This window comes from Anomaloglossus baeobatrachus, chromosome 4 (assembly GCF_048569485.1).
Source record: "Anomaloglossus baeobatrachus isolate aAnoBae1 chromosome 4, aAnoBae1.hap1, whole genome shotgun sequence".
In the NCBI taxonomy this organism is placed as follows: domain Eukaryota; kingdom Metazoa; phylum Chordata; class Amphibia; order Anura; family Aromobatidae; genus Anomaloglossus; species Anomaloglossus baeobatrachus.
The window spans coordinates 65,682,540-65,826,718 of record NC_134356.1 but is presented as its reverse complement, the minus strand read 5'-3'; positions in this window follow the sequence as shown (position 1 = coordinate 65,826,718).

The following is a 144,179-nucleotide window of genomic DNA, read 5'->3' as shown; positions in this document are numbered from 1 at the left end:
CCTGACAGGTTCCTTTTAAGTTTACTTCGAAACGCATTGAATAAACCACCTTTTGTTTTCAACTCTGCTTTTACATTAGACTTCTTCACCGACTGCAGTGCAGGATTAGCCACGTTTTTATTCCTGTCTTCCTTTGACTTTATACCAAAGTCCTTGTGTCCTGTGTTCCATACAGCAGCTGTACATGCGATTTACACAGGTTGTGGATTAAACAACCTGACCAGGTGATCAGTTTTGCTTTTTTAAGCCTTCTGGTAAGCTTGGATTTTGGATTTGGATTGCTCTTTTTATCCAGTTTTCCCCTCTCTATATTAACAGAGTTGTGCAGCTCCTCAACTGCACCCTACTGATGATCACCAACAGCAGGATTAGTTTGTTGATGGGGGTACAAGGTGTCGCAACCCCACCAATCAGACATTGATGACCTATCCTATGAATGTTCCTGAGATGACCTTCAATCTTCCATCTTTCTTCAGTGGACCTAGGAGCCTTATATAACCTCATTACAATCTGTCTCATGACTCCATCGAAGATCAGATCCTATATTTGATCTCAACACTCAACACTTAACGCATTGGTTGAATCACCAACCCAGACTGTGCAAAACCTATTCCACATTCATGAAAATACCTATCAACGTTATTACTTGAGATCTTCAAACTTCAATTCTGGAACAGTTTATGGGACAACCACTAAGCAATTTACTATGGATAAAACATTGTTATCCTGAGCTGTCCAAATCAATATAAAAACGTATTGTTTTCACGCGATTTTACTCACTTTTTTTTTTGCCTGGAAAACAACTGTATAGATTTATCCATTAAAAGACAATCTCATTGTCAAGAAACGTTAACGTTTTGCATATTTTCTATTATTACAGCCTGTCGTGCATTGTGGGTATCTGGGAGAAACAAGCTAAATAGCCAATAAAACATGATGCCTATATTGCGATTACTGCATTATTTATAAAATACACCATAAGTAAAAAAAAAGTTTAGGATATTAATCCAGAAACTCATTTTCCCATCTTTCGTGCAATTCTCACTTTCACTTCACTACTGCCTAGTCCAACAATATGCGGAATACATAGTCATTGTTAGAAGAAAGGTGTGTGACCACCGGCATAATTAGGGACCTGTTCACCTTAAATTCTAACATTGATCCCTATAGGTTTAAAATGTTCAGATACAGAAAAATGATGCAGATAACAGGTGCTGTTTCTTGCCTTTAGTGGGATTTAACATGTGGTGGCAGGTAGGCGTGTTATACCTCGCTCTCATCGGTGCTCCCGTTACATGATTGCACGGTGCCATCATAACAGCCAGGGGTCCGCGTGGATGGCGGTCATAGGAGAAGGAGATCATGATTTCTGCTGTACAGGGCAGTTTAGATGTAATTGACTGGTATGTAAGTATTGGGGATTACCACGCTGGCCCAAGCAAAGTAGGGGCCAGTGAATAGACTAACCAGGATGCGGCTATGTTATTACAGTAACCTCCTGAAGGCTCTTTTACATTGACTACTTTATTATCCAACCTCTCTCTTTCCTGTTTTGCAGGAAAAATATTTTGGCAAAAATAGCGCAAATAGGGTCTTATCTGGTGATATACAGTAGATAGGTGCAATTGAATACACTCACCTGGCAGGGTTGTGAGCGTCACAATACCTGTATCAGCATGGGAGAGGTGATAGCAAGAGCCCCGGAATATTCAAATTGAAGAATCAGGTTTTTTGCCACGCTAACACCAAAAAGCGATGTTGATTAATTATTCTCTTTATTCATGTTTTGTCTGAATTCCTCGATTTTGATCCAATTTTGCTAGACCTATATTTTTGCTCCAATTTTGTCACTGTTCCTGTTTCTCTGGTTTTGGCCCAGCACATTTATCATCTATTTGCTTCACCGAACTCAACTGATTGACCTCTGCAGCGTGGAACGGATCTATGTGTGGAGGGGCCATGTTGAAAACAGTGTGCTCCTTGATTGGATCGCATAAAGTCTGTCCATTGAAACCCTTGTTTGAGGGGATGGATTCTTGGCCATCCAATATTGTATGGGTCGAAAGTATGAAGAATTTCTATGAAGAAGCTTGAAGATAATCTGTCACCAGATTTTTACCTTAAGAGCTCCGACCACCACCATTGAGCTCTTATATACAGCATTCTAGAATATTGTATATAAGAGCCCAGGCCGCTCTGTAGAACATAAAAAAAATCGTTATTATAATCAACTAGGGGGTGTCTGGTCTAATGGGTGTCTCTGCTTTTTGTCCGGTGCCTCCTCCATCTTGTGCAGTTGATGACTCCTCCATCTTGTGCAGTCGATGTCTCCTCCATCTTGTGCAGTCGACGTCTCCTCCATCTTGAGCAGTTGACGTCCTCCTTCAGAGCCCGATGTGGATGACGCATCCTGCATCAACCACACAGAGGCCGCCATCGCGCTCCTGTGCATGCACACTTTGATCCGCCCTGTTGAGTGCAGAGCAAAGTACTGTAATGCGCAGGCGTGAGGAAAAATCAAAGAATGGCAGCATAGCCGCACTACAGAACTTTGATCTGCTCTCAGCCAGGCAGATCAAAGTGCGCATGCGCAGAACGCAATGGAGGCCTCTGTGTGAATGACGCAGGAAGTGTCATGCACACGGGGCTGGGAAGAAGGACGGCGACCTCACAAGTTATAGAAGTGGCTGGACTGAGACCAGTATAATAAAGGTGGAATTCTGTATATAAGGGCTCACTGGTGGTGGGCACAGCTCATACGGGAACAAACTGGTAATAGGTTCCCTTTAAATAGTAACGATTGAAAAGTGGTTCCTAATATAAAGGAATAATGACTAGAAAATATTACCATGTGTGGTCTGCATTGAGCTCTGGCCTATTAGGACACATGGGTAGAGATGAGCGGACCCGTGGAAGTTTGGGCTCCCTGGGTGCAGCGGGACTTTACATAAGGGTACTATCTCAAGAGCGTATGACTCGTGCGAGTCTCGTATAGCATCACCTGGAACGGCTGCACACTCTACTGACAGGAACAGATTGGCTGCATGTATATTCCTATGGAACTGAGACGCTCCAGTCCGGAGAGTGTGCGGCTGTGCCGGGTGATGCGATGCGAGACTCGCATGAGTCATATGCTTGTGTGAGCATACCCTTAAGTTCAGTTCAGGATCTAAACTTGAACTGAGCTTGATCCTGGACCTGAACCCCATTGGAAGTCAATAATTGGGCATTTCGGCTCTCCATCCTCATACAACCAGGGATAAACAGCGCATTTCCGAGGGAGAGAGAGCTTTTTTTTTTTCTTTAGTCACAGCATCTGAAAATGTTGCACGCAGCTTTCCCTGGGCTGAGTGAGCACTGAACATACCTGAGCACCGTGATGCTCAATCAAGTGGTTAGCAAATGAAGAGCACCCAAACTCCGAACACGGACACTGAGTTTATTTTTACGAACCCTCAACTTTACCATTTGGGTCCGCTCATCTCTACACATGGGTCTTCTAGTGATTGAACGCCTAGTAAAAATACATTTGCGCATACTGATTTCCCAGCTATCTCTAAATTTAGAGGGTTGTTCCAAATGCTATTTGTAGTTAATTTCCAGATAAATTAGCATTACTTTTAATTAGCGCTACCTGTTAACTTACCATAATAGTTCTTAATTAACATTTTTAGGCTAATAATTTCTTTTTATACCCAGGCTCACATTGGAGCAGTCAAAGCGTTAACTCATTACATTTTACGTTACGAGAGAGCGCGTTCCTTTATGTGTTACTCTCATGCCTAATGCTCCTATCCCATCCATGGATAAATATTTATGTACTGTAAATTGCATGTGCGCCACGTATAAATAGCCGGTCAAACAAAAAGCAATAAACACCCAAGTCGGAGAAGGAATGACAGCAATAAATGCTAATAGTGACGCGTATGATAATAAATCACTCATTTCTTTCACTATTGCTCCCAACAGGCGCCCTCATCTCTCACTATCTCTAATTAATGCCAGGGTGGCAAAACTGGCGCAATCTAATTGGTGTTAGAAAAGATGAATATTCAGAGCGGTTATTTTCAACATCAAATTAGTACAGGAGCAATCAGTCTTCAAAAAAATTGCTTGAGCGTCGCGTGCTTGTTGTGCTAAATTGTTTGCTGGCTGTAGCAATATTTTTTAATGGATCATCATGTTCTACAATATTGTGAATGTGCCATTCAAAACAGAAGTCCCAGGCTAATTCATTCATATCAATGTCTTATTACTTCATACTATGCCCCGTAGAAAATGGTTTCGTAATGTCAAGACATAACTTGGCTGTTTTCTTGCAGAAACAGCGCCACTCTTGTATATGAGCATACATGGTATTGCAGCTTTGAGTTGGGATTGAGCTTCAATACCAAACATAGTGAAATAAGAAACCATGTAGAATATACCTGTTGGTATAATAAGTCTTTTGGGACTGTGAGCGGCTGCAGATGTTGCACCAATGGTTTAATTATTTCCCCAAACTTTTGAATTTTTTAAATATACTGTATTTTTCGGACTATAAGGCTATGTGCCCACGGGGACAGTGTCCTGCGCTTATATCCGCAGGACATTCCGCAGGAGCTCCCAGGAAACCACACCACAACTTTTGTCTGTTTCCATGCTGCGGATATGGTGCGGGCATTCTGCATTGAGGATACAGTACCATGGCTTCGGCCCTCATCCTCAATGCAGAACAAGTGCTGCAGTGATCGGGAGTTCATACTCACCTCCATCACGCAGCACCTCGCTTTCCGGCGGCCGGGTCGCTCTGTCAGCGTCTGCAGGAGAAGGTGGGCGGGCCTGAACTAGCTCCGGCTGTCACATGACCGGAGCTCGTGCAGGCCCCGCCCACCTCTTCCTTCCTATACCTGGATCCACCGCGCTGCTGTACACCAGACGGAGAAAGTGACTCCGGTGAGGCAGGTAAGTATATGGGACCCTGCGGAGAAATCCGCAGGAATAATTGACATGCTGCTGATTTTTCCGCAGGGAAATCCGCGTTATTTCCGCTGCAGAAAAATCCACAGCGTGGGCACAGCAGTTCCCAAATGCCATAGAAATGGCTGGGGAGTAGCTATGCTGCAGATTTTTGAAAAATCCGCGGAATTTCCGCGAAAAATCCGTGGCAAATTCCGCGCATTTTCTGCAGCGTGGGCACATAGCCTGAGATGCACATTTTTCCCTCCAAATTTGGGAGGAAAGTGAGGGGGTGCGTCTTATAGTCCAGATGTACCTGGCTCGCTGTGGTTGGGGGGTGGAGCTGGGTCACAGGATGCCGAAGCAGGATTGCCACTGCCTGCAGGAAGCCGGCGGCTAGGGCAAACACTTGTGTCCGCTATTAAAGAAAACGAATACTCACTGCTCCCCACACGCATAATCTCTGCATCATCATCAGTGCTGAGAGGTGGGTGAAATTACAGGGGTGGGGAGCAGTGAATATTCATTTTGGATTAACCAGCAGATGTTGTTGGCATGTGTCTGGGGGCACATGGCAGTGATGTCATGCGCTGCCCAATAATAACACGCCAAAGGCAATTACCTGCATCAGAAGAGGACACCACGCATTGGAATAGAGAAGGGAAGTAGAATATTTTTTTTTGTGTTAAAAAAAGCCGTATAACATTAGGCATATACAGTATATCAGCATGGTGAACATACAGTGTGTCCACCCATATCCTGTCCACCGCCATTAACTTGAGAACGGCGACAGCTATAGGCATAGAAGTGGTGTCTAGGTATAGTAAAGTAGCCATGCGCTATGCAATGAAACCACCTATAGCGCCACCTGGTGGAAAACAGCGGAGTTAGCAATTTTATCTCGAAAACGGAACGAATTAGAGAAAAAAAGTGAATTAAAAAGTTGTAGGGCATCATCAATTCAATACAAATCGATACCTTGCATACAGAAATGCTATGATATGAAACCCATTACCCTCCCAAAACATTGAATGCTGGTCACGCATATGGCGCTCATTTAACTTTGATGCTCAATTCACTGATGTTGTTTTTTCATCACAGCTCCAGTTTGGGTTTTGTATGTCTATTCTCCTATACATGATCAAGCACTATTTCTTAAATTTGGCCTTATTTTTACTACTCACTATGTTTGAATGCCTGAAAGGTCTTAATATATTTCTGATTGAGTACCTATATGTACTACAGACATCTTGCATGTGTCATATTTAGTGATGGGCGAACTCCCCTGATGTTCGTGTTCGGGAGACTCACCCTGATCTTTTTGTAAAGTTCGAGTTCGGGTTCTGAGATAATGCAAACTTTCGTTCGAACACTGAACTTGGACTTTACAGTTATGGGGTGGGGCAGGGGGTCTGTAAAATAAAGAATATAGTTAATAATAAACAATGTCATTACACTTACAGGTACAGGACTCTGTCTCCTGGCCGCTTCTGATTCCGGGTCCGATCATTAACTTCTGGTGGTATTCACTGCACTGCTCATCACTCGGCAGTCTTCGGCTGTTTTCGGCTGTGTTCGCGGTGTCTTCAGTGACGTCACCGTGAATACAGCCGAAAACAGCCGAAGACTGACGAGAGACTAGCAGTGCAGTGAATATCGATTGAACTTTGACACTGTCAGTGTCAGCCTGCTTCTCGCTCTGTAGAGACTGTCTGTACAGAGCGATGAAGCAGAGCTGACATTGCAGTCCCTGTGGACTATGTCGGACAAAGGATTTTTTTTATGATAAAAATGGATGGCCATCATGAATTTCTAGTAAACAGTAAAAAGAAAAACACAACACATAGAATTTTTTTTTAATTAGAAATAGAACAAAAAAAATTTAGAGACTCCATCTTTAATATAAAAAAAAATCCTTAGCACGACGTAGTCCACAGGTAGAGCAATGTCAGCTCTACGTCGTCACTCTATACAGACAAACGTCTATACAGAGCGAGAAGCAGACTGACAGTGAGGGTATGATTCCACTAGCGTATGACTCATGCAGTCTCGCATCGGTATCACCCAGCACGGCCTGCCACTTTCCTAGCAGGAGCATCTTAGCTGCATGGAAATACATGCAGTCCACCTGCTCCTGTCGGGTGATGCGATACGAGACTAACACAGTGACAGTAAAAGTTCATTCGAGTCCATCCCAGCCATGGACTCGGGTGAACCCTGACGTCACCGTGAACATGGCCGAAAACAGCCGAAGACTGCCGAGTGACGAGCAGTGCAGTGCATATCCTAGGAAGTTAACAGGACCTTCCATGACGTCATAGCCATGTGACCAGTCTGTAAGTCAATGTCTGTACAAAATTCATACCAGACTGGTCACATGGCTATGACATCATGGAAGGTCCTGTAGTCAATGGTGGTTACCTGGGGGCACAACAATGATCGGATGCGGAAGCAGAAGCGACCGGGAGACAGAGTCTGAAGCACGCGTCGCAGGACCTGTAAGTATAATCAGAATGGTTTTTAAAAATGTGCTTTTTTTTTTTACAGCCCCTGGACCCGAACTGGACCCGAACTATAACACGAGCTTCCCATGAAAGCTCATGTTCGGGATCGTGTGTATGAACACTATGTATTCAGTATGGACCCCGAACTTTACAGTTCGGGTTCGCCCATTACTACTCAGTAGTTTCAGCTGACCCAGGAGAGGGATATTTCACTTCGTCATCTTCTCTGGTCAGTGTTGATTATTTTCAGTTGTGCCTGGGTAGGAAGGTTAGTAGGTTGTGTTGCTGCTAGTTTGCTCGGTGTTCTGTTTTTTTTGTTTTTGTTTTGTCCCTAGCCTACTCTTATAAGTGTGTACGTTTTACTACTTTCCTTGCTGGTGTTGGTGCTTTTGATCTGATTGTGGCCCAGCCACCAGCCACCCCGCTATTGTCACCTGGGAAGGGCTCTGCCAAAGTTCCCCCTTCCAGGACTGGAATGTGGGCGAAAAGTACCCCGGCCCTCAAGGGTGTACGGTAGCATGACAGCTAGCGCAAAGTGTGTCTCGCTTACTGCGTTTGCTGGCCTATAGTCTGATCATCCATCCCATCACTACCCATACATTACAGTAGGCACCACTTTACTTGGTCCTGACATTGTACGATGGTGCTTAAGCCGGCTTTACATGTTACAATTTATCGTGTGATCGCATTTGCGATCGCACACGCCCCCATCGTTTGTGCGGCACAGGCAATTTCTTGCCCGTGTCGCACAATGTTGTAACCCCCCGTCACACGTATTTACCTTCCTGTGGGCGGCAAACATCCACTTCCTGAAGGGGGAGGGACGTTCGGCATCACAGCGACATCACACAGCGGCCACCCAATAGAAGCGGAGGGGCGGAGATGAGTGGGACGTAAACATCCCGCCCACCTCCTTCCTTCAGCATTTCCGGCGGGACGCAGGTAAGCTGCAGTTCAGCGATCCCGGGGTGTCACACGGAGCGATGTGTGCTGCTTCGGGAACGATGAACAACAGGATGTGCGATTTTTAGAAAATGAGCGACATGTCAGCGATGAACGGGAAGGTGAGTATTTCTGCTCGTTCATAGCTGTCACACACTACAATATCACTAACGAGGCCGGATGTGCGTCACTTACGACGTAACCCCGCCGACATCTCGTTAGATATATTGCAGCGTGTAAAGCCCGCATTAGAGTCTATGTTAGGACTAAGTTAGACCCAAAGAGGAGCCTGAAAGTGACTTTTTATCACAATGCCAAATTCTTAAAATTATTATTTTGACACAGGGGACAATAAGAAGAAGTATTCTGAGAATATCAGAAAAGTTCCTTTGAATCCCTGAGTTGTTCTTAAATTAGAAGCATCTCAGATATGTTGATGAAGCTGTATGTAATTGGTACTTTCGGTGGTTTGGTGCTTACAAACAAGGCAAAACCTTCGGGGACCAGCAATTTTGAAGGGTTATTAACCCAATCATATTGATGTAATATATTATATATTAAACTTTTTTTTTTGTTTATCCAATATTCTAATTAACGAGTTCCCATAATTGAGCTCTGCAGTCAAGCAAAATGGTTGACAAACTAAGCCCTGCAAGCTTGAAACGGCGCACATAAAAATAATGTCAGTAGAAGGCTCAGATTTGTTTTTAAAAGTAATTAAGTCTACCCCTCTTTCATGAGCCTAGCTCCTAAAGCAGATTAGAACACAAAGAACAGTGACAGAAGACTGCACATTACTTTAAGTTAATTAATCCAAACATATTTTTTTTCCATTTAAAGATGGGAAAAGCAGAAGCTTCTGAACGTTTCAGACAGGAGATTTTCGACGTTCAAGCGCAGTAAAGTGTTAAACAGAAGGATTAAAATGCAGCGGTAATGAGCTCTATCCTTGTATGCCTGGGAAACATCCAATAATTGTATGAAACAAAAAGCAGGAGTTGTTTGATTTACTCTCTCATGGTCAGATTATTAATTAACTGAGTGGCTAAAAGGCATTCTTATAATCCAGGAGTCCTTGTCAGATGCTGCACATTTGAGCAGTCATTTGCTTGGCTTTATAAAGTAAACATGGTCATTAGAACATCTTATACTTACCATTTTCTTGGTAACAAGGTGCTTTACTCTTTCATGGTTTGCTATACTGTTTTTGCTTATTTATGTGAGATAAATTAATGCAGTATGTCTAAGGGCGGAAAAAAAGAAAGCGTGAAGTCTCTCTCTTTAGATCAGAAGTTTCTTCGTAAAGAGGTTATCTAGATTGGAATGGTTAAGAATATAATGATCTGATCAGAAGGATCCTGCCCGGACCTCCTCCTCCCTGTGAAATCTGTTAATATCATCTATTAAAATTAAGACTATTTTATTTTTTTTCCTATATGCCTAAGAACTAACAGTTGATATCTACCTGCCTGATCTGACCAGTGGAGATCTCTGCTGGGACAAAGCGGTAACAGATTGCTCCTGCCGGTGACTCTGCGGCTTCCGTTGATACCACGTCAACAGAAGAGCTCTTCCTTTTCCAGGCTGGTAAGTCGGTGGGGGCGTGACTGCCGATGTCATGCTGATTGACAACCGGCTTCCTGCTGCTTAACTGGATTGTTGCTCCTGCCAGTGACTATGGCTGCTGCTTATACCCCGTCAAGATAATAGCTCTCCCTTTTTGAGACTGCTCTGTCAGTGGGGGCATGACTGCCGATGTCATGCTGATTGACAGTAGCCTCCCTGCTGCCTAACTTGATTGTTCCTGCCAGGGACTCTGTGGCTTCCGTTGATACAATGTCAGCAGAACAGCTCTTCCTTTTCCAGGCTGCTGTGTTAGTGAGGGCATGAATGCCGATGTTATGTTGATTGACAGTCGGGTCCCTGCTGCCTAACTGAATTGCTCCTGCTGCCGACCCTGCGGCTTCCGTTGATACCAAGTCAGCAGATCAACTCTTGCTTTCCCAGGCTGCTCTGTCGTCGGGACGTGACTGCCGATGTCCTGCTGATTGATAGCTGCCTCCCTTCTGCCTAACAGGTTTGCTCCTGCCGTTGATTCTACAGCTTTTGCTGATACCACATCAACATAATAGCTTTCCTTTTTCTAGGCTGCTCTGTCAGTAGGAAGTGACTGCCAATGTCATGCTGATTGACAGTCAGCTCCCTGTTGCTTAACTGGATTGCTCCTGCCGGTACCTCTATGGCTTCTGCTGATACCACATCAACAGAACAGCTCTTCCTTTTCCAGGCTGTCCCATTGGTGGGGCATGACTGTCATTGTCAAGGTGATTGACAGCCAGTTTCCTGCTGCCTAATTTTAACTATAAAAAGTTACTTAGATTATCCAAAACAGTAAGCTATGGTGTCCAAACCTACCAATTTTAGTAGGCTGGGTGCGACTTAAGGAAGCATTCCAAATAAAAGTTTTTATCCTCTTAATATATTGCAATCATCATATTATATAGCATTATGTACTTACAATTGATTATTTTGCTTTTCTACCCAGTAAATTCTTCTCTTTTCTCTGCTCTATGTAGAAAAAGGAAATTTCTTGTTCCTGCATGAGTCATTCTCCTCTTCAACTCCGTATCCTGCTGCTTGCTCCTCCCCCTACAGGAGATGTTCCAATTATGACTCAAGCGGCGGAAAGAGACTTCCTATTTCTACAAAGAGCTTATAAGGATTCAGCTAGTCTGTTTTTATTCACAAGGAAAAACAGAAGAATTAAGTGTGTCAAAAGGCAAAATGAGCAACTGTAAGTACACACTGCTATAGAGTATGATAATTGCATTGTATTAAGAGGATAAAAGCTTTGATGGGCATGCTTCTTTAAGGAGCCACATTGGTGAATCGCAAATACATAAAATGAGTGCCAGTAGAACACCTAAAAGAAAATTGTATAAAAAAACTTATCGACTGTAATGGAATACTGCCTTTTTTAATAGTTCATACACAAATTCACTTATTATTATTAAAATGCTTGTTTACTATGTTGAAGGAAATCTATGGCACCACCCTATGCTTTTCTAAAATATTTGTATCCATTTTAATGTTGTAGATATACCCACATTTTTCATTTTGGATTCATAGATGACCACTGTCCTCTTTCTTTTGAAGATGTTTGCAATGTGATCTTAAGGCTATGTGCGCACGTTGCGTTCTATTACGCAGCGTAAATAGTCACTGCATGTGCGTCTCAGAACGCAGACGAAAAGCTGCGTTCTGAGACGCATTCCTGCAGAATTCATGCGTTCTGGATGCTTTCTCTGCCATGGGAAAAGCATCCAGTGCGGTCCCACTCGGCTCTGCTGCATCCCCATAGACTTGCAGCAGAGCCGACTGGGACCGGAATGTCAAAAAGAGCACATGGCTGGCTGCGGGAGACAGCCACGCGATCAGAATGAACTTCACCCGACTTCATTGTGATCGCGCGGCTGTCTGTGTGCCGCGGCTTGATTTGCGGTCACAGGTGAAGGACTCACCTGTGACCGCAAATCTGAGTGACTGCAGTGAGCCGCGCGATCACCAGTGCCATCACTCAGGTAACCTGAGTGAAGTCACCACACACATCCCAACATTACCGCCGACATCCCCGCACACATCCCGACATCCCCGCACACATCCCGACATTACCGCCGACATCCCCGCACACATCCAGACATTCCTGCACACATCCCGACATTCCCGCACACAACCCGACATTACCTCCGACATCCCCGCACACATCTTGACATCCCCGCACACATCTTGACATCCCTGCGCACATCTTGACATTCCCGCACACAGCCTGACATCCCCACACACATTCCGACACTACAGCCCTCATCCTCACCGCACACACACACACAGGCATTACCTCAGTGACGTCCCCGCTGCCAGTGCGACTCCCTTTAGTTGCTAAATCCTGACCTAATCACATCCTGACATTACCGCCGACATCCCCGCACACATCCTGACATCCCCGCACACATCCCGACATCCCCGCACACAGCCCGACATCCCCGCACACAGCCCGACATCCCGGCACACATCCTGACATCCCCGCACACATCCCCGCACACACCCCGACATCCCCGCACACATCCTGACATTACCGCCGACATCCCCGCACACATCTTGACATCCCCGCACACATCTTGACATCCCCGCACACATCTTGACATCCCCGCACACATCTTGACATCCCCGCACACATCTTGACATCCCCGCACACAGCCCGACATCCCCGCACACAGCCCGACATCCCCGCACACAGCCCGACATCCCCGCACACATCCTGACATCCCCGCACACATCCCCGCACACACCCCGACATCCCCGCACACATCCTGACATTACCGCCGACATCCCCGCACACATCTTGACATCCCCGCACACATCTTGACATCCCCGCACACATCCCCGCACACACCCCGACATCCCCGCACACATCCTGACATTACCGCCGACATCCCCGCACACATCTTGACATCCCCGCACACATCTTGACATCCCTGCGCACATCTTGACATTCCCGCACACAGCCTGACATCCCCACACACATTCCGACACTACAGCCCTCATCCTCACCGCACACACACACAGGCATTACCTCAGTGACGTCCCCGCTGCCAGTGCGACTCCCTTTAGTTGCTGCATGGAGCGGACAGGAGCGGCGGTGTTGTACTGCCGCTCCGGTCAGCTTCACGTAGCAGAGCTGGATGTGTCGTGGGACCTCGTGGATTACGCCGGACCTGGAGGGGTATTTGGGGATTTTAATAAAGTGGTAAAAGAGGGTGTTTTTTGTCTTTTTATTTCAAATAAAGGATTTTTCGGGTGTATGTATTTATTTACTTTCACCAGGTTAATCATTGGGGGTGTCTCATAGATGCCTGCAACGATTAACTAGGACTTAGTGGCAGCTATGGGCTGCTGCCATTAACTCCTTATTACCCAGATTGCCACCGCACCAGGGCAGTTCTAGATGAGCCGGGTACAGTCCCGGGACTGTCGCATCTAATCCATGCGGCAATTCCGGGCGGCTGCTGGCTGATATTTTTAGGCTGGGGGGCTTCCCATAATGTGGGGCTCCCCATCCTGAGAATACCAGCCTTCAGCCATGTGGCTTTACCCTGGCTGGTATCAAAATTGGGGGGGACCGCACGCCGTTTTTTTTTTAATTATTTATTTATTTATTTTACTGCACTACATAGACCCGCCCACCAGCGGCTGTGATTGGTTGCAGAGAGACAGCTGTCACTCAGCATGGGGGCGTGTCTGACTGCAACCAATCATAGGCGCCGGTGGGCGGGGAAAGCAGGGAATACGAGATTGAATAATGGGCGGGCGGCATTTTCAAAAGCAGGAGAAGCCGCCGGAGCAGTAACAGCCGTGCAGCTGATCGGTGAGTATGAGAGACGGGGGGAGAGGGATAGACCAACAGAGAGACAGAGACAGACCGACAGGGAGACACAGAGACCAACAGACAGACAGAGAGAGAGACCGACATTACAATCAATACGCACAAAAGAAGTGACATGTCACTTCTTAGAACACGCGCTTCGGGCAGCAGCCGAAGCGCTGCGCTTTAATACGTCATGTGCGCACGGCTCCTGCATAATCTTCATAGATTATGCAGGGGACGCAGGACGCATGCAGTTACGCTGCGCTACAAAGCTCAGCGTAACTGCATGTAATTACGCAACGTGCGCACATAGCCTAACTGTTCACCATGTGTGTATGTACATTCTACGGAGGTCATATTGTGTGATTGTTTCTTGAGTCAAGTGACATGAACTCCCTGATACAATTATCTAATGAAAACAGTTGCATGGGCAAGAGGTCACTGAGAATGAATCAGGGATAGGGATTCCTGTATCTGGCAGGATGCAAGTCATATTGACTTGGAAATGGGCTATTGTCTTAAGTATACACTTACGTCAGTGTGTGTGACTCAGGAGCCTACTGGGAGATCACAAAGAATTGCAGATCCTTCCTGCCAATAAAGAGTTAACTAACATTGGAAAACATCAGCAGTTAAAAAACGGATTTGGTTACCCTGAATTTAGACATCTGCTGTTCTGTAAAGTTACTTAGAAAGTCGTCAAAACTTTTCACCTTAAACTGACAAACTTCGAAAGCTATTTGTTATATACGGTACAATCATGGCTCCTGTTATTATCTTCATGATATACTTTTACATTCAATTATGCTTGCCTTTTATTTGCTTTTATACATTTAGTTTAAAACAATGAGCTTTAAAACAAAAAAATATGAAAGTACATTTTTAATGGTTTCTTTTTCTGATTCCTGTTATTATTGTCACCACACACTTTTACATTCAATTTTGTCTATTTACTTATCTGCTTTTACATTAGTTAAAATTACAAGCTTTTACTAAAATTACAGGTGTTTTATGGGTTTTTTTTTTTAGATTTGTTTTTTACACAGCATAATACATTGTTAATATCACTATGGGGGTGCATTGGTGATAGTCACTCCTGGGCTCCGGTGCTCTCGGGGCATCAGTGATTAATTTGTTTTTGTTGTGTGGATAATGTCGCTTAGACCTCAATCATTAACATTAAAACTGTTTGTGTTGCCCATGCAAGTAATCAAAGGTCATTTTTCTAGAAGGGTTGGGCAGTTCAGCTGTTTTTGATGATCTGGACCTTTTGGCTCTGCTCATCAAAGAAGTCGGCTCAAATGAATCTCTCTTAAATATGTTCTAACCCTCAGGTGAACACATATTAATGGTAAAATCACCAGACTTAGTGGTGGATTGGGATTCCAAGAACCCAAATGTCTGTATATAAACAATTGTGCTTACTACTGCTTTAATAAGTGTATGAGGGCCAATCCTGCACAGGTGCCCACCTGTTCCCCTTTGGGCCAGTCCAGTCTCCCATTGTTCAGGTTACCAATGATCCATCACTATTTACCAGAACAGTGTGAGGAATGAATGAAGCCATCTTATCCTTCCCTGCTAGTCAAGAGGAATCTCTGAAAAACGTAGTAGTTTTGATGGAGAATCCAACATGTCGAATTCAATACCACAAAGACTGTGATAGTAGAGACCTATATACACACAGGACAATTCACAGAAACATATGACTGCTCTACTGGTCAATCTCTAGACTTTCCCATTCTAGCAAAAAGCTGTATACATGGTTTGGTGAGGAAGTGGTGTAACCCAACAAAGTAGCGTAACCCAACATCTATAAAAAAAAATAGACAATCACGTTTGGTTACCTGCCACTGTTTTAGACATCCATAAGTTGAAGTTAAGCCTGAAGAAATTGGTGGCAAATCTAACTCAACAGATGGATGTCAGCAGAGCAACTGGTCAACATATACTGAAAACACTTCACCTGAAGCTGTATGGCTGCCAAGGGCAATAGTTATGGGCAAGGACTTCACTCCTTCACTCTCCCCGGCAAACTACAGGGTTATTAAAGATTAGCCCACAATGGTTAAAACTGCACATAGTTTACTGATAATAAGTTTCCAACATCACTTAACTTCTCTAGCGACAGGTTTCACAGTTGGTTTCTCATAAGGCATTAACATTCTAGTACAGACCAGGCCTTCCATTATGGCTGTGGACAAGTTAACGCAGGCTACCAAAGAGGATGGGGGCAGTTGGCAGTTTGCTGTCCATCCCCTGGGTATCTAATCACATGGGTCAATGTGTATTGCTGCGTTTAGATTATCCTGCACGGCTATGCTACATTTTGGGGATCAGTCCTCGAGTCAAGTACCCCAGTGTCAGTGACCATTAGTGTTATGATTCAGGGACCAAGGAGGATCAAAAAATGCGGAAACCCAAAAAGTAACCAGAGTGGCTGGAACCTTAACGGACTGCAGACCTAATCCTGACACACAACTAGAAGTAGCCGTGGGACGAGCCTACGATGACCTAGCCGTCTTGTCACAGCCGGAGAACTAAATAATCTTACAGATAGAAATATAAGAAAAGCTCATCTGCCTCGGAACAATCCCCAAAGATGTAGATAGCCCCCCACATGTAAAGACTACGGTGATATAGGAAAACACAATACAAAGCTAGAAAAACAGGTTCAGCAAAGGTGAGGCCCAAACTATCTTTATAGGAAAGGATAGGAAGGTGTACTGTCTGCAGCCGTAAAAACCCTAATAAATACCAGCAGGTCTGATATGGAAAAACCTCGAGACCAAATGGCTTCTCCTCCACTATATCAGAACTCTAATGTTACTGGGATCCAAAAACACTAATATAGATGAGGGACTGAATTAATATGAAGCCTGACAAAACACAATACATTGCAGAATCATGAAGCTAAGTATACAGACACTCCCAGCAGGGAATGATCCAATTCCACCAGGAACTTCACACAGGCAAAATAGGAATCAAGCATTAGTATCAAAACAGAAAAACAACAAGAAAGTGGAAACAATAAGCAGAGGTACAAGACCAACTTATCTGAGAGGAGTTCTGGTAGAGAGCAGGGCTGGTTTCAGAATGTCCTTAACACACAGGATGTCCATTGAGCACCGGCAAGTAACAGGAGAAATCTATTCAGCTATATAGCCCAATCTGAGAGACATGATTGCCAGTCTTCCACAGGTCTGTGGCTTTCATTCCAAAAATCAACTGCACCACCAGCACTGACCACAAGAGGGAGCCCCAAACTGGAAAAGGTATTCACAACACATTAGTCAACACTGACCCACCACTGTCCGCACTATTCCCACTAGCTTCTCTGATGAGGCAGGGCTCTCTAGTCCCCAAATTTCTCCAAGGAGCTAAAGCTGCAATTAGGTCCTGTTCACATTTACTTCCTCCTGCCCATTACTTCTGCCTTGGCTTTCTCTCTACACCACACTCCTGTTCTTCTCTACTCATCTCAACTCCCTAAAATCAGTAAATACCCAATATTATATCCCCTTCACATTGGGCTGGCTTCTCTAATTAACCCCCTCAGCCCTGTCACTATACCTGAGACCTAGGCTTCCCTTTCACACAAGGGACTGGTGACATCTAATGGTCGCCAGTAGTGCTGCCCCCCTAGCCACACACAAAATTAAACATCTTATTATTACTACACATATAAATACGGAGTACACATTCTTATAAAAACAATGACATCTTCAGGGGTTGTAGGTAACAGGTTACTCTCCTACAAAGCCATGTAAAGAGCCAATTGTGCAAAAATTAATGGAGGCAGATAAACAGAGGTTTGTGGGGTATTAGAATTGTCACCTGGATTTGATCGTAGACAGACACTTGGACCTGTTACAATACTTCAATTCCAATAATGAAGGAATCTATCTAATCAGGTATGGTAATCCACAGAAGAATTACATCAGATGGAAAACAGCATTATCATTAGGCAGGTTGTGAGTGAAATAATCTTTCATAAAAAATATGAGCACAACTGGAAATCCAAGAGAATCCAAAGCATTGTTACGGTAACTGATCTCAAGCAAGTATTTCTTATTTGATCCAAACATACGGTTCAGTTTTTATCCCCAATCATGTATAAATTATATTAAGCATCTTGGGAGAAACTTACCATCAGAATCTCAGAGCTTCAGGTAAAACCTCTGACTGACTTGGGGGAGCCAAAAAGGATAGCATTTATTTAATTCATTAAGATTACCCAAGAAACCCCAACATCAACAGCTTGAAAAATGTTGTGAATGTATTGAGTGTAATCTAGCGATTGTTGAGAAAGGATGGGCTTATTAGTTATGGTGAAAAGTAAATCTTGGATTTAGCTCAAGAAAGAGTAAGATAGGATTTGTTGGATTATTTTTCTCATAGGCTGAAGCATGGCTAATGGCACATCCTTTTGGAAGCGAAGGTGAACATCTTGTGTGGCTTTGTCTCTTTCTACAGATACATCTTGTATGACTTCATAAGAGTAAACTTTTAGTTACATCATCAAGGTGTCATAAGACATTAATAGCAATGTTTCAGACAGTGCTTATTTTAAAAACTAGAGGTATGGTCAAGAGATTCATAAAGAAACCCTAGTTTCTTGGACAATAAGGGCATGAATGAGAACACCCCACCAAGAATTATCCCGAGGCAAGTGCAGGCACAGATATATTTGTGTGACTCAGTTTGTGCACCGAAATGTCCATCCCTAAATTTATTCTAAGCTGTTCTCACGTAACTTCATGTAGGGCAGTGTTTCTCAGACTGCCGAGACCCAAAGCCCAAACAAATGTCCCACAAAATAACCACACGACACATAAAGTAATTTAAAACCATACCCTTACCGGAGAGGTAGGTTAACATCACACTCATTTTTTTTTTTGGATGAGGTCGGTCACGGCTCACATCAGACCACTGGCCTGATAAAAACCTCTAATGACGAAGCGGTGTGCTCCTACCGAACTCCCGTAATTAGCCTCTAAATCGCTGTGACTTGGTGAGGCACATTTAGCATTAAACAATTAAATACAGAGGGAGGGTGGGACATGAGCTCCGGGTCTCACAAGGAGGAGAGGCCGGAACCGGAAGACCAGGAGAATTTAAGGAATCTGGAGTGGGAAGGGAAAACACATCATACAGGAGAGGAAACAATAGGGTTATCATGTGTGACAAGACTAACCCCCTTGGAACACACACGGGGCTCAGAAATCAGGGGGGACGTAGGTTAGAAACCTGGAGTGCCCCACATTTCCAGTCTTAAAATCCCCCCAATAGATCATGTTTTTTCAGGAATACCCATATAGGTTGGGTGAAAAATGTACTGTATAACTCTTAGGTACCAGACAGGCTGATAGACAAAACCAAGGGTAAAGTTTATTGGGGAGGAGGTTACGTACACAGGCTGCATAGCAGCAGGGAAGGAGAGATATTGTTTAAGTGGGAAAACACAGGATTAACAATTGAACTCTCTCTCTAGTAGAGGCGCTTTCTCTGTCGCCTTAACTATCACAATACTCAAGAATTTAGAAACAAGTTAACAAATTATGGAAAGTGATTATTTCTACTTTAATCACTATCTTATCTGGTCTCCCCTAATAGGACCTCTGCCTACGGAGGCCTAAACTTCTCCCTAACTGAAACACCTGGGTGCAGACCGTCAATACTGTCTGAAAGACCGGTCCTGTGGTGGAACAATGGATATGTAGGTGTGCACTTCTCTAGAGACAGACAGAGTGGCTTTTCTTCCCTCAGATCATGGAACAGCGAGGCTCATCCAGGCGACGTCTTCTAGCAAATCAGGTACTAACTCCCTCATGCCTGTCCCTCTCTCGGCGTGCACAGAACTCTTTTTCTCCTGTCTTCCTCTGTCTTCCCACACTCTTTCTTACGCAGAACCAAACACAACCAAACAGGAGGCAGGACTCAGGCCAGTCCATTGTTCGGAGCAGGGAGCCCTCGTCCCTTAAAGTAACAGTAAAATAAATTCAGTAGTAGGGGTGATGCTTCCTATTTAAAGATGAGCAAAAAGATTTACAGTACTCTGGCTCGGCATCCAATTTGGTCTTTTTTTTAGCTGAGCAGTGTTCACTTGGTTCCAGAAATTCTCTGCATTGTCAGCGCTTTTCCCACTTACTAAGCTACCATGATGGGATGATGTCTAGCCTACCAAGTGGCAAAGGCGACCAGGGTGACAGGCAGAAAATTGCTGGTGCCAAAGTGAACACTGACCTGGTTCTGCTGTTACGCAGGATAGATCGTATCCTTTTTGCACATCTCTAGTATTATTACTGCTTGATGAAGAGATGGGAATTCTTGAGGACCAGAGCTGAAAATCGATGATGTAGATCTAGAAGACGTATAAATGATAACTGGTGTCAGGAACTAAACGTAATTATATGTGTTTCCTGTACTGAATTGTTGCTAGGACAATCCTTGCCGTCATAGGTAACATAATTTCCTGCAGAAAGAAAACATTTTGTGCTGCATTGTGGAATAAATATAGAGGTCCTGTAGCAATGACAGAAGCTTAAATGTATTATGAGATGGGTATCCTGAAGATTGCTGACACTAAAACCACTTATATTGTCTTATATCATGCCGCATGTCCCTCAATCATCATCACTACAGGAGAGGCTGGAAGAATAAACAAAACATTCTGGCCCTAAACTCATAAGAATTTACACATACATAAGATGTAGTTGTCTGGAAAATTCCTTTAAGCATATCAACATATTCAAACCCCTTTATCAATTGCAGCTTAACATCTCAAACCGTCTGAGAATACTAGATAATTGAGAGGCATAGCAGTTTAAACACATTTATTGAAGGTTACGAAACTTGCAAATGTGGCGCCCTGGCCTAGCCAGGTCGTCACAGATAACACACAAACACCCCACCCCCAGTAGATAGGGACACCAGCCAAACACAAAACCCTTGTTGCCTCCCTCCAGGGTCTGATGTCCACACCAGGTGGGGCGGAGCCAAGCGGTTGGCCCCACCCACCGAGGAGTTCACAGGCCTGGAGGCGGGAAAAGTGAGAGATAGAGTTTGGAGGTTGAAGTGAAAGGAGTGAACACTTGGGTGTCTGGGTTTGTGGCCCAGGCACTGACAGCAAGGTTGGCAGACGGTGGTGGCCGTCTGCAGGAGTGGTGAAGCAACGCGGAACCGTAGGACCGGGGTCGGGTGACGGCCCGCCGGTACCGACCGGGGAGCGAAGTGAAGCCAGCAGACACAGGCAGGGCCATCGGACCCCGACCAGGCTTGGAGCCGCCGACAATAGTCAGATCCGAATGTGACTGGAACCCCAGGGGTTTCATAACAGCAAAAGTGTATCCTGATTGAAGGCAATCGCCCACACCATGAGGGTATACAGCTACCACCAAAGGCTAGAGACCCAAGGACCAGCGCCTGCGGGCAAATGGGCTCCTCCGGTACCCATACACCAGGGAGCGGACTACTGTTGGGGATCCATAGTAGTCAAACGAGAACATCTAGGTGCAGGGAAAGACAGCCGCCATCACCTGTCCGGGGAGAGACACTGCAGCCGGCTGCAGGACCCGTCCGTCCAGCTATTTGGTTTACCGAGGACTTCGTACATTTCTTACTGAGTACACCCGTGCCATCCGGCACCGCGCCGCGTTGTCCCTGCAACCCTGCACCTCACCAACCCTGCCTCCCCGTCACATTATCGGGCCCCGGGACCACCGACCCCTACCCACGGAGGGGGAAAACAATGTCTCAGCTCCCGGGATCCCCGTCCTCAGCAGCGGTGGTGCCCATCCTCACCACGACCCGTGGTTGGCGTCACGGACTAAATCCTCCAAACCAACCACCCCTTTCACTCACGGGCGAGGAGCGCCGCTCGAGTCCCCGGATCCGGCCCACCGCTTGAGCCACCGAGCAGCAGTCGCAGCAGCGCCGGACCCGAGCGTTAGCGAGGGCGCGCCGGCGGCGTCCTCCCCGCCCACGACAACTTGGCGTCACGAACAGGATTGAACCCATCTATTTACCAGTAGAAGTGCGCCTTGTGATCTCCGCCGGCGGTGTCCGGCCGAAAATTTTGAAGCGCCGCCATCTTGGCGCGAAAATCTCCCGCTCGAGCGTCTTCTCCGAGAAGGGAAGGCGCGAAAGCGAAGCCCCGCCCCCAAAAACGGAAGTGCTGAAGAGAATCAAGGGGGGGGCAGGTGCGTGTCTGCCTAATGTAGCCGAGGCTATAAAAGCGGGGACCCCAGGACTCTGCGAACAAGTGGTTCCTGGAACACGGCCACGCATGATGTCTCGTCCATCCAGCACCGCGGAAATCCCCGAGCCTACGCCAGGAACAGCGGCATGGGTGGAAGCCCGGACCGCACAGATGTGCTGCCGCCTTCAAGCCCAGGTCCGGTTCTTGATGGAGTGCTGGGTGGCTGAGATGGAGGAAGTGGCGGTGGCCGTGCGGAGATGCGAGGTGGAGGCAGAGTTGGAGGAGCGGGTAAGCGACCCACACCCCTGTGTCCGAGAACGACCGGCCGCTGCGGCTGAGGGGCCCGGCCTGTGCCTGCTCAAACTCCTGCTTCCCCCGCCTTCCGTACCGGCTGCTGTCGCCCCTCCGCTCGGTCCGCTACCCCCAACACCGGTAGCGGAAGCCAACCCGTCCGCCCTAGAGGACCGGCCTGGGGGCGTTGTTTGGGAACGGCCTGCATCCCTCCCGCTACCGTGGAAGGCTCCGCGGGAAGTAGCCATCTGTGATGAGAAGCCGTCGGCCCCGGAAGTGGCTGCACCCAAGACCGTCCCGGCTCCGGCAGTCCGCCCAGCCATGAAAAAGCCGACCGCTGCCGGCCCGAAGGTCCAACCGGTGAGGCTATCTGACCCTGCGTTCCCCGCCTCGGCTGAGGCTGCGCTGGGCCGCCACTGCCAAGCAGCAGTACAGGCCACGACACCGCAGGACCCCCATGAAAGAGAACCGGTAGTGGCCGGCATGGGCGCGGTTCAGCGGGGACCGACCCGGGCGCAGGGGTCTGCCAACGCCCCTTATTGGGACAGGGAACTGAACCCGTTGGGCCGGGAGATTGCCGCCAGGGAGCAGCAGAGGGCCGAAGTGATGGCGAGGGTGATCAGAGAGAAGGATGCACTCCGCCATGCCACCTTTCGGGTGCGGGGCCCGGTGTACGAGGGCCAAGTCCGGCAGTTTGACCAACGGAGGGGGTTCGGCTTCATCTATGAGCCGGGCCTGGAGGCCGAAGTATTCGTGGCTCGCCGCGATGTCAATTCGCACCTCCCCACGGGCCATCCAGGTCATGATCTGTTCCCGGGCGACCTGGTGACTTACACCCGCCATTGTGGGGAGAGGTGCTGGTTCGCCCTGAACGTCAAGCAGAAGAAGAGCCGCAGTGAGCAGATGCGGCCCCATCCCCCTCCACCTCCACCAAGCCATCCGGATGTGGAGCTGGAAGAGGTCTCAGAGGAGTACGACCTCAAGTAGTGGCAGTGGTCCGCCGTTGCAAGCAGTTGTCCCTCGTTGGGACCCTCAGCAGTTTAAATGAATGACTTTAATCAACCGTGACCTTCATCTGATTGTCTACATGATTATCCCGGCCGTTGCCGGCAAGTTTTCCCCAGAGGGACTCTATGTGTTTGTACCCCCTGCATGAGAGATTACTCATGGACATGGCCGAGAACTGGCAGGGAACTCACAAACTGGTGGGCTTGTAAATAAGTTGAGGGGTGATTTTCCGTCGGAGCCGCCTCTGGAGAGGCAGATTGGAGGAAGGGTCCGCAGCAGAGCAGGCTGGGGCCCGGCCACCACCTGGACCGGTGGCCATCCTCCGGGGGTCAGGGGTCCCCCAAGGACGTGGGGTCCCCTGAAGTGACAGCCGGGTGCGAGTTACCGTACCCGTTCCCGCTCAGGGAGCCTGAACCTGGACTGGGGTCAAGGGGTGCTGCCCACTTCTTAGGGGCAGCATCAGGGCTAGGTTGCTTGGGTGGGAGAGCAGAAGACATCCGTCCGTCATTAAAAATGTTTTATATGTGCAACGTTTAAGTGTCCTCACAAAAATTGCTTATATGTCTAAAATGTTTATATGTTATTTATATTTTTACAGTTGAAAAATAAAACCGGTGATGGACGGGAAGCCCGCGGACGGTCTGCATTTCACCAAGGGGGAATGTGGCGCCCTGGCCTAGCCAGATCGTCACAGATAACACACAAACACCCCACCCCCAGTAGATAGGGACACCAGCCAAACACAAAACCCTTGTTGCCTCCCTCCAGGGTCTCATGTCCACACCAGGTGGGGCTGAGCCAAGCGGTTGTCCCCACCCACCGAGGAGTTCACAGGCCTGGAGGCGGGAAAAGTGAGAGATAGAGTTTGGAGGTTGAAGTAAGAGGAGTGAACACTTGGGTGTCTGGGTTTGTGGCCCAGGCACTGACAGCAAGGTTGGCAGACGGTGGTGGCCGTCTGCAGGAGTGGTAAAGCAGCGTGGAACCGTAGGACCGGGGTCGGGCGACGGCCCGCCGGTACCGACCGGGGAGCGAAGTGAAGCCAGCACACACAGGCAGGGTCATCGGACCCCTACCAGGCTTGGAGCTGCCGACAATAGTCAGATCCAAATGTGACCGGAACCCCAGGGGTTTCATAACAGCAAAAGTCCCGATTGAAGGCAACCACCCACACCGTGAGGGTATACAGCTACCGCCAAAGGCTAGAGACCCAAGGGCCAGCGCCTGCGGGCAAACGGGCTCCTCCGGTACCCATACACCGGGGAGCGGACTACCGTTGGGATCCATAGTAGTCAAACAAGAACATCTAGGTGCAGGGAAAGACGGCCGCCATCACCTGGCCGGGGAGAGACACTGCAGCCGGCTGCGGGACCCATCCGTCCAGCCATTTGGTTTACCGAGGACTTTGTACATTTCTTACTGAGTAAATACACCCGTGCCATCCGGCACCGCGCCGCGCTGTCCCTGCTACCCTGCACCTCACCAACCCTGCCTCCCCGTCACATTATCGGGCCCCGGGACCACCGACCCCTACCCACGGAGGGGGAAAACAACATCTCAGCTGCTCCCTACCATCGCTCCCGGGATCCCCGTCCTCAGCAGCGGTGGTGCCCATCTTCACCACGACCCGTGGGTGGCATCACGGACTAAATCCCCCAAACCAACCACCCCTTTCACTCACGGGCGAGGAGCGCCGCTCGAGTCCCCGGATCCGGCCCACCGCTCGAGCCACCGAGCAGCAGTCGCAGCAGTGCCGGACCCGAGCGTTAGCAAGCGCGCGGCGGCGGCGTCCTCCCCGTCCGCGACACAAATGTCATGGGAAGGGTCCCTTCATATCAAGCATCATGGGTTAATTTTGACCAAAATGTTGCCTTTACATTCTGGAATTAGCCTTGCTTAAAAGATTTTTTTCTGGTTTAGGAAACTCCTCGTCCACTGGTTGCAGTTTGTGTTTTAAACTATCTCCCCAGGTCCAATGCTGAGTCTCCGCCGCTGCTCTCAGAATCTGTTGCTTCTGTAGCGCTGACATCTCAGCCGATCATTGAGCTTAGAAAATTTGAGCAGCTTGTGCCGTCGACTTGAGCAGAGCCGCTTTACTCAGTTACTGGCTGCAGTGCTGTCGACATGACACCAGCACTGTATGCAATAACAGACATTTTGGGAGAAGCAGGGGAGACTTTGCGCTGGACTAAGGGACTGTGACTAACCCGCGGTTTGCTTTGTTTTCTCTAAAAAAGGGGACCCAGGAGAGAAAAACCTCTTAAGCTAATGTACGGAATACAATTTATTGTGGATGGACTGGACAAAATATCTATATATATAATTGCCTTATTCTGTCTGTCTGTCTGTCTGTCTGTCTGTCTGTCTATCTGTCTGTCTGTCATGCTCCAAAATTGTGTCCTTACGGTGACACAAAGCTGATTGGCCGCTGGGCTCGCCATGGCCCCGCCCCCCCACACGGATTGGCCGCTCGCCCAGGCTGCGCCCCCACATGGATTGGCCAGCCGCTCACCCAGGCTCCGCCCCCCCCACAGATTGGCCTCTCGCCCCGGCACCCTGCAGGCATTGGCAATTCGGCCACGCCACGCCCCGCCCCCCTCACGCAATGCACGCTAGCTCTGGCCCCGCCCCCTCCCTCCCCCCCGCGCATTCCCCGAACTGACACGGCTGTCACGGAGGTGAGTACTGTACTCACCCCCCCCCCTCCCGGCCACCGCTCGCACGGGAGTGGTGTGGATACGTTGGTAACCATGCTCGCATGGTTACAAGCGCATCAAGGTCCTGCTGCGGCGGAAGATCCACACGCACACACATAACAGCACACACACAAACATACACACACATCAGATCACACTCACTCTCACACACACCTCACACACACCTCACACACACCTCACACACACCTCACATCGCATCCACACACTCACAGCATCCGGCGATATCGCTTGCTTCTCGGCCTCGATACTGTGCTGTTGTGACCTTCCAGGACCTGACGGAGGATCACATGGCTAGAGGCATGTGGTATCTCCGGATGTTGTGAGTGTGAGCGCGTATGTGCGATATTGTCAGTGTCTGTGTGTGTGAGTGTATGCGATCGGGTGTGTGTGAGTGTATGCGATCGGGTGTGTGTGAGTGTATGCGATCGGGTGTGTGTGAGTGGATGCGATCGGGTGTGTGTGAGTGGATGCGATCGGGTGTGTGTGAGTGGATGCGATCGGGTGCGTGTGAGTGGATGCGATCGGGTGTGTGTGAGTGGATGCGATCGGGTGTGTGTGAGTGGATGCGATCGGGTGTGTGAGTGTCGGCAGAGGAGCACGGCGTGCTGGAGGAGGCTGGGAGCAGAGAGGCTGATCATGGGGAAGGCTGGGAGGGGGAAACTGATGCTGGGGGAGACTGGGAGGGGAAGGCTGATGTTGAAGGAGTCTGGGAGGGGGAGGCTGGGAGGAAGGAGGCTGGGAGGAGAGAGGCTGATCCTGGGGAAGGCTGGGAAGGGGAGGCTGATGCTGAGGGAGGCTGGAAGGAGAGAGGCTGATGCTGGGGGAGGCTGAAAGGAGAGAGGCTGAGGCTGGGAGGAGAGAGGCTGATGCTGGGGAAGGCTGATGCTGAGGGAGGCTGGGAGGGGAAAGCTGATGCTGGGGAAGGCTGGGAGGGCGGAGGCTGGGAGGAGAGAGGCTGATCCTGGGGAAGGCTGGGAGAGGGAGGCTGATGCTGGGGGAGGCTGGAAGGAGAGAGGCTGATGCTGGGGGAGGCTGGAAGAAGAGAGGCTGATGCTGGGGGAGGCTGATGCTGGGGGAGGCTGGGAGGAGAGAGGCTGATGCTGGGGAAGGCTGGGAGGAGAGAGGCTGATGCTGGGGACAGAGAGGAGAGGCTGATGCTGGGAGGAGAGAGGCTGATGCTGGGATGAGAGAGGCTGATGCTGGGAGGAGAGAGGCTGATGCTGGGGGAGGCTGGGAGGGGGAGGCTGATGCTGGCGGAGGCTGAGACGAGGGAGGCTGATGCTGGTGGAGGCTGATGCTTGGGGAGGCTGATGCTGGGGGAGGCTGGAAGGAGAGAGGCTGATGCTGGTGGAGGCTGATGCTTGGGGAGGCTGATGCTGGGGGAGACTGGGAGGGGAAGGCTGATGTTGAGGGAGGCTGGGAGGGGGAGGCTGGGAGGAAGGAGGCTGGGAGGAGAGAGGCTGATCCTGGGGAAGGCTGGGAACGGGAGGCTGATGCTGAGGGAGGCTCGAAGGAGAGAGGCTGATCTTGGGGGAGGCTGGAAGGAGAGAGGCTGATGCTGGTGGAGGCTGATGCTTGGGGAGGCTGATGCTGGGGGAGACTGGGAGCGGAAGGCTGATGCTGAGGGAGGCTGGGAGGGGGAGGCTGGGAGGAAGGAGGCTGGGAGGAGAGAGGCTGCTCCTGGGGAAGGCTGGGAAGGGGAGGCTGATGCTGAGGGAGGCTGGAAGGAGAGAGGCTGATGCTGGGGGAGGCTGAAAGGAGAGAGGCTGAGGCTGGGAGGAGAGAGGCTGATGCTGGGGAAGGCTGATGCTGAGGGAGGCTGGGAGGGGAAAGCTGATGCTGGGGAAGGCTGGGAGGACGGAGGCTGGGAGGAGAGAGGCTGATCCTGGGGAAGGCTGGGAGAGGGAGGCTGATGCTGGAGGAGGCTGGAAGGAGAGAGGCTGATGCTGGCGGAGGCTGATGCTGGGGGAGGCTGGAAGGAGAGAGGCTGATGCTGGTGGAGGCTGATGCTTGGGGAGGCTGGGAGAGGGAGGCTGATGCTGAGGGAGGCTGGGAGGAGGGAGGCTGGGAGAGGTAGGCTGAGAGAAGAGAGGCTGATGCTGGGGGAGGCTGATGCTGGGGGAGGCTGGGAGAGGGAGGCTGATGCTGGGGGAGGGTGGGAGGCTGGGAGGAGAGAGGCTGATGCTGGGGAAGGCTGGGAGGAGAGAGGCTGATGCTGGGGACAGAGAGGAGAGGCTGATGCTGGGAGGAGAGAGGCTGATGCTAGGATGAGAGAGGCTGATGCTGGGAGGAGAGAGGCTGATGCTGGGAGGAGAGAGGCTGATGCTGGGGGCAGAGAAGCTGATGCTGGGGGCAGAGAGGCTGATGCTGGTGCAGCATGGGGGATGGAGCACGATGGGGGGGTGCGCAGCATCGGGGATGGAGCATGATAGGGGGGTGCGCAGCATCGGGGATGGAGCACGATGGGGAGTGCGGAGTATGGCGGATGGAGCACGTTTGGGAGTGCGCAGCATGGCGGATGGAGCACGTTTTGGAGTGCGCAGCATGGCGGATGGAGCACGTTTGGGAGTGCGCAGCATGGGAGATGGAGCACGATGGGGGGTGTGCAGCATAGGGGATGGAGCACGATGGGGAGTGCGCTGCATGGGGGATGGAGCACGATGGGGAGTGCGCTGCATGGGGGATGGAGCACGTTTGGGAGTGCGCACCTCCCCCCAACACACACACACACACACACGCGCGCGCACTGCACAACACACCACACACCACACACACACACACTGGGAACCACAAACAACTGCCCTACACAGACACCCACACACACAGACAACGCTGCACACACACAACACCCAACACACAAACACCGCGGCACACACAAATATACGCACATACCGCACAACACACACATTGCACAAAACATACCTCCCCCCAAAACACACCACACACACACAAACCGCGCAACACACACAACGCTACAGACACACAGCGCTCCACAAACAACACAACACACGCAACACACATACAACACCGCTCTCACCCCCCGTCACACCCAGACAACACCCAGAACATGTACAGACCCTACACAAACACTTGGTAACTACACACAACAACATCTATATATATATATATATATAACAAAAATCATACATGAACTACACAATACGTAAATTCTAGAATACCCGATGCGTAGAATCGGGCCACCTTCTAGTATTGTATATATTCTCCTTGTTCTGCTGTTATGCGATGTTCAGCTCTGCACACACCTGCTATCACGACATCGTCAGACACAATTCACACCACAGAGTCTGACAAGCAACCCGAGGCTTCTGGACTCTTCAGCCAAAGCTGGGCATTGGCTGGTTCTGTTTCACTGGTCTTCAGCTATGCAGGACTTAATTCCAGCAGACTGGTGAGCTGGTCCTAAAGCTCAGATTGTTGATTGCCACATGCAGCTGTCTCCTTCCTATTTAAAGCCCAGCTTTCTTCAAGTATGCACCGATGATAGCTTCAGCATAATCTCTAGCGATCCCGGTCTTAGTAGCGATCCTGCTTATGGTGATCTGTGTTGTGCTTCTGAGTGGTGTGAGCGTTCCCTGTTACTTCCTTGCCTTTTTCGTCTTTCCCGTGTACACATATTGTCTCTCCTGTGTGTTTTGAGTGCTGTGTGTCTAGGTTTGCATTGTTATTTTATGTGGGTCTTTTCTTTGCATTTTCCAGCCTGTCCCAATGTTGTGGGAGAGGGGGAGTAAGATCAGAGCTCAGACAGGAGTTAGGGTCACTGCGGGGGCTCATACCTCACCACCATCAAGCCTACCAAGATAAAGGACAGTGTAGGGTCTCAAGTCGGAGACACAGCCTTGTCCTGTCATTGCATACCCCATGACAGCTCTGATTAATAATTTTATACTTACTTTGCTTTATATCTTGTTGGGTGCTATGGACTTTTGGACACTTTTTTTTTATCTGTGGCACTGGTTGTACATTTGTCCAGGAAAAAAAATTGTAACATGAACTAAGACTTTAATTAATTTTGGAATCAATAAGAGATGGAATTTAAAGGGAAATTGTGCTTGAACTCCTTCACAAAATCTACTATGTGAACATGTCCTAAGAAGATACTAGAATGTTATAATATATTTTTTATGAGTGATGTTGTTACAGATTTTTCTATAGGACCCAGGAAGTTCAAATTATTCTTTTGAATGTTGGAGTGTGATAGATCTCTGTTGTTTTCCCAACAGTGAGTATACATAAATGGATAGATAACGCTATACAGATAACACTGTTGTCGCGGGCGGAGGGGCCGCGCTCGCTACGCTTGAGTCCGGGGCTGCTGCTGCTCGGTGGCTCGAGCGGTGGGCCGGACCCAGGGGCTTGAGCAGCGCAACTTGCCTACGAGTGAAAAGGGGTGGTTTGTTTGAGGAGATAGTTCGTGACGCCACCCACGGGTCGTGGGGATAATGGGCACCGCCGCTGCTGGTGACGGGGATCCCGGGAGCGATGGCAGGGAGCAGCTAAGATGTTGGTTCCCCCTCCGTGGCGTTGGTGATCCCGGGGCCCGGTGGCGGTACGGGGAGGCAGGAAGGCCGGGGTGCAGGGTTGCAGGGGCAGCGCGGCGCGGTGCTGGATGGCACTGTTGTACTCACTCAGGCACAGATTCACAGAGTCTCTGGTAAACCAAACGGTTGGATGGACGGGTCCCGCAGCCGGCTGCAGTGTCTTTGCTCTCCCTGGACAGGCTGATGGTGGCTGTCTTTCCCTGCACCACTGTGTATGTATTGACTTCGATGGTTTCCCACTGGTAGTCCGCTCCCCGGCGTGTATGTACCGAAGGAGCCCGTTTTGCCCGCAGGTGCTGGCCCTTGGATCTCTATCCTATGGTGGTGGCTTTTTATCCTCACTGTGTGGACGGTTGCCTTCTGTCGGGTCTTGGGTGTGAGGGAACCCCTGAGGTCCCGGTCACTATCTGATTTGACCATTGTCGGCGGCTCCTAGCCTGGTCGGGGTCTGATGACCCTGCCTTTGTGCTTGGTTCAGATCTGCTCCCCGGCTCAGGACCGGCGCGCCCCCGCCCTTCCCCGGTCCTACGGTTCCGCTGACCTGTGCCAACTCCTGCAGACGGCCACCACCGTCTGCCGAATTTGCTGACAGTGCCTGGGCTCCGACCCAGAAACTAACAATTTCTCTCCTTCCCTACTTGAACTCCAAACTCCACTCTCTGAACTGAACTAACTGCTTTTTCCCGCCTCCAGGCCTGTGAACTCCTTGGTGGGTGGGGCCAACCGCCTGGCTCCGACCCACCTGGTGTGGACATCAGACCCTGGAGGAGGCAACAAGGATTTTGTTTGACTGTTGTTGACTATCCAGGGGAGGGGGTGTGTTGGATGTTGTGTTTGTTACTACCTGGCTAGTCCAGGGCGTCACGTTATACATACACATAGAAGATGACTTCCTGATACCAGTGTATTGATTTTCAACTTTAAGGGTAATTTTTTTCCATCTGGGATATTGATGACATATGGACATGATACAGTCATGGCCAAAAGTGTTGGCACCCTTGAAGTTGTAACAGAAAATTAAGTCTTTCTTCCAGATAATTATTGAAATTACACGTTTTGTCATACACGTTTATTTTCATTGTGTGTGTTGGAACAACACAGAAAAACAGACAAAACAAGACAAATTTGGACATATTTTCACACAAAACTACAAAAATGTGCAGAACCAAATTGTTGACATCCTCAACTTAATATTTGGTTTCACACCCTTTGGAATAAGTAATGGCAATCAATCACTGCCTACAATCATCAACAAGCTTCTTACACATCTCACCTGGAAATTTGGACTCTTCTTTTGAAAATGGTTCTAGGTCTCTCATATATGAAGGTGCCTCCTCCCAACAGCAATTTTAAGATCTCTCCACTGGCGTTCAATGGAATTAAGATCTGGACTTATTGCTGCCTCTTCAGAACTCCCCATTGTCCTGCTGGAAGACCCATGACCTAGGACGCAAATACAGTTTTCTGATACTGGGCTTTGTGAGCCAAAATCTTATGGTAATCTTCAGATTTCATGATGTTTTGCTTACAGTTAAGGCATTCAGTGCCAGAGGTAACAAAACAACCAAAAAACATTGTTTCATCTCCACCATATTTGACTGTAGGTCCTTGTTCTTTTTTTTGTAGTCTTTATTCCATTTTCAGTAAACATTAGAATGATGTGCTTTACCAAAAAGCTCTATATTGGTCTCATCTGTCCACAACACGCTTTCCCAGAAGGATTTTGGCTAAGTCATGTACATTTCGGCAAACAGCAGACTAGCTTTTTTATGTCTCTGTGTCAGTATTGTTGTCCTCCTGGATCTCCTGCCATAATGTTTTATTCCATTAAAATGTCAATGGTCGTTCGCACTGATGCACCCTGAGACTGCAGGACAGCTTGAATTTCTTTGGAAGTTGATTTGGGCTGCTTATCCACCATCCAGATTATCCAGCATTGCAAACTTTCATCTGTTTTTTTCTGCCATCCACGTCCAGGGAGATTACCTACAGTGCCATGGGTTGTAAACTTCTGATTATGTTGTGCCCCATAAAGGTGCATCAAGATTTCTGGAGATGGATTTGTAACCCTATGATTGTTGATATTTTCAAGAATTTTGGTTCTCAAATCCTCAGACATTTCTCTTCTCCTCTATGTGCTCTCCATGCTTAATGTGGCAAACTCAGTCACGCAATGCAAAGATTGAGTCAACTTCTCCCCTTTTTATCAGGTTTCAGGTGTGATTTTCATATTGCCCACACCTATTATTTGCCATAGGTGAGTTTGAACAAGCATCTCATGTTTGAAACAAATTTGTATACCTATAATTTAGGAAAAGGGGCCACAATTTTGGGGGGGTTTGAATGAAATGATATCCATCTTGCCTTTTATACTCTTCTTTTTTTATGTTTAGTCAAAACATATAAAGAAAAAAAAACATGTTTCGAACAAAACACGCATACTTGCAATAATTTTCTTGGAGAAATACTTCAATTTCTAGAAAATGTAAATGATGCCAACACTTTTGGCCATGATTATATGTCATAAATATAAGATAGATACAGGTCCCACCACTAACACCTGCCGTCATCCTTCTTTAGAATGGGGCTTTCCATTTATTTCTATAGGAGTCCTGAAAATTGCCAAACATGCATAACCTATCCATACAACATAAATACTGTAACCCTGCAATTAATATTTACTTGTAAGGGTGCATACCCACGATCAGTGTTTACAGCATTTTGGATACAGAATGCTTCAGCTGCTTCCAAAATGCTGTGATGTACAGTATAAACACAGTAGATGGGATTCCTGAAAATCCCATGCCCACTGTACGTGTGCAGCCCGTAGCAAAAAGTGACCTGCAGTGCAGCTTTGCTGAGCCGCAGCATATCAACTCTTTGCTGGGGAGTCGCAAGCGTCCTCCGTAGGGAGATCACAAGTGAGAGACCGCTGCGCCCTGAACCCTGATCGTGGGCACAGGCAGTCGAGGTCTTCTGCATTCTCCTGTGGTCAGTACCCACCGCTTCCAGATCACGTGTACATACCATAAAGCGGGCTTCACACACAGCGACATCGCTAACGAGATGTCGTTGGGGTCACGAAATTCGTGACGCACATCCGGCCTCGTTAGCGACGTCGTTGCATGTGAAATGCAGGAACGACCGTTAACGATTAAAACTACTCACCTAATCATTGATCGTTGACACGTCATTCCTTTGCCGATTATCGTTGCTGTTGCAGGAAGCAGGTTGTTCATCGTTCCTGCGGCAGCACACATCGCTATGTGTGACAATGCAGGAACGAGGAACATCACTGTACCTGCGGCCGCCCGCAATGAGGAAGGATGGAGGTGGGCGGGCTGTTCGGCCCGCTCATCTCCGCCCCTCTGCTTCTATCGGGTGGCTGCTTAGTGACGCCGAACGAACCGCCCCCTTAGAAAGGAGGCAGTTCGCCGGCCACAGCGACGTTTCTAGGCAGGTAAGTATGGGTGATGGGTGCTAGCGATGTTGTGCGCCACGGGCAGCGATTTGCCCGTGACGCACAACCGATGGGGGCGGGTGCTTTCACCAGCGACGTCGCTGCGTGTAAAGCGCCCTTAACTGTTTTATCAAGTATGCCATTTAACAGGCAATTTGAAAGCAAGGTAAAGCATATGCGTTACCCTCTCAAAATGGAAGACCCTTTGGAAAGGTAACTTTTCCATCACCCTGAGAAGTCATATATGCATCTTCTTGCTGTTTAGCTACTTTTTCAATGTCATTGCTATATAGAACGCCACGTGAGGTGGGAGACAAAATTTAGATTTGAAGTATTCCACCTTCTTATCGCTATTATGCTTCAAAACAAATGGCTAAAGTTTCTAAAATCCCATATATCTCATGAAATAATGTATGACTAAAAGTGCTGCTGTCTGGAAATTTGCAATCTCATGAATCATACAGTATGAATAAGTTCATTTGAATATAGCAGACCTGCTGCATATATCTGGACAAATAATGGAGGCTCTGGCTACAAGTGAACAGATCTTGAATCTCTGAGCTGTAAGATTTCAGCAATATATGACACACCAGTAGGAAGAAGCTGTAAATTTAATAGATGAAAATAGAATTGCAAATGTTCATTCATGTTATAACACAAATCATCTGAGTATATACACAAACCGTGCACAATAGCGGGAGAGTTTTAGGGGCACTTTGCACACTGCGACATCGCAGGTGCGATGTCGGTGGGGTCAAATTGAAAATGACGCACTTCCGGCATCGCATGCGACATCGCAGTGTGTAAAGGCTGGATGATACGATTAACGAGCGCAAAAGCGTCGTAATCGTATCATCGGTACAGCGTCGGCGTAATCCATAATTACGCTGACGTGACGGTCCGATGTTGTTCCTCGCTCCTGCGGCAGCACACATCGCTGTGTGTGAAGTCGCAGGAGCGAGGAACGTCTCCTACCGGCGTCACTGCGGCTTCCGTAGGATATGCGGAAGGAAGGAGGTGGGCAGGATGTTTACATCCTGCTCATCTCCGCCCCTCCGCTCTGATTGGCCGCCTGCCGTGTGACGTCGCAGTGACGCCGCACGACCCGCCCCCTTAACAAGGAGGCGGGTCGCCGGCCACAGGGACGTCGCACGGCAGGTGAGTGTGTGTGTGAAGCTGGCGTAGCGATAACTTTCGCTACGCCAGCTATCACCACATATCGCTGCTGCGACGGGGGCGGGCACTATCGCACTCGGCATCGCAGCATCGGGCTGCGATGTCGTAGTGTGCAAAGCCCGCCTTAGTGTTATCGGTCCATGTTCTACAAAGAGAAGAAATGAGTGTCCCTCTGCAATTAGCAAAATGTTATGTTGCCTGATTATTTGGGATGATGCAGTATGACACGGAATAGCTGTGTAAATCAGCTTCATTCTATATCATCATCTTGCTTTAACACTTTCATTTATAATGTAGCGTAAGGTGTGAGGCATGAGATATAAGAGGTTACAGATGAAATGCTTCCATTCCTATGCCTTCAACTGTCCAAAGTATTTTTAATTATTTGGCACTTCATTTCCTCAGCTCTTCTTTGTGTCAGACCTCTCTTCTTCCATGTGTCAGAGCACTCCTATTCCTTGTAGCAGATCACCGCTATTCCTTGTAGTAGATGACTTCTATTCATTGTAGCAGATCACTCATCTTTTGTGTAGCAGGTCAATCCTATTCTTTTGTAGCAGATTACTTCTATTCGTTGTAGCAGATCACTTCCTCTTTTCTGCAGCAGGTCACTCTTATTCCTTTGTAGCAGAGGACTTCTATTCCTTGTAGCAGATTACTCCTACTTCTTGTAGCATATCACGTCTATCTCATGTAACAGATCACTCCCATTGTTTGTAGCAGGTCACTCCTATTCCTTGTAGCAGATTAGATCACTCCTCTTTTGTGTAGCAGGTCATTCATATTTCTTGTAGCAGATCACTCCTACTCCTTGTAGTAAATCATTCCTATTCCTTATAGCAGATCACTCCTCTCTCATGTAACAGATCACTCCCATTGCTTGTAGCAGATGACTTCTATTCTTTGTAGCAGATCACTTCTTTTTTATGTAGCAGGTCACTCCTATTCCATGTAGTAGGTCACTCCTATTCCCTGTAGCAGATCACTCCTCTTTTGTGTAGCAGGTCATTCCTATTTCTTGTAGCAGATCACTCCTGTTCCTTGTAGCAGATAATTTCTATTCCTTGTAGCAGATCACCTCTCTTTTGTGTAGCAGGTTGCTCCTATTCCTTTGTAACAGATCACTGCTATTCCTTGTAGCAGATCACTTCCATTCGTTGTTGCAGATCACAACTATTGCTTGTAGCAGATTACTCCTATTCCTCATAGAAGGTGACTTCTATTCCTTGTAGCAGATCACTCCTCTTTCATATAGCACACCACTATTCTTCTATGTGTAAAAATCCCCTCCTCTTTCATGTGTCAAACTACCATACTCATCTTTCATGTCACAGACAACTACTTACTAGTGATGAGCAGATCCGGACTGTAAAAGTCCAGATCCGTGCGGTTTCAAAACTATCTGGGTGCCGGTCCTAGACATGGAGTTCTCAAGGAACTCCAGCTAATGATCTGGATCCAGCAACTTGGGAAATGTAAAATAATAAAGGAAATATAAAAATAAAGCACGGGTGCTATACTGACTGAGTCTCCGGCGTGACTGTAACTGCTTCCAGGCCGCCTACTCTTCTTCCGGGGCTGCTCATTAGCCTCATACACATTCACTGCTTCTCTTGCCCACCGACAGTCCTGGCATATGTGATTGATTGCAGTGAGACAGCGCCCCCCAGCCTGTGTGACAGGGTGTCGGACTGGTTGAAATCACAGAACCTGTCTGTGGGTCATGGTAGACTGAGAGTAAAATTAAATAAAGGAAAAAATTGGCATAGGGTCCTCCCGTATTATGATACCCAGCACAGATAAAGCATACGGCTACAGGCCGCAGCCCCCAGCCGTGCGCTTATCTTGGTTGTGTATTAAAATTAGAGGAACCACATGCAGCTTTTTAAAATAATTATTTAAATAAATCATTAAAAAAAACGGCATGCAATCTCCTCCAATTTTGATATCCAGCTATGATAAACCTGATAGCAGGTGGATGGTATTCTCAGGCTAGGGAGACCCATACTTATTGGGCCCCCCAGCCTAAAAATAGCAGCCTGCAGCTGCCCGGAATTGTCGCATCCATTAGACGTTCCAATCCCAACACTTTAAAGGGAACCTGTCAGCAGAAATTTCCCCTAAAACCTAACAGATTCCCCCTCTGCAGCTCCTGTGCTGCATTCTAGAAAGGTCCCTGTTAGTATTGTGGCCCCTTTCTGACCAAAAAAAAAAGTTTATAAAGAGGTACCTTTTTGACTTCGGATTCTATAAATGTGACACGGGGGCGGGCAGCCTGATGGCCGTTATTCTGCCCCCTGGTCCTGTATGCCGCCCCCATCGCTGATTTCCATACTTGTGGACGCCGCCCACTGCTCCAGCCATCCCCGCGCATGCCCAGTGCCAGTCTCACTGGACTGAGCAGTGTGACCGCTGGTGACGTGTGCGCAGACAAGTGATTATGGGCGGGACTGTGACTGTTATCAGCAAGTACCCGCCCATAATCTCGTGAGCGCGCAAACCTCACCAGCGGTCACACTGTGCTCAGTGTAGATGCTAGACTGTATGGGCTGCTTCCAGGGATGACGTCCCTTTGTCACATGATAGGGGCGTGTTCAAAATACTATCACGTGACAAAGGGACGTCATCCCTGGAAGCAGCCCATACAGTCTAGCATCTACACTGAGCACAGTGTGACCGCTGGTGAGGTTTGCGCGCTCACGAGATTATGGGCGGGTACTTGCTGATAACAGTCACAGTCCCGCCCATAATCACTTATCTGCGCACACGTCACCAGCGGTCACACTGCTCAGTCCCGTGAGACTGGCACTGGGCATGCGCGGGGATGGCTGGAGCAGTGGGTGGCGTCCAAAAGTATGGAAATCAGCGATGGGGGCGGCATACAGGACCAGGGGGCAGAATAACGGCCATCAGGCTGCCCGCCCCGTGTCACATTTATAGAATCCAAAGCCAAAAAGGTACCTCTTTATAAACTCTTTTTTTTGGTCAGAAAGGGGCCACAATACTAACAGGGACCTTTCTAGAATGCAGCCCAGGAGCTGCAGAGGGGGAATCTGTTAGGTTTTAGGGGAAATTTCTGCTGACAGGTTCCCTTTAACCAGCTCATCCCGAATGCCCTGGTGCATTGGAAATCGGGGTAATATAAGGGGTTAATGACAGCTCACAGCTGCCAATAAGCCCTAGATTAGTAATGGGAGGCATCTATGAGACCCCCCAATTACTAATACTGTAAGTGAATATAATTATAATACAAACACTAAAAAAATCCTTTATTTAAAATAAAATACAAAAAAACAACCTCTGTCTCCAATTTATTAACCCCAAAAACCCAGTTCCAATGTAATCTATATGAGGTCCCACAATTATCCCAGCTCTGCTACATGCTGAAGTCACAGTGCGCGGGCACAGGACATGACTACATGCTGTGGATTCCGGCAGAGACTGACTGAGCCGTAGCTGTGAGCGGTGATGTCACTTAGTTTATCTGCGGTCAAAGCTGGAGGTTTTCATGGTCTTCCACCTGTGACCGCAGGTAAACTGACCTAAGATGACCTCATTGAACTCAGTGGCCTCACCTCAGCTGAACTCCTTCAGTTCAATAAGTAGTAAATATGTATGAGGGTAATGAGTGGCCCCAGAAGTAGTGTTACAGCTTTGTGGAAGTCTTGAAAAGTATAACGCTCCTGCTCTCATCCCCCTAGCCCTTTCTACTACCGTACCATTTGAGTCTCCATAGACTTATATGGGGATCAATGTCCGAGCAGATGTTCAGGATTAAATCCAGTCCAGAACTGGGATTTTTTTTAAAAATCTGGGTGGACCCGCCGATCCAGAATATCTGTGGGTTTGCCGATCTAGAGCAGTGAGTGTTTTCTAAACAGTGCTCACTCAGAGCAAGCCAGTGCTGTCAATCATAAGGCCCAGTCACACACATCGACTTACCAGCGATCCCGACAATGATACAACCTGATAAGGATCGCTGGTAAGTCGCTGAGAGGTCGCTGGTGAGATGTCACACAGTTAGACCTAACCAACGACGCAGTAACGATCAGCGACCTGTATAACGATCTCGGCGGGTGTTGGGACAGTGTTAGGTCATTGGTAGGTGTCAAACACAGCAATGCATCCTGCCCAGCAGGACATTTACTTTGAAGAAATTGGTCCGGACCATTCGCCAATGACTAGCGATCTCACAGCAGGGGCCTGATCGCTGGTGTCACATAACGAGATCTCTGGAGAGATCGTTGCTACGTCACAGAAACTGTAACTCAGCAACAATCTCATTAGCGATCTTGTGTGTGACGGGGCCTATAGGAGAGGGAGGGAGCCCCATCCAAATAGCAGTGGGAAGAGCAATGCATTGAGATGCTACGCCATGCCAAGGTTGCACCATGTACCCTAATTAGCCTTTATGAACAAAGCAAATTTTCTGTATAATACAGGAGGCGATTTTAAAAGTAAAGGTCCAGTTTTTATGGAAAATATATCCTCTACACTGCGATATGTTTAGTTTAATATGTCAGTTCGGAGTCACAGAGTCTCTTTAATCTTTTCTTTAGCGCCTCTGAAATATCGGTTATATTATACTGTCTGTAAACAATTCCGTTCTTTTTTTAATCTTCGTGGAAGTGTATGAATAAAAAGACACAGAATATTCATAAGTGGAAAAATAAGGCCTAAATGTCAATTAATTTATACACATCACTTCCTAAGCTTGATGCTTTTCTGCGCATGGATTGAAAACATTCAGTGCATGCGCAGATCCAGGCAATAAAAACTCATAAATGCACCGAAGAGAATGAAATCGGGAAAGTGGCCACTTGGGTAAATCACTTGACTGTTGTCATCCTGATTGCTCCGTACGTAATGAGGCCTCTGTTCATTAATTGCATTGCTTATTCATAGACAGCACTGAAATGCAATAAAGGGGGAAGCAATGAGGGATCTTTTTATTGTTTAAGGCAGAACATAACCAACTCCTTCAATACAGGTGGAATCTGAACCCATCAGACACTTTATATTATATCATTATATTCTGTCAATATCCTGTAATGTCTTGTCGCTCATGTTTAATGGGGAAAGATTGGTTTTTGGACAAGTCACCGATTAATCTGTGTCATGATCTTTTGCCTGGTCTGGGCTTTCATGTTTGAAAGTATGCAGTACCGCTGTTTAGTATGAACGAAAACCAAACCGGACAATGAACAAATAAATCCAACATGGTAACTTAACTGATCGCTGGATTGATTCCTTCATAGTTGAAAAAATGGCAAAAATATTTTACATCAGATTTTGATGCTTCAGCTTTCCATAATTTTTACTACTAGAAAAATCATGGGGCCCCATAAACACTGTACAATACCTCCACAGTGAAAATCCTCTACATACTCAGTATGATAACCATACTGAACCCCCCTCAACTGCCCTGGCAAAATATGGTGCTCCAACAGTGACCCCCCCCCCACACACACACAACCCTACATACACTATGATGCCCCCACCCCTCTTCACACTGTATAATGCCACCCCCACAGCTTTCCTCACATTAAGATGGACCCCACACAAATGTTCACACTTTTCGAACAATTACTTGCTTACACTATAAGGACCCTCAAAGTATAAAGGCTCCCTTATAGCCCTTCAAATACTAAAGTTAACCCCATATTGCCTTCCGTTTAGTATGTTGGGCCCCCTGTAGCCCTAAAATAATGCATCCCCCATAGTCCTCCATATAGTATAATGCACACCCAATAGTTCTCCATATAGAAGTATGCACACCCACTAGTCCTCCATATAGTATAATGCACACCCAATAGTTCTCCAAATAGAATAATGCACCCCATAGTCCTCCATATAGTATAATGCACATCCCATAGTCCTCCATAAAAAATAATGCACACCCCGTAGTCTTCCTTTTAGTATAATGCTCCCCGTAGTCCTTCATGTCATATAATGCTCCCTATAGTCCTTCATAGAGAATAATGCAGCACATAGTCCTCCATAAAGTAAAATGTACAGCTCATAGTTCTCCATATAGTATAATGCACACCACATACAGTAGTCCTCCATAAAGAATATGCACATCCCATAGGCCTCTATAAAAAATAATGCACGCCATAGTCCTCGATATAGAATAATGCATATCCAAGAGTCCTCCATATGCTATAATGCACACTCCATAGTCAGCTATATAAAATAATACACCCCATAGTCCTCCATATAGAATAATGCCCCCCCATAATCCTCCATATAAAATAATGCACACCACATAGTCATCCATATAGTATAATGGCCACTAATATACTGCTCCAAAAATTCAAATGTGCTTCTTCCTAGCCCTGACGGGCACCCAAACAGTAGTTTTCCACCACATATGGGATTTCGGTGTACTCAGAAGAATTTGCACAACAAATTGTATGGTGTATTTTCTCGTGTTATTTTTGTGAAAAAGCTAAATTTGGTGCTAAAACATAATTTTTGTGGGGCAAAAATAGGATTTTTTATTTTTTCAGCATTGTTATAAAAGATTGTGAATCACCTCTGGGTTCAAGGTATTCACCACACATCTAGATAAATTCCTTAAGGAGTCTAGTTTCCAAAATGCTGTCACTTGTGGGGGATTTCTACTGTTTAGGCACTTCAGGAGCTCTCCAAATATGACATGACAAAGGTCATGACAAATGACGACATGATAAAAGTCAAATGGTGTTTCTTCCCTTCCGAGCCCTGCCGTGCACCCAAAGACTAGTTTTTTACCACATGTGGGATATCGACATACTCAGAAAAAATTGCAAAACTAATGTTATGCTGCATTTTTTCCTGTTATCCTTGTGAAAATGTTACATTTGGTGCTAAAGTAATATTTATGTTGGAAAAATACATTTTTTTTATTTTTTTTCCTTACACAATGCTTTATGTCCTGGGAAGCACTTGAAAAAGTGAATATATTTCTTGGATGTCATTTTGAGCAATTTGTGGGGTGCAGTTTATATAATGGTGTTGTGATTCGGTGTGCTGCTCTGTATGCACCAGGTGTCATTGCGACTTCGGACTCTGTTCACACTGTAGAGTCTGACACAACACCTGATGCCTCTGTGGTGCTTAGTCAGAGCCGGGCGTTGACCATTTTTGTGCTCACTGATGATCGTTCTGACAGGAGTTAATTCCTGCCAGTTGTTGCTAGGGTCACTGAAGACCTATTACAGCTGCCCTCACCCTTTAAAAGATGGTGGATCCTGCTCCTCCATGCCGAGTATAGCGAAAGCGATGCTGGTCTTGGTGCATGGGGAATAAGCTGCTGGAGTACTGTTGTATGCTATTGTGGTGTGTTTTGGAGATACCATTGTCGTTCTGTATTTCCTTGCTTTTCTTTTTTTTCCCTGTGCACATAATGTCTTTGCCTCCGTTATTAGCTGCCATGAGTGTGAGTTTTAGTTCCTTCCTGTCTATCTATTTGTGTGGGGATTTATCACTCCAGTCCCGGCCTCCTCCCGGGGTGGCGGTGAAGGGATATAATATCAGGGATTCTTACGAGTTAGGGTCACACTGGGGGTCCAGACCTCGCCACTATCAGGCGTACCTCTGGGATGAGGGACTGTTAGGGGCTCCCCTAGCCTGAAGGTCAGTTTAGGTGTCCCATTTTTCAGTCACTCCATTACTACCGTAACAGATGTCATTTTTGGGTATTTTCAAATAGACAATTCAAAGTCAATTCACATGTGATGTGGTCCCTAAAAAAATGGCTTTGTAAATTTGGTTAGATATTGCTAACAAACTTATAATCCTTCTAACAGAAAAACTGATGTTTAAAAAATTGCACTGATGTAAAGTTGACATGTGGTCAATGATATTTATTAACTATTTGGTTTGACTTAACTTTCTGGTTTAATGGCATAAAAATTAAAAGATTGAAAATTACGAAATTTTCTAAATTTTTGTCTAATTTCTGTTATTTTTCACAAACAAACATAAAAATATTGCCTTAAATTTACCACTAGCATGAAGTGCAATATGTTCCAAAAAAAAAATATCTCAGAATCACCGGGATCTATTGAGTTGTTACCACATAAAATGACACTGATCAGAATTGAAAAAAAATGGCCTGTAAAGGAAGGTGAAACAGGCTGGGTGGTGAAGTGGTTAAGAGTTAACTCCTCCACTGGAACGTATCTACTGTACACTCATGGCCAGGCAGTAGAAACCAGGCTCCATGGAAATAAACTCTACTGTACACTATAGAAGATAAAATTTTTCATTGCAGGAAAATGCCAGCAGATAGTAAACAAGTCAATTGCATACTTGCTTATTTCATGTTGTCTAACCAATTAAAGACATTTAAGAACTTAAGAACACCTATTTAAGAAGTAGTTTTCTTCACATGAAGAAAACATATGCATGAAGGATGGTAAAAACTGACAATATAACAAATTACATCCAGTTGTCATGTGGTATTATGGCGGCATCAGGCTCTGTTCACACTGCAGAGTTTGACAGCCAACCTGATGTCTCCTAGTTGCTTAGCCAGGGCTGGGTGTCATCTGTTTCATGTGCTCTGTTCCTGTTCCTCAGTCCTGCTGAAGTTAATTCTTACTGACCTGGGGAGCTCTGCTAGGAGCTCATGTTGCTAAATTACCAATCACACCTGTCTCCTGTCTATATAAGATTCTGGACCTTGCTACTCAGAGCTGATAATAGCTTCAGCGATTCCGGTCTTGGTGGTGATCCTGTTTATGGTGATCTGTAGCTGCGATTTTCAGTGGTGTGAACGTTCGTCTGTTGTGCGGTAACTTCCTTACCACGTATAGTTTCTTCTTAATCAAAATCAAAATCAAAATCAAATCTTTATTTTTATATAGCGCTAACATATTCCGCAGCGCTTTACATACATCAGGAATGCTGTCCCCATTGGGGCTCACAATCTAAAGTCCCTATCTGTATGTCTTTGGAGTGTGGGAGGAAACCGGAGCACCCGGAGGAAACCCACGCAAACACAGGGAGAACATACAAACTCCTTGCAGATGTTGTCCTTGGTGGGATTTGAACCCAGGACCCCAGCGCTGCAAGACTCCAGTGCTAACCACTGAGCCACCGTGCCGCCCGGTTAATGTTTGAGTGCAGTGTGTACGAGTTTTCATTCTCTCTTGTCCATGTCATTTCTGTGGGGTTTTGTTATTGTGTTTTCCAACGTGCCCCAAGGCTCGGACTGGAGTCAGGGTCATGCTGGGGGTTCGGACCTGGCTACCATCAAGCCTATCTCCAAGATAAGGGACAGGGCAGGGTCTCAAGTCTAGGGGCCAGCCTAGGAGCCCTGTTCTGTCATTACATACCCCGTGACACTAGCACACTAAAAAAAAATACGGATCATTTTTTGCATATGAGAAAAATAGTTGTGTGGAACTGGCCAAAATTTTACTTTTTTGGCCGTACAAATCCAAATTTCAGGTCTACGGCCATGTTATGATGGAAATATTCCTTTAGGTCAATTTCAGAATGATATGAGGCTTACCTTAGTATATGCTTTTGCAGCAATGGGAATCTGCCTTCACCACTACTCGCCTGTCTCTGGAGCATTCAGACTATGAGCTGAATACATGAATGCACAACGTGCAAGGGACAAGTTAAAAAGGATGATGCTTGGAAAAGTATTGGCAGCACAATGCAGGAAACGCTTCTTTTATTGCATATGATAGCACTAGCAATGTCGTTTACTATTTGCGGGTGGCACAGTACTATCCATCACAGCCGACAACTAATATTAATAAAACGCCTGCCAGTACATTCAGGCTCCCAAAGCCGTTGCAGTGCTGCATAATCATTACCTTATAGCAGCTGCGCCTGTTCCGTCTTACGCTTTACTCTTTGTACTCATTCAGACCCCTGAAGGTTTTTTCAATATAAAGAACAAAGATGCCAAAATCAATAGTCGGCCTATAATTCCAGCTGCGAATCCATAATGCATCGCCACCTTTTTTAAATACATAAACTGCGCTGTTCTGTTGTTTTTTCCTGTTTTTTGTAAAAAAAAAAAAAAAATTACCTTTGTGATTGTGAAGCTTCCTTGGAAATATACCGGGGCTGTCTGCATTCTCTGACATTTAAAAGCCTAATGAATTAATTCATGTTATATGGATCCTATGGGATGGGTTGAGTAAAAACATGTTATGCTATTAAACATTTATCTAATCATATCCTTGTAACTGTCTAATAACGATGAAAGGACAAAAACAATATGCGGAAATATAGATTATGTTGACAAAATAAAGCTTGTAAATAAATAAAATACCCCGAATGCTTTTTGGGAAATTAACCGTGCTTGCAGGTTGTCACATTTTATGATGAATATTATTTGGTTAGGAACAAAACAAGAAGTTAACATTGTGGGGAAAGTATAATATTCATATTTTGTAACGTTCTTCTCTCGTTGCCGAACTAGAGCCATATTTTCCATGTCGTAAGATGCCTGCAAAACCCGAAATAGCCATGTTTTATTAAACTGTTCAACATAGAATATTAGTTCAAATTATTTACCTGGATGTAGTCAGATTATGGCCATCTGAAACTAGCCTAAGGGCGGCTTTGCACGTTGCGACATCGCACGTGCGATGTCGGTGGGGTCAAATCGAAAGTGACGCACATCCGGCGTCACTTTCGACATCGTACTGTGTAAATGCTAGATGATACGATGAACGAGCGCAAAAACGTCGCTATCATATCATCGTTGCGTTTCCATAATGCCGGTGCCGCAACAGGTACAATGTTGTTCCTCGTTCCTGCGGCAGCACACATCGCTGTGTATGAAGCCGCAGGAGCGAGGAACATCTCCTTACCTGCCGCCGGCGGCTCTACGGAAGGAAGGAGGTGGGCGGGATGTTTACATCCTGCTCATCTCCGACCCTCCGCCGCTATTGGCCGCCTGCCGTGTGACGTCGCTATGACGCCGCACGACCCGCCCCCTTAGGAAGGAGGCGGGTCGCCGGCCAGAGCGACGGTCGCAGGGCAGGTGAGTGCATGTGAAGCTGGCGTAGCGATAATTATCTCTACGCCAGCTATCACACGATATCGTACCTGCGACGGGGGCGAGGACTATCGCGTGCGACATCGCAGCATCGGCTTGCGATGTCGCAACGTGCAAAGCCCACCTTAAAGCTAGCCATACACATTAGATGACTGTTGGTTGAAGGATGCTTCTGGAGCACCCTACGGGGCCTTGGGGAAATGCTCATCACCAGGCCGGTGAAGGGTCACGGGATGTCACGGGTGGCCTTGCCCAGTTCCGTGACCCTGAGGTGTCCACAGAAAGTGGATGGTTGGTGGGATGATAAGGATGGATTTTGGGAGTAGTAGTTGTCTCGTGACGCCACCTGTGGTGTGCGGCCAGGGATTAGCTGCCGCTTCGGGTACAATAATTTTAAAACATGGCGTAGGGTCGCTCCCAATTTTGTTACACAGACAAGATAAAGTGTCCAGCTGGGTGTTGGTATTCTCAGGCTGGAGAGGTCCATGAAAATTTGCACATCAATTATCATTAGTATAGCTTCTGGGGGTGGTGAGTGCCTACCCACACACAGTGGGGCTCACCTGTCTACTGAATAGGAAGATGGTGCACCAAACATCAAAGTTTTGATGTGGGAAAAGCTAAATAGTGATGTCCTGCATGTACCTCAGCCGGAAGATGTCTCCACATCAGTTTACCCAGCATTAGATGGGTATATGATGTTTATTTTAACAGTACTTATAGGTGGACTGTGGGGACATCATATTATGTGGATATCATACAATGTGTGGGGCACTATACTGTGTGGAGAGTAATGAAATGTAATCATATTGTGTGTTGTGGCTATAGGGAATTATTTTGTGTCAGTGGGCTGTAGTAGGACCATCATGCTGTGTACAGGGAGCTGTAAGAAACATGTTGTGTAGGGGGTAAATCATGTGTGGGGACATTATTGTGTGTGGAGATTATACAGTATGTGTGGGGATCACACACTATATGGGGGATCATGCTGAATGGTGAATTATGGGGTGGGGGGATCATGCTGTGTGTGGGGTAATTTGTGGTGTTCGTGTGGGCATTGATGTGTGTTGTAGGTCATACTCTGTGTGGGGAGATTATGTTGAGTGTGGTGTATCATCCTCTGTGTGGGATGTCATGCTATGTCTGGTAGATCATACTGTGTATGGGTGGCTGTGGGAATCATTTTGTGTATGGGAAATCATGGTGTGTGTAGGGGATCATGCCATGGGGTAAATCGTGATGTATATAGTGTATGGTGCTGCAAGTGGTAGATCATGGTGTTTGTAGGGGATCATGTGTTGCGGGCGGGGAGAGGACGCTGCTCGACCGCGCTTACGGCTCGGGTCCGGCTGCTGCTGCCTGCTTGGTGGCTCGAGCGGTGGGCCAGATCCGGGGACTCAAGCGGCGCTCCTCGCCCGTGAGTGAAAAGGGGAATGGTTTTGGGGATTTATTGTCCGTGACGCCACCCACGGTTGTGGTGAGGTTGTGACACCACCGCTGCTCTGGACGGGGATCCCGGGAGTTTTTCCCCTCCGTGGGTAGGGGGGTTGGTTGTCCCGGGGCCCGGTGAGGGAAGGATGGCAGGCGGGTTACGGGGCCTGGTGAGGTGCAGGGTCACGGGGGCAGCGCGGTGCCGCACGGCACAGTGGTACTCACTCAGCCAATGATGAATACAAAGTCTCCGGTAAAGCAAACGGCTGGATGGACGGGTCCCACAGATGGCTGCGGTGGTTCTTCTCCCGGTAGGTTGGCAGTGACTGCCTTTCCCTGCACCTGTGTTGTGTTCTCGGTTCTGGTGGCTTCCCACCGGTAACCCGCTCCCCAGCTTAGATGGAGGCTGAGGGAGCCCCTTTTGCCCGCAGGCTCTGGCCCTGGGAACTGTAGCCTTGGTGGTGACTGTTTTTCCCTTCACGGTTTGAGCTGTTGCCTTCAATCGGGTCTTGACTGCTGGGAAACCCCGGAGGTTCCCTTCGCTAATGGATTTGACCGGTTTTACGGCGACTCCTAGCCTGGTCGGGGTCCGTAGGCCCTTCCGAATGGTGCTGGCTTCTCTTCGCTCCCCGATCCGGTACCGGCGGGCTACTGCCCGTCCCCGGTCCTTACGGTTCACGTCAATCAGCCCCTCCTGCAGACGGTCACCACCGTCTGCCAACCTTGCTGTATGTGCCCGGGCCACGCACCCGGACACGGTCAGTCTCCTCCGCTACCACTTCACTCCTCCACTCCAAACTACTCGTCACTATCTGACCTTCTTTCCCGCCCCCAGGACTGTGAACTCCTCAGTGGGTGGGGGCCAACCGCCTGGCTCCACCCCCTGGTGTGGACATCAGCCCCTGGAGGGACGCAACAAGGATTTCTGTTTGACCTAGATGTGCCTAGCCGGGGTGTGGGGTGTGTTGTTGCAGTACCTGTGACGTCCTGGCTTGTCCAGGGCGCCACACATGCTGTATGTGGGGGATCATGTTGTTGTGGGGGATCATACAGTCTGTGGGGGATCATGGTGTGTGTGGTGGATCATACTGGTTGTGGGACATGATGCTGTATGTGGGAAATCATGGTATGTGGAGATCATGCTGTATGTAGGGTATCATGGTGTGTGGGGAGATCTTGATGTTTGTGGGGGATCATGGTGTAAATGGGAGATCATAGTGTTTGTGGGGGTTCATTGTGTGTGGGGGATCATACAGTATGTGGGGGATCATGGCGTGTGTGGTGGATCATACTGGTTGTGGGACATCATGCTGTATGTAGGGTATCATGGTGTGTGGGGAGATCTTGATGTTTGTGGGGGATCATGGTGTAAATGGGAGATCAGTGTTTGTGGGGGATCATGGTGTGTGGGGGATCATACAGTATGTGGGGAATCATGGTGTGTGTGGTGGATCATACTGGTTGTGGGACATCATGCTGTATGTGGGAAATCATGGTGTGTGGGGGGATCATGATGTTTGTGGGGGATCACGCTGTGTGTGAGATTATATTGGAGGGCTTTGAGTGCTGTGACATTGCATGAGTGGACTGTGTGTGTATATGTATTTTATTTATTTTTTTTAAATCTGGAGCACTTTTTACTTTTTTTGGAGCAACTCACACGTCTTATTACTGACTCAGGTACCATTATTATTGTATATGGTTGGGGGTAAGTAGTGGCCATTAGTCAATCTTAGGGGACATTATTATTTTACTTGAGGAGACTCAGGGCCATTGTTAAATGTTAAGTAGGCTCTTAAGAGGCTTTATTACATTATAGGGGCGCTCAGCGTATTGTTTCATCAAAGCGGCACACAGGAGGCATTATTACTTTTTAAGGTGGCTTTACACGCTACGAGATCGCTAAAGCGATCTCGTTGGGGGTCACGGAATTTGTGACGCACGTCCGGCCGCGTTATCGATGTCGTGTGTGACAGCTATGAGCGATTTTGAATCGTCACAAAAACGTTCAAAATCACTCATCGGTGACATGCCCCCTCTTCCCAATTATCGTTGCTGCTGCAGTAACGATGTTGTTCGTCGTTCCTGCGGCAGGACACATCGCTAAGTGTGACACCGCATGAACGAGGAACCTCTCCTTACCTGCGTCCCGCCAGCAATGAGGAAGGAAGAAGGTGGGTGGGATGTTCGTCCCGCTCATCTCCGCCCCTCCGCTTTGATTGGGCGGCTGCTAAGTGACGTCGCTGTGATGCCGAACGAACCGTCCCCTTAGAAAGGAGGCGTTCGCCGGTCACAGCGACGTCGCTAGGCAGGTATGTGCGTGTGACGCTGCCGTAGCGATAATGTTCGCTTCGGCAGCGATCACCACAGATCGGCCGTACGATGGGAGCGGGTGCTATCACGCGCGACATCACTAGCATCAGCTAGCAATGTTGCAGCGTGTAAAGCACCCCATAGGGTACTAACAAAAGCCATTAATATTATCTAGGGGGCAATTTTACCATCTAGAGAGCACAAAGAAGGAATTACGTGGGGCATTAAGAGGAGCACTGTTACCATGCCAAGCAGCATCTACAGTAATAGGGACAAATATGAAAGCAGCGGCTCAGCATTTGGGTATCAGTAGGATGAGACATGGGAATAAGTGGGGATGATGCTGAAAATGTGAAGTCAAATATGTCTTTGTTGTAAACTTTTCCTATCTGCAAAATGGGAAAAGTGACTGAATCCATCAGAAAATAGTCACCAGTAAGTCACTATCTATAACTGTAATCTCTTAATATATTTTGAAGGAATGGTATCTACCACTGTATAGTCTTCATACGTTAGTAATATTAGTGTGGCTTTTTTATTGTTAGAATATATTCATTGTTGTCTGTTGAGGTTCACCTTCACCCAACATGATGTTTCTGCCATTGTAGTTGTAAAGATGATAACCAACAGTGGGTTAGGGGGCCACTGAGGAATGTTTTGCCCTCACCCCCCACATGAGCTGAATTACTTGTGTGTTGTATTCATTTAGTATATAAAGCTGAGTGTATGTGTGTGTGTGTGTGTGTGTGTGTGTGTGTGTGTGTATGTCCGCTAAAGGAATTCGCACCGTCGCATTTACAATCACGAAAGTTTGCACAGCTGCCCCATTTGACTCAGGAGACATCATACACTATGTTTTGAATTTAAAATTTAACCCCACGCTTTACAGTTACTCTCCAAAAAACCTGCTTACATTAAAGTCAATGGAGCTGGGAGCTACAGGTCATTAATAGGAGCAGTGTCATGATCCAGGTCGGCTTTTTCCTGCTGTGGTTACACCCAGCTCTGGCCTGGTCATGTCAGGGGTTAACTTCCCTTGCCTCGTTCTGGATCCCAGGATGCTACATCTTGCCTCTTTACCTATGGGTCAGTGCCAGAGATATTTCTGCCTTGCAGCTTGTATACTGGTGTGGCTCCCTGGACTAGCCAGGTCGTCACAGATAACACACAAACACCCCCACCCCCATCAGACAGGGACACCAGCCAAACAAAAACCCTTGTTGCCTCCCTCCAGTGTCTGATGTCCACACCAGGTGGGGCGGAGCCAAGCGGTTGGCCCCATCCACCGAGGAGTTCACAGGCCTGGAGGCGGGAAAAGTGATAGATAGAGTTTGGAGTTTGAAGAGAGAAGAGTGAGCACTTGGGTGTCTGGGTTTGTGGCCCATGCACTGACAGCAAGGTTGGCAGACAGTGGTGGCCGTCTGCAGGAGTGGTGAAGCAACGCGGAACCGTAGGACCAGGGTCGGGCGTTGGCCCGCCGGTACCGACCGGAGAGCGAAGTGAAGCCAGCACACACAGGCAGGGCCATCGGACCTGGCTGGAGCCGCCGACAATAGTCAAATCCGAATGTGACCGGAACCCCAGGGGTTTCCTAACAACCAAAGACCCGATAGAAGGCAACCGCCCACACCGTGAGGGTATACAGCTACCGCCTAAGGCTAGAGACCCAAGGGCCAGCGCCTGTGGGCAAACGGGCTCCTCCGGCATCCATCCATCGGGGAGCAGACTACCGTTGGGGATCCATAGTAGTCAACTGAGAACATCAAGGTGCAGGGAAAGACAGCCGCCATCACCTGTCCGAGGACAGACACTGCAGCCAGCTGCGGGACCCGCCCATCCAGCCGTTTGGTTTACCAGAGACTCTGTCATTGACTGCCTGAGTGAGTACACCAGTGCCATCCGGCACCGCGCCGCGCCGCGCTGCCCCTGCAACCCTGCATCTTAGCCATCCTGCCTCCCCGTCACCTCACCGGGCCCCGGGACCACCGACCCCTACCCACGGAGGGGGAAAATAACATCCCAGCTGCTCCCTACCATCGCTCCCGGGATCCCCGTCACCAGCAGCGGTGGTGCCCATCTTCACCACAACCCGTGGGTGGCGTCACGGACTAAATCCCCCAAACCAACCACCCCTTTCACTCACGGGTGAGGAGCGCCGCTCGAGTCCCCGGATCCGGCCCACCGCTCGAGCCACCGAGCAGCCGCAGCAGCGCCGGACCCGAGCGTTAGTGAGCGACCAGCAGCGGCGGCGTCCTCCCCGCCCACGACACTGGTGAATGTTCCCGATCTGTCCTGCCTCCCTGCTACTGTGTCCTGACCTGTACCCTCCCTCGTTCATCTGCCTGTCCCAGTCCCTGACTTCCCTCTCCTGTCTCTTGTTTGTGTTTCCCTCTGCATACTTCATCTCCCGACTTCAGACTCGGTTCTGTTTTCTGACTTGATTTTGATCCTCCCTTTGCAGTGACTCGACTTTCCTGGTTAGAACCTGACTGTTTGACTACCCTATTGCCCCCTGGTGGTTTGCCTGTTAACTGCCTGCTGAAGTTACTCCGCTGTACTTCCGCTGGCTTTCTGTTACAGTGTGAATTTGTCTCTCCTTTACTACTCTGCTGCCACCTAGTGGGGAATACGCTGTACTACATCTTAGTAGCCCTTTGTATAACATGACAAGTGGTGATTGGTTGTTATAGGCAATAAAAAACATTCTTAGTATAAGAAGCTTATGTGTGAGGTAATATGATTTTGGTAGCGACAGACAAAGAGAGAGAGAAAGAGACAGACAAACACAGACAGACAGATATAGATAGAGAGACAGACAGAGAGAGAGAGACAAAGAGTGATCGAGACAGAGACAGACAAACAGAGTCATACAGAGACAGACAGAGAAAGACATAGATGGACAGAGCGACAGGGACAAACTAAGAGAGTGACAGACACAGACAGACATAGACAGACAGAGACATAGACATAGTCAGAGATAGACAGAGAGGGAAACAGATAGGGAGAGTGAGAGACTCTTAGTTACTACAGCTGGTCATATATACAAGTCAAATGTGGATGTGTAAAATTAGTCAATTCTAAACCCAATAGGCAGTTTTTTTGCAAACACGATTTTTTTATTTACTTATCATCCAGGCAGTTATGCATTTTTGTAATATATAGTGTAATACTTTATTATCTTATTTGCATCATTCACACCAAAAACGATGGTACAGTGCTGTTTGAATTGCTATGTCTTGTGCAAAATTACCATAAATAAAAAAAAAAATAAAAAAAAAAGTTAATTCTTTATGTTACAAGTCACTACTTTTCTCCTTTGGAATATATATTTTTTGTTATTAGACTTTACTGTACATTAGCAAACAATAGCAGTGTGCTTTATAGTAAATGATGCTGCCATTAATCAGACGTACTGAAAGGAGTTTATATGAAGGTAGTTTTGTTCACTAAGATCTGGAGCAATTGATCATGTTGTGTACAGAGCAGTAATGGGGAGGCCACAGAAGTGGATCAAGACTCTACCTCTGTTTGCCTTTGGAAAAAAAAATAATGGCATTCTCCATAAGAATCAATGTGGATGTAGGTATTTTGAGTACCTAAAAATATCTCCATACTTATCTTGTACTCAGGGTCAATGCATAGGACTCATTGTGTAAATGACCCTACGGGTACATCTAGAAATAATGGTGTCGATTCAGTGCCTCACTTTACAGTTGAGTATGTGTGACCTTCACCTATGCCTCCTCGTGATCATCCAGATGGTCATTGATGAACTTCAAACAGTCCTGGGCATGTGCTTGTGTGACCAGGGGAACCTTGCGTGCCCTTCAGGATTTTAATCTATGACAGCATTATATGTTGCTAATGGTAATCTTTGAGACTGTGGTCCCAGCTCTCTGCAAGTCATTGACAAGGTCCTCCTGTGTATTTCTGGACTGATTTCTGACCTTCCAAACTCCAGGAGGTGAGATCTTGCATGGAGCTCGACACACAGTAAGATTGACAGTCATATTGTGTTTCTTTAATTTTCCAATAATTGCACCAACAGTTGTTGCCTTCTCACCAAGCTGCCTGCCTATTGTCCTGTAGCTCATCACAGCCTTGGACAGATCTACAATTTTGTCCCTTGGTATCCTTAGACAGCTCTTTAGTCTTGGCCATGGTGGAGATGTTGGAGCGTGATTGATTGTGTGTACAGGTGTCTTTTATACAGGTAACGAGTAGTGATGGGCGAACCTGAGCTGTAAAGTCCTGAGTCCGTACCGAACACATAGTGTTCGTGCACATGATCCCGAACACAAGCTTTCTGAGAGCTCGTCTTACAGTTCAAGTCCAGGGGCTGTAAAAAAGTACATTATTAAAAAACATGATTATACTTACCGCTCCCGCAACGTGTCCAACATACTCTGTCTCCCGGCTGCCCATTCTCTGTACCAGGTCTGTTATTGCCTGACATCATAGTACTGTAAAAATAAATAAATCAATAAAAAAAATTACATAGCGCTCTACAGTATTTTTGACTCTCAGCACAGATAAAGCAGACAGCTACGGGTTGCCACCCCCATCTGCCTGGCTTTTCCTTGGCTGCCAATCAAAATACAGGGAAGGCCATTAACTTTATTTTTCATTATGTAATAAAAAAAAAAATAAAAAAAAAATGTGTGGGCTCCCGCCGTATTTTGATCACCAGTCAGGTAAAACCAGGCAGCTAGGGGCTGGGATTCTCCACAGTCCGCAGCTGCCCCTGGAAATGGCGCATTGTTTCTTAGCGCCATTTCCAGGTGCTTTACCTGGCTCGTCTAGTTGCCCTGATGGCAGTGGCATGCTGGGTAATAAAGGGGTTAATACCAGCTTTGTAGTCTCAGCTGGTACTAAGCCCGAAATTCATGGTGTCATGCCATATTAGACATGGCCTCCATGAATTTCTAGTAAACAGTAAAACAAACCCCACAATAAATAGAACAATTTTTTTTATTAGAAATAAAACAGAAAAATCATTTAGAGACTCCATCTTTATTATAAAAAAACTCCTTAATCCGACGTAGTCCACAGGGAGAGCAATGTCAGCTCTGCTTCATTGCTCTGTACAGACAAACGTCTATACAGATCGAGAAGCAGGCTGACACTGAGGGTATGATTCCACTTGTGTATGACTCCTGTAAGTCTCGCATCGGTATCACCCAGCACGGCGCAAACTCTCTTGACAGGAGCGCCTCAGCTGCATGGAAATATTCATTCAAATTGTTTCCATTGAAAGGACGTCATTGCTCCATAACATTGTCTAGCTGTTAACGTTGTAGTTCATGCGCAGAGTGTGACCGCCTCATATTGAGACCATCTCCTATTATGTATTGGAAAACTTACCTGTGGGGTTAGTGCTGGGAATTAGGGATGAGCAAACTCGAACTGTAAGGTTCGAGGTTCGTATCAGACACCTAGTGTCTGTTGCTTAAATCCGAACATGGACTTTTCACAGACATCCAGGTTTACTTTGGAGTTTGGATGCTGATAGGATGTTGAATAAAGTTTGTTGAAAGGCTGAAGCCTTTATAATAACTAATAATAACTCCTCTTCCCACAATCGCGTACAAGATTTCTCCCGTGCATCCCCCATACTGTGGAATGCTCTACCTCAGCACATCAGACTCTCACCTACCGTGGAAAGCTTCAAGAGGAACCTCAAGACCCACCTCTTCCACCAAGCCTACAACCTACAATAGCCCCAGTCCAGTAGACCACTGCGCAACCAGCTCTGTCCTTACCTATTGTACCACCACCCATTACCTGTAGACTGTGAGCCCTCGCGGGCAGGGTCCTCTCTCCTCCTATACCAGTCTGTTTTGTACTGTTAATGATTGTTGTACGTATACCCTCTTTCACTTGTAAAGCGCCATGGAATAAATGGTGCTATAATAATAAATAATAATAAGAAGAAGAATAATAACTCCTTCCCCCCAATGGCTTTCAGTTCTCTGATGTCATCCCCTAAACCCATCCTTTATTTTTAAATCTTCTTTACTTAAAATCCCCTGCTCTCTTGATTCAATCCTGTCATGTCAGCCTCCCTTTTAAGACTGGGAGGTCCAGTGCGACCTAAGAAAAAGCAGACTAGCTAATTGTATTCAGACATCCTGCCATTCTGGCATATGTTGTGGGAGATTTTCTCGCTCTCCCTCCTTCCTTCTCTCCTTTCCAGAAGTGAGTTTTGAGAAAAAAATATTTTTATTAATGTTATTGTTATTTAACGTCCTTTAGCTCAATCGCTAGCCTTGGATGAATGCTCTGTAGGAAGATCAATCTACTGCAAGCCTAGTTAGGTCCACCAGGGTCTTATCTGCCATTATCTTGATAGTATCAAGCCATCGGGGTGCTGGTCTTCTTCTTTGTCTTGTTCCTTCTATTATTCCGACCATGATGTATTTTTCTAGTGATTGCTGTCTTCATGTGATGGGTCCAAAATACGAAAGTCGTTGGTTGGTGATTCTTGCTTCAAGTGATATGTCTGGCTTGATTTGTTCCAAAATTGATTTGTTTCCTCTTGCTGTCCATGGTATTGATAACATCCTTCTACTGCACCACATTTCAAAGGCGTTGATTCTTCTGTCTTGTTCCTTTATCACCCAGGTTTCACATCCTTATGTTACCACTAAAAAGACCAGAATATGTTCGAGCCATGTCAGCACCAGTGAAATGTTCCTCGTTTTGAGACCTTGTCCAATGACTTCATTCTTGATTTGCCCATAGCTATGCTCTAATTGACTTCCGGTGCTATCGCTACGTCGTGAGAAGTCATCGATCCTAGTTCGTTGAAGTCCTTTACAACTTACATGCAGCTGCTCGCCCCTGTTAAAAGAGCAGCCGGTCATGCCGGCTGATGTGACTCAACCCTCACGGGGGTCAATCGCAAGTCACACGCAAGTGTGACTCTGGCCTTAGGAAGTGTGAGCTGTCATAATGTTACCCTGTTCTTCTTTCACTCATACTCTTCAGTTACTTTTGCCTTTCTTTAATGAAAACTCTATATTTGAGGACTCAATTTTAGAAAACATGCCTATTACATAGAAAAATTGAAGGAGGATAGTATTTTGCTCATTGGTAATGTTTAGTATATGTTGATAAAACAAATGTTTCAATCCACGTTCCATCTTTTATATGTTATTTCCAATAAACAGCAATGTAACTTTAATTTAGCCTGTTCTGTTACCACTGTCTCCATACCTCCTTCTCTGTCCCTAATCAAAGGCATCTTTCAAAATCATTACACAAAAGTAGCAGTGAGCGAGCTAGTACCACAGATAAGGCGAGTAATCAGCTTACAGGAGTCCTGACATCTCCCACAGCTGAAGCCCCATGCAATCAGACAGACAAAAAAGGATGAGGGAATCACAAAAATAATATCACCAAAGAGGCAAAGTTATGGAAGAAATGTACAATCTATAATTTAACAAAATGGGTCAGTTTAGAATTTCTATGATGTGCAATGTGGGAAAAAATGACTTCGGAAAATTAACCAACTTAGCACCGGCGTCTAGTATGTCATATGCAATGATTGAATGGAGGCATTATTCGGAGATAGAAAAGAATTCCTACCACATTAATATACCATTTTATGTCTTTGAAGAGCATCAAGCAGATTTGTCAGGCACTCAGAAATATTGCAATCTAGTCTTGATTTATACAGATGTTCACTTGCACAGTATAAGTTTCAATAAGTGGAACCTATAGTCCCTATCCAAAAATAGGGAGTCAGGGAGTGGAACAGGCTACCATTGGAGGTGGTGAGCTGCTCCTCAATGGAAATCTTCAACCGGAAACTGGATAAACATATAGCTGGGATGATTTAGGAAAGCCTGCACTTGCAGGGGGGGTTGGACCCGATGGCCCTTGAGGTTCCTTCCAACTCTACCATTCTATGATTCTATGAGATATATAGAAACTATGAAGCTACTGAAAACAGAACGTCAAACAGCAAGCATCCAAGATTGCTTAAAGGGATGGTACCTCCAAAATATAAACATTTAAATACGAATAAATTTAAATTGTTGACCTTTTTCATAATGCTTTATTATTAAAATGAATGCATGGCTATACACTGGAAATCAAAATGAGAGAACAATGTATGGTCACTTGCTTGTTTCCGAAATAATGTAATCTGCATTTAAAGGGTTTTTTTTGTAAGGGGTGCACCATGCCACTAGAAAAAGTGTGTTTTACAAAAGATCCAAAGTATATCACAATAAAACCTTTATTTTTCCCAAAACATGATGATCATAATTAGAGAACAACAATGACTGTAGCACAGAGAAAGATTATAACTACATTTTCTGAAGGAACAACAGTCACCAATCAGTAGGACATGTACAGGCTTTGCTTTGAATGACGTCAGCACATCTGCGGCCACAGGATATCACTAGTCTCTCACACTGCTCTGGTGTGATTCTGGTCCACTCTTCTTCCAGTCTCCTCCTCAGTTCTTTGACTGTTGTGGGTTTCTTGGCCATAACTTTGTCATCAAGGATTTTACAGAGGTTTTCTATTGGGTTTAGATCAAAACTCTGGGCAGCCATGTCATTGTTTCAATGTTTTCTGTTTCAAAGAACGGCCATACCCGTTTTGCTGTGTAATATGGGGCATTATCCTGCATGAAAATTGCAGGTTGATTGAGTGATGAGCACAAGTAAAGAACCATGTGATGTTGAAGAAGGTTCTGATCCACACTTGCATTCACTCTGCCATGTAGCTGTATGAGAGGTCCAACCCCTGCTGCAGAAAACATTCCCCAAACCATGACACTTCCTCCACCGCCTTTCACTGACTTCTTAACACACTTTGGGTTCAGTTTTTCCCCAGTTTGTCGATGAATATAATGTTTCCCATCAGACCCAAATAAATTAAACTTTTTATCACTAAAATGAACTGTGGAACACTTCTCCTCTGTCCACACAACATGCTCCTCAGCAAAGGGGAGGCTAGCCTTTTCATTCTTTCTGCTAATGAGAGGTTTGGTCACTGCAGAGTGGGCTTTCATTCCAAATGCTCTTAAATGTCGTGACACTGTATGATGATACAGATCCTTACCCTGTTCAGTGCTACTGGTGAGCAACTCCAACTGCAGTGATGAAACAATTACCCATGTAGATTCTCCGCATTATCCTTTCATCTCTTGCATTTGTCTTCTGAGTGCGACCAGCCTTCTTGGTGGTCTTGAAAGCGTTTGTAATGTTGTAAAGATGCAATATTCTCAAAATCACAAACTTGGAAGGACTAACTTCTCTTGCTATGGCTGATAGGGTCACCCCTTTGACCTTCATCTGGACAATCTGCTGTCAGATGGGTTCAGTCACTTTGAAATGGCACACCATTTTTGCAAAGTCAGTGCAAACTGGAAAGTTAGCTGCCAGTTACATAGGGTTTGTCAGATAATAAGGAAATTAGCACCAGGTACCAGATTAACACCAATAACTTGCAGGTATCTGAAAGTGTTCTCTAATTTTGATCAGTGTTCTTTAACATTTATATCATTTACATTTTTATTATGTGATTTAGAATAAATTCAATTTATGAAATAATCTTAAAATACTGCAAGTATCCTCATGCTAGGATATAATCACATAGGATGACATAATGACCGCAACATTTAGGAAATTGTGTGTTGTTCTCTAATTTTGATCTCTAGTGTAAATATATTTATGTTTTATCGTAACATCCCCAGTCTTCTGGAACTCACTGCCTCAACACGTCAGATTATCTGCTACACTTGCAAACTTCAAACGGAACCTAAAGACTCATCTGTTCAGAAATGCCTATAACCTTGAATGACCTCACTGCCCCACCACCGTGCGGAGCTGCCGCCCCACCACCGTGCGGAGCTTCCGCCCCACCACCGTGCGGAGCTGCCGCCCCACCACCGTGCGGAGCTGCCGCCCCATCTACACCCCACCTACTGTCTCCTCCCCATAATCCTATAGAATGTAAGCCTGCAAGAGCAGGGTCCTCTTCCCTCTGTACTAGTCTGTCTACTGTAACTTGTATATGTATTTTGTATGTAACCCCCTTCTCATGTACAGCACCATGGAACTAATGGTGCTCTATAAATAAATAATAATAATAATAATAATAACAATATTGCTTATAGGCTTTGTAATACTGTCTGCCTTATGACTTTTCATATGTAATTGTTACTAGGTGGCCGAGCATGCACAGTGTTTGATCAAAAGCCACAGATTGTATATACAGAACCAGAGGACCAAGAGGAAGCAATCTAATTTGAATGCTCCTCGCAGCTATTGTGACAGACTGATTGCTATTGCTCGGCCATCTGTATCTGCATGGAGCAATAAAATTAGTTTCCTCCATCTAGTCTTCATATACTACCCCTGCTTTTTCTGCGCAACAGTGATACATGATTGACTGCGCATGCTCAGCTACCTATTAACAATTAAAAATTAAAAGCCTTAGGGAAAGTAATCTTAGTATCTATAGGCAACCTTTTTATGATAAAACACTACTATATTGAATTAGATTTAATAGAAAAAGATTCAAGAAAACATAAAAAATAAAAACTTATTTAATAAATAAATATGCAAAAGTTTTATGCAGGTGTGGGGAAAAAATGCTGCAAAGTAAGAAAGCTTTCAAAAATAGAAGTGTTAAAGGGAACCTGTCACCGGATGTTTATAATACTCACCTAACGGTCAGTGCGGAGCAGACTGGTCGGATAGGCATCTCCGTTCATCCTCTTTCGGCCATCTTTGTCCTCCTTCTTCTGAAGCTAGTGTGGATAACGCGTCCTACGTCATCTACACTAGCCGATATTGAGGTCCTGCGCAGGTGCACTTTGATCTGCCCTGAGTAGAGCAGATCAAAGTATTGTAGTGTGCCTGCGCGGGATCTCAATGTCGGCTAGTGTAGATGACGTAGAACGCGTTATCCACACTAGCTTCAGAAGAAGGAGGACAAAGATGGCCGAAAGAGGATGCGCGGACCCGGAGAATGGAGACGCCTATCCGACCAGTCTGCTCATCACCGACTGTTAGGTGAGTATTATACAGGTTCCCTTTAAAAGAACCAACCACCATGTTTCTGTCCTATAAACTAGAGACAGTGCCATAATGGCGCTAGGATGCTGATTAAAATAATACATTTAGTTGAGAATTCTGTGGCTTTATTGCAAAATAATCCTTGTTCAAACCTTCAGAAAGGACGTCATTGGTGCAGTAGCTTGAGCATTACTAGCATTACTTGCGTTTTCAATAAAATGGTGCATGCATTTACTGTGATCTCCGACACCATTTTAAAATACTGTGGAGAAAAATATGAGCAGCGCACATGCGAAGATGGAATTTTTTTCATCAGTGCATGCGGCGCCATCGCTCATAGTCATCTCCACAGTGTCCTCAGCAAAATGGCATTGGAGATCGCAGCTGCCGGAGATCAAGACAGGCTGCACCACAGCATGTTATCAAAGAGACTTACAAGCAGACATGCACAGTCTTGCTAACCTCAACCCCTTCATGACAGGCCGATTTTTCGTTTTCCGTTTTTTTTTCCGCCATTCTTCTTCTAGGAGACGTAGCTTTTTTTATTTTTCAGTCAATATGGTCATGTGAGGGCTCATGTTTTGCAGAACGAGCTGTACTTTTAAATGAAATCTTAAGTTTTACCATATAATGTACTGGAAAACGGCAAAAAAATTCCAAATGCAGAAAAATTGCAAAAAAAGTATGACAGCACTATTGTTTTTGAGATATTTTATTCACTATATGGTAAAACTGATGTGTGGGTGTGATGCTTGAGGTCAGTACAAGTTCGTAGACACCAAACATCTATAAGTTTTCTTTTATATAAGGGGGTTAAAAAAAAACGGAAGTTTGTCCGAAAAAAAGTGGCGCACGTTTTACTCCATATTCTGTGACCCGTAGCGCTCTCATTTTTCGGGATCTATGGCTCAGTGATGGCTTATTTTTTGTGTCTCGAACTGACGTTTTTAACGGCATCATTTTTGTGCAGATGCTACGTTTTGATCGCCTGTTATTGCATTTTGCACAAAAGTTGTGGCGACAAAAAAACGTAATTTTGGCATTTGGAATTTTTTGCCGCTACGCTGTTTACTGAACAGATTAATTGATTTTATATTTTGATAGATCGGGCGTTTATGAACGCGGCGATACCAAATGTGTGTATATTTTTTATTTTTTAACCCTTTAATTTTCAATAGGGTGAAAGGGGGATGATTTGAACTTTTAGTTTTTTTGTTTTTTTTAATTTTTTAAAACTTTTTGTTTCACTTTTTTTTTCATTTTACTAGTCCCCCTAGGGGGTTATATGGATCAACAATCCGATCGCTCTGCCCTATCTGCTGATCACAGCTACACAGCTGTAAACAGCAGATACGCTCACTTTCTGCTTTACTCGGCTCTGGGCCGAGTGAAACTGAAAGTAATTCACGTGTGGTACAGGAGTCATCACATGACCCTGTGCTACCATGACAACCACCGGAAGTCACGTTATCATGTCACGTGACTTCCGGTATCGGATGGTAAGTAAAGGTTTACTGCCATTGCCGTTGTAAGGGCGCTGTCACATATTGACAGCGCCATTTAAGGGGTTAAACGGCTCGAGCAGATAACGATTCTGCTCGTGCCTAGCAGGCACACATCTCAGCTGTGAAAATCAGCTGAGATGTGCGCCGACCGCGGCATGCTGCCGGAGGCAGACCGCGGGCAGTAACATTATGACCGCTAGGACATAATATTACTGCCTGCGGTCGTTAAGGGGTTAAATCTGTGGGTCAATGCCCGCGCCTCCTTGCACTGGTCACAGACAGAGAAGTAGAGTGCCAGAATCTATAGTTTCCACAGATCCTGACACCACCATGACAGTTGGTGATGCCTGCAAAAATTTCCTTGTCATCGTTGGCCTGCCTTCAATATATATCAATTGCAGTGGCCTGCACTGCAATATAGTTGCTTTTCTCATAGACTATCTTTCAGCAAGAGAGTATACAATGTACATCAATCTGACAGGAGCTCTGCCCTTTCATAGTAAAAGTGACACATAGTAGAGAAGAGGGAACAAGAGCGATCAGTATAATAAAATACAGATCCTCTGGTCCCCCGGACTATGGCGCCAGCTACTTCTGGCCTTCTTTGTAATAACACTTAGTACATACTAAAATTTAAAGGGGTTGTCCACTACTAGGACAAGCCCTTCTCATTAATAAGGTTTGGCCCTATTCAAATAAAAAACTCCTGTGGTGTTGATGCTTTCATTCCTGGGGCTGACATGACGTTGTGACGTCTTGCAAACCCCACGCTAAATCACCACCGGATTGCTTCTCCTCAACTACTGTTATAGGAGTTAATCAACAGAAAGTGAGAGCTGCGACTATTGGTCACGTTCTGTTGAGTACTCAGAGAGAAGCCAACACTGATTGGGCGCGGAGCTCGCGCGATGTCACAACCTCATATGAGCCCTGGAATAGTGTGACGCCCTGGCCAGCCAGGTAGTCACAGAAAGAGTTAAACCTCCTTGGTACCACCTGATCCCACACTGGTACAGTGAGGCAGCCGCCCCCTCCCCCCAGTGCAACAAAAGGAGCACAAGGAGAGGAGTTGAGTCAGTCAGTGGAAGGAGAAGGAGAGGAGAGCAGTCAGGGGTTGTGGCTCCTAGGCTGCTGGGGAAGTGGAGCAAGGAGAATGCCGAGTCATGAAGCTGAAGTGGAGAGTAGGCTCAGGGGCACCTGTAGTGGACCGGGGCAGGGTAGTGGCCCGCTGGTAGTGGGCATGGGACCCCGGATTTGTGCAAAAAGAGGACTTCCCCCGTCCAAAAACAGAGAAGGTGACTCTTAGCTGGAGTGCAGAGGAGAGAGGGCCCTGCTTCTTGTACCGGGTGTGGGATCCGAACACCCCCGTACCAAAGGCCTACGAACACAGGCAATTTCTGGTTAAGTACTGGACTCTGTGCTTCCTGACCCTACACATGAAAGCAGCCTCATCCAACACCAGGACAACTGATCTGTGAGTTTCCTGCTCCCTGCAATCCCTGCCACCACCACAACTCCCACTGGGCCCTGGGACTACAACTCCCCTATCCGTGGAGGGGATCCCAACTTGCTGCCCCACACCATCAGTCCCGGGCACAGACCCCAGAGGCAGCGGCGGTGCCACCATCTCATCACCGCAACCCACGGGTGGCGTCACAGACAATTTCCCCTGTACATATTCCCCTTTTTCTTTGCTGTGGAGTCTGGGATCACAGACTGGGTCACGCCACCGTGATACCACTAGAAGCTACCCCATTGGCCCGGGCTGAGTACCCCCTATCCCTGGGAGACACAATAGAGAGTGCCGATATAGCTGGAACCGCGTCAGCACGAGAGGTGAGTATAAGCTTTTTTATTTTAATAAGACCAAACACATGAGAAATGAGAAAAGAGTTGCCAATAGTGGACAACCCCTTTACAGCATCTGTAGCCTGAAGGAGGCCTTCACTCCTTACATTCATACTAGTCATAGTCATGTGGCATATCCTATCAATATTCCATAAGATTAATTAGATTGAAATATCCCTTAAGAATATAGAGAATAAATGTTCTAGAAGTTTGACAATCCTATTACTTTTACGCTGTAGAAAAAAAGTCAGACCCTGAATACAAATCCCAGAAAACACAGCACGGGTGCTCGACAGGACCACTACTCTCATTCTCTAGGAATATTTAGACGTGGGGCCAGGATGCAGGGTGTATATTAACCAATTTCCTGGGATCAGTGGGAAATGTAATTTCAGTTTTATTTTGTAAAGAAAGGTTAATGTAAGTAATAAGACATGATGGGCCATTTCATCAAGGCATTTAAACACTTCAGGCTCCGCGTTAAATGGTTAGAGGGCACAGTTACACAATTTATCAAGGAGACTCTATTAAAACCATGCAGTGTGTGTGATTTACAACGGCATACTTTTCTTTTCATTGGAACCATCATCAGAAATACGATGATTTCTTGACATCCCGTAACACATAGTCGTTTGTAACCATGGTAACGTATCACTGTAGCAGAGGCTGTTAACATTCCATTACATAAATCTAGGCTGGATTATTTGTGAACAAGGCCCCAAATACATACTCCATGACAAGACTGCCTGAAATGTGTATATACAATGAGAATGATGTATGGTTTTATCTTCCATGTCTTATATTTAAAGATGTTTTCCACAACTATTACATTGATGGCCTATCCTTAGGATAATCAATGTCTGATTGGCCAGAATCTGACACCCGGCACCCCCTCTGATCAGCTGTTGTCGGTGCCGGCGGTAGCAGCAGATGTTCTGATTGACAAGGGTGCCAGGTGTTGCACTCCGTTCAAACAGACATTGATGACCTATCCATTTTTGTGTGCTAGGTATCTCAATTTTTACTTGTTTTCCATAGCAGTATTGTCTGTCTACATTCCTATATTACACATACAACTGTCTCCTTTTTGTTACTATGGTTCATGCTCAGTATAGTAGGCCCCATAGCATTACTGTCGTGCATATTCATGAATGCATGACACAGCCGACCCAGAAGCAGCTGCTGCGGGGGTCAGCGCCGGCCGAATGCTGCACAGCGGGAGCGTTCAGCACCATGGAGAGCGGGAGCGGGCACACTTGAGTTGATCTCTATGTGCAATCATAGACCACGGAGAACGGAGCCCGGATTGCACATAGACAACCCACGTGTGCCGTGAATCATGGAACATGGAGGAACATGTGCGTGTTTTACACGTCAGTGAAGAACGTCTGTGTTTTTCACAGTAAAAACGGGCCATAGGCCCGTTTCACACGTCAGTGATTCTGGTACGTTTGTGCTTTTTTTTTTTAAAACATACCAGGATCACTGACATACGCAGACCCATTATAATCAATGGGTCAGCTCACACATCAGTGAGTTTTCACTGAACGTGTCTCCGTGCAGCGTACACACGTGTCCGTGATTCTGCACTTAGACATGTCAGTTTTTTTCTGGCATCACTGATGACCCACAGACCACACTATGGTGTGATCCATGTGTGATGGGTGAAACACGTACCAGAAAATCACGGACATATTAAATATTTTCAACTTACCTTGCCTGCGATTTGCTCTGCAGCCTCCGCTCTCAGCAGTTTCTGCCTGGCTCATGAATATTCATGAGAGCAGATATAGTCGACCAGGAAGTAGGTGCTGAGAGTGGTGGGTGGACGCTGCAGACCCGAGGACTTCAGCACCATGGACAGCAGTAGTGAAGGCAGGTGAGTAATGTCCATATGCAATCACGGATCACGGATCACAAATTTCACATGGACAACCCACGTGTGCCGTGAATCACGGAACACGGAGGGACATCTGCGTGTTTTACACGTCAGTGAAGAACGTCTGTGTTTTTCACTGCCATGTGAAACAGGCCTAAAGGAGACATTTTTGCTCATTCTTCTTTGCAAAATAGTTCTAGCTCAGAGAGATTAATTGGAGAGCATCTGTGAATAGCAATTTTGACTGAACCATTCACACACATGAATATGCTTTGATGTAAACTATCCATTGTAGCTCTGGCAGTATGTTTAGGGTCGTTGTCCTGCTGGAAGGTGGACCTACACCCCAGTCTCGAGTTTTTTCAGCCTCTTGACAGGTTTTTCTCCAGAATCTGAAGCATCTTTCAATCCAGCTCTATTCCCCTCCTGCTGGGGCTGGAGTGGGACCAAAAATTCAGCCCTAGCTTTTGAGAGCACATACTCCTGTAATGATACTTTTATAGATAGTGAAACTACAGGTCAACAGCTCAGTTAAAATTTGGTAAACAGCTATTAAATTGTGGCCCATTAAAACAACCAATAATTTTATAAGTGTATTTTTGAGGGGCATTGTTTCACATAGCATTCAATTTGTCCCCAAAAAAATCATTTGGTAAGTCTCTTTTCACATTGCTGAGTTTAATTCAGTTGTTTTGGATCTCATGCATGTCAGAGACCAGTGGCACCATTGGACCCCATAGACTACGATGGAGCCAGTTGGGTTTCCATCATGAGGACAATTCAAATTGTCTCTCCAGGATAAGAGACAGACTCTAGTGCAGCGCCACCTATTGGAAGTAGCGATCCTAAAAGTCAAATGTGGATTTTTAACAATCCTTTGCATATGACCTAGGATATATAAGCCAGACCAGAATCCCAATTTGCAGACACGGTGTTTCGGGTGTTTCATGAGGACAGGCATTTTACAGAACAAGACAATGTAGCATGGTGTGCTATTCTAATCAGCATTTTTATCCAGCTCAGTCACAGAGCATGAGTTTGATTTTGTCACCATATCTCGTCCTGTAAGTAATGACTAAATACATTAAAGGGGGTTGTCCAGGCTGAGGCGGAAAGTCTGCGCTCCCCCTAGGTGCCTGCAGATTGCCAAATTGTGACAGTGTGTGCTGTAAAGACGATTCCCATACAGTCCCTGTGCGGTTGACGGTCATGTGACTGCATGTATGTGATTTCAGAAAAGCTACAAAACCATGTGACCAGAAGTTTGCAAATCACATACAACCACATACCCACACAAGAAATAGCGTCATGATGTGCATTGCCCTCTACAGTGAAAATGGGTTTCACCCATCAAGAGAACACCTCTGCAACGGGCCAGACACCCTCGAGTGTGAGGATTTGCCCCCTCAAGTAGGTTGTGATGACAAACTGGTGGAGCCCTTGATGAGGATGACGAGCAGCAGATGAGCTTCCCTGAGACGGTATTCAAAATTAGCTGTTACACTCAAGTAAAGGGAAGGAGAAAAAACAAGAATGTAGATGGTGAATATTGGAATGTAAATACGCATTATTACTGCCAAGAAAACATGACATTTTTATTTTTTTGTTTAAAATATGAGTTACTTAGAAACTAAAGGTTCTATTCTAGCCCATATAATGGTTCAGTTTGGACAAGAGAGGCATAGCAAATAGAGTAGGACCCAGATGAGAGTTAAGGTCCAGTCACACTAAACAACTTACCAGCGATCCCAACAACGATATTGATCGCTGGTAAGTTGCTAGGAGGTTGCTGGTGAGATGTCACACTGCGATGCTCCAGCGATCCCACCAGCAACCTGACCTGGCAGGGATCGCTGGAGCGTCGCTACACGAGTTGCTGGTGAGCTCACCAGCAATCAGTGACCAGCCCCCAGCGCCATGTGGAAGATGCTGTGCTTGGTAACTAAGGTAAATATCGGGTAACCAACCCGATATTTACCTTGATTACCAGCGCACGCAGCTACACGTGCAGAGAGCAGGGAGCAGCGCACACTGAGCGCTGGCTCCCTGCTCTCCTAGTTACAGCACACATCGGGTTAATTACCCGATGTGTGTTGCAGCTAAATGTGCACAGAGCAGGGAGCAGCGCACACCGCTTAGCGCTGGCTCCCTGCTCTCCTAGTTACAGCACACATCGGGTTAATTACCCGATGTGTACTGCAGCTAAATGTGCACAGAGCAGGGAGCAGCGCACAATGCTTAGCGCTGGCTCCCTGCTCTTCTAGCTACAGCACACATCGGGTTAATTAACCCGATGTGTCCTGCAGCTACATGTGCACAGAGCAGGAGCCGGCACTGACAGTGAGAGCGGCGGAGGCTGGTAACAAAGGTAAATATCGGGTAACCAAGGACAGGGCTTCTTGGTTACCCGATGTTTACTGTGGATACCAGCCTCCGCAGAAGCCGGCTCCTGCTCCCTGCACATTCAGTTGTTGCTCTGTCGCTGTCACACACAGCAATGTGTGCTTCACAGCGGGACAGCAACAACTAAAAAATGGCCCAGGACATTCAGCAACAACCAACGACCTCACAGCAGGAGCCAGGTTGTTGCTGGATGTCACACACAGCGACATCACTAGCAACATCGCTGCTACGTCACAAAAGTTGTTCGTTAGCAGCGATGTTGCTAGCGATGTTGCTTAGTGTGACGGGGCCTTTAGATGACGTTGGTATCTGGGCCCAAGTAACTTTGGCCACCTTTATTTGCTAAGTAACTTATATTTTTCAATAAACATTTTTCATGTTTTCTTAACAGTAATGCGTATTTACATTCCAATATTCACCATCCACATTCTTGGTTTTCTCCTTCCCTTTAATTGAGTGCAATTGGTATTTTTGAATATTGTATGTCAAGTTCAGAAGAAATCCAGAAATAGTCCAGCAAAAGATCCAATAATTAAAATGGAGAAACCTTTATTCGAAATGGTTAAAAAAGTCCATCATGATAAAGATAAAAATCTTAGAAGGTACGCATTTCGAACATTTCTGTTTTTACTTTTTCCTTCATGTATGTCATGTTCAGTATGCACCAGTTCAAACTGTGAGTTCCCTGAGATAGTGTCTCACAATTTGTGGTGAAATTCTTTGGTTCTGCACCGATTGTTGTAGCTGCTGTCCGGGTGGTCGGTCTCAGATGACTTGGAGATGCAGATGCTGGATATGGAGGTCCTGTGCTGGTGTGGTTACACGTGGTTTGCAGTTGTGAGGCCGGTTGGATGTGCTGTCGCATTTCCTGAAACTCCTTTGGAGATAGCTTATGATAGAGACATGAACATTCAATTTACGGCAACAGCTCTGGAGGACATTCCTGCAGTCAGCCTGCCAATTGCACGCTCCTTCAAAACTTGCGGCATCTGTGGGATTGTGCTGTTCGATAAACCTGCACATTTTACAGTGGCCTTTTATTGTGGAGCATGATCCAAAGCACAGCATATCCTTTGTAACACATGATGTGCATGCAGGGCGTCCAATGGCCCTGGGTCACTCATGGTTATTGATGAGATGATGGGACTGAGGACAGAAGCAGCTGGATAAATTGTGAAGTGGGCAGGGCGAGACTTTCTGCTCAGATTCAACCAAATGCAGAAAGATTGATTTTACGGCACTTTACATTACAGATGGACAATGAACCAAGACATTCTACGAAAGCAACACAGGAGAAGGCAAAGAAGTGGAATATTATGCAATGGCTGAGTCATTAGCAGATCTCAGCCCCGTCAAGCTGTATTTCACATGACAAAACTAAGGCCGAAGTACCCACAAACAAGCAACAACTGAAGTCACCGCAGTAAAAGGCGGAAAAACCTCACACAGGAGGAAACCAACGATGGTGACGTCCATGGCTTCCAGACTTCAGGCAGACATGGTCTACAAAATGATTCTCTACAAAGTATTAAAAATTAACATTTTATTCATGTGCAAGTTACTTTTCCAATTACTTTTGAGCCCCTGAAATGAGGAGGCTTTGTATAAAAATGTTTGTAATTCCTAAACATTTCACAGGATATTTTCATTTAACCCCTTTAATTAAACCTGAAAGTCTCCACTTTAATTGCATCTCAGCTGTTTCATGTTAAAAAAAATTGTGTCCTGTAGAGCCCAACGATGCAGTCAAAGATTATTTTAAGCCAGAAAATGGAGCAAATTTCGGTGCTGATAGTATACAGACTTTGATACCGTCCAAAATGTCGAAATGCACAAATTTTATTAAGAGCTAGTAAACACCTTATCATCAGAAAATGATCTATTGATTAAATCAAATTATTGTGTATTAGATGTATTTAAAAAAAATATTGACAATTTTTTTTCATATCATTATGAAAAATATCAAAATTTCGAATCTTGCAATTTTCATATTGTCTATTCAAGAAGAGTTTACATCAACACTCCATATTACCAGGGGGAGGTTTACAATGACATGTAACACCTCTACAGCTGATAACACAGGATACATCAATTACAAGAGATGTCACAGCTCACTGTCTCCCCGTCACTTCGCAAATGACCTTTGCACATGCATCGATAAAAAAAAATAGGGTTGGGTATTGACCATTGAAGCTATGTACATGTGTTGTTTCCTAAAACAACAGGACAATAGAGTCTACAAAACCCCCAGTGACCAGTTGCACACAGGGCTGTGAAGTCGGAGTCGTGGAGTCGGTGTTCATTTTGGTGGAGTCTGAGTCGGAGTCAGAGTCGGTATTTAATGGACCGACTCCGACTCCTAAAATATATAATAAATTGGGTACAGTAGTTCAATGCAGAATGTGCCGAATATTTTTTCATATGAATTTGGGAAAGTTATGAAATGTCCTATAAATGACTGTTCTATTCCTGATCTAAGGCTACATTTACAAACAGCGTTTTTGCTGCATTTTTTGAGGATACCTTTTTCAGCTGCGAAAACAGATCAGCTTTTTAAAAACCGCAATACCTGAAAGGTTTTTGAGTTCATAGATAATGTTTTCCATAGCAAAAGCAGATTATAAAAACGCCACACAAACTGACATGCTCATTCTTTGTGAGGATCTGTTTTTGAGGCCTCCAGTTTCTCCAGTGGAAAACGTGCGAACTCAAAAAAGAACAGATTCTTGCTATTGTAATGGACAATGCTTCAAACATAAGTACAATAAAACTGATGAATGAGAGTAATGAACAACAGCTAGAAGAAAATGTAGGATTCAGTATGTTAGAGATGGAAGGCCACAGTGCTGTTCATGTAACTGAGGAACAAACAGATATTACAACAGAAGTACAGCAAAATGATACTTTAGAATTAGATGATCTCATTGAAGCTGCTTCAAAACACTTTCATATTCATCACATGCGCTGTGTTGTGCACACGCTGTAGCTGGTAATAAGAGATAATCTGCAAAAGGGACATGCTGGAAATTTGATTGGAAAAGTGAGGAAATTGGTTATTGCCGCCAGAACCCCTAAAATTGATTCCATCTTGAAGAAAAGTGTGGGAAAGGGGCAATTGTCGATCAAGCCACTCGATGGGGCAGCACTTATTTAATGATTGAGCGATTGCTTGAACTAAAACCATTTCTTATAAATATGGCGAACCCTCAGGTAACCCTAATTGAAGGTCAATGGACACAGGTGGCTGAATTGAATTAATTGCTTAATCACCCATTTACCGTGACTAAAAGATTAGAAGCTGAGGATTTAACTCCTGGCATATTCATAAGGGAGTTGAAGAACTTGCTATTTTGCCTGTCCCAAAGAGAAGGTTTAATAGCAGATGGCATTTCTGCGTCAATGAAACAGAGAGAGACACAGCTATTGGAAAATAAAATTCTTCTGGCAGCTGTTTATGTGGACCCAAGTCATTGTATACTGCTTGATGATCAACAGCTTACTAAAGGAAAAGAAGCTCTGACTGAGGTAGCAGTTAGGATGAGTGGCCTACAGGACTGCCAGGCGCAAGAGGACTTGGGTTCTAAAGTTGTATTCCAATAAATATATCTAAATATCTTGATTATTGTATCATAAAAATAATTAAATGTCTGATGTTCACATTGTACTACAATAATTTTTCACTTAAATATAAGCAATATATGTGGAAATCGGAGTCGTGGAGTCGGAGTCGAAGTCGGTGCAAGGGAAATTGAGGAGTCGGAGTCTCAGGTTTGGCTTAGGCTAAGTTCACACTTCCGTTGTTTTGCATCAGTCACATGTGTTGCTTGACGCATGTGACTGATGCGTTGTACAACGGATGACAACGGCGACAAAGAAAATAATTTCTTTGTCGGACTCTGTTGTGTGCGGGAGGCGGAGTTCGGGGGGTGGAGTTCGGGGGGCGGAGTTCGGGGGGCGGAGCTGGGGACGTCAGTGCCGCGATCTGCATGGCTGGGGACAGGTGAGTAATTGAGTGTGTGTGTGTGTGTGTGTGTCTACATGCGTGTGTACATGCAGAGTGTGGGAGGGGGGCGGAGCGCAAGGGGCTGGAGCTGAATGGGGCCGTGGAGCTGAGGACGTCAGTGCCGCGGGGACTGCAGGGCTGGGGACAAGTGAGTGAGTGTGTGTGTGAGTGTGTGTGAGTGTGAGTGTGTGTGTGAGTGTATGTGTACACATGCGGAGTGCGAGAGGGGGCGGAGCCGAATGGTGAAGTGTCGGCCTCCTTGCACACTGTATCCAGGGTAAATATCGGGTAACTAAAAGCAAAGCACTCTTTGCTTGGTTACCCGATATTTATCTTGGTTACCAGCATACACCGCTTAGCGCGGGCTCCCTGCATCCGTAACCACTGTAAATATCGGGTAACTAACCAAAGCGCATTGCTTGGTTACCCGATGTTTATCCTGGTTACGGGGGCGGGGAGCCAGAGAGAGCATGCACAGCAAAATCCTACGGATCGAGCTGCTCAAAAAACGTTACAGGCTGCGTTGCTCCCGCCCGGCGGTCAGTTAAAAAACGACTGACCGCGACGCAGCGGATGCAACACAGCATCATCAGTCACAATCGGTCACTAATAGAAGCCCATGGGGAAAAACAGGATTCCTGCAAAATATTTTGCAGGATACCGTAATTCCTCAAGGCTACGGATTGTGACTGATGCAAAACAACGGGAGTGTGAACTTAGCCTTACCGACTCAACAGCCCCACAATATTTTTATTCTTAATACAAATTGTAATATGTAAATAAAAACACTGACAATAAAAATAAAACCATTTTCAATGATAGCTCGTCTCAAATCGGCACAATTTACTACAACAATCTTTTTTATAGGCTCTTAATAAATCTGTGGCTGTATCACCGGTACGTGCATTGTTGGGCTAACACTCCTACATTCCATTATTTCCATCACAAAGAAAAGATCCCAATTCTTTTCCTGACAACTGATGATTTAATATTGAGTATAAGTACAAAAAGACATTCGAAGATCTAAGCATTTGTTTTTATATTTCAAACGCTAAAGATTTTATTTCAAGCATCTAAACATGACTCCTTTGTAGGAAAATAGAATATTGATTGAACTAAGGAATAAGGATTGCCCGGGGTATAGCGATCCACTTCAGCTCATTGTTAGGTAATTATGATGTCATAATTAGTTGTGATAACAACATTCTTCGTCTATATTAAGCTTGATGATAAAATAAGAACACTTTTAATTTTCCTAAAAAATAGGAGTAATTAATTGATTGTTGAATCACCTTACAAAACCCTGTTTAATCTATACTGATGCCAAGAGGCAGTTATCAAACATATTCATGTGACTTAACAGGTCTAACTATGGCATGATATATTTTTCACATTGCTATGCATACATTGCAGAAGTTTGTAAATACCACTTATTATTGCATTTTTGTCTTTTTTTTCTATTTTGTTTAGTGTTTTTAGTCCATTTTACATAGGCACCTAATTCTTCTATTAAATTGTGCCTTTTTAAAAGTGTATTTTATATTTTTTCACCTGTTTTTTTAATGTTTGACATGTTGTGGCCAGAGTTACCAGACGTTTTTGCTTGATTCGTCATTTGTCCCATGGAGTCATTTTATGCACATCAGAAAATCGCTCTTGATTAAAGTTCCTTTGAGGGAGGCGGTAGAATTTGTGGGTGATGTTGCTGACAGTCACCCTGCTTCTACCACCGCTCCCTTATGGAGTCTGATTTCCGAGAAAGCAGCGTTGGAGATAGAAGCGGGGAGTATACCAGCAGCCATTGAAGTTGCGGGTGGTGGGGACAGAAAAGTGTTTCCAGTAGCCAGTGAAAAGGGGAGTGCTGGACACAGATGAAGTGTTGGCAGCAGCCATTGAAGATGCGGCCAGCAGGCAAATATGAAGTGTGGTGGCAACTAGTGAAGATGCGGGCGGCTGGCACAGATGAAGCATGGCGGCAGCCAGTGAAGATGCAGCCAGTGGGCACAAAGAAAGTATGGATTAGCCAGTGAAGATGTAGGCGGCAGGCACAGATGAAGTGTGGCGGCAGCCAGGGAAGATGAGGGCGGCTGGGACAGAAAAGTGTTTGCTGCAGCCAGTGAACATGTGGGTGGTGGGCACAGATTAAGTGTGACAGCAGCCAGTAAAGTTGCGGGTGGCGGGCACTGATGAAGTGTGGCGGCTGTCGATGAAGATGCGGGCAGTGGGCACAGATGAAGTGTGGCGGCAGCCAGTGACTATGTGTGGCACCTCTGAGGGTCTAGTCGCCACAGAGGTACTGCACCTCAGCCAGTGGTGTGGTATCCATTCCCAGGTAAGGAGAAGGCCACAAGCTGTGTATACACAGACACACACCTAGCTACACTCCATTAGGCCATGGTTAGGAGGAGATTGCTCCTTAGGTAGAGCACAGTCCAGGAACCAGTCTGGAGTTGGTTATTTGGTGGACACTTAGAACAGTCTGGAAAAGGAAAGTGAAATTAAGCAGATAAAGTAAGACAGACAGACAGTAGAGAGGAGAGTAAAGGAGAAGTGTAGGTCTTGAGGACTGGAGCTGGAGGAGCTTGTCCCAGCACAAGGAGGAAGCAAGGAAGGAAGAAGGGGTTCCAGAGCCATGGGAAGTGAGAGACCCACTTGTGGGTTTACATCCACATCAGGCACCGATATGGAGGGACTAGGCCACAGAGGGGACCGGCCCCTAGACTAGTGGAGAAGTACAAGGCTCAGCTAGCAAAACTGGAGACTGAGGCTACTTCAAGTACCGAAGCCACCACGGCACATAACCTGCTGAAAAGGTGACCACATATGTCCAAGGGACGAGGCAGGATAGCCACCCATAAAGAGGATCCGCGGACACTGGCTCAGGGCACTGTGTGTGAGACACAGGGCAGGTGGGAGAGGCCAGTGCAGGAAGATGGCCAGGGAAGGAACATAGAAGGGTGTACCGGATTGTGCCTCCAAACTATCCGGTAATTGGCTGGGGCCCATCACAGCAGGACCTAGCACTCCAAGGGCAGCATTTGACTAATCGTGATAATCTGGAACTGACAAACTGTGAGTAAACAACTTGTGACTGCATACCTGTGTTGCTCAGTGATTGCTTGCGCCTCCGGCTCTGCACCTCGCCATTACATCTCAACTCCATTGACAGCCCTGGGGCCCAGCTCTACCCGTGCAGAGCTATACCAACTCAGCTGCATCACCACCGACCCCAAAGGAACTGAATAGCAGTGGTGGCACTATATCTTGCCGCATACCATGGATGGTGTCAAAAATAATCATCATCCAATTGTAAATAACTCCGCTAGGGTCACGGCGTCGGGCCCTGCCGCCGTGACATCCATTCCAACAAAAGCGGCCCAGGTTCCAAGTAGCCCCATGGCCCTGGTGGGCGTGTCACTGATGAGGGGCAATATCCCAAAACAGCTGTCTGTGGATGGGTACTTGGCCTTGGTATTTCCCTTATCATATCTTTAAACTTGTCAAAGAGTTGGATATTAACTAAAAGGGCCACTTAATATGGTGGTTACGGTGGTTTCCTAAAAAGAGCCACTCCTTGGCTAGGTCCTTCCCAGAGGGATAGGCTAGTTTCTGTGTCGAGACTCCTAACAGAGGCTCCATGGACTTTTTTGATTTGCATACCATGGATGGTGTCACAAATAATCATCATCCCCTTGTAAATAACTCCGCCAGGGTCACGGAGTCGGGCCCTGCTGCCGTGACATCCATTCCAACAGAACCGGCCCGGGTTCCGAGTAGCCCCATGGCCCTGGTGGGCGTGTCAGATGCAGGTGGCAGGCACAGATAAAGCGTGGTGACAGCCAGTGAAGATATGGGCGGCAGGCACAGATGAAGTGTGGTGGCAGCCAGTAAAGATGTGGGCAGCTGGGAGAGAAAAGTGTTTGCTGCTGCCAGTGAAGATTGGGGTGCTGAACACAAATGAAGTGTGGGCGGCAGCCAGTGAAGTTGTGAGTGGCGGGTACAGATGAAGTGTGGCAGCAGCTAGTGAAGATGTGGGCTGCGGGCACAGATGAAATATGGAGGCACCTGACCCGATCAGGTTAACCATTGACTTTCCATAATGCTTGTTACTCACGTCAAGCTCGTCACTGACCAGATCGAATCGAGTAGAGCGCATTGGAGCATTTTAGTTCGCGCCAATCACTATTTGCTAAGGCTTCATGGTTACATCTAACTGAGCGGGGGTAACAATAGCGCCGTCTTTAGGGAATAAGTAATTGACAGTGGCAAACTTTTTCCTTTCTAAATAGGCATTATTACGTAAAAAATAAATAAACAATTAATAAAGCTGCTGTCGCAATGCTTTGATCCACAGCCCCCGGGTATAATGTGCCGCTGATTGTATATTAACCTTTCTCCTTCGGCTGTATTTAAGGTTGTGTTTTTGATTTCAGCTTGTTTCTCACATTTCTTTTATACTGTGGTTCATAATGCACATTTAATAAGCGTAAATCAGGGGGAATGTTAATGTGAGCAGTTGCCAGCAGTACGTCCCCTTATAATGCTAAATAATGATTTCCGCGCATATTGACAATGGCTGGGAACACCAGAATGCTTTCCACTTAGCCGTTCACTTCCATTTTTTTTTTCAAAACTATAAATGTTTTCATTTCACTTAAAAATGTAATACTCTAAAAGCTGTTTTCTAATGGATTAAGCGTGAATGAGATGCATTTCATTGCTATCAGCCTCTTGCTGCTATAAAACAAATCCAACATGTTCCAATTGCTATTAATGGGTTAATACCGATCTCAGTCTGCTGATGATTTTGGACTGGAGGGAAAATGAGTTTATAGTCCTCTGTGGTGGCCAGAATGACCGGGAAACCTGCTGCTGTGCTCACTCAGGGCATGGGGAAATTGGAATTGACTAAAAGATCTAAGCAATTGGAAAACATCTGGTGCCTTCGAGTTAATCCAGCCTTGGATTTGAATGCGGTGTATTGAGGCTATTTTCCTGATTGACAATATTCCATTTTATTGGGATAATATTCAAAAATTTTATATTTGCCTCTATAAATCTACCAAAATTACCTAGATACAATATTATATAGACTAGAGCAAGAACACATGTGTACACTGGATGGTGTTGAGTGTCCAAATAACCAGACATTACAATCCGGTATGGTGCTGTAATACGTGGGGTGGCCATGGTCAAGGGTCACATCATTGCTCTGCCACGCTACAGACACAAGGGGGTCAAGGCTGGGTGTGCATTCTACTTTTACCTTAGTGATACGTCACTGCAGACTGCTTGGTGCTGCTTAACATGAGAGGCCAGGACCCAACAAGGTAGAGATGACTGATGGAGAGCACAGTCCGAAAACATATTTTTCATAACTGAATAAACTGATGATAGGTATACACTAGAGATGAGTGAGCATGTTTACCCCTGCTTAATACTTGATAACGGATTGGGGCGCCCAAGAACACTCGTCACTTTTTCGAGCATCGGGGTGTCCGGTACGCTCGTTACTCAATCAAGTATAGTGGGTGCTCAGGCGCCATACTCAAGTCCCCACCCTGCAAGTTTCACAGCTTTTCATCTGCCAATCAACAAGAGGGGATTGCCTGACATACATGATCATGCTGTAGCCAACTACTGGCATTACTGTGATTGGCCGGCCGCATCGTGTCATCATTGGGTCTTATATAAGACTTATATACCAATATAGATGACATAAAGTAGAAATTTTAGCAAAAACCAGAGTATGACTACTTTAAAATTAGAATGTTTTATTTATCAAAAATCACTTACAAACACGTATAATTAAAATGGGTGTTTTGAGAAAGGGAGGAAAAAACTTCCCTAACCTGACCCTTCCTCAATGACGGGGGTCGGCGTCCTAAAGTGAAGACGCCCCCGTTCCTCGACGGCTTAACCCTAGTTAGTCCCTCCCTCAAGGGTTAGAAGTGTCCCCTAATAGATGGAATCAACCCCAACACTGGTAACACCACAGTGAGGAAGAGGTGCTCAGTCCACAGTAGCTAATTTGTCTGTATCACTACTTGGGTGAGTGAGGGTGGGGTCTAGGGATATCGTCATATATTAGGAGTCCATGTGCTCAGTATAAAGGATAGAAATGAGAGTCACATAGATTGACAAGGGCGAAACGCGTCGGGCATTTCTTGAACTTTCATATATCCAATATGAGTCATGCCCTTATTGGGCATCCGTTGCACTAATCTGAACTGTGTCTATAATTGACAAAAGTATATTATGGTCATAATCTATGTGAGTCTCATTTCTATCCTTTATACTGAGCACATGGACTCCTAATATATGACGATATCCCTAGACCCCACCCTCACTCACCCAAGTAGTGATACAGACAAATTAGCTACTGTGGACTGAGCACCTCTTCCTCACTGTGGTGTTACCAGTGTTGGGGTTGATTCCATCTATTAGGGGACACTTCTAACCCTTGAGGGAGGGACTAACTAGGGTTAAGCCGTCGAGGAACGGGGGCGTCTTCACTTTAGGACGCCGACCCCCGTCATTGAGGAAGGGTCAGGTTAGGGAAGTTTTTTCCTCCCTTTCTCAAAACACCCATTTTAATTATACGTGTTTGTAAGTGATTTTTGATAAATAAAACATTCTAATTTTAAAGTAGTCATACTCTGGTTTTTGCTTGTCTTATATAAGACCCAGTGATTCGATACTCGGCACACTTTCCTTTGGAACCAGTTCAGGGAGAGTTGATCTAGGCGGGAGAGCTTAGATTAGAGCAGGCATATAGACAGTGTACTGTATAATTGTTAGTGCAGTAATTGTATACTGATGCTACACCATTAAAATAAAGGTCCTTTTCAGGGATATACACTAACTTATCTCTAATAAAACTGATGTTACCTGGATTCAGTGTGATAGCTGGTGGAGGAAGGATAGTAAATTATAAATAAATTTAAAAAAAATTAATTCGGGTCCCCTTGATTTTGATAGCCAGCAAAGGCAAAGCAGACAGCTACAGGCTTGTATTATCAGGCTGGGAAGGTTCATGGTTATTTGGCCCTTCCCAGCTTAAAAATACCAGCCCGGAGTTTCCCCAGAAGTGGCTCATCACATTAGATGTGCCAATTCAGGCACTTCGCCTTGACTTTTCTTGATTACCCTGGTGCAGTGGCAATCTGGATAATGTTTCTGGGGATTGATGTCAGCTATGTAGTGTCAGCTGGTATCAAGTCCTTGTGTTAATGGAGAGGCATCTATCAGACACCCCTATTACTAATTCAGTAAGTATAAAGATAATAAAATACACAAGAAAATATTTTATTTTAAAAGAAACTTTCCCCAACTCTTGCCCTGGTTCAGCAATTTATTAAATAATAAATAAATAAATAAATAAGCCATGTAATTTTGAAGTAGTCCATCAAATCCAAAGAAATCAATATAAGAGAGTTAAAGAAATGAAAAGAAAAGACTGTCACTAGTTCAGCAATTTATTAGGAAAAAAATAAACCCCTCAGCTCCAACGTAGTCCATGGTGTTCCCACAATGTCCCCCTAAACTGTGATGACCGGTGATGATGACCATAATGTTACCTTACCACTCATCACCGCTCTTGTCAGGTCACAAAGAGGACAGCGTGAAACTCAAAATGTCTCACGAGTGATGACAGTCCATAATGATCACTGCACACCATTGTGTTTGATTTGCAAATGAAACTTGAATTTATTGATGAATTATTTAGGAGATCATGTAAATAAACGACTATAGACGTCAGTTACAAAGTCACCCCTCGTGAGACATTCTGGGTCTTGGGTTGCTTCTGTGTGATCAGACGAGAGCAATGATGAGCGTTAATGTTTCTGACGCCATCACCACTTGTCACAGTCGCTGGCTGTCAGAGAGCACAGCCTGACTGGGAATGACCTATGAAGTGTAGTTCTCAGAACGCGGCTCCATAGGTTGTTCTATAGAATTGGTGGACATCGTGGGAACACCATGGACTACATTGGAGCTGTGGGGATTATGTTTTGGACCCAGGATGAAAACATATATACTAGGATTGGGGATATATATACCAGGATAGGGAACATATGTATCAGGATGGGGGACCTATATACCATGATGGGGGACATATACTGTATATATAATAATGGGAGCTTTGTACACCAAGATGGGGTACATACTATAGTATATATACAAGAATAAATACATATATACCAGAATAAGGAACATATTTACCAGGATGGAAGACCTATTTACCAGGACGTAGCCAAGGATGGAGGTCATTAGTACAGGACGGGGGACATTACTACTTAAGGAAGGCGGGGCATCTCGTATGACCTGTACATGTGAAGGACCTGTACATTTAAACACCATGCGGAGGGGGAGGTAACCCAAATTTGCACTTGGGCCCATCAGATACTAGTTATACCACCACCCAGTGTGTATTTCTATATTGATGTTATTATTGTGTTGGTACTGTTACCCGTCATCCTGGATGTAACAGTTAAATGACTATGGTAGTAACTAATGGAGGTGAATAGATTACGCTTGGTTCCCGAGGAGGCTAAAAAGGTCCATTTGTCCCATAAGAGGAGAAAAGTACCATACTTGACAATGTCTCAGGTGGTAAAAAAAAAAACCATATATAAGTCCTTACACCACAACTGCACAAGAGTGGGACCGGAAGGACCATTTTTGACCTTTTTTCTACCTAAATGTCCTAAATATAATGGGATTGTTTCCCATAATTAGGAAATGTCTACTGTGAACTATTAGGCTTGTAATGTGGCTCACAAGATCTAGACATCCATGGATTCTAGGAGTCTTGAACGTGACAAATGCCGCCGTCTCTCAGTGTATGCAAGATGAAATCAAAATTGTAGCCCAACGCAGACAGAACATTTTGCCACGTGGCCTTGTGCATGTAATATTTAGATACTCGAGTTCTCTACTATACAAAGTAGCTTATTGAGATTAGTAGTTGTTGGCTAGATACATCAGCCGTCTATATATACTAAGTTCTGTTATGTTGCAGGTATATGCCGTTTTATGTATCCCTTAGACAGTTAAAATAATTTGTATTTAGCCCTCCTTTTTTATTTTACGGTGAAAGAAAAGTGGACGAAAGGGATCCAGAGATGGTGCAAAGGAGGGGTCTGGGCAGAGGAGAACGCATTGTGCTGCATATTATCAGCACTGTCTGTCCTAATTGCTTGTTGAGGCTGAAACAATTTGGTTAAAAGCTGCTTTGCTTAATTATGAGAGTTTTACTGGGAAAAAAAGCTGGGAGGGGGAAGGGATATTCTGAGCAGAGAACTCGTTATTTCTTTATTAGCACTGGGGGTAAGGGAGATGGCCCTTCTACCTTTTATTCTCATCTTCTCAATCAAGAAAAATAGATGTTTGAAGAATATTGGTAGCACCATTATACTGCTTTCCATCAGCTTGCTTTTTAATCTTTCGAAAGTATTTAAAAGAAGCCAGGAAATGCTTGGCTCCTAACTCTATATTGATTGAACATGTTGTTAAACCTCAAAAATGAAGCTAAAGATGGAGATTCCGGTATGGGTCTGTCACGGGTGACTACGAGACACAGGGAGATCTGTGCTGGCCCCAAGACTGGGACCCCTGCACTCACCCTCACCCCGGAGGTACCCTTAAAGTTAGGGAGGTCTGGGCCCCCAACCTGGCCCTGTCTCCTGTCCAGCCCTGACCTAATACCCCCGCACCCCCCACCCAGGGTTGGGCTGGACACAAGGTAATAAACCTCCCAGAAGACAAAGACAAGGAGGTAAAATTGAGACTCACGTACACCACAAATATAAACAGGGGAGAGACAAAAAAACACCGGAAGGGATATACCAAAGGGGAAGGAGAAAGTCACACCAAGTAACTTTCATACAGTGCAGACAACAAGTCACTGGTCACCAAGAAGAGGATCGCCACGGACGCCAGGATATCACAACAGCTAAGCAGATGCTATCTCTGGCGATAACTCAGAAAAATCCCCAGACTTAAGTAGGAGGAGACCAGCTGAAGGTGGTGATCAGCATCCTGGTTCTTTGAGAAGTCACACACTGCTCCAGGAGGCAACTCCTAAGGTGACTAAAGCAGTGGTAATAAAACAACTGATGTTCAGCAGAACAGAGCTCCTCAATAGAAGGCAGGTTGCTTGTTGGATTCTGAAATGTGTATAGAGTCCAACCTGGTAGTAGCAAACTGTGGGTGCCAATCCGGGTAGCGCCTAATAGGTTATTTGTCGGACTCAGTAGTGTGGACAGAGTCCGATATGGTAGTAGCGATTCGGACCGCGCATGACAGGGTCTAGTTATCCATATTGACCTGCGCCCACAACCTCAAGACACAAAACCTTACCTGTGTGACACTTTACAACCTTATGTCCACTCATATCTGAACAGGGTTCTAGTGGTATGCCTCCCAAATCCCTTTGAAAAATATAAATTGAAATAGTAATTGACGCTGTTGAAATACTAAATATTCGATTAAAGGTATTACCAGTGTTTATCTTCTTTTAAAGGGGTTGTCCAGTATTTGGACAATCACCACTTAAATTAATCAGTGTCCCAAGTAAAATAAATATAACATATACTCTCCTTCCAGAGGCATCAGCGCTATTCCAATGGTGTTGATGCTGCGTCTGTGGGCGTTCGCTCGACATTGTTATGTCTGTGTTGCCCCTGACCTGGTCAGGCACCACTGAGTACTGCTCCCATGCTGGGGGCAGTACAATACAGGTAATCCAGAAGGCTGACCGAGGTGTGACTACACAGGCGCATAGTAATCAGGTCTCACACATGTACCTTTGGGAAGACTCCTGAGATCTTCCAGGAGGGGGAGTGGCGTCCATTTCCACTCAATGGGTGTGGTGGAGAGCCTGGTTGCTAGGTTGCGTAGGCAAGAACAGGAGAGGAGGAGTAGTGAGCCAGTTTAGTAAGTGCAGCTCAGGGAGAGCAGACGTGAGGAGCAGACCCTGGAGCTGTTGCAGTCTAACAGTATCCGCGCAGTGACTACCGACGGGGGAGTTCAGTCACCTGGTAGTGCCACCCGAAATCCACCCAGAGCTAGAAAGAGCAAAGGGGTGACAGAGTAAGGGGACTGCCAGGGAGGTACCAGGCCCACACGGGTAACAGGTCCCAGTGCAGAAATAGATTCACCTTTCTTCTGCCAAACCTTTCTGAGGGGGCTCTTCAGACCCTCAAGACAACGTCTCAGACTCCGCAGCCACGTAGCAAAGTGAGGGCCCATAGTTCACAGGAGGCAAGCAGCCGGAGTGACCTGGTCCAGGCTACAAGCAAACGGGCCAAACAAAGAAGGGGAGAAAGGCACCAGCTACTTCCCTGGGCAACCCCAGCAGGGCTTCAAGCAGGGGTTACCCCAAAACACAGAAGGGCTAAGGAAGGCGAGTTGGTAGTCACCCTCACAAGTCAGCCTGAAGGACGCCTGGTTCCAGCCTGGTTCATCCCAGCTACGCCCGGGTTACTCACCCTGCCACCATCAGTGAGTAAAATCCCTGAAAAGACTGTTTGGACTGTGCCTGAGTCATTCTGCGCCTTGTGGTTCCACACACCTACACAGGGTCCTGGGGCTTGCCTCACTCTCGGGAGGCCACTACAACTGACTGCACCCACCATCAGCCCCAGGCACCCCTTAATCTGCAGTGGCGGTCCCCACTGACCGCAATACCGAGAGTGGCGTCACGACAATCCTAAGAAGACATCTTACCTGTGACCAGACTGTTCCATCCACGTGGAGTCCCTGAAGGTAATGCACCAACACAACAGCACCTGTGGGGCTTCACATCTGGCGTCACGAACAGGATAAGGACTAGACCTTCATATTGCCACCATGAAAAGCGCGCCAAAGAACAACAGAAGCCTGCGCTAGAAGACGTTACCGCTCACAAAGAGGTGTGGCTACCCATAGATCCCCTGCAGAGTCCTGACCTCGCAAGTGATAACAGCGGAGGCGTGCAGAGATGGCGGGAAGGAAAGGGAGCCACAAGCCTGCTGCTAAAAGAAAAGCTACAGGAAGTGAGAGGCTGGTTGCTGAAAAGAGAGCTGAAGGAAGAAGCAGAGGAGATGGCATCTGAATGCAGAGACCCAGAGCCAGGCTCCACCGCTTGGTGGGGCCGGGAGCTTGCCCAGTTCTGCGACCGACTGGAGGCCAGGATCGTACGGCAGATCAGAGAGGGACGCACAGAGCTTCTGGAGATGGCTACAGCGGTTCGGGCCTACAAGAGGGGGACCGCACGACGAGCGCCACACCGGGCGGCGACGACTCAGACCCCGATGATGCTACCGATGGATGAGTCCTGTGTTGCCCCTGCCAGCGTGAGTGCCCCGACCCCTGCGGCCATGCCCGCGGTCCCTGGAGGGACGCCTGGCGCGGCGACGCTGAACCAGGCCGCAGCCACGCCAGGTGCGGCCCGCCAAGCCAAGGCCGCAGCCAAGCCAGGTGCGGCCCCCCAAGCCCAGGCCGCCACAGCGATGCCCTGCTCGGCCTGCCAAAATCCCGTCACAGTCGCGACGCCAATCCACACCGCAGCAGCAACGCACAGCCCGGCCCGCCAAGCCCAGGCCGCCACTGCGATGCCCTGCCCGGCCCGCAAAGAACTGGCCACAGCAGTGATGCCCGCTGAGACTCCGGTCGCGACCCTGATTGAAACTGCAGCAGCGACTCCAAACCAGGCCGCAGCCACGCCAGGTGCGGCCCGCCAAGCCCAGGCCACCGCCATGCCAGGCGCGGCCCGCCAAGCCAATTCCACCGCCAGGCGCGGCCCGCCAAGACCAGGCCGCCGCCATGCTGGGCGCGGCCCGCCAAGACCAGGCTGCCGCCATGCTGGGCCCGCCAAGACGAAACTGTACCGTTATCTACCCCGGCCTGTAAGGCCAGAGCAGACACCACTCCCCAGCCCAAGGAACTGGATCTCACGCTCATGCTGGGCAAGGACCCCGAATACTGGAAGCTGAAGGCTGATCTAGAGGCTCATTTCCCAAAGGAGATGGTGGACCGGTATCTGCTCCCTCCACATGCCCACAGGAAGATTCCCGTAATCTTTGCGGTAAAGAGCCCACCGCCCTGGCCTGCTGATGAAAATCCATCCCCAGCGCTGCCACAAGAGGAGTGCTCAGAAGAACTCAGAGGGAGGGGAGGCCAGAAGGCTGAGAAGCTGACCTCAGAGCCATCAGCAGTGGATCTAGGCCCAGAGCCAGAAATGCTGCCGTATTCTCGCTGGGAGGAGAGCCCGACACCCTCTACTGAAGAAGAGCTGACTGTCTTCATGCCCAGTAAGTATATCAGCTGGGAGCCTGCAAGCAGTGAGGTGGCAGCCCAGCAGAATCCAGCCCACAAGACACGGCGCCGCAGCAGAACGAGGTTTTCCCCTACACAGCAGTCTCCAGATAGGAAGCATGAAGTAACAGCCAGAGACTTGGAGGAGAAGCAGTCATTAAGGAGAGCTAAATCTCAAGTCAAAGGCCCCCTTTGTCGTGGAGTTGTAGAGGGATTTCGTTTAAAATCTGGATACGGCTTCATAGTTGCACCTGGCCTGAAAGAAGGCATCTTTGTAAGTAGGAGAGACATTAGAGCACACTTGCCTAGAGGACATCCAGGAAGAAACCTGTACATGGGAGACCTGGTGGAATTCACCTAACACCAAGGAGAACGCGGATTCTATGCACTAGATGTTACACCATGCCCCAGAAATCCCTACAGAAACCCTGCTGTCTTAACACTACAAGATAAAGAAAGAGAAAAACAAACAGACACAGGAGAGGAAAGAAAAGACAAAAAACCCATTGATGAGACCACTACGGATGATGACAGAGATGGAGAAAGCAACAGGTGCCACAGCCCTACAGGCCCAAGCCTTGGTGAGGAGGAATCTATGTAAAGAAGCAAAGCAAGAAAGTACAGCAAGTTACTGTTTTTGACCAGTTTGCAACGTTCACAAGTTTAAGCATGTGCCCACATGAACTTATGTGAGAAACCCTTTTGCACTTTAAACCTATGAACCTTAAGGCTATGAACTGGCTATAGCCACAAACTCTCGCAGTGTAAATAGCGACCCCAGAGGTACAACCACCAGAGCCAGCCTGTTTAGGGGCCTGGCTCGCCTGCAACCAGGGAGCACGCCTGTTTCTGGGGCCTGGCTCGCCTGCAACCAGGGAACACGCCTGTTTATAGGGCCTGGCTCTCCACCACAAAGAGGGTACCTGGTCAGCATCAGCTGTGGAGGCCGCCTCTACATCCTGCCAGAAGAGGCTGAAGGCGCGGCTCCACCAGGCCAGGTATACCCTGAAACCACCAGACCACGAAAGCCGTCTCTACACCCTGCCAGAAGTGGCTGAAGGCGCGGCCAATGGGAGAGGAAGATTGGAGGAAAGGTCTGGGGAAGCAGACCCAGACCTGGTTACCAAAAGGACCAGTGACCTACCTCCTGAGAGGGTTTTGGGTGGGTTAACGGACTTGTGGGTAGAAGGTGGTGATGTATGGTGCCTGGTGGTTTTAAAATCTTTTACATGTTTTAATGTTTTATGCATTTTAAAAATGTTGTCTTGCAGCCCGAAGACGTGCTGGTGATAACTAAGGGGGAACGTGGTGCCCCTGACCTGGTCAGGCACCACTGATACTGCACCCATGCTGGGGGCAGTACAATACAGGTAATCCAGAAGGCTGACCGAGGTGTGACTACACAGGCGCATAGTAATCAGGTCTCACACATGTACCTTTGGCAGGACTCCTGAGACCTTCCAGGAAGGGGGCGTGGCCTCCATGTCTACTCAAGGGGTGTGGTGGAGAGCCTGGTTGCTAGGTTGCGTAGGCAAGAACAGGAGAGGAGGAGCAGTGAGCCAGTTTAGTAAGTGCAGCTCAGGGAGAGCAGATGTGAGGAGCAAACCCTGGAGTCTGTCACAAGCTGACAGCGTACGCGCAGTGACTACCGACGGGGGAGTTCGGTCACCTGGTAGTGCCACCCGAAATCCATCCAGAGCTAGAGAGAGCAAAGGGGTGACAGAGTAAGGGGGCTGCCAGGGAGGTACTAGGCCCACACTGGTAACAGGTCCCAGTGCAGAGATAGATTCACCTTTCTTCTGACAAACCTTTCTGAGGGGGCACCCTCAAGACAACAACACAGAGTCCGCAACCACGTAGCAAAGTGAGGGCCCATAGTTCACAGGAGGCAAGCAGCCGGAGTGACCTGGTCCAGGCTACAAGCAAACGGGCCAAACAAAGAAGGGGAGAAAGGCACCAGCTACTTCCCTGGGCGACCCCAGCAGGGCTTCAAGCAGGGGTTACCCCAAAACACAGAAGGGCTAAGGAAGGCGAGTTGTTAGTCACCCTCACAAGTCAGCCTGAAGGACGCCTGGTTCCAGCCTGGTTCATCCCAGCTACGCCCGGGTTACTCACCCTGCCACCATCAGTGAGTAAAATCCCTGAAAAGACTGTTTGGACTGTGCTTGAGTCATTCTGCGCCTTGTGGTTCCACACACCTACACAGGGTCCTGGGGCTTCCCTCACTCTCGGGAGGCCACTACAACTGACTGCACCTACCATCAGCCCCAGGCACCCCTTAATCTGCAGTGGCGGTCCCCACTGACCGCAATACTACCGAGTGTGGTATCACGACAATCCGAAGAAGACATCTTACCTGTGACCAGACTGTTCCATCCATGTGGAGTCCCTGAAGGTAATGCACCGACACAACAGCACCTGTGGGGCTTCACATGTCATGTGAACACTGCAGCCTATCAGCAGTCATTGATGGGCTGCAGCACCTACACTTCATTTATTCCAAACCACTAAGTCCGAGAGACGTGTGAGTGCTGCAGCCAATCAGCCACTGAGCAAAGGTGGGCTGCTTATGAAGATCTAGGCCCAATTCCAAAGCTAGAATATGATTCCAAATAGACAGAGATTTATTGTTATTTTAATATAGACTTAAATATTCCTCATGAATAGCTGATTTTGCTTTAATTGCTACATTTTTTGTCCTTCTGTATGTATTATCCCAATAGGATGACACACAGATCCGAAACACTGATGACACACAGATCCGAAACACTGATGACACACAGATCCAAAATATTGATGACACATAGATCCAAAACACTGATGTCACACTGACCAAGCAATAATCACACACAGATCCAAAACACGGAAAACACATGTATCCAAAACACGTGGACACACGGATCCAAAACACTGATGACACACGGACCCAAAACACTGATGACATACGGATGTAAAACACTGATCTCACACTGACCAAACAATGATGACACACAGCTCCAAAGCAGTCTTGGCACATGGATCCAAAATACTGATGACACACAGATCCAAAATACTGATGACACACAGATCCAAAACACTGATGACACACAGATCCAAAATATTGATGACCCATGTATCCAAAACACATGATAGCCCATGTATCCAAAACACATGATGATGCTTGTTCCAAAACACTAATGACACACAAATCCAAAACACTGATGACACACAGATCTAAAACACTGATGACACACAGATCTAAAACACTGATAACACACAGATCCAAAACACTGATGAGTCACAAATCCAAAACACTGATGACACACAAATCCAAAACACTGATGACTCGCAAATCCAAAACACTGATGACACACAGATCCAAAACACTGATGACCATGGATCCAAAACACTGATGACACACAGATCCCAAACACTGATGACACAAGGATCCAAAACACTGATGACACACAGATCCAAAACACTGATGACACACAGATCCAAAACACTGATGACACACAGATCCAAAACACTGATGACTCACAAATCCAAAACACTGATGACACACAAATCCAAAACACTGATGACAAACAGATCCCAAACCCTGATGACCATGGATCCAAAACACTGATGACACACAGATCCAAAACACTGATGACACACAGATCCAAAACACTGATGACACACAGATCCAAAACACTGATGACACATAGATCCAAAACATTGATGACACACTGACCAAACACTGATGACACACAGATCCCAACACTGATGACACACAGATCCAAAACACTGATGACTCACAAATCCATGCAAAACACTGATGACACACAGATCCAAAACACTGATGACACACAGATCCAAAACACTGATGACACATAGATCCAAAACATTGATGACACACAGATCCAAAACACTGATGACCACGGATCCAAAACACTGATGACACACAGATCCCAAACACTGATGACACACAGATCCAAAACACTGATGACCACAGATCCAAAACACTGATGACACACAGATCCAAAACACTGATGACCACGGATCCAAAACACTGATCACCACGGATCCAAAACACTGATGACCACGGATCCAAAACACTGATGACATACAAATTCCAAATACTGCTGACACATGGATCCAAAACACTGATGACACATAGATCCAAAACATTGATGACACACTGACCAAACACTGATGACACACAGATCCAAAACACTGATGACACACAGATCCAAACACTGATGACACACAGATCCAAAACACTGATGACACACAGATCCAAAACACTGATGACACACGGATCCAAAACACTGGTAATAAACAGCTCAAAAATACAGATGACATTCAGATGTAAAACACTGATGTCACACTGACCAAGCAATAATCACACACAGATCCAAAACACTGAAAACACATGTATCCAAAACACGTGGACACGCGGATCCAAACCACTGATGACACACGGACCCAAAACACTGATGACATACGGATGTAAAACACTGATCTCACACTGACCAAAAAATGATGACACACAGCTTCAAAGCACTCTTGGCACATGGATCCAAAATACTGATGACACACAAATCCAAAACATATTATGGTACACAGATCCAAAATACTGATGACACATAGATCCAAAACACTGATGACACACAGATCCAAAATATTGATGACACATGTATCCAAAACACATGATGATGCATGGATCCAAAACACTAATAACACACGAATCCAAAACACTGATTACACACAGATCCAAAACACTGGTGATGACACACAGATCCAAAACACTGATAACACACAGATGCAAAACACTGATAACACACAGATCCAAAACACTGATGACACACAGATCCAAAACACTGATGACATACAGATCCAAAACACTGATGACACATAGATCCAAATATTGATGACACACTGACCAAACACTGATGACACACAGATCCAAAACACTGATGACACACAGATCCAAAACACTGATGACATACAGATCCAAAACATTGATGACACACAGATCCAAATGTGACGCCCTGGGCAATCCAGGGGTCACAGGTCATGACACCACCACACACCCCACATTCCCTGCAGGCACACCAAGGTCAGAACACAAATCCTTGTTGCCCTCCTCCAGGGGCTGATGTCCACACCAGGGGGTGGGCCAGGCGATTGGCTCCGCCCACCGAGGAGTTCACAGTCCTGGAGGCGGGAAAACCAGCAGTTGAGTAGAGAGTTTTAGTTGGAGAGTTGAAGGAAGTGGTAGAGGAGCAAGTGAAGGGAGTGGAAGTGAAGGAGAAAGTGACAGCAACAGAGCCTGAAGTTGGTCCGGGTGTGTGCCCCGGACTGAGACAGCAAGGTTGGCAGACGGTGGTGACCGTCTGCAGGAGTGGCCTATTGGAGTCTACCGTAAGGACCGTGGACGGGTGGTGGCCCGGCGGTACCGGACCGGTACACAAAAAGAAGCCAGCACCATTGGCAGGGGCCTTTCGGATCCCGGCAAGGCTTGGAGTCGCCGTACAATTTGCCAAATCCGTCAGTGAAGGGGACCTCCGGGTCTCCCAACAGCCAAAGTCCCGATTGAAGGCAACCGTCCAACCATATTGGAGAGACACCGCCACCGCCAAGGCACCAGTTTCTCAGGGCCAGCGCCTGCGGGCAAAAGAGGGGCTCCTCCGGCTCATATCCAAGCTGGGGAGCGGGTTACCGGTGGGAATCCATCGCTACCAACAACCGTATGTAGGTGCAGGAAAGAGACAGTCACCGCTAACTTGCAGGGAACATCAACACCGCAGCTGTCCGAGGGACCCGTCCAACTAGCCATTTGTTTACCGTGAACTGTGTCATCATCCTTGGGCTGAGTGAGTACCTCCGTGCCGTGCGGCACAGTGCTGCCCCTGCGTCCCTGCACCTCCACAGGCCCCTTAGCCCGCCTGTCAACCATCCTAACTCCCCATCATTGGGCCCCGGGACCACCAACCCCCTACCCACGGAGGGGAGGGCCAACATCTAGCTGCTCCATACCACCACTCCTGGGATCCCCATACAGAGCAGCGGTGGTGTCCACTCAATCACCACAACCGTGGGTGGCGTCACGGACAATTAATCCCCAAAACCAAATCCCCTTTTCACTCACGGGCGAGGAGCGCCGCTCGAGTCCCCGGGATCTGGCCCATCGCTCGAGCCACCGAGCAGCAGCGGCCGCGGCAGCAGCGGCAGCCGGACCCGTGCAGCGGGAGAGCGCGGCGTCCCCTCCTCCGCCCGCGACACAAACACTGATGACTCACAAATCCAAAACACTGATGACTCACAAATCCAAAACACTGATGACACACAGATCCAAAACACTGATGACACATAGATCCAAAACATTGATGACACCGGTACCATTTATTTTTTTTGTTAACATCAAAAAATACTGACGTGTTAATGAGGCCTTAGACAGTACAAGAGAATATTGATTATAAACCAAGTGGTGATAGATTGGTGAGAGCTTCTGTGCAGGAATGTGTCAAGATTAAAGTTCCATATGTATCCAGCTTTAAACAATAAGATAATAGTGCTGTACTATTCCTTTTAGTGAAGTCTTACTATAATCATTGCAAATAGCTTATTTCAATGGCTATATAAAGTACCGGCGGGGATGCTGAAAACCAATATTACACCCTACTGTGCTATGCCTTGGGATGATAACACAGTAAAAATCATTCTTGGAATGGAAAATATTCATATTCTCAGAACAAATTACAATTTAGTAATCTATCAATATAGCACCTGTGCCTAGGTGCTCAACCTAGAATTCTGTTTTGTGGATCCCAGATCTCGAGACAGTCTCATGTCTATGAACTGATGACCACTTATGAGGCCTTGATTTCATTCAAATTCACCCAACTGTAGACTAAAAACCATATTTATCAACTACTCCCATAAAAATAGATAAGTTGGTCTATGTTGAGTCAAGGCAGTCAGCCAATAAATTTCCTGTCCGCTAGTCTTCTCGTTTCTATGGCCATGTTCAGGAGGAAAATTCCATATCCAAATGTGTTCTGGTCTTCGAATGGCCTTGCAAACCCTTTTTAACAAATTACTCACACGTCCATGTTGAATGTGCGTATGGCTATCCATGTGCTGTGATTTTGGCACATGTGTGTTCTCTGTGTGCTATCCATGATAGCAGATGGAGATCAGGAACTTTTTACTCACCTGTCTCCAGCGCTGCTGTCTTCGGCGCTGCTGCTACTGGTTCCGAAGTGCAGTGAATATTCATGAGCATAATGAGCGGGCCTGGAAGCAAGTGACAGCAGCGCCGAAGACAGCAGTGCTGGAGACATTTGAGTATAGAGGGGAGTTTTCTTAGGTACATGTCACACTGATGTCTTGCAGATCACATCACTGTGTGTCCGTCTGACATCAGTGCTACCAAAGAAAAATGGACTTGTCTCTATGCAGAACACACAGACACACGGCACACGGCCAAACCGTGAAAAAATACGCATATGTGCGCAGACCCATTGATTTTAATAGGTCTGTGTATGTCCATGTCTCCGGTATGTATGAAAACAGACGTTATACGTACTGGAATCACCGACGTGTGAAGGGGGCTTAAATGGGCTATGTTTGGGTTTGGTTGCATTACCGGTAGCCAGATTTTATCAATTCTAAATAGCAAATATCTGTCCCAACGGGAAAATTGGGACAATTACATGACAACTATATGACGACAGAAGAATAATATTGCACTTAGGGGTACTTTACATGCTGCGACATCGCTACCGATATATCGTCGGGGTCACGTCGTTAGTGATGCACATCCGGCGCCGGTAGTGACATCGCAGCGTGTGACACAAATGAGCGACGATCAACGAGCACAAAAACGTGAATAATCGTTGCTCGTTGACACGTCGTTCATTTCCTTAAAATCGCTGCTGCCACAGGTACGATGTTGTTCGTTTTTCCTGCGGCGTCACACATCGCTATGTGTGACACCGCTGGAGCGACGAACATCTCCTTACCTGCATCCACCGGCAATGCGGAAGGAAGGAGGTGGGTGGGATTTTACGTCTCTCTCATCTCCGCCCCTCCACTTCTATTGGCCGGCCACTTAGTGACGCCGCTATGATGCCGAACGTCCCTCCCCCTTGAGGGAGGGATTGTTCGCCGGTCATAGCGACGTCGCTGTCAAGGTATGTGCGTGTGACGCTGCCATACCGATAATGTTCGCTACGGCAGCGATCACCAAATGCCGCATGTATGACATGGGCGGGTGCTATCGCGCTCGACATCGCTAGCAATCACTAGCGATGTTGCAGCGTCTAAAGCACCCTTTAGTGTTGTGTGAAATTAGATATTGTATTGTATCTAGAATATAATACATGTAGAAGGTCAAAATTTTGTTTCATTTCAAGAAAACCTTGAATTTGAAAAGGGGAATTCTAAGGGGCCTTGGAAAGCTATTAGATAGACATACTGGAAAATACCAGAAAAAAGACAAGTTCAGGTACATTATGGGTTCAAGATCTTTAAACATGGCGACATTGACAGTGACACAGGTCGCATGACCTAAGATTCTTGCTACATCACAGCATAAAATAGATGAATGGTTACCGCAACCCTGAATATCAACGTAATGCATGCAGTTTCAGAAATGTAGGATTAACAAACAAGTGAAAAACCCTTATAAAATATAGCATTATTTATGGTATTAAAGGAAAACCACTAGGGACATCATGAACACAATTATAAGACCAAATGATAGGGAGGTTGTGTCATGGGTGTGTCACGGGTAACTAGAGTTGAGCGCGGTTCGCGGTTCTCCAGTTCGCGGTTCGAGTGATTTTGGGGGCTGTTCTAGATCGAAATAGAACCCGAGCTTTTTGCTAAAGCTCGATAGTTGAGTTACGTTCGAGAACGGTTCTAGCAGCAAAAAGCAGGGCTTTTTACAGCTACAGTGTGCAGGAGCCATCGCTGGCAGCCTGCCAGAAGCTGGTAACCAAGATAAACATTGGGTATCCAAGCAAAGCGCTTTGGTTAGTAACCCGATGTTTATCCTAGTTACATGTGCAGGAAGCCCACACTTCCCCGCTCAGCTCGCTCCGCCCCCTCCTGCACGCGGCATGTACACACACACACACACACTCGCCTGTCCCCAGCCATGCAGTCCACGACACTGACGTCCTTAGCGCCAAATGGTCCCGCTAGGCTCCACCCACTTCGCACTCCACCGCCCGCACACATAGCCCCGCTAGGCTCCGCCCACCTGGCACTGTGCACACATGGCCCGCTAGGCTCCGCCCACCTGGCACTCTTCACACATGGTTCCGCTAGGCTCCGCCCACCTGGCACTCTGCACACATGGTCCCGCTAGGCTCCGCCCACCTGGCACTCTGCATACATTACCCCGCTAGGCTCCACCCACCTGGCACTCTGCACACATGGTCCATCTAGGCTCCGCCCACCTGGCACTCTGCACACATTACTCCGTTAGGCTCCGCCCACCTGGAACTCTGCACACATTACCCCGCTAGGCTCTGCCCACCTGGCACTCTGCACACATTACCCCGCTAGGCTCCGCCCACCTGGCACTCTGCACACATGGCCCCGCTCGGCTTACCTGCGGTGATGAAGTCCCGCCATCCCGACCTCAGCGCTGTCACTGTCCTCCCTTGCCGCCGCTTGTCACATCACCTTCTCTCGCTTCCGACCCGAGACTGTGACTAGCGGTGACGTCACGGGCCTCTCGCGATACTTGGCTGTGAAGGTCATTGAACTCAGTGACAGGTGCTGTAAGCAGTGCAGGAGATCGTCACCGCAGGTAATGTACCTCGCTGACAGCAGCACTTGTTATCCCCTTCAGTGACCTGGGCTGACCCAATGATGTTAGCTCAGGTCACTGCACTGCTCTCCCAGCCAATGGGGAACATCCTGCTCTTCATTGACTGGGACAGTGTGGATCGTCATGGTAACCGCTTGGGTTACAGCAGACCTGGATTTGTTTTTCTTTCTAAAAAATTGGTTAAAGAGGGAATGTGTTGGGGAGTGTTTTTTCAAATAAAAATGTGTTTGTCGTCTATTTTTTTTTATTACTGACTGGGTTGGTGATGTCGGGTATCTGATAGACGCGTGACATCACTAACCCCAGGGCTTGATGCCAGGTGACATTACACATCTGGTATTAACCCCATATATTACCCCGTTTGCCACCGCACCAGGGCACAGGATGAGCTGGGGCGAAGCACCAGGATTGGCGCATCTAATGGATGCACCACTTCTGGGACGGCTGCGGCCTGCTATTTTTAGGCTGGGGAGAGTCCAATAACCATGGACCTCCCTAGTCTGAGAATATCAGACCCCAGCTGTCTGCTTTACCTTGGCTGATGGTACAATTTTGGGGGGACCCCCACGTGTTTTTTTTTTTTTAATTATTTATTTAATTTTAAATTACAGCGTGGGGTGCCCTCAGTTTTGGATTACCAGCCAAGGTGAAGCTGCCAGCTGTGGTCTGCAGGCTGCAGCCGTCTGCTTTACCCTAGCTGGCTACAAAAATAGGGGGAACCCCACGTCATTTTTTTCATTTTTTTGGCTAAATACAAGGCTAAGCACCCCTTAGTGCCACATGAAAGGCACCAAAGGGTGCAAAATTACAAAATGCAGGAGAGTGGGACATTATGTGTCTTTCTGCCATTATAATGACAGAAAAGACTGATATGAAGTGTACAAGCACAAAAAAATCACCAGAGCGCCCTACGCTGTGAAAAGCAGTAGAAAATGGCACTGGAGTGAACATGTGACCGCCTCATGTAGGTTGAAGCTATGGATCTGTACCGCCCTGGGGGCTCGGCTGCTCTCCGCCGAGCCGCTCGGATCCGGGCTCGGGTTGTCGGTGGCTCGAGCGCCTCCGGACCGGGGGCCACGTCGCTCTGGAAAGAGGGGGGTTGGTTGTTTGGTTTGGGGTGGACCGGTTTCACGGCTGGAGCCGCTTTGACCGGTAACAGTTCGTAACGCCACCCACGGGTCGTGGTGAGGTGATGGGCACCACCGCTGCGGTGAGGGTGCGGGGGCTCGTCCGGGATCGGGGGTGGGTCGCAGCTAGGTGTTGACCCCTCCGTTGGGTAGGGGGTTTGTTGGTCCCAGGGCCAGGTGGAAGGAGCGGGGGGTTGCAGGACGCAGGGGCTCGCTTGCAGCGCGCTGCCTGATGGCACTGGTGTACTCACGATTAAACCACACAGAGTCAATGGTAAACCAAGTTCGGTGTAGATCGGTGCCCGCAGCCGGCTGCGTGTGTCCCCAGTGAGGTTGGTGATGTCGCCTTTCTCCTGCACCTTTAAATTTGCTATAGTGACTCCTATGCTTCAGCAACGGTAGTCCGCTCCCCGGCTTTTGGGTACCGGAGGAGCTCTTTTGCCCGCAGGCGCTGGCCCTTTGGATCTCTGGCCCTTGGCGGTGGCTCTTATCCGGAATCGGTGGGCTGTTGCCGTCTATCGGGACCTTGGGTGGGAATGAACCTTTGAGGTCCAGACCGCAATCAGTAGATTTGTCTGAGCCCGGTTGCTTCTGGGCTAGAACGGGGTCTGAGTACCCTGCCTGGTGCTCCGGTTGACTTTTTAGCTCCCCGGTTCGGGTCCGAAGGGTCACCACCCTCTTCTCGATCCCTACGGTTCCGCAGTTCAGTCCCTGACTGGACTCCTGCAGATGGCCACCACCATCTGCCTGCCTGACCGTTCCAAGGGGTCCTAGGCTCCGTCCTAGGCCCCTGACTCTCAGCTCGCCACTTTTACTCCTCTCACTACTCCTCTCCCCACTCGACTCACTTGTCCTTTCCCTGCCTCAGGCCAGCAGACTCCTCGGAGGGCGTGCCTATTCCCCTGGCTCCGCCCACCTGGTGTGCCTTGCTAGACCTGAGGGAGGTGGTCAGGACTTGTTGGCTGCTGGTGCCTCACTATGGTGGGGGTGTGTGTGGTGTTGTGTGTTGTTACCTGTGACCCCTGGGGGTCCAGGGCATCACAGATCCTGGGTAAATTTATGTATTTTCCCTCCTTCAGTTTTTTTGCAGTACGCAAACAAACGGAAGGCACACGGATGACATACGGACTGTATATGGAACAAAAACGGATGCCACACGGATGCACCCGGAAAAAAAACGAACCGTTTTTTGCGGACCGCAAAAACGGATCGGTTGTGTGAATGTAGCCTTATTCTGATCTGCCGTTTATAAACAGCAGGCAGAAATAAGTGTATAGCGCCCCCCAGCGTCAGAAAATCTCCGGGGTTTCAGGGGGTAGCTGAGACCCTGGAGATCATGATTTAGGCCGGTTTTTCCGTCCCCGCTCACGTGATCACCGGTATACACCGTATACCGATGATCACGTTACAGTAAATGACAGCGTTAGTAAAAAATTATTTATCTCCCATCTGGCATGATCAAACATGATAAATCTCCTCCCCGGTCCCCTCTGGTCCCCCGGTGTCGCCAAAGTGCCCCCCTGACCCTCTCCCGGAAATCCAAGATGGCCGCGCGCACAGCAGCACGCTGGCCACATTCACCCTACTCCTCTGATTTCTGTCGCATGTGCCATGACACATGCAACAGAAAACTCCTCCCCAGGCCCTGCCAGGTCACCCCCTATAACCCCACCGGTGTTCCCCGGTGTCCCACGGTACCTGTGCAGCATTGATCCCCCGCGGCCCTCTCCTTCACAATAGACGCTGCCGCATGCACAGAGCAGCTGTCAGCTCAGCTTCCTATGTTCAGACACAGTGAGTGGTGATTATGCATCTGTAAGCTAAATGGGCGGCACGGTGGCTCAGTGGTTAGCACTGCAGTCTTGCAGCGCTGAAGTCCTGGGTTCAATTCCCACCAAGGACACCATCTGCAAGGAGTTTGTATGTTCTCCCTGTATTTGCGTGGGTTTCCTCCGGGTACTCTGGTTTCCTCCCACACTCCAAAGACATACAGATAGGGAATTTAGATTGTGAGCCCCAATGGGGACAGTGTTCCCAATGTATGCAAAGCGCTATGGAATTAATAGCGCTGAATAAATTATTATTATTACTGCAATGCCCTGCTCATGAGGTAAGGAACATAGTTGATCAGGAGAGCTATACTACATTTCCAAATGGAGGTATTTGATTTTATAGTTGCCCTGCTGATCGACTACCAAACATGAGAATCCGTTATACGCCACAAGAAAACACATCTAAATAGCGAGCTGTTGTTTAGTATTCATTCAGCTGGATAACTGGACTTAAAGGGGTATTCCATCTCCAAGATCCTATCCCCAATATATAGTAGGTGGAATAGCAATAATATCAGCAAATACCAAGATTTGGAAATGTAGAATAGTTCTCCTGATTAGGCATGCCCTTACCTCATGAGCAGGGCATTGCAGCTTTGGTAGCAACCGTTACGACATGGACTCTGCTGCTGTGGACCCGGGGAGAGTGGGTGCAGATTCATTGCACCCACACTCCTCACATGAAGGGTCCGAACTCCTAGAAAATGGGGGATACGTTCCCTGAGTGTCTCCCCCCCATATTCTAGACGGTCCAGAGTCGTCGTGGGACCCCTTTATTTTTTTTCTTACAATAAATTGGTGAAAGAGGAAATGTTTTGGGGACTGTTTTTTCAAATAAATTTCTTTTGTCGATTTTTTTTTTTTGTTAGTACTGACAGTTTATGATGTTGGGTATCTAATAGACGCCATGACATCACAAACTGCTGGGCTTGATCTCAGGTGACTTTACAGCTAGTATCAACTCGATTTATTACCCCGTTTATCACTGCACCAGGGCACGGGATGAGCTGGGATGAAGCGCCAGGATTGGCGCATCTAGTGGATGCGCCACATCTGGGGTGCCTGCGGCCTGCTATTTTTAGGCTGTGAAGGCCCAATAACTATGGACCTTCCCACCCTGAGAATACCAGACCACAGCTGTCCGCTTTACCTTGGCTGGTGATCCAATTTTGGGGGGACCCTACTTTTATTGTGTAATTATTAATATTTATAAAATAATTATAAAAAAGAGCCTGAGGGGACCTCCACATTGGATCCCCAACCACGGTAAAGCTGCCAGCTGTGGTGTTCAGGCTACAGCCGTCTGCTTTACCCTAGCTGGCTATCAAAAATGGGGGGACCCGTCATTTTTTTTTTTTAACTATTTTTTAAATAGAAAAAATTAATTGGCTTCCCTGTATTTTGATTGCCAACCAAGGTAATGGCAGGCAGATGGGGGTGGCAACCCATAGCTGTCTGCTTTATCTGCGCTGAGAATCAAAAATACCGCGGAGCGCTACGTCATTTTTTTAAAGATTTATTTTTACAGAACTGTGATGTCCAGCAATCAAAATACAGGGAAGCCCATTTTGTTTTTAGTTATTTAAATAAATAATTAAAAAAAATATATATGGGCTCCCGCTGCATTTTTGTATTGCTAGCTAAGGGTAATCCAAGCAGCTATTGGCTGCTAACCCCCACTGCTTGGTGTTACCTTCACTGGCAATGGAAAATCCAGGGAAGCATTTTATTTTTTTTGCCAAAAAACTACAAAAAAAATGACGTGGGCTTCGCCATATTTTTGTATGCTAGCCAGGTACAGCAGGCAGGTACGGCTGCCCCCAATCCCCGGTTGCCTATTTGTACCCGACTGGGAACTAAAAATATAGGGAAGCCCTTTTTTACTTAATTCATGAATTTTATGAAATAATTAAAAAAAAACAACGTAGGCTTCGCCCCATTTTTGTGTCCAGCCGGGTACAACTAGGCAGCTGGGGATTGGAATCCACAGCACAGGTTAGCCCGAGGTTTCTGGGCCCCTCTGCTGCGAATTGCAGTCCGCAGCCGCCCCAGAAAATGGCGCTCTCATAGAAGCGCCATCATCTGGTGCTGTATCCAACTCTTCCAACAGCCCTGAAGCCGGGTGGCTTGTTGGGTAATCGTGAGTTAATACTGGCTTTGTTTTACTAGCCAGTATTAAGTCAGAGATTCTTAATGTCAGGCAAGTTTGACCCGGCCATTAAGAATCTCCAATAAAGGGTTAAAAGAAAACACCACACAGAAAAAAAATACTTTAATAGAAATAAATACACAGACACATTAGAGACTCCATCTTTATTACCCCCTGTCACTCCTCCACGCTCCTGCTCTTCTGTCTTCTTTCCCCTTCAACACATGCAGCTCTACTACATCAGACAGCACAGCTGCATGGGGGAAGACGCTGTGCTCCGTGCAGAAATCACTCTATGAGAGTGACCACAGGCTCCCGGTGGCACGGGTTGCCATAGCAACGCTGCTCCGATCACGTGATTCCGGTGCCACTGCGTGCTGGCAGCGGGACGTCCCCGTCACCGCTACCAAGCGCGTTGCTATGGCAACGGTGATCTCCGTGATTGACCGGCTGTGTCAGCCGGTCAGGAGCCGGCTTCTGCGGACGCTGGTAACTACGGTAAACATCGGGTAACCAAGAAGCCCTTTCCTTGGTTACCCGATGTTTCCCGTAGTTACCAGCGTCCGCCGCTCTCATGCTGCCAGTGCCAGCCCCCTGCACACATAGCCAGACTACACATCGGGTTAAATTAACCCGATGTGTACTCTGGCTAGGAGTGCAGGGAGCCAGTGCTAAGCGGTGTGCGCTGGTAAACAAGGTAAATATCAGGTTGGTTACCCGATATTTACCTTAGTTACCAAGCGCAGGATCGCTTCCACGCGTGCTGCTGGCTGGGGGCTGTGGTCACTGGTTGCTGGTGAGATCTGCCTGTGTGAGCTCACCAGCAACCCGTGTAGTGACGCTCCAGCGATCCCTGCCAGGTCAGGTTGCTGGTGGAATCGCTGGAGCGTCGCTTAGTGTGACGGTACCTTAAGGGAACTGGGAAGCACAGCGGGGAGTCGACCGTGTACTAGAGCATGTCGCCGGTACACGGCGATACACAAACGTGCACCGTGTAACAGAGAGATGCAATGACAGGTCCTACATGACGCGTCATAGTCATGTGACCAGTCTGTAGCCAATGAGATAACAGACACGTGACTGGTCACATGGCTATTTTGACGTCATGATAGGTCCTGCATCACTGCTGGCAGTGCTGGTCACCAGGAGGATTCGGCGATCATCGGATGGAATAGCAGCAGGAGACAGAGTGCAGGAGGGATCGCGGGGACCGGTAAGTGTTATGGCAATGTTTATTAACTGTATGTGTACATTTATAATGTGTTTTTATGTATTTGAAATTGCCTCCCATTGTTGCCTATGCGGTTCGAGTGGTTCGCCGAACCGGTTCGCCGAACCGAACTCGAACGAGACCTCGGTTCGGTGAACCGAACTCGAGCCGAACCACGACCGGTTCGCTTATATCTACGGGTAACAGACAGTCCTGTAGTGTCTGGCAATAGAAGGTCACACCATTTGGCTGCACAAAATGCTCCCTGACTTTCTATTGTTCCTGCTGCCAGTATTCAGTGTACTAGGTATCTCCTCTGCTGGATTTTCATCCTTTTCCCTTTAGGACCCAGTGAGCTTTTCTTCCTTTCAGCTGCTAATCATCTGTATTTCCCGTGGGGTTTAATTATTGTTATTTCCCCTGGACTTTTACTGGTGATATTCAGTTTCTTCCCAAGCTCTGGATGCAAGCAGGCAGCTTGCACTCACCTGCAGGATCGTTGCTGTTCTTTGCTGATTTTCTTCCTGAGGCATCTGTAGATAAGTTGTTCATGCACTTTCCCTCCATGTGTGTGTTCCCTGTGTCTTCTCTAGTGTTTAATGGTGTTGACGAAGAGCTCATCCCATCCACTCCTTATCTAGTGCTCAGCTCTAGGGTCATCCAAGGATCAGGAATCTGCATAGGTGCGGATCCTATCTAGGGTGATGAGAGACCCTAGGGGACAGCAGTAGGTTTGGTCAGGGATCACCATTGCCCCTATCCCTAGATGCAGGGTTTCCCTTCCCTTTTGCTGTTTGATTGGTACCTTCCCATACCTAGTATAACAGGCGGGAGTTCACTGTGATAGGCGAATAACAGAAAAGGTCCACTGGCTTTGTGTGGCCCAAAAAGAGCAAAAAGCCTTACATATAGTTTATTGCTGTCCCTACCTGACAACGGAGGGTATGACACCCTAATGTGAATTGGCTCCTCCTCGTCGTCTGGTCCTAACGCAAAGATACCCTTTACCTTCAAGCATAGCAAGTGCAATACTGTATGTGCCAATACAGCATCTGTAGAATGTGCCAAAAAGGCACAAAAACATTAAATGCAGGAAAATATAGCCGCAGTCAGTCAACCAACATATGACAAGGAAATCCCATTAATCATTTATAGAGTTATGGAGACTCCAACCACCTTCAAATTAATGAGGGGATTGGGAGTGGTGTATAAATGCACAACAAGGCATAAACTGTAAAGTGCAAAGTGCAGTCACTTCAATAATACTAAAGTGCGTGGCACAATGGATGCAAACTAATAAAATTGCACATAAACCAAATATGAGTCCTAAAGAGGACTGGTAACCTCTATTGAATCTTTCATAAAGGTAGCTGGACCACACCAGTTCAACATGACTACGTCATATGTTGTAATACAAAACTGGGCTTAGATCCGAACTTGATATACTATTGCACAATGCCTAGTGAAAGTATCTTCCCTGTAAATGGTGCATAACGGCACAGCCTCGACACGTTTCCACACCCTAGATATGGTTCATCAGAAGGCAAAGGAGTGGATACAGGGTTCTTCATGGCTGCATTACCGCCATGACAAGCAAGTAGCACAAAATCCAACTGAGTCTGACTTTTTATGACTTGCTTGTTCGGGTCGCAGTACCCTAGGAGTCACAATGAGGTCCCATTCACCTATATTACACTGCAATATAACAGCGGCACATAGAAGTCTTTGACCCCACAACCCATGCCATGACGAAAGTCGCTCTGTAGCCTCAGCCTTATTAAAGGGAATCTGTCACCGTTTTTTCGGCCTACAAGCTGCGGCAACCACCAGTGGACTCTTATATACAGCATTCTGACATGCTGTATATAAGAGCCCAGGCCGTTGTGTAGAACATAAAAAAACACTTTATAATACTCACCTAAACTGGTCGCTGCAGTGGATGTGGCTCAGATGGGCGTCTTCATCCTCCGGTTCTGACGCCGTCTCTTTCGGCCATCTTCGTCCTCCTTCTGAAGCCTGTATGCATGACACGTCTATGTCATACACACTCGCCGGTCCCGCGCAGGCGCTCTACAATACTTTGATCTGCCCCGCTAAGGGCAGATAACGTGCGCCTGCTCAGGACCTGAATGCCGGTGGGTGTGTATGACATCGGACGCTTGATGCACCGCAGCTTCAGAAGGACGACAGAGACGCCGACAAAGATGGTCGAAAGAGGCACCGGAGGATGAAGACGCCCATCTGAGCCACATCCACTGCAGCGACTGGTTTAGGTAAGTATTATTAAGTGTTTTACATGTTGGACACAGCGGCCTGAGCTCTTATATATATATATCATGTTAGAATGCTGTATATAAGAGCCCACTGGTGATGGCCACAGCTTATAGGTCGAAAAACCGGTGACAGATTCCCTTTACGTGTTAAATCAAGGCAGTAAAGATTATTTTAGTTTGTGATGTTATAATTTAGTGTTAACCAGTACATTTATCTGAATAAAAAAAATAGAAAAGAGTTGTAACAAGCATATAACACAACTGGGTCAGTTTTCTGAGCAATCAGGTGTAGTAGACTTAGGGGGACTTTGCACACTACGACATCACAAGCCGATGCTTGCGATGCCGAGTGCGATAGTCCCCTCCCCCGTCGCAGCTGCGATATCATGGTCACTTACCTGCCCTGCGACGTTGCTCTGGCCAGCGATCCACCTCCTTATTAAGGGGGCGGGTCGTGCGGCATCATAGCGACGTCACACGGCAGGCGGCCAATAGAAGCGGAGGGGCGGAGATGAGCGGGATGTTTATGAAATTATGGAAATGACCGACGCTACACCGATGATACGATTACGACGATTTTGCACTCGTTATTCATATCAAAAAGGCTTTACACACTACGATATCGCCTGCGACACCGGATGTGCGTCACTTTCAATTTGACCCCACTGACATCGCACCTGCGATGTCGTAGTGTGCAAAGTGCCCCTCAAAAGCAGACATTTGGCACAGAAAACAAGGGTGCCAATGCAGAAAGCTCATGCACAGATCCCTTTTCTTTCCAAAATGTACTGTACACTATACACAGTGGGCATCTTCCAGTAACTGCTGCGATTGGAGCTAGCACTGATCACAACAGATTAACCACGTAGATGCAGTAGTGAACATTAACCATAGCGTTTAAATGGTTAGATAGGATGGGGTCCAATTTGAACTTTTGCTGTTGGCTTTCCAGGTTTTACACATGTGCCTGACTCTTCTTAACAAATGTAGATCCTTATGCTCAAGAGTCAGAAATAAATTTCAGCAAATGTACAGCTGCACTCTGAGATGCTAAGGTAAGCAAACATTGAGTATAAGAATTTGGACATGCCTTTATTTAAATTTAAAAATTGAGACAGTCGCATAAGGCAATTTTTGAATTCCTATTAGTAGACTCCTGCCCACTCATAAAATTGTAGGCTCCCTGGGTAGAGGCATTTAGGTAGGGACCCGGCAAAAGAGAAATGCCTTGATGCTGGCTGGTGGGCTCATATCAAACTGGCCTTTGTAGGCTGTGTCTCAAGTTTTAAATGTATTTTCTTAGCAGAAATTCATGTCCAAATTCCTATATTTGCTGTTTGCATATCTTAGCATCTCAGAGTGCAGCTATATATTTGTTAGAGTAGATTTCATGGTCAGTTTGTACCTGTTCACATTTGACTGTTATTAACTTTTTCTCATTTTAGGACTAACTTTAGTCATGAGCTGGAGTAAAATGTTTCTAATTCACTGGTAGACCCACACAAAAAGGGTCCCTATGCAAGGACAATATATGGGCCCTTTGCAGTTCCATATCGCTTCATAATGCACAATTCCACCTGCTTTGGTGGTAACAATGGGCCTCTTAACCTCTTGTGCACCTGTGCAGCTGCAAAGGTTGCATTAATGATATGTACGCCCCTGTTCTCATCTAATTTATTGTAAATCTGTTGAGCCCTATTAGCCTATACCTTTCTTGCATTTTTAGAACAGTGGTGGACCTGGGGTAAAAGTAGAAAAAAATTTGCACAATTTTTGCACACCTATGGATTGTGCAAAATTGTGGAACTTTTCTCACCAGTACTCTGACATAGAACATTTGATGAATTTCATTTATTCTTTACGTTAATCAGCCATTAAGTAGAACAACTTCAAAGTAATATTGTCATGATTATTGGGGAAATGGTGACCGAGGTGTTGTAAACACATTTGGACTACTGGGTTCCGGTTTGGGGCTCCCTCTTGTGGCCAGTGCTGGTAGTAGAGTTGGCCTGCTTAACAGAAGCCAGACAGCTGATGATGATTGGAAATCAGGCTGCTCAGACTGGGCCTATATAAATGAGTAGTGTTCTCTTGGTCTGGGCCGGTGATCAATGTTGTCTCCTGTGGTGCTGTGGACATTCTGGAGCCTGTTCTATCTTCTGTTTCTACCAGAACTTCTTACAGATAAGTTTTGTCTTTGTACTGCTTGCTGGTTTGTTTTCATTTTCTTGTTGTTTTATTTTTGTGGCACTAAGGATTGTCTCTTGGTTTTTCTTGTGTGGAGTTCTGGGTGGAGTTGGATCATTCCCTGCTGGGAATGTCTGTGTACCTTGCTCCATATTCTGCAATGCATTTTTGTTTTGTCATGCTTGGTATTAATGTCAGTCCTTCCTCTATATTAGTGTTTTGCTTGGATTCCAGTAACACCAGAGTACTGATATAGTGGGGGAGAGACCATGTGGTCTCAGCTTTTTTCATATCAGGTGTGTTGTTTTTTTTAGGGTATTGTGCGGCTGCAGACAGTGCTCTATTCTGTCCTTTCCTATATAGATAGTTTGGGCCTCATCTTTGCTGAATCTGTTTTCTACCTGTGTACTGTGTTTCATCTTGTCTCCCCGGCTTTACATGTTTGGGGGCTATCTATATCTTTGGGGGACTGCTCCAAGGCAGATTAGCTTTCCTTGTTTTTCTCTCTTTAGGAATAATTAGCTCTCCAGCTGTGTCGAGGCGACTAGGTCATCGTAGGCACGTTCCACGGCTACTTCTAGTTGTGTAGTCAGTTACAGGTCTGCAGTCAGCTAAGTTTCCAACCACTCTGGTGATTCTCTGAGTTTCCTTGTTTTTGCCCCTTTTTGATCCTCCTCGGTCACTGAATCATAACACCGAGGCTCCTAGACTGGCCCTCTGAATGTGAGGATGTCCTGACCAGCCCCGATCTTATACCCCCTTTCTCCCTACCTCAGGGGAGGGCCGGGATAGGAGTGTGATAAAACCAACAGAGATAGATAAACAGGGGAAACCAAAACTATGTATCACCAAAACTGTTACAGCATGCTCAAACAAATGTAAAACACAATAAGAGATAAGGAGGAAAATAAGAGAAAGGAGGAAACAACAAGATGTTTAGAGAATTCCACAACTCCAAGCACCACACAATATAATCACCAGCAGGACTGGGACACACCAGCACACAGACCAGCACAGCAATAGACTGTAGTCAGCATGGGAACACAGATTTCACCATGTTAAAAAGGCGGGAAGTAAATGCGATAGGTTTCCAACAACATGTGATCCTAGAGGTAACCAGCAGGCTAGCAGAAATTAACTTTTGCTAGCCTGATCATTAATGAGCACACAGCTGGTTGATGCTCGAGCCTACCTGTGTAACACAGAAACACCAGAGAAATCATAGTGTGTAGAGTCAGACTCTGTAGTGTGAACAACATCTGATGTCGGCATGACACTTAAGGCCCCGTTACACGCAACGACATATCTAACGATATGTCGTCGGGGTCACGGAATTTGTGACGCACATCCGGCGTTGTTAGCGACGTCGTTGCATGTAACAGCTCCGAGCGAGTGTTAACGATCAAAAATACTCACCTAATCGTTGATTGTTGACACGTCATTCATTTTCAAAATCTCTTTGGACATTGTGGACGTAGGTTGTTCGTCATTCCTGAGGCAGCACACATTGCTACGTGTGACACCCCGGGAACGACGAACAACAGCTTACCTGTGTCCTCCGGCAACGAGGTGGGCGTGTCGTTAATGTGGCTGGTCACCGCCCCCCGCTTCTATTGGTTGGCCGCTGTGACATCGCTTTGATGCCGCACAGACCTCCCAATTAACAAAGAGGTTGTTCGCCGCCCACAGTGACGTCACTAGGAAGGTATGTGTGACGGGTGTTAGCGATATTGTGCGCCACGGGTAGCGATTTGCCCGTGACGCACAAATAAAGGGGGCGGGTGCTTTCACGAGCGACATTGTTAGCAATGTCGCTGTGTGTAAAGCCCCCTTTAGCGCATTTTGCGCAAAACTCTGTATGACAAATATGTGCTGGGTGGTCTTTAATGTCTCTGCATTACTAGCATTGCCATTTCCTTCAAGACGTTGAAAAACAAGTAAATAAAATAAGTGACCCTTTGGGCTCCAGCCACAACCTTATTTTCTTTTGTCTCTCCTTGAAATTTTCTGTTATTCACTTTTGTGGTTTTCCTTTGAACAAATATTAGGCAGTAATGAAATATATAAAGCGGGCCATGCAGTTTTGTTTTGAGGGCACAAGCAGTCACATCTGCTGATGAGGACAGAGAAGGTCAGTTTTTTGGGATTATTTTTTTTAGAAACCTCTTTTGACCTCCACAAAGATGAGTGATTCCAGAGGTGTCGATAGCTGCTAGGTTGTTGCTCTCCATTGATGTAAAATGTATGATCCGTTTTCCCAATAGAAGGAGACCCAAAATATAATATATCGTACACTTATGCTTTGTATATCTGGCGTATTGTATAAGGTATAATGTACTGTGGTTTTTGAAAATAAAGTGTTAAATAATAAGGAAAAAAACACTAATGTAATAATAGCTGATGGCAACCCTCTGAGCTGTAGTTTTTAATTACTCTAAATTCATCCCCATTATATTGGAGTAGCTCTGAAACTGTTAATCAGTGGATGGGTGAAAGTTACTAGGTATTGATTTCAGCTAGAGGGCCAGAAGAAAAGTTTACAGACCAATAAAAAATATATTAAAAATCGTAACAATATTAATTCTGCCTTGTATCTTAACAATCATGTGGAGCCTCCAGCAGGTAGACCCTACTCTTCTTATCCACAATCTCAACTCTTCTTTTCAACCATCGTATAAAATATATAATTGAGTAGATCACTGGAGGAGGTTTGGTATTGTCCTGACGCTAAATACTCCAGAACTCCAGGTGCTAGAATACTTTGGTTTCCAATGTGGTGGGCACATCCATGTTATAGAAACTATGAATACTTCAGTTGGGTTTCAATAGGGCCACACTGTTCCCTTGAGTTACTCTACATCCTAGAATTTTAATTTTGCTCTGAGGTTTAAGAACTATAATAAACACAGGTTTATGTAACTTTTTAAGCCATGATCAGATGTCTATTTTTTATGTACATATTCTATGTTTTTCATGAATACAACACATACCCAATATAGTCTACGGGGCTGTTCACGTGTGTGTGTTTTTGGGGGACCGTGTGTCAATAAAATCAGAGCCGTGTATTTTTGAGCCAAGTCATTTGTGATGCTAGCCACTACTTACAGTATGTGGTTACTTACTACCTACGTGTGGGCTGGAGCATAATCAGGAAAGCCAGAGTCTGCTAACAAGATGACACGTATAAGCAAAAGGAGAAAACAGAGGCGTAGTCAGGACAATATTCGAGGGTCAGAAGTCCAGGAGAGCATGTAATAAGTTCAGGGAGAAATCAGAGATGTGGTCAGGTATCGGTTCAAGGTCAAAAAGGCAGGAGGTCAAGACAGGAATAGGGAGCGGGCAGAAGGGAGTCAAATAACGGGTCGGAGTCAGAGAACAAAGATCACAAGAGAGACACAAACCAACAGCACAACTGCAGAACCAGAAAATACAACTGGCGATGTCCTGGGCAAGCATGTTCAGTAAAGAAGCCTGAGCAATCATCAGGAAGGTGGGACAGCTGAGTAATCAGCACCAACATGGAATCCTGTGCTGGCAAACAAACTGCTAGCTAGTAACACAGTAAGGTGCAGCAGAGCATCTCCAAAGGCAAGATGGTCTGCACAGAGGAATCGTGACACCATCATTCAAAATAACGCATACAAGTCAATTCTATTCTGAACAAAAATATAAACACAACACTTTTGTTATGCTTCCATTTTTCATGATCTAAGACTTTTTCTATGTTCACAAAAGGCCTTATTCTCTCAAATATTGTTCACAATTGTGTCTAAATCTGTTAGTGAGTGCTTCTCCTTTGCCGAGATAATCCATCCCCTTCACAGGTGTGCCATATCAAGAAGCTGATTTGACAGCATGATTACACAGGTGTGCCTTAGGCTGGCCACAATAAAAGACCACTTTGATTGTGCAGTTTTATTACACGGCACAATGCCACAAGTTTTGAGGGAGTGTGCAATTGTCATAGTGGCTGCAGAAATGTCCACCAGAGCTGTTGCTCGTGAATTGAATATTCATTTCTGTACCATAAGCTGTCTCCAAAGGCGTTTCAGTGAATTTGCCAGCACATCTAACCGGCCTCAAAACCACAGACTACATATAACCACAACCGTCCAGGACTTTAATATCCAACATCTTCACCTTCAAGATTGTGTGAGACCAGCCACCTATAGAGCAGCTGCCACAATCTGTGCATAACCAAAGAAATTTTGCACAAACTGTCAGAAACTGTGTCATTGAAGCTCATCTGCTGCTCGTCGTCCTCATCAAGGTCACCACCTGACTGCAGCTTGACATTGTAACTGACTTGAGTGGGAAGATTCTGACTTTCAGTGGTGTCTGGCACGTTGGAGAGGTGTTCTCTTCATGGATGAATCCCGGTTTTTGATGGCACACTGGCAACTGGTGATCATACCAGATATTGACTGGTTTTCAGACCCTGCCAATATTGTAAAACTGCACATCTTAGAGTGGCCTATTTTTGTGGCCAGTCTAAGGCACACCTGTGTAATAATCAGGCAGTCTAATCAGAATCTTGATATGCCACACATGTGAGGTGGATGGATTATCTCAGCAAAGGAGAAGTCCTCACTATCACAGATTTAGACAAATTTTTGAACAATATTGAAGAGAAAAAGTCTTTGATTTTTGAGTTCTGTTAATGAAAAATGGGAGCAAAAACAAAAGTGTTGCTTTTATATTTAGCACAGATGGCGTCCATCTATGCGCTGTCCATTTTTAATATTGCTATGAATTTGAGCTTTGAAGATTTTATATATTTTTTTTTTTGGCAAGTGAGAACATTTTTTAAAACACTGATGGTACAAAAAGACACATTGACCAAATACTGATGAACATTTAATAGAAAAAAAAAAAGATGGAGAGCAGTGAAATTTTTCTAATATATGAGAAAAACATGGACATCTATATGAGGACCTTAGGGCTTGTGCACACAAACGTTTTATCTATATCCAAGAAACATGATTATGTTGTATATAATTAGACTCTGATCATTCCTTTTTTAGGAGATGGAGAATTAAAAAAAGTGTGATGACTTGATGGCTGTCACAAGGTGGCACTAGACACTACTTGTATGCAGTAGATGTAGAGGTAGTCAGACAGGCCAAGATCATAAATCATTAGCAGACGATAGTACTCGGGGGGGGGGGGGGGGGGGCAGACATAGACGAGGTCAAAATACAAGACGGAGGTCAGGGTTCCAGGAGAGTACGAATAGAATACAGGGAGCAGGCAGGGGTGTAATCAGGAGAAAGTCTGAGGTCAGAAGCCGGGAAGTCACAACAGAAACAGGGGAGGAAAGGCAGAGATGGGTAAACAACAATCTGGAGTTGAGAGACCAAGATCTGAACACTGAGCACCAGGGGAGCCAACAGCACAACTGTAAACAGGAAGTACAACTGGCGGCGTCCTGAGCTAACACGCTCCCTACGAAGCAGAGCAATCACTGGGAACGAGAAGAATCTGCGAGAGCACTTCCCAGGACAGCGTGAAACCCAGTATTAGTGAAACAACCAGCAGAGCATTCATCCTGCAAAACTATGTACTATAAGCAACATATACCGCCTCTGCAGGAGAGCATAGCAAAACGATACAGAATGTTCTGCACATCGAAATTGTCACAAAAAATTTCTCCTCCTCCTCCTCTCATTCCCTGGGATCCGAAAATACCCCAGAGCATAATAAGGGACATTAAATACATTGAGAATAACTTCTCTGTAAATCAAATTTCTTGGAAAAAAACTGGAAAATTCATATTTTACCTGATTCGCTCAACGGTAATTATTTGAAATTATTTTTTTTGCATTCTGAAGCTGTAAAAAAATCTAATTTAAATTTCAAACAATATAAAATACCTTTTATCTCCACAAGGGGGTGCTGTAGACTTGCCATACCTTTGCGTTTCTTAGTCTTATGAAAGTGTCACTTTAACAGCACACCATGTGGCTTGGAGGGGTATTGCAGGTAAAACAGAGAGAATCCAAAAGTGTTAAATAAAAATGAAATTAATGCATCTCACCTTACCGTAGATATGTTTTTTGCTAAAATTATGTAAAAGTGAATTAATTTGATAATATTCTTGTATGTTAAAAGGCTTGTTTTAGGTAAAATAATAGAGAAAATTTTCTATGGCGGACAAGGAAATTAAGAGTGTGCTTCGCTACTATTTTAATGCTTGCTTTGAATAAAAATATATTATTATTTTATTATTCCATCCTGTCAGTTTAAGCAAAGCACTGGCCTGTGAAGCTCAGATGAGAGAGTAACATTCTCACACTTAAGGAATTATCTCTGCATCATTTGGAGTTTTCTGCTCTACTAATTCTCGACCCATTCCTACATCCTTCAGGCCTTTCATCTTGTGTTAAAGGGGACACATCTTCTCATTCAAGTTGATTAAGCCCTTTACCGACCGAAGGTTCCAGGGGGAAGGGTCAAATGTAAAAAAGGGTTAAATCTCAGCCTGATCCCTCTGGAGATATAACTTCTTAAAGGTTCCTTTTTTTTGGGGGGGGGGGGGGTACGGGAGGTTTTTAAGGATTTCCTACAGGTAATTTAAGGACATATCATAAAGCCAAGGATCTAATCTTGGTCAGAATGTAGTCCATCGTTCATTTCATTAGCTTGAATCTACAATGTCTGCTTCTTAGTACAGTTAAATATTAACAAATGTATAAATTAAAAATAAACTTTGTGAAGGGATTAGTTCATTTTTCATTAGCAGGTTAGCTTGCCAAGCTATCTTAGGGATTATTCAGAGCCAATTCTTCAAAGACTAAAATTAAGGTCTTCTGCGTTAAATTTTTTTTTATAAGTAGCGCCATACCTGACCATAGGTCATGTCTGGTATTGCAGCTCAGCTTCATTTAAAGTGAATGGGGCTGCATTGTACTTTCGCACACAATCAAGTGTAGCACTGTTTTTGGAGAATCAGCCATGTTTTGGCTGGACAGTGCCATGCAACTCCTTTAAAATATTGAATTTCTTGATATTTTTGTGGCAATCCAGGTAACAGAAGGAACCAGCAGCTCAAATGATCTTGTACAAGTTCATGGCTTCCATCCATGCAAAAAAAGACAATAGTTTTTGGAAAATTGATCTACTTGAGGTAGGATATAAGACTTAGGGGCACTTTGCACACTGCGACATCGCAGGTGCGATGTCGGTGGGGTCAAATTGAAAATGACGCACTTCCGGCATCGCATGCGACATCGCAGTGTGTAAAGGCTGGATGATACGATTAACGAGCGCAAAAGCGTCGTAATCGTATCATCGGTATAGCGTCGGCGTAATTCATAATTACGCTGACGCAATGGTCCGATGTTGTTCCTCGCTCCTGCGGCAGCACACATCACTGTGTGTGAAGTCGCAGGAGCGAGGAACGTCTCCTACCGGCCTCACTGCGGCTTCCGTAGGATATGCGGAAGGAAGGAGGTGGGCAGGATGTTTACATTCTGCTCATCTCCGCCCCTCCGCTCTGATTGGCCGCCTGCCGTGTGACGTCGCAGTGACGCCGCATGACCCGCCCCCTTAACAAGGAGGCGGGTCGCCGGCCACAGGGACGTCGCACGGCAGGTGAGTGTGTGTGTGAAGCTGGCGTAGCGATAACTTTCGCTACGCCAGCTATCACCACATATCGCTGCTGCGACGGGGGCGGGCACTATCGCACTCGGCATCGCAGCATCGGCCTGCGATGTCGTAGTGTGCAAAGCCCGCCTTAGGCTACTTTCACACATCCGGCTTGAGCAGTGCGGCTCAATCCGGCTGTGAAGCCTATGCAACGGATGCGGTGAAAACACCGCATCCTTTGCATAAGTTTTTTACATGCGGCCGGTCCGTTTTTTGCCGCTTGCGGCATGCTACTGAGCATGCGCAGTGGCAAAAACCGCATGCGGCGGCCGGATGCGGTTTTTGCCGCATCGCGCCGCATCCGGCATCCTTAGGGATGCATTGGGAAAAGCGCCGCATCGGCCGGATGCGGCGTGATGCGGTTTTTTTTTGCCGGAGCAAAAAACATGCCAGGGAACGTTCCATCCGGCCGCCGCATCGGCTAAATCTGCCGCATGCGGAAAAAGCCGGACCGAACGCAAGCCCATGTGGCACAATGCGGCACTAATTAAAGTCTATGCAGGAAAAATTCAACCGGCAGCAAAAAAAACCGGTTGCGGTTTTCCTGCAAAGTGCCGGATTGTGCCGCATTGCAAAAGCTGGATGTGTGAAAGCAGCCTCAAAGGGACTCTGTCAGGATGTCTTTGCTGTGTAATGTGAAGCCAGCATGCTGTGAGAATTAATATGCCGTTTACAGCCAGTCATCTCTTATGTGAAAATCTGTTTTTGTTTACCTGAAATGTTAGTTTAAAGGGAACTTGTCACCAGTTATTTCAGTATTGAACCAAAAGTATTCTCAATCTAATGATGTATCACTTAGATTAGTGGAAACCATTCTGACACAGTGAAAAATATTATTTTTATCATGTAGCAGTGCTGGGAGAGCTATCCCCGCTCCAATACCAGGCTTTCACTATAGATTTCCATGAACAGAAGCTGCAAATCACAGATGGGTTGAAGTTTGACGACAGCTCACTGCTGCTGAGACCGACTAATGATAAAGATAAAAGGCTTAAAGGGAACCTGTCACCAGTTTTTTCAGTATTGAACAAAAACTATCACCTTCTGTAGCTCCTGGGTGGCATTCTATGAAGGTACATCTTGTTCACTGAAAACCCTTGCAGACCCCAGAAGTAATTTTATAAAATCTGACTGCCATCTATGCAAATGACCTGTTCTGGTCGGATAGGAGGGCCCTTTTTCAGCTCCTTTCCACCCTCCTGCTGCTGTTTGCCATCCTCCTTTGATGATTGACGTGTCTGATGCCTCCGTCATCATCTACGTAACGGGGCTGAATCTCGTGCCTGCGCATTCCCCGCTCACGCAGTCGCACTTCGCTCTGCCACATTGCGGGCAGAGCAGAAAATATAGGTGCGCTTGTGCGAGCCCATGAGTTCTCTGCACAGATACAAGATTGTGAGCACGCTCACAGGCAGCAGCCACTAATCTAAGTGACACATCATTAGATTCAGAATATTTTTTCCTACATCATGCTGCTCTTGGATGAGGTAGCAAAAAGTTGAGATTTCCTCACTACAATTATTCACAGAGAGCAAAGAAATGAAAGTAATATGATTTATTAAACAAAAAACAAAAATCATTACTTACAGTATGTAAAAGAATCTTCAAGAATTGTCCAATGATTAATTGAGATCCTTTATTGAGAGAAGCTGAGGGCCACAGTCCCACCAACGTTAAAGGGGGATTTACACGATAGCGATATCGGTACCGATATCGATAGCGTGCATACCCGCCCCCATCGTTTGTGAGAAACGGGCATATTGCTGCCCGTCGCGCACAAAATCGCGCACCCCCGTCACACGGCTTACCTGCCCTGCGATGTCGCTCTGGCCGGCGATCCGCCTCCTTTCTAAGGGGGCTGGTCATGCGGCGTCACAGTGACGTCACACGGCAGGCATCCAATAGAAGCGGAGATGAGTGGGACATAACATCCCACCCACCTCCTTCCTTCCGCATAGCCGCCGGTGGAGGTAGGTAAGGAGATGTTTGGCACTTCTGCGGTCACAAACAGCGATGTGTGCTGCCGCAGGAACGAGGAACAACATCGCTAATGAGAGGTAAACGATTGTTTGTTTTAGGACGACCTCTCCACGGCAAACGATTTTGGACGCATTTGCGATCGTTTTAGATCGCACATAAGTGTCACACACTGCGATATCGTTAATGACGCCGGATGTGCGTCACTAACGACGTGACCCCGACGATAAAATATTAACGATATCGTAGTGTGTAAAGCCACCTTAATATTCAGTGGCAACTTAAAGGGGTTGTCTCAACTTCTTAAAAGGGTAAAATTACAAATTCATAAATCATAAAATCATAAAAAAACAAGTAACTTTGTAATTTTCTTTTTATTAAAGAACGCAGTAGTTTCTTATCCTAATGTTCTGCTCAATGCTAATTTACCTGGATCCAACCAGCATCAGTGACCCTGCTCTTTTCCAATGCTGTAGAGGCAAAGCTACCAAAGAGCAGAAAATGATCTCATACTGGTTCAGAATTGTTTGTTATTATAAGATGCTTTTAAAAAAGAAAGTCAAATTGATATTATGGACTAACACACTAGTTGTCTTAAAGAGGTTGTCTGGCCTTAGGGTATAAGTCTGCAGTCATAATGGACACAGTGCACACCGTCAGGATTATCCGATGCCAGTGTGACGCCCCATGCCCCAGGTCGTCACAGGGTACTGCATGCTCTTTTTTCTAAGTGCAGTATCCAAGTCCCTCATGGTTCTGGGTCCCTATCATGCAGTGTTGCCTCCAACAGCAAATCAAATCCTATGAACACCCTGCACCACACCCACCAGACACACCAGTGGGCGGCTTGAGCGGAATAGGGTTGCCCACTTAGGGGTCAGAAAGGGAGGGTCAGGAGAGTGTCAGTGAAGTGAAGGAAGTGAAGAGGAGAGGAGTGAAGGGAGGAAGCAGGGAGCGGTGGCTCCGAAAAGTAGCTGTCTAGGTTGCAGACGGTGTCTGGACCTAGAGGAGTCGGACCCTGGTCGCAGTGGATTGAAGCTAGGTGCCTTGGACCTGTCAAGAGGGCCGTCGGCAACCTGGTCCTGTCACCGGTCCGGGACAAAAGGCACGGCGGGGTACATGGACCCTAGGTCGGGGAGAAGCTTCAGGCAATGCGGCAATTAACCTGCAGAGAGCGGCGCCTTTATGGACTGTTCCCACTAGCTCCAGAATTGGGGAACTAGCGCAACGAGGGGGATAGGGCCTTCCACATACACAGCCCACAAGATCCCAAGCGTGAGCCCTGAGAGCAGGCTCCCACACTTATCCACAGTGGGGAGCGAGGCCCGGCAAGTTCTAAACTACCGGGCCACTTCAGTAAATCTAAACTTTGTGTCAGGAGGCAGGTCACAGAACACCAGGCAGCACTGCAGGGGACGGGACCCAGACAAGCTCCCCGAGAGAGGCAACGGCACCAGAGACTTGGTTTACCCAGTTGTCAGCGTCTGCTTATTGGCTGAGTGATTACATGAGTCCTCTCCCTGACACACCACCTACTATTAAACTTCCAGAGTCCCGGGACCTACCCCTACCCGTGGAGAGGAATAACACCTTGCTGCCCTATTCCATCACCCCGGGTACTCCCAACAACGGCAGCTGCGGTACTTCTGATTACTGCACACTACGGGTGGCATCACAAACTATCATCCCCCTGTAAATATCCCCTTTCTTTTTAGAGTGTGGCCCCGAGCCCCCGGGTGTGGAGACCCTCGAGCCACGAACGGACATTGTCCATGGATCTGGGATAAGTCTAGTCGGAATGTGGCTGGATGTATGCAAATCATATACTTGTGGTAATATGATCGCCCACTCCCAATGCCGGCACTGGAGAATCCTGACAGCGTACATTGTACGTGCTGAGAGGATTCACAAACCTGCAGTCACAGAGATTGACTGCAGACTTAAGCCTCACGCCTGTACACCCTCACTAAGGTTTAAAGGGGATTTACATCCATTTTTTTTAAACCTCTTCGGCTCACAATACATAAAAATAATAAAGTTCTGCTATACTCACTAATTTTTACTCCAGCTTAAGCTTTCAAATGCATGAAAAAGATAACCCAAAATAGTTTTTGGACAATTTATCTATTTGAGGTCTGAGATAGGATTCAAAATTGAGATTTGCTCTCTACTATGATTTGTAGAGAGCAAAGAAATGAATAGTGCACTCTTATTATCACATCAAAGCTAGGTTGAAAAGTATTCGAAGAATATTTTTTTACCTTTTATCTTTTTAGTGATCAGAGCTCTATTTTCTTATGAAGATTCACTGCATGGGGTGAAAAGAGAACATGTTACCTGTAAGTGCCACTAGAGGGAGCACAGGAACTGACTGCATATCGTGCTGTTAGTGCACTCTATGTATACAGTGAGCTACTAAGCTCCCTCTAGTGGTGGCCGCAAGCAGCCAGCATGTTCATTTTTACATGTATGTCTATGCATTATAGTAACAACAGTATATAAAATGTTTTACTTAGTTTGACTCTATTCTGCAATCCTCATTTTTCACATTACAGCCTCTTGTTTCTGAAACTTGTGAACTGGATAAAATTAAGCACAGCATTTTCTAGAAAATGGCATCTCACTAATTTACAATCAATCTGGTCTCCTTTGCGGTCACGCTCATTTTGGCCTTTCTTTTATGTACTTGATTTGTTTTTTTTGTCTTTCTTTTGATATTATTTTAATGGATCAATATATTTTCGTTGCTTTGTGAAGTGTCATGATTGCCGGCTCCATTTTCATGCCACTTGCGCTAAATAGCTTTCAGGGGAAGCTGAGGATATCATGTTCCTTGTCTCGATCTAAAGTTTAGTTTGCCTTTTGCTCTATTAAACAGCTCGTTGCTATTTCATTGGGGTTTTTTCAGCAGCAAAGTGACAGACTCTGCTCTCGGATCAATCAATAATGGCGTATGGTGTAATTGTTGTATGGATACTGTTAGAGCTCTTTGCTGAATTTTTTCTTTTGCATATCATTAAAAAAGGCTATATACCAAAATCTCTGAATAATAGATACGGATTGCAGGTTGTATACAAGAAAAATGATAAAATCATTTTAATGGATGTCGAATTCTGGAACCAATAGAACCATAATGGTCTCACGTATCAAAATCATTAAACTCTATAAAATCCATAAACATAGTATGGACAATGGAAAAGGGTGTCCTTAACACACTCGCTGTAAGGCCCTGTGCGCACACTGCGTTTTTACCTGCGTTTTTTGGGCGTTTTTGCTGCAAACATTTCTTGAGAAAATGGTTGTAACTAGGGATGATCAAATACCTCAAATATTTGGCAACGCCCATATTCGCCGAATAGGTCACCTCTATTCGAATATTTGCGAATATTCGATGCGCAATGTAAGTCTATGGGAAATTAGTTGCCGAATAGCAACTATTCGGGCTTCCCATAGACTTACATTGAGCATCGGATATTCGCATAGCGGCGACCTAATCGTCGGATATTCGCGAAGCCAAATATTGCCGAATATTTGTGATATTCGATCATCCCTAGTTGTAACCTTTCTGCAGACATTCCCCAGCAAAACCTATGCGTTTTTTTCCTCAAGAACTTTCTTTCTGCAGAATTTCTTGAGAAAAAGAATGAGCATGTCACTTCTTTTTTGCAGGTACCTGCGTTTTTTGTCATAGATAATGGTAAAAAATCACAGGGAACAACCTGTGGAAAAACGTACCAAAATCGCAGGAAAAACACGGCAAATCACGGTAAAAATGCATGCGTTTTTGGTGCGTTTTTTAACGCAACTGCGCTAATCTTTCAGACTCTCAAGAAATTTCTTGAGAAAACTTAATTTTCTAGTGCGCACAGGACCTAAGACATTAAATGTTAGTACCCAAGTGGATGGTAAAAGCCTAGATCAATGTCCTCAACCAGGAATGAAGGAATAACCTTCACCTGAAGACCCCTGCGGATTAATTGCTTAGCCAAATAATTTTCCAAAAAAGCTCTGTTCCACCATAATTTAGTTTTTTGAATAATAAATTCTTGATATTGTGCAATACTGTATCAACAGTATTGTGGGCCAATAGTTGTAAATTCATTAGTGACACTATTTCCATAAATCTGATCAATTTGACTTTGCCAGGTAAGTTCCCTGGCCTTGAAGTCAATATACTTATTCCAAAAATACCTGAAGGGTACCTGTGTCACATGTGACGCCCACTCCAATACGCATTTCGGTTTGCCTTCAACAGGGGTACAAGCCTAGATCTAGAGGTGATATGATGCTAGTTACTACATAGGCAAGTCCTGAGGCAGGGTAGTCAAACGTTCCCAGGTTGGGTACAAGGAGAGCAAGTCAACATTAAGGGGATAGGCAAAGGCATAGTCAGGTTATAGACAAAAGTGATACTACCTGGAGGGTAGCAGATCAGAACAGAGGGACAAGTCAAAACTACGGTCAAACTACGACAAAGATCAGGCAGCAAAAGATCAATTACCAGAGCACAAATTCCAGAGACCAACAAGCACCACCAAACGGAAGGGTAAGACTGGCAATGATCTGGGATAAAGTGCTGGGATAAATAGCTGGGCAATCAGCAGGAAAAGGGAACATCTACAGAAACCCAGCATTTCCCAGTATGAGATTGGACGACTGAACTGTGACTCAAAATACTGACAGCTCAACGTGCCCCAGCTCCAGGTTGGACAACTGAGCTGTCACTCACCCAACCAAAACCTCAGCACGCCCTGATCAGTGAGCAGAGGAATCGTGACAAGTGAAGCTTTAAAGAGAACCTATCGGTCAATTCATGCTGTCAAAACCAGCAAGACTGTTATTCTATGAAGTGCTCCCAGATTTCAGAGAAAACATAGTTTAAAAAGGTTGTCCGGGGCTTTAATATTGGTGAGTGGTCCATCAATATATGAATGGTGGGGAAACGACAACTGGCATCCCGCGAATCAGCTGTCCACGATACCGACGGTGACACAGCTGAGTCAACTATATTGTGGACATGGGTGAGTATTGAATATAACATTCAAATCAATAGGGGGCCAATGTGAAGTACCTAGCCAAAGCCACCATTCCATTAGCGGAGCTGTAATATGTGGCTCCGGAACTGAGTAGTTACAGCCACCATTATGGTGAACAGCTGATCAGCATTGGTGCTCCTCGGTCTTATATTAAGATAAGCCATCAATCTTAAAGTCATGGAAATCTGTTTTCACCGAATGCACATTTTAAGGATCAATCTAGAAGTGTAAAGAAGCAGATCTCTCCGATAAGATATATTTCACAAAGTTGCTCATTTTGATATGTAGTATTTACTAAATAAATAAATATTATATTAAATCTCAGAAGTGACGATTTTTCTTCGCGTATTTTTACTTTATTGGAAATGTATAGTCGTAGCCAAAAGTCTCTAAAAGTTTTGAGACTGACAAATTTTAGTTTTCAAACAATTTGCTGCTGTAGTGTTTTTAGAGCTTTTAGTCAAAGTACAATCAGCATTTCATAAGTTTTTAAACTTTTATTGACAAATACATGAAGTTTATACAAACAGTTAATATTAACAGTGTTGTCTAGTTATGGGCAAGTGCGCTCATCACTAGTGGCACAATACTCAATCGAGCATTGGATCTACTCAATCAAGTATCAGGGTGCACAAGTGAAAGATGACCATCAATTAACATGCGAAGATTGTCTGCTATACACGGTAATGCCATAGTCATGTTGGCTACTGGCATTACTTTGATTGACAGGCTGCATTGTATCAACGGGTCTTATAAGAGACCCGGGGGTGTGATGCTCAGCCACTGTTCTCATGAAGCAGTTCAGGGAGAGTTGATGTAGGAGGGAGAGCTTAGATTAGAGTAGGCATATAGGCAGGGTTATACACTTGCACCCTTTAGTGACTTTTATGTGGCACTAAAATTATTTTTTAGTGTTGTTTAACTTAATAAATAAATTATTTAAAAAAAACAATGTGTGGTCTCCCCTATTTTTGATAACTAGCCAAGGTAAAGCAGACAGCAGCACCTCGGAAAGTCCATAGCTATTTGGCTCTTCTCAGCCTAAAAATATTATTCCGCAGCCGCTCCAGAATTAGCATATCACTTTAGATGCGTCAATTCTGGCACTTGGCTTTAGCTCTTCCTGATTGCTCTGGTAAGGTGGCAAACAGGGTAATATTTGGGGGGGTTGATGTCACCTGTAAATTTTCAGCTGGGATCAAGTATAGGGGTTACTAATGGAGATGAGTCTGTCAGACACCCCCATTACTAACCCAGTAGGTGTAAAGTGAAAAAATAGATTATTTCAATAAAGACTCCAACACACTTTCCCTTGCTCGCTAATTTATTATTTTTTAAAAATCTACAAAGTTCCTAATTAATCCATGATGTACTGGTCCCACAATGTCTCCTCGATCGGTACTCCAATCTATAGAGCCTTGTTAAGAGAAGTCTCCATAGGTAACTTCTGGTTAGGGCCAGATCTTGAATTTCTCACATGTGGTGACTTCAATAACTCATTGACATCACCTCGCATGAGAAATTCCCTGTCCCACTGTACTAAGACCTAACCAGGAGTAGTACAGCAAAGTCACCACAAGGTGGCAGCAGCATAATCAGAGAGCCGAGTCAGCAGCAGGAAGTCAAGACAATGTACAAGGAAAAGACAAACTCAGAGTCAGAAGCAAGCAAAGGGTCAGGAACTGAACGGTAACAGTGAAGGTCCAAGGGAAAGACGGAACCAAGTTAGAGACAGGAGCATAAGTCAAGTACCGAAAAGTCCAAGCAACATACAGAGGGACAGGGTCGGGAGAGGACAGACAGACACAGGTACGGAGGGAATAGGTGTATGGCAGGACAAATTGGGAAACTCGCCAGAGCCAGCTACACACACACTATTACATAGACTATAACTGGCGCTGAACCGGAGGTGCAACACCCAGATATAGCGTCCCGGAAACCGTAATGAGGCCACAAAGAATTAATCAATGACATTATCAGGCTGGAAGTGGGAGATACCACAACAGTAGATATTGGCCTGAATCATGACATTCCTATTCTGCTGCTGACTAATGCGGGCGTCACACGGGACGATAAATCGTGCGATCGCACCCGCCCCGTCGTTTGTGCGTCATGGGCAATTAGTTGCTCGTGGCGTACAAAATCGTTAACCCCCCATCTCACGCACTTACCTCCTGGGCGACGTTGCTGTGGGCGGCGAACATCCTCTTCCTGAAGGGGGAGGGACGTTCGGTGTCACAGCGACGTCACACGGCAGCCGGCCATTAGAAGCGGAGGAGCGGAGATGAGTGGGACGTAAACATCCCGCCCACCTCCTTCTTCTGCATTACCGGCGGGACGCAGGTAAGCTGTGTTCGTCGCTCCCGGGGTGTCACACGGAGCGATGTGTGCTGCCACGGGAGCGACGAACAACCGGAGCACAGGAAGAGGAACGAGATTATGAAAATGAATGACGTGTCAATGATGAAAAAGAAGGTGAGTATTTCTGCTCGTTTATAGGTGTCACACGGTACGATATCTCTGACGATGCCGGATGTGCGTCACTAACGATGTGACACCGACGACATATCGCCAAATATATCGTACCGTGTGACGCCCACATAAGAGGGATCTAAGAAGCCTTATTCTTTGAACGAGGCTCCATAAGTTGGAGTACCTATTTGGGGGATGTCGTGGGACCAGTACACCATGGATTACATCAGAGCTTCATGGATTCTTTTAAAATAATAAATTGGTGAATGAGGGAAAGTGTGGGAGAGTCTTTATTCAAATAAACAATTTTTTCTTTAGTGTGTTTTTTTCTCACTTTACACTCAGTGATTTTGTAATGAGAGTGTCCGATGCCAGCTAACAATTCACAGATGACATCAACGATAAAAAATACAACCTTGATTGCTTCTACACCAGTGCAAACAGGAAGAGCCAAGGCAAAGCGCCAGAATTGGCACATCTAAAAGATCCGCCAATTCTGGGGTGGCTGCAGGCTGGTTTATTTAGGCTGGGGAGGGCCAAAAATTCATGCACTATACCAGCCCAGTACTGTCTGATGTACCTTGGCTGGTTATTAAAAATAGAGGGAATCCTAAGTGCTTTTTGTATTTTATTATTTATTTATTTACTTTCAAGCAGTGACCTGTGAGACAGAGATATATCCAGGCATCTTCCCCATGCTGTTAAAATTCCATTTGTTTCCATGCATTTCAACGAATGTCATTGCCCCCCCAGCCCTCCTAGAGGGGTCTACCAGAAAAATACTCGCGTTCCCCATTGACTTCTATTATACTTGTTACACAAAGTGAGCCCATGCGTGTAACAAGTACTCAAGCACTTTACTACTTGCTCATCATTAGTATTGTCTCCTACTTTTAAAGAATTCTGCTCTTGTCCCTGACAGCTGGATATCAGCTTTTAGGCCAAGTCTTGACTAATGTCTGCCCATTCTTGCCTGATCAGTGCTTGGAGTTTACCACAATTTCTGTGTGTCTACCAACTTTTTAAGGATTGACCACAGGTTCTCAGTTGGATTGAGGTCTAAGGGGCTGGCCATGGACCCAAAAATTCCAGTGTTTTGTTCACCAAAACACTTAGTTATCCCTTTTACCTTGTGACATGGTCTCCATCATGTTGGAAAAAGCCTTGTTCATCACCAAATTGCTTCTAAACGATTGAGAAAGTTGTTCTTGGAGGATGTGTGTATCCCATTCTTTAGTTTAAAGGGGGCTTTACATGCAGCAACATCGCTAGCGATGGCGCTGGTGAAAGCACCCGCCCCTGTCGGTTGTGTGTCATGGGCAAATCGCTGCCCATGGCGCACAACATCGCTTACACCCGTCACACGGACATACCTGCCTAGCAATGTCGCTGTTGCCGGCAAACCGCCTCCTTTCTAAGGGGGCGGTTCTTTCGGCGTCACAGTGGCGTCACTAAGCGGCCACCCAATAGAAGCGCCGAGGCGGAGATGAGCGGACCGAACATCCCGCCCACCTTCTTCCTTCCTCATTGTGGGCGGCCACAGGTACGAGGTTGTTCCTCGTTCTTGAGGTGTCACACGTAGCGATGTGTGCTGCCGCAGGAACGACGAACAACCTGTGTCCTGCAACAGCAACGATTTTATGAAACAACTTGTCAACGATCAATGATAAGGTGAGTATTTTTGATCGCTAACACTCTCTCGGAGCTGTTACACACAACAACGTTGCTAACGACGCCGGATGTGCGTCACGGAATCCGTGACTCTGGCGATATATCGTTGCGTGCAACAGGGCCTTAAGGGGAAAACGTCTCTCCTTGCGGAAACTGACAAACCAGTCTGCTTTGTCAGTCTCCGCAAGGAGAAAAGTTTTCCCCTTAGACCCCATTATAGCTTCTCATACAGCCAGATCAGATCTCATACTTTGCACTGACAAGGGACAATCATCCAGAAACACCGTGTCTGCAAACTGAGGTTCTGATCTGGCATAAATCCTAGATCATATGAAAAGACTCGTTAAAGGGACACCTTTGACATTTAGGATTGCTACTTTCAATAGGAGGCACTAGAGTTTGTCTCTTTCCTCCCTGAAGAGACAATTTTCCTATTCTTTATTCATGGCAGTGTTCATAGTCAAGATTGTGAGTGAGCGACTTCCCTGGATGAGAAGCCTCCACACAGCAATAGTCTCTGGATGCCTTACTGATGACATCACACAGGACTTATGATGTTGTCACCTTTTATTCTCCAAACAAGTATTCCCAAACAGCTTGTTGGCATTTTAAGCATAAAGTATGGTTTCCTTTCACTTCTCTGGACCAGATAAGGCTTAGTTTGGCACATATAGAGGTGAGACAAAAGTGACAGGGACCATCCAGATACATTGATGGGGTTGGTTTGTTTTTCTACTTTTTGATCCAAATTTTTTATTTCAGTAACTTATGCCTTTAATATCTGTAGAAACAGTGGAATACATTGATTGCAGAGTTCTGTTGCATTGTTAGTATATGTAGGTTTCCGATAATGTCACTGAACTGAGAATTAACCCTATAAAGGGAACCTGTCACCAGGTTTTTACTTTTTAATCTGAGAACAGTGTCGTAGGGGTAGAGACCCTTAATCCAGAATTGTGTCACTTACTAGGATGCTTGTGCAGTTTCAATAAAGCAATGTTTTATCAGAAGGAGGTTATCACTACAGGACTAGTGGTCTTGTGCTATGTAGTCCTCCCGCTCTGTGTAACCTCACCCTCTCCACTGATTAGCAGCTGTCTGGCAATACACAATTTACAAATAAAGCAGAAGAAAAGGTGTGAACAGGGCTTAGCATTCAGAGAACTCCTAGAGAAAATAGAGATTTTATCCAAGTGATAATCACTTGCTGATAAAACACTCATTTTATTAAAACTACAGCATCACTAGAATCAAGATATATGTCCCTACATCATTATGCACAAACTTAGTAGAAGATTTCCTTTAAATTTACATATAAATAAGACAGTTTCTTTTTTTTTTATTCCGAATTTGCTGGGGACTCATAAAACCAAAGGCACAAATGTCTCAGTACTAACAAGCAACATCCAGTATGTCTAATAGAATCATTAATTAAAAAATTCTTTTAAAAACTGTTGTTCAATTGACCTTTAACTACGATGCTTATTAAAAGTATTGACCCCCCTGTACGCGCTCATGTTTTATTTTGGTACAATGCGTCACTGTGGATTTAATTAGACTTTTTGTGACAGTGATGAAGAGACAGACTCTCTGTCTGACTTATGATGTGACTTCTACAAACATTGTCTGTCCCCGCAATGATTTAGGTGTATCAGTAATAGGGGTGAACACACATCCATTTTAATTATTTTGTGGGTTTTAGTTGTAATGAATATAGATCACTTAGCGGAGATTTGTTTTACTTCCACATCAAAGAACCTTTTTTATGTTGTTCAGTAGAAAAATCCTGATGTATTCAACTGCTTTATTCCTTGATATTAAAAAACAGTCCAAGTACAAATCATTAAAGGGAACCTATCACCAGATACAGTTAGGTCCAGAAATATTTGGACAGTGACACAAGTTTTGTTATTTTAGCTGTTTACAAAAACATGTTCAGAAATACAATTATATATATAATATGGGCTGAAAGTGCACACTCCCAGCTGCAATATGAGAGTTTTCACATCCAAATCGGAGAAAGGGTTTAGGAATCATAGCTCTGTAATGCATAGCCTCCTCTTTTTCAAGGGACCAAAAGTAATTGGACAAGGGACTCTAAGGGCTGCAATTAACTCTGAAGGCGTCTCCCTCGTTAACCTGTAATCAATGAAGTAGTTAAAAGGTCTGGGGTTGATTACAGGTGTGTGGTTTTGCATTTGGAAGCTGTTGCTGTGACCAGACAACATGCGGTCTAAGGAACTCTCAATTGAGGTGAAGCAGAACATCCTGAGGCTGAAAAAAAAGAAAAAATCCATCAGAGAGATAGCAGACATGCTTGGAGTAGCAAAATCAACAGTCGGGTACATTCTGAGAAAAAAGGAATTGACTGGTGAGCTTGGGAACTCAAAAAGGCCTGGGCGTCCACGGATGACAACAGTGGTGGATGATCGCCGCATACTTTCTTTGGTGAAGAAGAACCCGTTCACAACATCAACTGAACTCCAGAACACTCTCAGTGAAGTAGGTGTATCTGTCTCTAAGTCAACAGTAAAGAGAAGACTCCATGAAAGTAAATAAAGAGGGTTCACATCTAGATGCAAACCATTCATCAATTTCAAAAATAGACAGGCCAGAGTTAAATTTGCTGAAAAACACCTCATGAAGCCAGCTCAGTTCTGGAAAAGTATTCTATGGACAGATGAGACAAAGATCAACCTGTACCAGAATGATGGGAAGAAAAAAGTTTGGAGAAGAAAGGGAACGGCACAAGGCACACCACATCCTCTGTAAAACATGGTGGAGGCAACGTGATGGCATGGGCATGCATGGCTTTCAATGGCACTGGGTCACTTGTGTTTATTGATGACATAACAGCAGACAAGAGTAGCCGGATGAATTCTGAAGTGTACCGGGATATACTTTTAGCCCAGATTCAGCCAAATGCCGCAAAGTTGATCGGACGGCGCTTCATAGTACAGATGGACAATGACCCCAAGCATACAGCCAAAGCTACCCAGGAGTTCATGAGTGCAAAAAAGTGGAACATTCTGCAATGACCAAGTCAATCACCAGATCTTAACCCAATTGAGCATGCATTTCACTTGCTCAAATCCAGACTTAAGACGGAAAGACCCACAAACAAGCAAGACCTGAAGGCTGCGGCTGTAAAGGCCTGGCAAAGCATTAAGAAGGAGGAAACCCAGCGTTTGGTGATGTCCATGGGTTCCAGACGTAAGGCAGTGATTGCCTCCAAAGGATTCGCAACAAAATATTGAAAATAAAAATATTTTGTTTGGGTTTGGTTTATTTGTCCAATTACTTTCGACCTCCTAAAATGTGGAGTGTTTGTAAAGAGATGTGTACAATTCCTACAATTTCTATCAGATATTTTTGTTCAAACCTTCAAATTAAACGTTACAATCTGCACTTGAATTCTGTTGTAGAGGTTTCATTTCAAATCCAATGTGGTGGCATGCAGAGCCCAACTCGCGAAAATTGGGTCACTGTCCAAATATTTCTGGACCTAACTGTATGTCCCTATAAGCTGCGGCCACCACCAGTGGGATCTTATATACAGCATTCTAACATGCTGTATATAAGAGCCCAGGCCACTGTGTAGAATGTAAAATTCACTTTATAATACTCAACTAAATGGTCGCTGCGGTGGAGTAGGGTTAGATGGGTGTCTTCGTTGTCCAGTGCCAGTGCCTCCTCTTTTGGCCATCTTTGTCGTCCTTCTTCTGCAGCCGGGGTGCATGATGCGTCCTACATCATCCACCCTAGCCGGCATTGAGGTCCTGCGCAACCGCACTTTGATGTGCTCTGAGCAGGGCAGATCAAAGTATTGTAGAGTGCCTCCACATGACCGGCGAGTGTGTATGACGTAGGACGTATCATGCACACAGGCTTCAGAAGGAGGACGAAGATGGCTGAAAGAGGAGGCACCGGCACCAGAGAACAGAAACGCCCATATGACCCAACTCCACCGCAGCAATCCTTTAGGTAAGTATTATAACTAGGGATGATCGAATACCTCAAAATTTGGCTTCGCGAATATCCGACGCATAGGTCACCGCTATGCGAATATTCGACGCGCAATGTAAGTCTATGGGAAGCCCGAACAGTTCCGAATAGTTGTTATTCAGGTTTCCCATAGACTTACATTGCTCATCGAATATTCACAAATAGTCGAATAGCGGCGACCTATTCGGAAAATATTTGCGAAGCCGAATATTTGAGGTATTCGATCATCCCTAATTATAAAGTGTTTTTTACATTCTACACAGCAGCCTGGGCTCTTATATACAGCATGTTAGAATGCTGGTTATAAGAGCCGGGTGGTGGTCGCAGTTTATAGTCACCAAATCGGCTGACAGATTCAATTTAAAGGGGCTGTCACGTTTGAAAGATTGAGGTTTAGGGCGGCAAAAACAAAATGAAGAATCCAAGCTTACTCTTCTGCGATCCATAACTACCACTCACCGCTGCTCCGGTCTTTGTTTACTAGCTGCAGCTGTCGCGGGCGGAGGAGGGGACGCTGCGCTCTCCCACTGCTCGGGTCCAGCTGCCGCTGCTGCTGCGGCTGGTGCTGCTCGGTGGTGGCTCGAGCAGTGGGCCGGATCCCGGGGACTCGAGCGCCGCTCCTCGCCCGTGAGTGAAAAGGGGGGTGATTGGTTGTGGGGGTTTTGATTATGGATATTGTCCGTGACGCCACCCACGGTTGTGGTGATTTTGGTGACACCACCGCTGCTCTAGACGGGGATCCCGGGAGCGGTGACTGGGAGCAGCTTGGTTGTTAGTTCTCCCCTCCGTGGGTAGGGGGTTGGTTGTCCCGGGGCCCGGTGATGGGGTAGGGATGGATGGCAGGCAGGTTACGGGCCCTGGGGAGGTGCAGGGTCGCGGGGGCAGCGCTGTGCCGCACGGCACGGTGGTACTCACTCAGCCCAATGATGAAGACACAGTCTCGGTAAAACACACGGCTGGATGGACGCGTCCCACATAAGGCTGCGGTGTTGTTGCTCTCGGCAGGTTGGTGGTGACTGCCTTTCCCTGCACCTAAGATGTCTGTACGGTTCCAATGGGTTCCCACCGGTAACCCGCTCCCCGGTTTGGATATGGGCCGGAGGAGCCCCTTTTGCCCGCAGGCGCTGGCCCTGAGAAACGGTTGCCTTGGCGGTGGCGGTGTCTCTCTCACTCGGTTGGACGGTTGCCTTCTGTCAGGACTTGACTGTTTGGAAACCCAGGAGGTCCCCTTCACTAACGGATTTGGTAAATTCACGGCGACTCCTAGCCTTGCCGGGGTCCGAAAAGCCCCTGCCAGATGGTGCTAGCTCCTCTTTGTGTACCGGTCCGGTACCGCCAGGCCACCGCCTGTCCACGGTCCTTACGGTAGACTCCAATTGGCCACTCCTGCAGACGGTCACCACCGTCTGCCAACCTTGCTGATCTGTCCGGGCCACACACCCGGACCAACTTCAGGCTGCTCTACTACCAATTTCCTTCCTCTCACTTTCCACTCTCAAACTGATCTGCCTGCTTTTCCCGCCTCTAGGACTGTGAACTCCTCGGTGGGCGGGGCCAACCGCCTGGCCCACCCCCTGGTGTGAACATCAGCCCCTGGAGGAAGGCAACAAGGGTTTTGTGTTTTGGCTTCGGTGTGCCTGCTGGGAGTGTGGGGTGTTGTGGTTGTTGTTCTCTGTGGCCCCTGGCTTGTCCAGGGCGCCACACAGCAGTAACAAAACATTGACCACGCTGCAGCCATTCAATGAGCTTAGCAGTCCGGCAGATGTAGACGGCACAAGCCATTGAGCTCAGGGATTGACTCAAGTTGTCAACTTGACATCACCACTTCACTCAATCAGCAAAAAACTGAACAGCAGGGAAGCACATCTCCATACCCCAAGAGGGGGAGTAAAAACTTGTTTTGTTTTTCTTTTATCTTGTAATCGCTTGAAGAATTAATCTTTGAAAGAGGACATCCCCTTTAAAGGGAAATGGAAAATATTCTAAATTAGCAAAATAGATTTGCTAGTGTCACGCACCATAAACACCAGGGATGTTGCAGTCAAACTACATTCTATCTGATGCCCGAAATATAAGTTTGTAAATATTCTCTGTACAGTACATACCCTTAAAGGGTTATTTATAGGGATCATCAAATACCTCAAATATTCGGCTACGCCCTTATTTGATGAATATGTAGCCGGTATTCGTCTACTTGCGAATATTCGATGAGCAATGTAAGTCTATGGGAAACGATAATAGTTGCCGAATATCAACTATTCGGGCTTCCCATAGACTTACATTGCGCATCGAATATTCACATAGCGGCGACCTATTTGTCGAATATTCTCGAAGCCAAATGTTGACGAATATTTGTGATATTCAATCACCCCTAGTTATTTCCATCTTTAGGATCCTATCCTAATATGTAGTAGGTGTAATAATAATATTAGCACATACCTCCAATTAGAAATGTAGCCATATCTCTTTCCTCATGTGCAGTTTAGGTATCTATAGTTATGTCCACTCAGGTATTGAGTTAGTTACGTACTTTGTTGCTCGTGGTCGTGTGTCGCCCTGGGCAAGCCAGGGGACACAGGTCACACACCACCACACCCTACATCCCAGGTAGGAACACCAAAGCTAACCAAAAATCCTTGTTGCCTTCCTCCAGAGGCTGATGATACACACCAGGGGGTGGGCCAGGCGGTTGGCTCCGCCCACCGAGGAGTTCACAGCTCTGGAGGCGGGAAGAACCAGGCAGTTGAGAGTCCAGTAAGGGACATGAGAGAGAAAACAACAAGATTAGCCCAGGCAGGGCTAGAGCAAACAGCTAAGTGAAAGTGAAGGAAGAAAAGCGGTAAAGGAGGAAAGCAAGAGTGGTGACAGGAAAGAAAGAGTGTGCAAAGCCTGAAGAGTCCAGCTGTGTGCAGGACAGGTCAGCAAGGTCAGCAACGGCGGTGACTGTCTGGAGTGGGACCGTTTGGAAGTTCCTGGAAGGACCGCGGACGGGTAGTGGCCCGGCGGTCTGGAGCAGTGTTCCGAAGGACAGTCAGCACCAGGGCAGGGGCCTCTCGGACCCCGGCAAGGCTAGGAGTCGCCAGAATTTGCCAAATCCGTCAGTGAAGGGGACGTAGATCCCTCAACAACCAAGTCCCGATTGAAGGCAACAGCCCAACCAGTGTAGGAGAGACACCGCCACCGACAAGGCACCAGTTTCCCAGGGCCAGCGCCTGCGGGCAAAGAGTAGAGCTCCTCCGGTCCAGCTTGAAGCCGGGGAGCGGGTTACCGGTGGGAACCCATCGCAACCAACATAGAACAAAGGTGCAAGGAAGAGGGACATCACCGTCACCTACTGGGAGAGCAAGTGCAGCCGTCCGTGGGAACCGTCTTTCCAGCCGTGTGGTTTACCGTAAAACTGTGTCAACGTCTCAGGCTGAGTGAGTACCACAGTGCCGCAAGGCACAGCGCTGCCCCCGCGTCCCTGCGCCCACCAGGCCCTGCACCTCTCAAACCATCACCGGGCCCCGGGATCACCAACCCCTACCCACGGAGGGGCAACACAACACCTGGCTGCTCCGCATCACCATCCCCGGGATCCCCATATTGAGCAGCGGTGGTGAAATCACCACAACCGTGGGTGGCGTCACGGACAATAAACAATCCCCACAGCCAACTACCCCCTTTCACTCACGGGCGAGGAGTGCCGCTCGAGAAACTCCCGGGATCCGGGCCACGGCTCGAGCCACCACTGAGCAGCAGCCGCCGGACCCGAGCAGAAGGGGTGAGCGTAATGTGCGGACACCCTCCTCCCCGCCCGCGACAGTCGTAACTATGGATAACTAAACTGCATACCCTGCAATAAGGTAAAAGCTGCTTTATACCTTACGATATTCCATACGATATCGTATGCGATCGTACCCGCCCCTATCGTATGTGCGGCACGTTCAATTTGTTGACCGTGTTGCACAAACGATTATTTCCCATCACACGTGCTTACCCTTCCATACGACCTCGATGTCGGCGGCAAACATCCACTTCCTGGAGTGGGAGGGACGTTTGGCGTCAAAGCGACGTCACAATGTGGCCGGCCAATAGAAGCGGAGGGGCGGAGATAAGCGGGGCGTAAACATCCCACCCACCTTCTTCCTTCCGCATTGCCGGCAGGAGTCGCGGGACGCAGGTAAGATCTGTTCATCGTTCCCAGGGTGTCACACACTGCGATGTGTGGTACTTCAGGAACATTGAACAACCCGACGTGCAATTTTAAGGAAATGAACGACGTGTATGCGATGAACGGTTTTACGTTCAATCGCAATCGCACATAGCTGTCACACGTTACAACAACACTAACAATGCCGGATGTGCGTCAATTACGACGTGACCCCGCCGACACATCGTTAGATTTGTTGTAGCGTGTAAAGCCCGCTTTACACGCTGCAATATGTCTTACAATGTGTCGGCGGGGTCACGACGTAAGTGACGCACATCCGGCATTGTAAGTTACATTGCAGTGTGTGACAGGTACGTGCGATTGCGATGGAACGTTAAAACGTTCATCGCATGCACATCGTTCATTTCTCTAGAATTGAACGTCAGATTGTTCAACGTTCCTGGGGTAGCGCACATCGCAGTGTGTGACACCCCGGTAACGATGCACAGATCTTACCTGCGTCCTGCGACTTCCGGCCCACAATGCGGAATGAAGGAGGTGGGTGGGATGTTTACGTCCCGCTCAGCTCCACCCCTCCGCTTCTATTGGCCGGCTGCCGCGTGACATCGATGTGACGCCGAACGTCCCTCCCACTCCAGGAAGTGGACGTTCGCCGCCCACATCGAGGTCATATGGAAGGTAAGTATGTGTGACGGGGGTTAATCATTTGTGCGGCACGTTCAACAAATTGAACGTGCTGCACATACGATCGGGGCATTGCAAATCACATACGATATCGTATGCGAAATTGCAACGTGTAAAGCAGGCTTTAAGCCCGCTTCAGAGACATGGAACTATACTTCATTTCTAATTGGAGGTATTTGCTAACATTATTGAAATTACACATACTACATACTGGGATAGTGTAATGCGAGGGTGGTAGCCGGGGGCGAGGGACAAAGTCCAGCACCTGCCTGACATGCTACTTAAACTGGGGATGGAGTGTGCAGTAGAGTTGGTGTGGTGTGGTTACTTGATGGCCAAGGTACTTCTGGGCTGTCAGCCCGCTGCTGCTGCTGGTCCAGGGAACAAACTGCAGACTTACTTTCATAAGAATAAAGCACACATTTGGGCCAGCTGTAAAACACTTCATCTTTACTGTCAATGGTTTTCTCACACCAACAATCTTCTCTAGAGGAGAGGCACAGATGTTTCACAGGCATTGTTTCACATTACGACTGTACACAGAGTCCCACCGGCTACCATGGAGCATGAGAGTTTCTTTTCTCTATTCTCTGAAAGGCTATCTTACACTGGGTGGCTTACGGGAATCCCAATCCTGCAGTGATGGTGGTTGTCCAAAGACTAAGGCGGGCTTTGCACGTTGCGACATCGCAAGTCAATGCTGCGATGTCGCACGTGATAGTCCACGCCCCCGTCGCAGGTACGATATCTTGTGATAGCTAGCGTAGCGAAAATTATCACTACGCCGGCTTCACATGCACTCACCTGCCCTGCCACCGTCGCTCTGGCCGGCGACCCGCCTCCTTCCTAAGGGGGCGGGTCGTGCGGCTTCATAGCGATGTCACACGGCAGGCGGCCAATAGCGACGGAGGGGCGGAGATGAGCAGGATGTAAACATCCCGCCCACCTCCTTCTTTCCGTATAGCCGCCGGCGGCAGGTAAGGAGATGTTCCTCGCTCCTGCGGCTTTACACACAGCGATGTGTGCAGCCACAGGAACGAGGAACAGCATCGTACCTGTCGTGGCAGCGTAATTATGAAAAAGTTGGAGCCTGCTCCGATGATACGATAACGATGCTTTTGCGCTTGTCGCGGGCGGAGGAGGGGACGCCGCGCTCTCCCACTGCTGCTCGGGTCCGGCTGCCGTGGCTGCTGCGGCCTGCTGCTGCTCGGTGGCTCGAGCGATGAGCCGGATCCCCCCTTGAGTGAAAGGGGGGTTTGTTGGGTGTGGGGATTGTTTATTGTCCGTGACGCCACCCACGGTTGTGGTGATTTGGTTGACACCACCGCTGCTCTGTATGGAGATCCCGGGAAGGATGGTATGGAGCAGCCAGTTATTGTGTTGCCCCTCCGTGGGTAGGGGTTGGTGATCCCGGGCCCCAGTGAGGAGGTGGGGGGTGCAGGGCTTGGTGGGTGCAGGGACGCGGGGGCAGCGCGGTGCCTTGCGGCACTGTGGTACTCACTCAGCCTGAGACGTTGACACAGTTTTTCGGTAAACCACACGGCTGGAAAGACGGTTCCCATGGACGGCTGCACTTGCTCTCCCAGTAGGTAACGGTGATGTACTTTTGACCTGCACCTAGTGTTCCTTTGTTGGTAGCGATGGGTTCCTACCGGTAACCCGCTTCCTGGCTTAGATATGGGCCGGAGGAGCCCTGCTTTGCCCGCAGACGCTGGCCCCGAGGAACTGGTGCCCTGGCGGTGGCGGTGTTCCTCCTTAATGGTTGGACTTTTGCCTTCAGTCGGGACTTGGTTGTTGGGGGATCGACGTCCCCTTCACTGACGGATTTGGCAAATTATGGCGACTCCTAGCCTTGCCGGGGTCCGAGAGGCCCCTGCCCTGGTGCTGACTGTCCTTCGTATACTGCTCCAGACCGCCAGGCCACTACCCGTCCGCGGTCCTTCCAGCAACCTCCGAGCAGTCCCCCTCCAGACAATCACCGCTGTTGCTGACCTTGCTGACTCTGTCCTGCACTTAGCCGGACCAACTTCAGGGCTTTCTACGCTCACTTTTACTCCTTTTCTTCTTTGCTCCACTACTACTTCACTTTCACTTAGCTCCTCTACCACTTCCTTCTACTTCACTCCCCTAGCTTCACTGCTGGTTCTTCCCACCTCCAGAGCTGTGTACTCCTCGGTGGGCGGAGCCAACCACCTGGCCCACCCCCTGGTGTGAACATCAGCCCCTGGAGGAAGGCAACAAGGATTTCAGTAGCTTTGGTGTTCCTAACTGGGATGTAGGGTGTGGTGGTGCAATGACCTGTGACCCCTGGCTTGCCCAGGGCGTCACACGCTTGTTAATCGTATCATCTAGGATTTACACACAACGATGTCGAAAGTGATGCCGGATGTGCATCACTTTCGATTTGACCCCACCGACATTGCACGTGCGATGTTGCAACGTGCAAAGCCGCCCTAAGGCCCTTACAATAACTGCACTCTTCAATTTAGCCCGTTCTGGTTCACTTTTTCTACTTCCAGGGTACCGCTCTGCTACAGACTGCTTCAGGTCACCAGCTTCTGTCTTCCTCTTGCCCAATCTTCTGCCTGTTTCTCTACCACCACACCTTTCTGTTCCCCTATCCTGCATTCTTCACTTCATCCCTAACACTAACTAACTACACCTCGGAGCTGCCAACCCCTATACTTTGGGCCGGGCTTCTTAGACTAATCCTCCCAGTTCTGCCCCCTGCACCTCTTGTGCAATGCTCCCTCCTAACAGACAGAGAGCCTGGCAGGACTGAGACACAACCCACCTAAGCTTACACAAATTACTCTACCATAAATACACGTTTCCAATGTGACAAAACATGTCTTTCGGGGAGTACTGACCGTAGATCACCCTCTTACAATAGGATCTTCGAGATGGGAATACTCCTTTAAAGGGAACATGTCAGCTGGTACATAGTTCCTGATCCACATGTAGCATGTTTCATGCACTGGTTATATGATTTCATCCATGTATGTTTCTCTATAGTACATTGCATTGTTTCAAAGAAAAACACACATTAATGGCCTGTCAGGAGCCGGGAAACATTAGGGATTGAAGACTAGTCTGACAGGCGGGTCATTAGCAATTTCTTCTCTCCCGCTGTCCTGGAATCACAGGCATCTCCCTATACACATACACAGAGAGAGACCTGTCAGTCAAGACCAGGGAGTGGGAGGAGCCGCAAGGAACGCCTGTTTGACTAGTCCCCAGTGTGTCTCAGTACTCGGCTGGCTATTATAGGATGTCTTTCTCTGAAACGCAGCAGTGTATCAGAGTGAAACATATCAGGCTGAATTCATACAGACAGTACCTTAAAGGGAATCTGTCAGGTCAAAAAAGCGTTCTGACCTACAAGCAGGAGACTGTATGAGCTAGTAACCCCTTCCTACCCATTACCGTGTTGTTATATTGTGTAATATTAAAGTAATAAAATGCGTTTTATTACTTTCATATATCCTATGTAAATAGCATAGGTCTCTAGCCCCATGGGCGTCTCATCGCCTGTGGGCGTCTATATGCTTTCCATGGTGTTACACCCCTGTGGGCAAGATACCATGGATTTACATGAGCGACATTTGTTCTGCAGCTTCAGAATCTCGTGCGTGCACTTACCATTCTCATCGCCTTCTCATCCTGGTGCTTGCTTCTTGGCTTCTAATGCACACTGTGCATGACCGGAACCACAGGCGTCTTCTGAGCATGCACAGTGCGCATCAGAAGCCGACACTCAAACACCAGGACGAGGTGGTGAGAATGGTAAGCGCGCGCACGCGCGAGATTCTGAAGTAGTGACAGTCACGTTGCTGATGTAAATCCATGGTATCACGCCAACAGAGGTGTCATACCATGGAAAGCATGTAGATGCCCAGAGGGTGATGACACGCCCATGGGGCTAGAGACCCTGTAATTTACATAGGACATATGAAAGTAATAAAACGTTATTTTATTACTTTCATATTACACAATATAACAACACAGGGATGGGTCGGAAGGGGTTACCAGCTCACACAGGCTCCTGCTTGCAGGTCAGGATGCTTTTTTTGACGTGACAGGTTCTCTTTAAAGATGCTGCTCATGGATCAGGAAGAATGTATCAGCTGTCAGGTTCCCATTAATGGTATGTAGTCAGGGTCTCTTTATATAATTTTTTCAGGATCAGAATATTGATGGTGTGTCTACACTAGGGCTCCCCAACTCCAGTCCTCAAGGCCCATCAACAGTGCATGTCTTCAGGGTTTACTTAGTATTGCACAGGTGATAATTCAATCATCTGTGCCCAGGTGATGATTCCAACACTTGTGCAATGGTAAAGAAATCCTGAAAAATATGCACTGTTGGTGGTCCTTGAGGACTGGAGTACACTGGTCAGTTTCAGTTTCACCACCCTTTTTCGATCAGCAGTTTGACGTCCATTTTACTGTACTTAGTGTGAGATGCTGAGGGGAGAAGTACTAGAGAACAGGTATGTTTCCCCTCGGTTCATTTCATATGTCTCCATGTACTGACTGTGGAGCGGTCGGCCCATGCAAATGGGCTGGGAAAGGCTGGGAACATTATATCTGGCTCAGCAATAAGGTAGTCACTGAAGCCTGTTTATTTCTGTTTTTCCTGGAGCAATCAGTAGGAATGGCAGTGGGACTGGTTGCTCCCTTCTCCACATTCAATCCAGTTTTGATCCCTCACTGGATCAGCTGAAATAATCAGGAGGCATTCAGTGAAAGGAGCCTGCTGAGGAGAGCAGTACAGGCCCATGGCTGCTGGGGCTGAGACTCAATACCTCCGCTTGCTGTGCTGAGGAACCAACACAGTAAGAGAATACTGTTATGTTTGTTACATAGGTTTATTTTGTAGTTAGCATTCTGTTGTTAGTTAGTGGCCAGACGGCCTTAGCCATTTATGTTCCTGTTTTTGCATGTGTAACACTGAGGGATAAGTGTACACAATAAACACGGCAGTGGCCGTATCTGTGTGGAAAATGCCAGTCTGCCGCTGTCATCTGTGAATCCATAGCCACTCGCTTGGACCAAAGCAAAGATCCCAGCTGAGCTATATTCCCTGTCTCACATTAGTAATATCTCTGTTGGGTATTATAGTGCTTTCCCATTGACTTCAATGGCTGCAATACAAAGCAAACCTACTACTATGAATAGGTGAACAATGTCTAAGAGGCTCAAGGCTTGTCTAGCACAACTACCCACTTATCTCATATGAGACCAATTAGAGTAGTGTTTCTCAACTCCAGTCCTCAAGACCCACTAACAGATCATGTTTTCAGGTTTTCCTCAATCAGGTTTTCAGGCTTTCATTAATGTTGCGCAGGTGATGGAATTATTCCTTGTCTAATATTGAGGAAAACCTGAAAACATGATCTGTTGATGGGTCTTGAGGACTGGAGTTGAGAAACACTAAATTACAGAAACAGAAGAGGAAGTGATCAGCGCACATTCAACTATATTCCAGTTGCATAAGGAGTGACCAAGTGACGAGCCTGGAGAGTATAAAAACAGTGGAAAGTTTTACACACTGATAAGATTTGGCAGGTTAGCGTCTCTGTCAAATTTTATAAATGTCTCGGACATATTTGCAAGGTCTAATATGTCAAACACATATTTTGGAATAACTTTTCGTTACCATGAATCCAATAATCCAGTTCCCCTTCATATCATCTAGACTTTATTATTTGAATATCTGTCTCTTTTTATAGAAACATACTCATTAACAAAATGTCCAAAAGCTTTCGACTGTACTGTGAAATTCTAGATTGTCATCTATCAATATCTGTAAGGGACGTCTCTTCCACAGTGACACAATGACACATTCGGTGTTTTTGAAATTGCTCGAAAATTTGACAACTGTTAACTAATTGACAGAAAGGAGAGATATTTAATATGGTCTTCAAAAAGTTTTATTTTTGCTCAGATTAGATTCCCAGTTATACTTTTTAACTTCTGATTCCCATAGAAGAGAATATACATACAGTAAATGTGCTACATTTGCAGACTGTGGTTTTGAAACAATTCAATTGAAGAGAGGAACTCACAAATTGTCCTTCAACAGTAACAAAATGGGTCTAAATTTCTATACCAATCGCTACCTACGTGTAGTTTTTTGTGTATATGACTTTAATAGTAGGGAAGTTTCTTTTTATCAGTCTTCCTTTGTCCCAATAATTGGTGATTGCTAGTAAAATGTACTAATAAATAAAGACTATGGTCACTTTGGATTTTTATATTTGCCTTGAGTTCAACGAGTTGCAAACATTTCAGGTTGCAATCTTCACTCATTCAGATTCCTTGATATGCAGTGATGCTTCCAGCTTCCAGTTTAGACTGGTCTCGGTTGTAAATGTCTCTCCACTTAAAGGGAATCTGTCAGCAAGTTTTTGCTACCTCATCTGGAAGCAGCATGATTTAGTCAAGGAGATTCTGAATCTAATGATGTATCACTTAGATTACTTGGGTGCAGCCGTTCTGACACAATTTGAATTTTTAGCTTTAAGGCCCCGTTACACGCAACGACATCGCTAACGAGATATCACTGGGGTCACGGAATTCGTGACGCACATCCAGCCTCGTTAGCGACGTCGTTGCGTGTGACACCTACGAGCGACCGCTAACGATCCAAAAATGGCAAAAATCGTTGATTGTTGACACGTCGTTCCTTTCCCAAAGATCGTTGCTCATTTTGGACGCAGGATGTTCGTTCCTGAGGCAGCACACATCGCTACGTGTGACATCCCAGCAATGACGAACAGCAGCGTTCCTGCGTCCTCAGGCAACGAGGTGGGAGTAACGTTAATGCGGCTGCTCTCCGCCCCTCCGCTTCTATTGGTGGCCCGCTGTGTGACGTCGCTGTGACGCCGCACGAACATCCTCCTTAAAAAAGAGTTTGTTCGCTAGCCACAGCGACGTCGTTAGGAAGGTATGTGCGTGTGACGTGTACTAGCGATATTGTTCGCCACGGGCAGCGATTTGCCCGTGACACACGCACGATGGGGACAAGTTCGATCGCTAGCGACATCGCTAGCAATGTTGCAGCATGTAAAGCGGCCTTTAGTCTTGTAGCTGAGCCTGGGGGACTGTTCCACATCAGGCTCTCAATAGAGAGTGTAAATTGACTATAAGGTGTCAATCACAGGAGGGTGTGTGTGACTGCACAGGAGTCCTGTAATGATATGTATCTTGCTGATTAAACAAACATATGAAATTTACAAAAGAGGACTGTGACAAAACAGGCATCCCTGAACTTTCTGTGTTAACCTTTGCAGCATGCTATATTCAGCTTACATAGCAAAAACTTGCTGACTGATTTTCTTTAATAATTTCTGGACTGTGAATCCAGATTTCTGCTACTTTTACTAGCTCTCATGTGCACAGCACAGCTTCATTCCTGTACTGATTTCTCATTCACAACGTATCTCCTCTCTCCTGTACAGGTAGGCTGACCTCATGCACTATGTAGAGCCTGAGGTTTTCTCTTTCCACATTGATATACAACCTACAAAATGCAGGATATATACTTTACTCCCTATCTGCAAAGTATAGTCATTGTAATCAGCTTTAAGAAAAGAGTGCCTCCCTCCCCATAAACTGATCTGTTGGCGTACAAACTTCTCTCTGCCCTTACTGGGGACTGGGAAGGGGTTGTACGCTACATATAGCTTTAAGGTTGATGGTAGACTCAAGTCCATAAATTCAAACTGTAGCCTAATATGGTGAGGGGATACCATGTAGAGCCTATAAAGTGAGAAGCATTGTAATTTCACGGCCATGTTAGGGGTACTTTACACGTTGCGACATCGCTACCACTATATGGTTGGGGTCACGTCGTTAGTGACGCACATCCGGCGCCGGTAGCGACATCGCAACGTGTAAATCAGCGATGGAACAATGAATGAGCACAGAAGCGTACAATCTCGCTGATCTGTGTAATGTCGTTCATTTCCATAATGTGGGATCGACCGCAGATACAATGTTGTTTGTCGTTCCTGCTGCACCACACATCGGTGTGTGTGAAGCCGCAGGAGCGACAAACATCTCCTTACCTGCATCCCGACGGCAATGCGGAAAGGTGGGCGGGATGTTATGTCCCGCTCATCTCCGCCCCTCCGCTGATTAGTGACGTCGCGGTGACGCCAAACGCACCTCTCCCTTGTAGGAGGGATTGTTCGGCAGTCACAGCAATGTCGCTGACCAGGTATGTGCGTGTGAAGCTGCCGTAGTGATAATGTTCGCTACGGCAGCGATCACCACATGTCGCATGTACGACGGGGGCGGGTACTATCGCGCTGGACATCGCTAGCATGATATCGCAGCGTGTAAAGTACCCCTTAGTCTAGGGTTGCATGAGTGTATAAAAAAAGGTCAGTTTTTCATTGAAAAAACAGACACATTTTTTTCTCACTCATCAGCCGTGTGCTGTTCGTGGTTTTTTTTTCTCAGCAGGTATTAAAGGGAACCTGTCACCAGATTTGGTGACTATAAGGTGCAGCCACCACCAGCAAGCTCTTATATACAGCATTCTAGAATACTGTATATAAGAGCCCAAGCTGTTGTGTAGAACGTAAAAACCACTTTTATAGAACTGATCTAAGGGGCAGTCCGGTCCAATGGGTGTCGCTGCTCTCCGGTCCAGCGCCTCCTCTCTCCGGTCCGATGTCTCCTCTCTGTGGCGAGCGCCATCTTCCTTGTTCTGAGGCTCGTGTGCATGACGGCTCCGTCCTACAGGTGGGCAACTGCCGCCTGAAGGACTCGCCTACCTAGGCTGGCATCTGCCGAAGCATAGGTATGCACCTGATAGTGTTTCGTGAAAGTGTGCAGGCTCGACCAGGTAGCTGCCTGACACACCTGCTGAGCCGTAGCCTGGTGTCGCAAGGCCCAGGACGCTCCCACGGCCCTGGTAGAATGGGCCTTCAGTCCTGAGGGAACCGGAAGCCACGAGGAACGGTAAGCTTCGAGAATTGGTTCCTTGATCCACCGAGCCAGGGTTGACTTGGAAGCTTGTGTCCCTTTACGCTGGCCAGCGACAAGGACAAAGAGTGCATCCGAGCGGCGCAGGGGCGCCGTACGAGAAATGTAGAGTCTGAGTGCTCTCACCAGATCTAACAAGTGCAAATCCTTTTCACATTGGTGAACTGGATGAGGACAAAACGAGGGTAAGGAGATGTCCTGATTGAGATGAAAAGGGGATACCACCTTAGGGAGGAATTCCGGAACCGGACGCAGAACCACCTTGTCCTGGTGAAACACCAGGAAAGGAGCTTTGCATGATAACGCTGCCAACTCAGACACTCTCCGAAGTGAGGTGACTGCTACTAGAAAAACCACTTTCTGCGAAAGGCGTGCGAGCGAAATATCCCTCATTGGCTCGAACGGTGGTTTCTGAAGAACCATCAGCACCCTGTTCAGATCCCAGGGTTCTAACGGACGCTTGTAAGGAGGGACGATGTGACAAACCCCTTGCAGGAACGTGGGTACCTGTGGGAGTCTGGCCAGGCGCTTCTGAAAAAACACAGAGAGCGCAGAGACTTGTCCCTTAAGGGAGCCTAGCGACAAACCCTTTTCCAATCCGGATTGAAGAAAGGACAGAAAAGTGGGCAAGGCAAATGGCCAGGGAGAAAACCCCTGAGCAGAGCACCACGACAGGAATATTTTCCACGTCCTGTGGTAGATCTTGGCGGACGTTGGTTTCCTAGCCTGTCTCATAGTGGCAATGACCTCTTGAGATAATCCTGAAGACGCTAGGATCCAGGACTCAATGGCCACACAGTCAGGTTGAGGGCCGCAGAATTCAGATGGAAAAACGGCCCTTGAGACAGCAAATCTGGTCGGTCTGGCAGTGCCCACGGTTCGCCGACCGTGAGATGCCACAGATCCGGGTACCACGACCTCCTCGGCCAGTCTGGAGCGACGAGGATGACGCGGCGGCAGTCGGCCCTGATCTTGCGTAACACTCTGGGCAACAG